At 33.4% G+C, this 144,179-nt stretch overlaps 5 protein-coding genes, 2 long non-coding RNA genes and 1 pseudogene across 13 annotated transcripts; 3 read left to right on the top strand and 5 right to left on the bottom strand.

Annotated features, from left to right (window-relative positions):
* Positions 1-25,312: 25,312 nt before the first annotated feature.
* LOC149986698 (TMV resistance protein N-like) lies at positions 25,313-27,643 on the bottom strand (annotated as a pseudogene).
* Positions 27,644-28,359: 716 nt separating this feature from the next.
* Positions 28,360-33,797, bottom strand: LOC112274014 (uncharacterized). Its single transcript, XR_002967276.3, has 2 exons — positions 29,970-33,797; positions 28,360-29,643 (listed from the first exon to the last, which is right to left on the bottom strand). It is a non-coding gene; the product is annotated as an uncharacterized LOC112274014 (long non-coding RNA).
* A 44,256-nt stretch (positions 33,798-78,053) lies between these two features.
* LOC112274540 (S-adenosylmethionine carrier 1, chloroplastic/mitochondrial) lies at positions 78,054-81,635 on the top strand. Its single transcript, XM_024504186.3, has 8 exons — positions 78,054-78,790; positions 78,926-79,044; positions 79,285-79,409; positions 79,630-79,729; positions 79,891-79,968; positions 80,232-80,315; positions 80,504-80,589; positions 80,823-81,635. Exons 1-8 carry the CDS (start codon positions 78,604-78,606, stop codon positions 80,992-80,994), a joined length of 951 nt encoding a protein of 316 aa, XP_024359954.1. The 5' UTR covers positions 78,054-78,603; the 3' UTR covers positions 80,995-81,635.
* Positions 81,636-86,736: 5,101 nt separating this feature from the next.
* On the top strand, positions 86,737-88,566 carry LOC112273894 (uncharacterized). Of its 2 annotated transcripts, none has more exons than XM_024502923.2 (3): positions 86,737-86,915; positions 87,291-87,508; positions 87,631-88,566. In XM_024502923.2, the coding sequence occupies exons 2-3, from the start codon at positions 87,305-87,307 to the stop codon at positions 88,372-88,374; spliced, it is 948 nt and encodes a 315-aa protein (XP_024358691.1). In that variant the 5' UTR covers positions 86,737-86,915; positions 87,291-87,304; the 3' UTR covers positions 88,375-88,566. The 2 variants fall into 2 exon arrangements, with proteins under 2 accessions (XP_024358691.1, XP_024358690.1); XM_024502922.3 differs by lacking the exon at positions 86,737-86,915 and adding an exon at positions 86,981-87,146.
* Positions 88,567-95,474: 6,908 nt separating this feature from the next.
* On the bottom strand, positions 95,475-101,871 carry LOC112274301 (uncharacterized). Of its 5 annotated transcripts, none has more exons than XM_090245609.1 (13): positions 101,519-101,871; positions 99,778-100,230; positions 99,542-99,593; positions 99,237-99,294; positions 98,946-98,997; positions 98,551-98,696; positions 98,187-98,336; positions 97,932-98,043; positions 97,526-97,605; positions 97,152-97,282; positions 96,739-96,830; positions 96,395-96,468; positions 95,475-96,169 (listed from the first exon to the last, which is right to left on the bottom strand). In XM_090245609.1, the coding sequence occupies exons 4-13, from the start codon at positions 99,252-99,254 to the stop codon at positions 95,726-95,728; spliced, it is 1,299 nt and encodes a 432-aa protein (XP_090101735.1). In that variant the 5' UTR covers positions 99,255-99,294; positions 99,542-99,593; positions 99,778-100,230; positions 101,519-101,871; the 3' UTR covers positions 95,475-95,725. The 5 variants fall into 5 exon arrangements, with proteins under 5 accessions (XP_090101735.1, XP_024359429.1, XP_090101734.1 ...); XM_024503661.3 differs by having other exon boundaries at positions 99,575-99,593; XM_090245608.1 differs by having other exon boundaries at positions 99,575-99,593; positions 99,778-100,189; positions 101,519-101,798.
* Positions 101,872-106,191: 4,320 nt separating this feature from the next.
* Positions 106,192-109,897, bottom strand: LOC112274593 (acetolactate synthase small subunit 1, chloroplastic). The gene is given in 11 exon segments (XM_090245966.1): positions 106,192-106,597; positions 106,737-106,802; positions 106,921-107,073; positions 107,328-107,477; positions 107,749-107,853; positions 108,363-108,473; positions 108,672-108,719; positions 108,721-108,741; positions 109,032-109,222; positions 109,392-109,501; positions 109,884-109,897. Coding segments are annotated over 11 exon segments (1,065 nt in total). The 3' UTR covers positions 106,192-106,501.
* A 5,387-nt stretch (positions 109,898-115,284) lies between these two features.
* Positions 115,285-120,048, top strand: LOC112274025 (uncharacterized). 2 transcript variants are annotated; one of them, XM_024503158.3, is made up of 16 exons: positions 115,285-115,432; positions 115,670-115,813; positions 116,024-116,347; positions 116,512-116,682; positions 116,822-116,962; positions 117,067-117,266; positions 117,407-117,486; positions 117,617-117,830; positions 117,956-118,014; positions 118,157-118,306; positions 118,440-118,493; positions 118,625-118,715; positions 118,890-118,970; positions 119,137-119,217; positions 119,329-119,407; positions 119,544-120,048. In XM_024503158.3, the coding sequence occupies exons 2-16, from the start codon at positions 115,678-115,680 to the stop codon at positions 119,726-119,728; spliced, it is 2,046 nt and encodes a 681-aa protein (XP_024358926.1). In that variant the 5' UTR covers positions 115,285-115,432; positions 115,670-115,677; the 3' UTR covers positions 119,729-120,048. The 2 variants fall into 2 exon arrangements, with proteins under 2 accessions (XP_024358926.1, XP_024358925.1); XM_024503157.3 differs by lacking the exon at positions 115,285-115,432 and having other exon boundaries at positions 115,450-115,813.
* Positions 120,049-120,241: 193 nt separating this feature from the next.
* On the bottom strand, positions 120,242-122,129 carry LOC141044701 (uncharacterized). Its single transcript, XR_012216363.2, has 2 exons — positions 121,114-122,129; positions 120,242-120,952 (listed from the first exon to the last, which is right to left on the bottom strand). It is a non-coding gene; the product is annotated as an uncharacterized LOC141044701 (long non-coding RNA).
* Between the last annotated feature and the right edge of the window lie 22,050 nt (positions 122,130-144,179).

Below are 144,179 nucleotides of genomic sequence, written 5' to 3'. Positions count from 1 at the left end.
AGAGTTGAAATAGGAGATTCAAAAATTACATAAGAGATTGAAAGAGAATTAGAAGTGTGCATTTGGGTGAAAATATTAGTTACTTTAGAAAGAGACTAAGACAAAAGAAAAAAGAAGTAAAGACGAGTCTATGGCCTTATCAGACTAAAATAAGCTTAGCTAAAGAATGAAAAGAAATAAAAATTAAAAAACAAAGAAAAGAAGAACCACAGGCCAATATCTACCATAACCTAAGAGGGTCTAAAATTATTAAAGTAGCAAGGAAAATAGAATCTTTAGGAAGAAGAAGACCACAACAACCTATATTTGAATTACATAAGAGAACCAAATTAAGCAAAAGAGAAGAAGAAAGATCTAACTAACTTTCTTGCTTATAGAGTATTAGTAAGGCTAAAGAGATATCAAAGATGATGCTTGAACTAAAAAAGTGAGTCTAAAGACTTTGCATGAAATTTCATGGCCTAAGAATCGAAAATTAAGAGTACTAAGAATTTGGAGGACTTTAAGTCCAATAAAGAGTTTGATCCAAAGTACATTGCTTTGTTTAGAGTAATGGCATACTACTATAATATTAATAAGACCAATATGAAGGACTTCTTGGATTTAAATTAAGATCAAGTGAGGGCATTAGTGGAGATGATGTACGTGAAGAATAGATTTAGCTATGCCGGTGTCGTGTGGCGTGATTTTCAATCTGGGAATACACCGGGTATCTAGCTGTAGAGAGTTTAGGTTTCTTTTTTATATAATGCCTTAGCTCCCAAAAAAAAACTCCTTGCTTTGTATAAAAATTCAAAATATCTTAAAATTCTTCAAAATATATTTCTTCCCGCCAAGGACCTTTTTACATCAGACTTTGAAAATTCATAAAAGCTAATCCAACCGTTCACTTTGTTTCAAATTTCTACATAAGCTAGATGCTATACTTAACTTTTACCACAAAAAAATTGCACCGTACATCTATCACCGATCGTTCGGCATCTAAGAAACCCTAGCAGGTGCACAAAACCCTAACTTACAAGCACCCGAAAACTATTTTCCTTATATCTCTTAAACCCAAGCTTCAAATCACACAAAACTTGTATAGAAAGCTTTATAACAAGATTACACTCAATCTTGAAAATTTTTGAGCTAAAACCTCATCAAATTGTTTAAGATATAGCTCAAATCACAAGCACAAGTAATTCGGGCTACTTACTACCCTTAGATATCAAGCGCTGACTTCAACTGCCAATATCTCCTTCATAAAAGCTTGGAATTCGATAAACAGTATGCACAAACTGTAGCCGAAAAAGTATTCTCTTCAAATCCGGTCGCCGATCCTCGTTTGCCGTCCGTACGCGTGCGGTATGCTCAAAAGAGTGACAGTACGTCGAAAACTTACACCTTAACTTTGAGCGCCTATAACTTCTTCATATAAACCCCAAATGACACAAATTTTGCACCAAAACCATATCCAAAAACCTAAACCTTCTGACCCTAGCCTCAAAAACTCGAATGACCTCGAGAAACTAACCCTAATCCCTAATATGGCCTCGGGCAGCCTCCTCAAAGCCCATTGGTCATGATTTTTGACCAATAGGAATGGAGATTTTTATTTTTCATCTCCATTCATCTATATTGGTGCCCTAATTCCTCCCTTTGCTACCAAAATCCTTCTTCAATCCTTTTTCTTATAAGATTTACATAATGGATGCTCTAAACACCAAATAAAAGAACCAAAATAGTTTTTTAAATGTCACCAATGTCTAACAAAGGTGACTCTAAATATTTAGAAGTTACTATCAACCAAAACCAATCTTAAAAGCCACTATCAAAAAGAAATTAAAGTTATACAAATTCTATAGTAATCTTTTTAAACAACCTCTTCTAAAAGTAATAATCAAATTATATCCTACAACCAACTAAAATCTACTAACATGGCTTTCACCATGTTATTTAATAAATTATATATTAAATACATATTTACATTATTTTCATATAGTAGCCGAACCACAACATGACACCGGTAAGGAGCTATTAGAAAATATATATGAAGCAAAGAGATAGAGCAATTAAAATTAAGCTTCACCTTTATTATTCAGTCTCATGATAATATTTATTTGGATGGACACTAAAAATATGAAGATGATTGAAGGAGCAAAGTTGATTGATGCCCTTCTTAAAGATTGACTCTTAAATGAAGAAGTAATAAGATTGACAACAATGAAAAAAACTTTAGATGTGACATGAGTGAAGAAAAGAAGATACTTACTTCCAATTGTAGCTAGTGGTGAGGGATTTATGATGGAGTTCCAAGACCAATTAACTATAGAAAGACTAATCATTACAAAAAACTAAGAGCTGTAGTCTTCTTTCTAAATTAAACTATTTGAATGCATATTAATTCATTTGGCAATGTTATCAAGCTTGAACATTCATTTATATCCAAGGTAGTCAAAGATGTGAGGTTGCCCAATTCATTTAGGAATTGAATTATAATCGGATACTCTAAAGTCTAAATCTTACGAAATTCTTAAGAATAAAGATCTCGACACAATGTAAGACCAAGCATACCAAAATAGAATTGAAAGTAACTTAACAAAATAGAACATATAAGACAAGATTGAGTAAAAGAAAATAGAATCAAATAGAATCAAACAAATTCAAATAGAACAGAATAAGAAAATCAAACTTTACTAAGAAAAAGAGTCTAAAGCTATATTAGGCCAAATACCCAAAATGGCCTCAATTAGTTCTATTTATACTTTGTTCAACTATCCTAGAACTTTTTAGAATGTCTCTAATGATAGGCCCTACCAAAAAAACCACATTTCTAGAAAATTCTAGAAGTAGGTCCTATCATGATAATCATCCTAAGCCTTTCACAAGGTTCCATGGTAGATCACGGATGAACCCCCATTCTAACCTAAATTCTAAAAACTTTCCAAAAATGACTTCAAGTATATATATCTATGTACAATTAATACAATATCCTATCCATGGCCTATTATAGCTAATCTCCTTCTAATAATATGAAACATCCTCGTTTCGCTCTTCATGATATTTCTAAATAGATTCTTGATAATAAACAAGATTCTGTGCAAGTTCTCACATTACATTGTAGATAGAATAACCTTTCTAAAGAACTTTGTATTGAAGTTACGAACGTCTATTGCCATGGCAAAGGTAGCAATGCTCCAAAATATTGTCCACTTCATACTACTGTTGGTCATCAATCACAATTGGTGGTGGCGATGGTGGTTGGTATTGATCCAGAAAGTGTCTTGGTTCAATGTGAAACTCTTTGAGCTGCAAAATATGAAAGACTCCATAAATCTAAATAAGTGGCAGAAGCTTAAGGCGATATGCAATATCAAAAATTACTGCAAAAATATGGAAAGGTACAAGCCATAGAGGTGCTAGCTTATAAACTTGGGTTGATGTGGCAAGTCAAAGATTGGCATTAGAGAATAATACTTGGTCACCTTTCTTGAAAGTCTTGTATTATTGGTAGTTATCCACATATTATTTCTATTAATTCTATATAATAGAGAAATGATATTGTATATTCTAGAAGGCTCTTGTAAGTCAATTTATAAACTCCTCTATTATTGGATTGTTGGTATTGATGAAAAATGGAGAGTTGCTGGTGTAATCGGATAGTGATTGGTTTTAAAGAAGAATGGTGAATGACCATGTGAGTGTAAAATTCACTCTTCAACTCAAATTATAAGATGGCCTTAATTAAGAGTTGCTTGTAATTAGTGGTATGAAGTAGAAGTAACAAGAATAAAAATATAAGAAGCACAATACAAAAACAAGTGAAACAAGTGCAATCAAGCAATTATATACTATAAAATTAGTCATAATTTGTTCACTAAGTTTTTATCCAATAAAAAATAAAAATAAAAAGTAAAAAATATATTTTTAGAATTTTTTTTTTTTTTTTATCTTTCCAATGATATAAGAAATATATAAATCCAAGTTACTATGAGTAAATTATGAAGGTTTAAAAATAACAAGTAAATAAATAAGAAGTTAAGTAAATAATTTTTACTTCAAGAATAACTTGCTTAAGAGATCAAGACTTTGAGACTCACTAAGGCACACAAGTAGAGTATATGGATGTCTAAAAGAGGCTATGAGGCCTTAATCTTATCTTTCTAAGTACCTTCAAGGTGCTATAACCCATATGGAACTTGTGCACCTCCTTTCTTACAAGGACTATATTAGCTCTTAGTCATCTTATTTTCTACTAGTAAAACCAATATTTTTGCATTTTTGACTTCTTCATGGTGTTCAAAAATACCCAATTAGTCTATAAACCTTACGTGACCTTCAAATCTTGCTCCATTTCTTCATATGGCTGTCAAGGACAAGAACTCGATGAAAGCTAAAGAGTAAGTGAGACTTTTCTCAAAAAGAAATAGGACAAAATAGAAATATGTATATTAAGAAAGAAACTGGAATGGCTATTGCCAAAATACAAGAAAACTAGAGATCCTTGAAACTAGACTAGAAGCAAGAAAGGAGTTGACAAGAGTGAAGAGGGCTTCACTCTTGCCTCTATATATACTATCTAACTAGAAGCCACGTGGCGATGTTCTATAAGACCTCCAATATATGTTGACTTTCTAGGCCACATGCCTTTGCTTGCAAGGCAAGTTTTCTATGGATGGACCACGTAGTTAGCTTGTTCTTTAAGCTTCCAACATGTGTGGCACATGGCTAACTTGTTGACCAAGTTTTTAACCTAAAAGTCAACTATAGACTCCTATAAAGTCAAAGCAACGTCTATGAAGCTTCTAAGAAGCTTCTCTAGAAGATATTACACAATTAACCTACTTTTATCTACTTTTACATACTTTTATCTATTCATATAGGTAATTATATGTATGTCCGTGACATTACCCCCCCTTCTAGGGACGAGTTCCACGAGGAGCGGTGATTATATATTGAGAAAATCTAATATGCGGCGAATTATATTTGCTACATACTCTGATCTTTGTTCTCTTCGAAGATAGTTGATGGGTCCTCTTAGCCATCGATAGTGTCCCATTCCAGGGCGAGAAGACCACCCTGTTATTTGATCACTGTTGAGGCCTTCATAAGTTCCTTCAAATAATACATTTGAAACACCATCAGGAGTCGTTCCTATCTCCAATAATATCACCAAACATCGAGAATCTCTTCCAAGGTCGTGATACCAAATGCGTTGTATCTCACCATCTATTCGAGGAAGAACATGTCGTTCTTGAGGGTCTTCATCTCGGTTGCGTCGTCTTGAAGGTTGTGACAATCGCAATATCTCATCCGGTAAGTCAACAAACGAAGGTTCTTGAGTTGAATCCACTGGTTGTTGGCTCTCCATCTAATTAGCGTCACAAAATGCAAAGAAGTTACAAACAAGGATAGGAAATTGAATGTTATCTTGCCTCAATCTTGTCTCTTTTATAAGAGAGGTTTTCATCTTGGTTTGATGGATGTCGTTGATGAAAAACTTTGACTTTAGCTGATGCATTTGCTAGATTCCTGGATGGCTCCCATGTGCGCTCACTAATATCATATCCGCACCAATGAACAAGATATTCCAGCTTATTTCGGCACCGCCTTGAGTCTAATATCTCTTCCACCTCAAATTCTTCATTACTATCTACTTCTATAGGAGGCGGTGGCATTTGTCTTCTTCCTTGTATATCCACTGTCTTATATGGTTCAAGAAGAGACACGTGGAATACTGGATGGATCTTCATTGACTCCGGTAGATGTAACCGATATGCAACTGGGTTGATCTGTTCAGAAACAGAAAAGGGGCCAAGCCTACGATAGTCCAATTTGTCACAAGGTCGAGTGGTCTTGATATTGCGACGAAGTAGCCATACCTTATCACCCACGTTGAGTTGTGGTTGCTCTTTACGATATACATCTGCATTTATCTTTTGTCGTTCTTGAGCTTTCTTCAACTGCGCCTTCATTATTGCATGTAACTCTGACAACCGATTTGCCATATCTTCTGCTGCAGGATTATCAACTTTTGAAAAATCAAAAGTATCAAGTCGTGGATGATAGCCATAATTGGCAAAGAAAGGTGTTTGTTGCGTGGAAGAATGTACCGTATTATTATAAGCAAACTCTGCCAATGGCAGAAGGTTTGTCCAATCATCTTGTTGGTAGTTGATGGTACACCTTAAATACTGTTCCAAGACTTGGTTTACGCGCTCTGTTTGTCCATCAGTTTGAGGATGGAAAGCTGAAGATAGCTTTATGTCCACTTTTAAAATCTTGAAAAGAGTCCTCCAGAATCTCGACACAAATTGAGTTCCCCTATCCGATATGATATCTTTAGGTAATCCATGATAGCGATAGATATTATCAATGAAAAGCTTAGCTGTTTCTTCACCTATGATAGATTTTGTACATGGCATAAAATGTGCCATCTTGGTGAAACGATCTACTATCACAAATATAGAATCATAAGATCTTGAGTTTGGAAGATCTGTGATGAAATCCATAGAAACAGAAGACCATGGTTGTTCTGGTATAGGTAATGGCTGAAGAAGTCCGTAAGGTCGATGTCGAGGAATTTTTGATCTTGAACAAATATCACATGATTGTACAAAGTCTTTGACTGACTTCCACATTTGTGGCCACCAAAAATCTCTTGATATGAGTTCCAGAGTCTTATTATATCCAAAGTGCCCTGCTGCTGGAAAGTCATGACGTGCTTGAAGAACACGCAAACGTGCTTTTCCTTCTGGAACATATAGGCGTCCTTCAAAATATAATAGATTATTCTTGAACTCGAACTTAGAAGAATCATGAGACTTGGAAGAATTATTCTCGTTATCATGAACAAGAGGGTCTGAGGACATACTGGACTGGATTTGCTTGAGAAAAGTTGAATCAACAGTCAATGTTGATTTCACTGCTCGGAGATAAAATTGCTCCGGTTTCAAGAGGACCGTTCTTTGTTGCTCAAAAGCTACATCTCCTTCTTTTGGTGCAAAATAAGAACGTCTAGACAGGGCATCGGACAAACCTTGTTGTTTTCCTGGCCGATAAGTGATAATGAAGTCGAATCTTGACAAAGACATACTCCAACGAGCTTGACGACGATTCAACACGCGTGCTGACATGAAATACTCGAGGTTCTTGTGATCTGTATACACAGTGACTGGACTAGAAGCACCTTCTAGATAATGACGCCATTCTTGAAAGGAATCCACGATTGCAAGAAGTTCTTTATCGTGGATCTCATAATTGATCTCGGCTGCTGAGAATTTTCTTGAATGAAAAGCTATCGGATGAAGTTTGTCATCTGTTCCCATTTGTGATAAAACTGCACCCAAGGCAAAATCCGATGCGTCTGTTTCCATAAAAAATACCTTGGAAAAGTCAACACGATATAAGACTGGTGCAGAGACAAACGATGTCTTCAAGGCTTCAAATGCTGCTTCCGCTTCTTGATTCCATTGGAATTTATCTTTACTAGTCAAGCGTGTAAGTGGAGCTGCAACTCGTGAGAAGTCTTTGATGAAGATCTGATAGTAATTGGCAAATCCCAAGAAACATTGGACATCTCTTACAGTCTTTGGAATCTTCCAATCTATGATTGTTTGGACTTTCTTAGAATCCATCATAAGACCATCATTTGAAATGATGTATCCTAAAAAGTCAACTTGAGTAGTGTGAAATACACACTTTTCCATCTTGGCGTACAATCCTGCATCTCTGAGTTTTTGTAATACTTGACGAACATGTATTTCATGTTCTTCAACATTCTTAGAATAAATCAGGATATCGTCTAGGTAGCAGATGACAAAATTGTCTAAGAATTCACGAAATACATCATTCATGAGATGTTGAAAAGCAGCTGGTGCATTCGTGAGTCCAAAAGGCATGACATTATATTCAAAATGCCCGTACCTGGTTCGAAACGCAGTCTTCCATTCATCTCCTTCTTTGATCCGTACTAGATTATATGCTCCTCTTAGATCTATTTTTGTATAGATCTTAGCTTGATTTAACTGGTCAAGGAGTCCTGATATCAAAGGTAATGGATACATGTTCTTGATTGTGATCTTGTTGAGTCCTCGATAGTCAACACACATTCGTAAAGATCCATCTTTTTTCTTTACGAATAAAATTGGAGCTCCTGCTGGAGATTTTGAATGGCGTATGAAATTCTTCGCTAAATTCTCGTCAATATATGTCTTGAGTTCAGCCAACTCATCTTGCGATAAACTGTAAATTGGTCCAAATGGTGGCAGAGTTCCTTCCTTGAGATCGATTGAACAATCGTATGGGCGATGCTCAGGAAGAATATCTGCATTCTTTTTCTCAAAAACGTCTTGATAATCCTGATATTGACTTGGAATGCCACTTGAAGTCTTTACGCTTTCAGAAATAGGTGCAGCATAAATAGCAAAAGTTGATCCTTCTTTTGTTGCGTGTATAAATGCTTTTGCACCTATAAGTGCGAGTTTTACTATACTAGACTCATGGTTTTTTACTTGATTAATAGAACTGTTACTAATGCTCTGAGGAAAATCAAGTTTACGAGAAATCCAATCTATTCGAGGATTATACTTTTCTAACCATGATAAGCCTAAAATTACTGGATTAGAGGGAGATCTAATTATATTAAAAATTACGCAACTACTATGACCATTTATTACTACATCTACAGGAAGTGTTTCGTGAGTTACATCTCCAGAAGACAACGGACGACCATCTATGACTTCTACGTGTACATGTTTAGTTTTTTGTATTAATGATATTCTATGACATCTAGCAAATTCTTCATCTAAAAAACAAGATGAGGCTCCTGAATCTACCAAGGCAGAGGCTTTGTAATTATTAGGTCCTAAACGCACATCTATTATAAAACAAAGAGATGGTTCTGAGGAGAGGATAGGACCTTCATTAGAAGTTGTACAAGATTCCAGCCGCACGGTCCCTATTGTAGCTGGACGTACTCGTTTTCCGACATACTATCTTCTTTGACAGCCGTACTCCTCATTTTGTAGTTACGTCACTTCTTTGGACAATGTTGAGCAGTGTGCTTAGGTTCTCCACAATATAAGCACAATCCTTCTTATCGACGACGAGACTTTTCTTGCTCAGTAAGAGGTTTGAAACGTACCGCATCAATTTGCATATCCTCTACTTCTGAAGGTATGTGTTGAGGAGACGTCGGTGTTGCCATTAAATTGTAGTAACGTTGAGGCCCACTTGTGCGACTCTCGGATCGAAATTCAAAAAGTCGATTGTCGCACTTCACAGCAAAGTCAATTGCTTGACTCAATGTTTGAGGATCAGGTAAATTAAGCATCAATTTCTTTACCTCATATTGTAATCCGTAGAGAAATTGACTCACAAGTGCGGCATCATCCCACTTGATATCAGTTGCAAGTTGTCAAAATTGCGAAGCATATAATGTTACTGATCGATTGCCTTGTCGCAAAATACGGATCTTGTTGGTTGCAACACGAATTGCATCATGTTCTCCAAACATGGATCGAAACTCCGCCAAAAAAGCCTCCAAATTATCCAATATTGGATCTCGTCGTTCAAAAAAAGATGAAAACCATGACAATGCTGAACCTGAAAGAAGTGTACTAATGAATCTAACTTGTGACCCTGGAGTTGGATAGCTCTGGGGTTGAAGTTCAATCACTAGTTGGACCTGATTGATGAATCCTCGAAACTTGGATCTGGTACCATCAAACTTCTCGGGCAAGGCAACTCTCGATTCTCTAATACTCGAAGGGTGTTCCATTCTGGGAGAAGGGACATGGTTTGGTGCAGATGTTGAAGCAGCCCCAATCATCTCTATATCTTCACTTCCTACCATTCTTGTTGCTCCTTGTGGTGGTAAATTGAGTTGATGCATCGCAAGCATTAACTCCCTCAATTGTTCTTGCATCTGTGCCATTGCACTCTTCATTTCAACAAGCTCTGCCATAGTAGCACTTAGAAAAGAGAAGATGTCTAACAACGCTCAAAACAAATAGAAGAGAGGAATTGATAACAAAGAAAATACTAAGAACAATATCAGTTTAAAAGAGGGTAATCCGCAACTTCTAATGCGCTTATGTCTTATCAAGAAAAAGGGGTAATCCACTCTTAATCAAGAAAAGACAAAGCTCTGATATTGTAAGTGTACTCTTGTCAATCTATCAAGGACAAGAACTCGATGAAAGCTAAAGAGTAAGTGAGACTTTTCTCAAAAAGAAATAGGACAAAATAGAAATATGTATATTAAGAAAGAAACTGGAATGGCTATTGCCAAAATACAAGAAAACTAGAGACCCTTGAAACTAGACTAGAAGCAAGAAAGGAGTTGACAAGAGTGAAGAGGGCTTCACTCTTGCCTCTATATATACTATCTAACTAGAAGCCACGTGGCGATGTTCTATAAGACCTCCAATATATGTTGACTTTCTAGGCCACATGCCTTTGCTTGCAAGGCAAGTTTTCTATGGATGGACCACGTAGTTAGCTTGTTCTTTAAGCTTCCAACATGTGTGGCACATGGCTAACTTGTTGACCAAGTTTCTAACCTAAAAGTCAACTATAGACTCCTATAAAGTCAAAGCAGCGTCTATGAAGCTTCTAAGAAGCTTCTCTAGAAGATATTACACAATTAACCTACTTTTATCTACTTTTACATACTTTTATCTATTCATATAGGTAATTATATGTATGTCCGTGACAATGGCTCCCAAAGTAATAAAACTCATTTTTACCAAATTCTTAGAAATTGCTCTAAAAATTTCTAAAAATTTCTAAATAAATTCTAAATATATTCTAAAAATTCTTATAATTATTTTATAATATTAATATCAATTTAAGGCTATAATTTCCTATCTTAATGATTTTTTTTAGTAATAAAATAAATTTAAATCCACTATAAATTCTACTTTTTATATAAATAACTAAAAAGACATGAGATTCTTATTTACGCTTCTTCTAGCTACTAACTAACATTTTTAGTTTTTTTTTTTTTTTTTTTTTTTTTTTTTTTTTTAATAAATAATATGTATAGATAGAAGGTTAATATAAATATTAATTTTTATAAATAATCCTTAATATTCAATAATAAATAAAAAAATACTAAATCAATTAAGATAATTACCTCTAAGACTTACTAAGACTCCATTTTTACAACTAACATTCCAATTTTCTATTTTTTTTTAAATATTTCTATACTATTCACCATATATTGTGGTTTTAAGTACTCTAAATATATCTTTTTGTTCTAAAACAACTAATGAGTCAATTTAGTGATTTACAAACTAGTATTTGCTTGAATACTATCATTGTAGGCAAACTCTAAGGGCCTCAAATATTCATCCTAGTCATTATGGTAAACCACCATGAATGCATATAATATATCCTCTAGGATCCAATTTATATGATATGTTTATCTATTTTTTTGAGGATAGAAGGCCATAGATATGACAAGTCGTGTGCCTAGTAGCTTGAACAAGGTTTACTAGAAACTCTCTCTAATGTATGGATTTCGATCTCGAACGATGGCACGAGGTAATTCATGGTGACAAAAGATAGTATTAAAGAAGATTCATGCAAGTATTAAGGCATCAATATTAGAACTCACTACAACCAAGTGAAGTTGCTTCAAGAGCCAATCTATAAAGATAGTAATCATAGTGTGATTCTAAGGTATTTGCAACAAACATATAATAAAATCCATAATCACCTACTCTCAATGTGCGATAGGTAGTAGAATTGGTTGTAATAGCTTAATAGATGTTGTGTTGCGTTGACGGGGTAGAGAGAGTTTGCTTCAAGAAAACGTTGGGCTTCTGGCTATCACTAATTATTCAATCAAGCTTGAAAATAAGGGAAGCCTTAAGTTTATATATAATTTTTTTCTTTTGAGTAATTATACCAAATACACAATCCTCAAGTAATCCACAACTTCCAAAATATGATAAAATCTTCTAAAACCTTGTTTATTCTTATGTGGAGATTTTTCCAAACTTCAACACCTCATATCTCCTAATCCGACCGTCCAAACAAACTCAAATTTTACATGAGGTACTGATGTATTTTTATCAACTTCTACGACAAATTTCAACTGCAAATTCATTGCAGATCTTGAGATATCTTAAAAACCCTAACAGTCGCTTTAAACCCTTGTCTTTATACATCCGCGTGCAATTTTCTTCATATTTCACAAAATATAAGCTCAAATTCCACGAAATTTATATGTATAGCTTTTTAATACAAAATTTTACATTTTCCAAAAGTTTGAGCCCAAAATTCATCCGAATACTTAAGTTATGGCTCCAACCATTACTACAAATAAAACCACTTACTTATTGCCTTTGATTTGGAAGCGCCGCCTTCAATTCCTTACAACTCCTTCATATGAACTCCAAAAGCAATAATTCTTTCATAAAAAATGTAGGCCTTAAAATCGCCGTTCCAATCGCACCTTCCGATCTTCAAAAGCTGCTGTAAAACTCCTCGTACTCTCAAAAGAGTAGCAATATGTCTTTAATAAATACCTTAACTTCAAACGGCTATAACTTTTTCTTTCTAACTCCAAATCCTCTAATTTTTGCACACAAATTGTACTTCAAACTCTAAACTTTACAACCCTAGCTTGTAATCTCCAAATGCCCTCTTTGAAGTCGCCGAAACTCTTCTTAAGGTCGCGGGCAGCCTCTTCAAAGCCCATTGGGCATGGTATTCGACCAATAGGGATGAAGTTCCCCATTCCTTGCCTTCATCCGACCATGCCTTGCTTTCATCCCTTCCAATTAGCCACCTACTAGTTTAGATTTTCATCCTTAGGTTTCCGCCTTCTCCCAAGGCTTCATACTAAACATTTAGGTCATATATATATATATATATATATATATATATATTTTAATGTCAAAATCAAAAGAAGTAAAGAAACAAAGTAAAGTTTCTTATACCAATTCCTTTTAATTTAATCTACTAGCCACTCTAATACATATCTAGATTTATCAACATATAATATATTTTAACTAATTTTTATATACTGTAAGCATTTACAGTACGACAACGTGCTTTGTTATGTTGGTATGATTCACAAGAATGCACAAAAGTTCAAATATATAAATTTTGTTTTTTAAAAAGCATCATCAAGTATATAAATTTTCTTTTTAAAAATAGAACAAGCCATTTTTGAGATGATAATCTTGGTATTGCATATTATCCACCTTCAATTGATCGATAACCATCTTGAAATAAGCATTATAATATGAAGCTTCCTTCCATTCCGCTCCTCTCATTAAGTTTGAAATAATACTACTAATGGTAGCAACTTTTGTCTAGTCAATTGATTTGGGTTTTTATTTGGATCTATGCAATAAGGTGTTTAGTACGATGTGTTGTCATCCTTGCTTGTACTTAAGCTAAATGTTACAGAGCTGCAACTACTCTTTCTAATAATGATGTTATAATTTCATATTTTCTAGATGCAAAGCATGTAGCAGGGGTTGATGGTCAGTTGCAATAATTATTGGCTTCCTCAACAAATAATGTTGCTATACCTTTGTGGTATGTATAATTGCTAGTTGCTCTTGATCATATGTAGAATATTTGTGCTCTACCCTTCTAAGCTTGCACAATTTATATGCTACAAGTTGAAGGCCCCTATCGAAGTCTTGTTGAAGAACCATACTAGTAACAAAGTCAGAAGCATCAATGTTAAGTGTACATAGAAGATCAAAATCATACAATTGCAATATTGGAGCAATAATCAATGTCTCGTTCAACTCCTCAAAGGTCCTTTTTTGTTCTAATTTCTACTCAAATAGGACACCTTTCTCTAATAAACATATTAGTGACGCAATAATATGTACAAATCATCGAACAAAATAGTGATAATATTTAGGAAGGCCTAAGAATGAGAGGGCTTTAGAAGCATCCTCAAAAGTTGACCAATCTTCTATTACTTTCACCTTATCCTACTCCATGTGCATGCCTTCAAAAGATACTACATATTCCAAAAAGATGACCTTCGACTTCCAAAGTTCATGCTCTGATTGCTTATAATAGTAGCGACTGTCATATAGCTGACGTAACATTTCTCATAGATGTTGCTCATGTTTCTTAGAAGTTTTATTATAGACCAAGATATCATCAATAAAGACAATCATATACTTATCCAAAAGAATCTGAAATAATCTGTTTATGTAATCCACAAAAGAGACTAGAGCATTGATGAGGCTAAAAGGTAATATAAGCCATTCAAAAATATCCATAGCGTGTATGAAATGCCATCTTTTTTATATCCTCTTTGGTGATAAGGGTCTACCAATAATCACTCTAAAAGTCTACCAATAATCACTCTAAAGGTCTAATTTACTAAATATGGTTGTACTTCGAAGTTGGTCAAGAAGATCATCCACACATAGAAGTGGATATGTATTCTTGACAATCTGCTTATTGAGGCCCTAATAATCGATGCAAAGTCAAAGTGCACCATCTTTTTTGGGTGCAAAGAATATCAATGCTCTCTATAGCGACGTGCTTTTTCAAATGAAGGTCTTTTCCAAGAATTTGTCTAATGACTTTCATAATTCTTCAAGTTCATTTGGTGCTAGTCAATAAATTGGCCAACTTGCTAGTTTGATTCCAAAGACTAGTTCTTCTCAAGGACAAGAACTCAATGAAAAAATAATTCAGATAAGTGAAGCTTCACTCAAAGAAAGGTAACAAAATATAAATAAACAAGTATGTATATTGAAAGAGAAACTGGAATGGCTATTGCCAAAGGACAAGAAAACTAGAAACCCTTGAAACTAGACTGGAAGCAAGAAAGGAGTTGACAAGACTGAAGAGGGCGTCATTCTTGTCTCTATATATATTATCTAATTAAGGACTATGTGGCGACATTCTATAGGACCTCCAATATATGTTGACTTTGTAGGATACATGCCTTGACTTACAAGGTAAGTTTTTCTACATGTGGGCCACATAGTTAGCTTGATCTTCAAGCTAAGAATATGTGTGGCACATGGCCAACTTGTTGACCACGTTTCTATACCAAAAAGTCAATTAAAGACACCTATGAAGTCAAAGCAGCATCTATGAAGCTTTTAGGAAGCTACCATATTAAATACTATAGAATTAACTTATTTTTACCTACTTTTACTTACTTCCACCTATTTGTATTTGTAATTACTAGCTTACATGAGTATGTCCGTGACATTACCCTCCCTTCTAAGGATGAGTTCTATGAGGAGCGGTCATCATATGTTGAGGAAATCTATGATGCGACGAATTATATTCGCCACATACTCTGATCTTTGTTTTCTTCGAAGATAATTGATAGGGCCTCTCAACCATCGGTAGTGTCCCATACTAGGGCATGAAGACCACCCAATTATTCGATCATTGTTGAGGCCTTCATAACTTCCTTCGAATAGAACATTTGGAACACCATCAGGAGTTGTTCCTACCTCTAGCAAAATCACCAAACATTGGGAGTCCCTTCTCAAATCGTGATACCAAATGCGTTGTATCTTGCCATCTATTTAAGGAAGAACATGTCATTCTTGAAGATCTTCATCTCGATTGCGTCGTCGTGAAGGTTGTGATAATCATAATTTCTCGTCCGGTACGTCAGCAAATGAAGGCTCTTGAGTCGAATCCACTGATTGTTGGTTCTCCATCTCCTGAACGTCACAACTACAAAGAAGCTATGAATGAGGATTGAAAGTAGAATGTTATCTTGCTTAGATATTGTTTCTTTTATAAAGAAGATTTTCATCTTGATTTTGATGGATGTCGTCGATGAAAAGCCTCCACCACCTTTGTTACATTTGCAAGATTCTTTATTGGCTCCCATGTGCGTTCACTAATACCATATTCGCGCGAATGGACAAGATATTCCAATTTATTTTGGCGCTGCCTTGAATCTAAGACTTCTTCTACATCAAACTCTTCATTATTGTCCACTTCTATAGGAGGAGGTAGAACTTGTCATCTTCTTGGTATGTCCACTGTCTTGTATGATTCAAGAAGAGACACGAAGAATACTAGATGGATTTTCATTGACTCCAGTAGATGTAAACGATATGCAATTGGATTGATTTGTGCAGAAATAGAAAATGGTCCTAGCCTTTGATAGTCCAACTTGTCACAAGGATGAGTGGTCTTCATATTGCGACGAAGTAGCCATACCTTATCACCCAAGAGGAATGGTAGTTGTTCCTTTCGATAGACATCCACATTGACCTTTTGTTGTTCTTGAGCCTCTTTTAACTGTGCCTTCATCGTTGCATGTAGTTCTGATAAATAAATTACCAAATCTTTCGTAGCAGGATTATCAACTTTTAAAAAGTCAAAAGTATCAAGTCATGGATGATAACCATAATTAGCAAAGAAAGGTGTTTGTTTTGTAGAAGAATGTGCCGTATTATTGTAAGCAAACTCTGCCAATGGCAAAAGAGTTGTCCAATCATCTTGTTAGTAGTTAATGGTACATTTTAAATATTGCTCCAAAATTTGATTAACACACTCCGTTTGTCCATCAGTTGGAGGATGGAATACCAAAGATAGTTTTATATCCACTTTTAGACTCTTGAAAAGAGTCCGCCAAAATCTTGATACAAATTGAGTTTCCTTATCTGATATAATATCCTTGGATAATCCATGGTAGCGATAGATATTGTCAAGAAAGAGCTTAGCTATTTCTTCACCGGTGATAGATTTTGTACATGGTACAAAATGTTCCATCTTGGTAAAATAATCTACTATCACGAATATAGAATCATAAGAACCTGAGATTGGAAGATCCGTCATGAAGTCCATAGAAACAGAAGACCATGGTTGTTCTGGAATGGGTAATGGCTGAAGAAGTCCGTAAGATCGATGACGAGGAATTTTTGATCTCGAGCAAACATCACAAGATTGTACAAAATCTTTGAGTGCTTTACACATTTGTGGCGACTAAAAATCCTTAGATATTAGTTCCAAAGTTTCATTGTATCCAAAATGTTCTGCTGCTGGGAAGTTGTGACGAGCTTGAAGAATACGTAAACGTGCTTCTCCTTCTGGAATATATAGGTGTCCTTCGAAATAGAGTAGGTTGTTCTTGAATTCAAATTTAGAGGAATCATGAGATTTAGAAGAATTATTCTTGATATTATGAACAAGAGGGTCTGAAGACATACTTAACTGGACTTGCTTAAAAAAAGTTAAATCAACAATCAATGTTGATTTTATTGCTCAAAGACGAAATTGCTTCCGCTTCAAGAAAATCATTCTTTGTTGCTCAAAAACTGGATCTCCTTCTTTTGGTGCAAGATAAGAACGTCTAGACAAGGCATCAGACAAACCTTATTGTTTTTCTCGCCAATAAGTGATGATGAACTCGAATCTTGATAAAGACATGCTCCAACGAGCTTGACAACGATTTAATATGCTTGTTGACATAAAATATTTGAGGTTCTTGTGATCCGTATAGACAGTGACTAGATTGGAAGCACCTTCTAGATAATGATGCCATTCTTGAAAAGAATCCACAATTGCAAGAAGTTCTTTGTCGTGGATCTCATAATTGATTTCTGCTGCTGAGAATTTTTTTGAATGAAAGGCTACTAGATGAAGTTTGTCATTTGTTCCCATTTGTGATAAAACCGCACCCAGAGCAAAGTCTGATGCATCTGTTTCCATAGAGAATGCTTTGGAAAAATCAACACGATACAAGATTGATGCAAAAACAAACGCTGTCTTCAAAGATTCAAAAATAACTTCTACTTCTTGATTCCATTGGAGTTTGTCTTTATAAGTCAAACGTGTAAGTGGAGTTGCAACTCGAGAAAAGTCTTTGATGAAGATGCGATAGTAGTTGGCAAATCCCAAAAAACATTGGACATCTCTTACCGTTTTTGGGATCTTCCAATCTATAATAGTTTTAACTTTCTTAGGATCCATCATAAGTCTATCATTTGAAATGATGTAACATAAGAAATCAACTTGAGTAGTGTGGAATACACACTTTTCTATCTTGGTATAGAGTCCTGTATCTCTTAATTTTTGTAACACATGACGAACATGAAGTTCATATTCTTCTGGATTCTTAGAATAGATTAAGATGTCGCCTAGATAACACACCACAAAATTGTCCAAAAACTCTCGAAAAACATCATTCATTAGATGTTGAAAAGCTGCTAGTGCATTTGTAAGTCCAAAAAGCATGACATTGTATTCAAAATGTCCATATCTAGTTCGTAACGTAGTCTTCTATTCATCTCCTTCTTTGATGCGTACTAGATTGTATGCTCTCCGAAGATCTATTTTTGTATAGATCTTAGCTTGATTTAGCCGATCAAGAAGTCCAGATATTAAAGGTAGTGGATACCAATTCTTGATGATAATCTTGTTGAGTCCTCGATAATCAACACACATCCGCAATGATTATTATTATTTTTTTTTTGACAAATAGAATTGGAGCTCTTGCCGGAGATTTAGAATGGCGTATGAAATTTTTGGCTAAATTTTCTTCAATATACTCCTTGATTTTAGTCAACTCATTTTGTGGTAAACTGTAGATTGGTCCGAATGGCAGTTGTGCTCCTTCTTGAAGGTCAATTGAGCAATCATAGGGATAATGTTTTGAGAGTGTATCCACATTCTTTTTTTCAAATACATCTTGAAATTCTTGATATTGGCTTTGAATGCCACTTGAAGTCTTTTCACCAGTAGAAACAGGTGTGGCATAAATAATATATGGTGATTCTTTCATAGCAGCATGCAAGTAAGCTTTTGTATCTATAAATATGAGTTTAATTGAGCTAGACTTATGACTCTCTACTTGATTAACTACACTGTTAGTTATACTTTTAGAGAAAGTAAGACTTCAAGAAATCTAATCTATTTTAGGATTGTATTTTTCTAACCACGGTAAACCTAAAATGACTAGATTAGAGGGAGATCTAATGATATTAAATACTACGAAGCTATTATGACCATTGATTATTACTTCTATAGGAAGGATTTTGTGAGTAATATCTCCAGAAGACAATGGACGAGCATCTATGACTTCTACATGAACAAGTTTAGTTTTCTTAACTAAAGATATGCTATATCTTTTAGTAAATTCTTCATCTAAAAAACATGTTGAGGCTTCCAAATCTAATAAGGTAGAGACTTTGTAATGTTTAGGTCCTAAAATAATATTTAATGTAAAACAAGGGTAGGGCTATGATGAGAGAATAGGACCTTTACTAGATGTTGTATAAGATTCCAGCTGCACGGTCTCTATTGTAGCTAGACAAACTCGTTTTCCAACATATTGTCTTCTTTCACAGCCATACTCCTCATTTTGTGATTGCATCATTTCTTTGGACAATGTTGAGTAGTGTGCTTTGGTTCTCCATAATATAAACATAATCCTTCTTGACGACAACAAGTCTTTTCTTGCTTAGTAAGAGGTTTGAAATGTACTACATCAATTTGCATATCCTCTACTTTCGAATGTATGTGTTGAAGACATGTTGGTGTTACCATTGAATTATAGTAACGTTGAGGTCCACTTGTACGGTTCTTAGATCGGAATTCAAAAAGGTGATTGTCGTACTTCATAGCAAAGTCAATTGCTTGACTCAATGTTTGAGGATCAGGTAAGTTAAGCATTAATTTTTTTACCTCATATTGTAATCCATAGAAAAATTGGCTAATAAGTATAGCATCATCCTACTTGATATCAGTTGCAAGTTGTCAAAATTGTGAAGCATACAACGTTACTGATCGATTGCCTTGTCGTAAAATACGGATCTCATTGGTTGCAATACGAATTAAACCATGTTCTCCATACATGGATTGAAACTCCGCCAGAAAAGCCTCTAGATTATCCAATATTAAATCTCGTCATTCAAGAAAAGATGAAAACCATGATAGTGCTGAACCTGAAAGAAGCATACCAATGAATCTAACTTGCGATCCTAGAGTTGGATAGCTTTGGGATTGAAGTTCAATCACAAGTTGTACTTGATTGATAAATCCTCGAAACTTGGATCTGGTGCCATCAAACTTCTCGAGTAGGACAATTCTTAGTTCTCTAACATTGGAAGGGCATTCCACTATAGGAGAAAGGACATGGTTTGGTGTAGATATTGAAGCAGCTCCAACCATTTCTATATCTTCACTTCCTGCCAATCTTGTTATTCCTTGTGGTGGTAAATTGAGTTGATGCATCGCAAGCATTAACTCCCTCAATTGCTCTTGCATTTGTGCCATTGCATTCTTCATTTCAATAAGTTTTGCCATGATAATACTTAGAAAAGAGAAGATGTCTAATATCGCTCAAGACAAATAGAAGAGAGGACTTGAGAACAAAGAAAATACTAAAGACAATATCAGTTTACAAGAGGGTAATCTGCAACTTCTAATATGCTAATATCTTATCAAGAAAAAGGGGTAATCCACTCTTAATCAAGATTAGACAAAGTTCTAATATTGTAGGTGTACTCTTATCAATCTGTCAAGGACAAGAACTCGATGAAAAAATAATTCAGACAAGTGAACCTTCACTCAAAGAAAGGTAACAAAATATAAATAAAGAAGTATGTATATTGAAAGAAAAATTGGAATGGCTATTGCCAAAAGACAAGAAAACTAGAGACCCTTGAAACTAGACTAGAAGCAAGAAAAGAGTTGACAAGAGTGAAGAGGGTTTCACTCTTGTCTTTATATATACTATCTAACTAAGGGCTACATGGCGACATTCTATAGGACCTCCAATATGTGTTGACTTTGTAGGACACATGCCTTAACTTACAAGGTAAGTTTTTCTACGTGTGGGCCACATAGTTAGCTTGATCTTCAAGCTAACAACATGTGTGGCACATGGCCAACTTGTTGACCACGTTTCTAATCCAAAATGTCAATTAAAGACACCTATGAAGTCAAAGCAGTATCTATGAAGCTTCTAGGAAGCTTTCATATTAAATATTATAGAATTAACTTATTTTTACATACTTTTATTTACTTCCACCTACTTATATTTATAATTACTAGCTTACATGAGTATGTCCATGACAATTCTATTTGGAAGAAAGCACCTTGATTAAATGGCATATAACTAAGTAAATTGATTGAAAAGACATTCCAATATTCACGTATGAGTTGATCTATCCCTTCTGCTCTTTTAGTTGTTTTTCCCACCATTGAGCCAAGATTCGAAATGACTACATATATTGGTTGCTTATGCCATATTTGTTTCTTCATTAAGGTCACAAAAGCATAATTTTTTTTATGCCAATATTTGTCATTTCTATGGTATCAATGGTCTTTACAAAGCATCAATCTCTATTAGCATTGGTTGTTGTATCACTATATGGACTAGTAGCATAGGACTTTGCGCTATAGGTCCTACTCTATAATTTTTGAAATCTATAGCATCGACCCTCTCTGCAATTCTAACTACTTCTTCAAATATTTGTAGATCCTTTAATTCCATCTCTCATTGGACCATAGGTTTTAACTCTTGTATAAATCGATTCATCACCTTTACCTCTAAAACGTTGTCAATTTGGAGACAGAAGAACTTAAATCGAGAGACATAATTGTGTATTGACTTGAATTTTGTAAGATTAGCTAAGTGATTGCTTCTTAATTTTTCAACATTGATAGGCCAAAATTGATTCTTAAATTGAGTTTCAAATTCCTTTCAATCACTAAGTACACCTTGAGCCCATAGCTTTGAGCTTAATGTTGCCACCAAATGATTGCTACACTTCTTAAATAATTAGAGGTATATATTATCCCTTTGTTGGTATTTGCTCTAGATAATTAGAGGTATTGGTGCATACTAAAGAGCCATTGGCATACATCTTTTTGTCTTAAAGTTTTTTAGTATGTATCAGACTCATTTAATTTTAGCCTAACAATTATCAACTCTTTTGTCTTAAAGGCTTTTATTTGCCCTTGCAAAGTGACTATTTGGCCTAAGAGGTGTTGTATATGAGTCTCTATCTGAGTTGCTTCAACATATCTCTCATGCTACAACTACCTTGTTGAACTTTGCTATTGTAATGTTTTTTTTTTCTTCTAGCTGACTTCTTAAAGTAGCTTGTTGTAGTCCCAAAATAGTATCTAATATGATCCTTATAATTGACTTCTAACTAAATGGTGGCTATTAACATACTACCAAAGAACAGACTAACACTCGCTCTAATATCGATGAAACAAGATCAAATTCTCTAAAGTCTAAATCTTACCAAATCGTTAATAACAAAGATCTTGACTTAATGCAAGACCAAGAAATCAAAACAAAATTGAAAGTTATTAAACAAAATAGTATCTAAAAGATAAGATTGAGTAAAAAAAAAAAAAAAAAAAAAAAAAAAAAAAAAAAAAAAAAAACCAAATAGAACTAAATAATACTAAATAGAATGGAACAAGAAAACCAAAGTTTACTAAAAAAAAGAGTTTGAAGCTATACCTAGCCAAATGCCTAAAATGACCTTAGTTAATGCTATTTATATTTTGTTCAATTATCTTAGAAATTTTTAGAATGTCCTTTATGGTAGGCTTCACCAATATAATTATCTTTCTAAAAGGTTTTAGAAATGGGCTCCACTATGATAACTATTCTAAGTCTTTTCAAAAGGTTCTATAGTGGATACCACATGAATCCACATTCTAATCTAAATTCTAGAAACTTCACAAAAACAACTCTAATTACATATCTCTATATGCAAATAAAACAATATCCTATCCATGCACTATTACAACAATGATATCGGGCTTGAACATTCTCTTATATTTAAGGTAGTCAAAGTTGTGAGGTTGTCCAATTCATTTTGTAATGATGTCAAGCTTGAGCACCTCTTTAACTTGAAGATAGTCAAAGATATGCAGTTGCTCAATTCATTTAGTAATGATGTCAAGCTTGAACATTCACTTATATTTAAAGTTGTCAAATGTGACGTTGCCCAATTCATTTGGCAATGATGTCAAGCTTAAGCACCTTATCATATCTAAAATAGTCAAAAATATGTGATTGCCCAATTTATTTGGCAATGATGTCAAGCTTGAACACCCCCACATATTTAAGGTAGACAAAGATGTGAGTCTGATCAATTTATTTAGCAATAATGTCAAGCTTGAACATACACCTATATCCAAGGTAATCAAAGATGTGGAGTTACCTAATTCATTTGGCAATGATATCAAGCTTGAATATTCTCTTATATCCAAGGTAGTCAAAGATGTGAGGTTGCCTAATTCATTTGGCAATGATATCAAGCTTCAACACTCACTTATATCCAAGATAGTCAAAGATGTGAAGTTGCCCAATTTATTTGGCAATGATGTCAAGCTTGAACACCTCCATATGTGTAAGGAAGTTAAAGATGTGAGGTTGCCCAATTCATTTGGCAATGATATTAAGCTCACACACCTCCACATATTTAACGTGGTCAAAGATGTGAGCTTACCCAATTTATTTGGTAATGATGTCAAGCTTGAACATTCATTTATATTCAAGGTAGTCAAAGATGTGAGATTGCCCAATTCATTTGGCAATAATATCAAGTTGGAACATACACTTATATCCAAGATAGTTAAAGATGTGAGGTTGTCCAATTCATTTGGCAATGATAATAAGCTTGGACAATCATCGATATTCAAGGTAGTCAAAGATTTGAGGTTGCCCAATTTATTTGGTAATAATGTTAAGCTTGAGCTCCTCAATATGTTTAAGGTGGTGAAATATGTGAGATTACCTAATTCGTTTGGCAATGTTGTCAAGTTGTAACAATTTCTTATATTCATGGTTGTCAAAGATGTGAGGTTGCCCAATTCATTTGTCAATGATGTCAAGCTTTTATAATTTTTCACATCAAAGGTAGTCAAAGATGTGAGGTTGCCCAATTCATTTGGCACAAAAGTCAAAGATGTGAGGTTTTTCAATTCATTTGGCAATGATGTTAAGCTTGGTTACTTCATAATATTTAAGGTAGTCAAAGATGTGAGCTTATTCAATTCATTTAGCAATGAGGTCAAACTTGAACATTCACTTATATTCAAGGTAGTCAAAGATGTGAAGTTGCCCAACTCATTTGGTAATGATGTCAAGTTGGACCATACACTTGTATCTAATATAGTTAAAGATGTGAGGTTGCCAAATTCATTTGGCAATGATAATAATCTTAGACAATCATCAATATACAAGGTAATCAAAGATTTGAGATTATGCAATTCATTTGACAAAGATGTCAAGCTTGTATATCTCGACATGTTTAAGGTGGTCAAAGATGTAAGATTGCCTAATTCATTTGGTAACGTTGTCAAGCTATAATAATTTCTTATATTCATGGTTGTCAAAGATGTGAGGTTGCCCAATTCATTTGGCAATGATATCAAGCTTCTACAATTTTTCATATCAAAGGTAGTCAAAGATGTGAGGTTTCCAATTCATTTGGTAATGATATCAAGCTTGAGCATCCTCTTATATTAAGGTTTTCTAAAGCAAAAAGACTTCCTAATGAAGTTGGTAATAATCTTAACCTTCTACAATTTTTTAAATTACTTATCTTCAAAGAAGTCATATATTCCAATTCATTTAGTAGCATGGTTAAGTTTGAGCATCCTGCTAAGTCAAGTTCCAATAATGTAGGAATTCTAAAGTTTAAATTTGGAAATTTTTCTATATAAGAGCAATTTCTCACTTGAAAGATATTTAAACTCTCAAACTTTGTTTAAACATCTTTGTCATGTAGCATTTGCAAAACTTTTTCAATCAATTATTCTTTTAATTTGTAATTCTATGACATGTCCAATAAAAAATATTTTAAAGTAAGAGAATGCTTCACCAATATAAAGAAGTTGCTTAGTATTCTTACCACAATTTTAGGAGCAAAAATACTAACACAATAACTTAAAATTCGAAGTGATGAAAAAGAAGCACTTCTTATTTCATCTATATTATTATTGTTTATATCATTGTAGAATAATCCCTCCAACTACAAATCAACACAATCAAATGCACTATCAGATTATAACTTCTATATTAAAAATATACTTAAAGTACATACAAATCTAATTATATTATAAGATAAGTTTGTTTTAAATTTTAACTTTCTATCTATATAAATTTCAAAAACAAAATAAATTTTATATAATATACGTAACTAAATAAAAAATCCAACCTTCAAATAATACTTCTTTTTTATTATCATTAATTTTCCACATTTCATTTAGTTTATTGTTAAGTAAAATTACCTTGTTTGCAAATCCATGAAATGGATCTACATTTAAGTTCCACATCCTTGTGTATTTATACTCCATCTCATTTTCTATAATATTTCTATCCATGTCTTGTAGTTGATCATGTATTCTTATAATTCCATCTTTGTCTACTTTTACCAATGATTGGTTGATCAATGTATCTAATATAAATTCTACATCTTGTTCAAAGATATTTTTTTGACTATTGGTCCATATTTGCAATGCTCTATCTTTTGACATGCCTTGTGGATACATATCATAACAAAAAAATAACATATGTCTAAAAACATACTCTTCTCTTTAACTTTCAAATTATCAAAGCTCATTCTTAATATCTTCCAAATCTTGTAGTTACTCTTGTTTTCATCTCCATCTAACTCTCTTCCCCTCCTCAACTTTTGTAAAGCTCGCTCCCAACATCTAAACCTCTTATTCTCTCTTAAAAATGCTCCCACAACTTTTAAACTCAATGGTAGGCCATTGCAAGCTCTTACAATTTGTTTGCCTACCTCAATAAGTTCATTGGGTAGATTTTCTTGACCACAAGAATGTGTGATAAACAACTTCATACTTGTTTCATCATCAAGTTCTTCAATATTTATTTTACAAATTTCTTCACCACCATACTTTATTGCTTTTGAATCTCGAGTTGTTGCAATTAATGTACTACCATTACTAGCAAATAGTTCATCCATAGGCACAACAACTTCAATTTGACTTTGATTCTTCACATTATCAAAGACTAAGATGGTTTTGTTCTCCTTCAAGAATGATATCAACTTTTTTTTTAGCTTCTTTTACATCCTTTGGTTTTGATTTGACTTTAAAATTTTCTAAAATATTGCAAGAAGTTGCGTAGCCATCACCACCACTTTCAATGTACTCCACAAAGCACAAGGCATTGTATATGTCTTTTACACTAGTTGGTATAGCCTTTGCTATTGTAGACTTGCCTATTCCACCCATTCCAATAAGATACAATGCCTTCACTTTGTTTGCATAATGTTGTCTTATTTGTAATAAATATTGTGCTCTACCAAACATTTCTTCCTCACATATATCAACCTATAATTGAAAAATCCATCCAAAAATCAACAATGAAATCAAAATGATGCATATACTACATTTCAACCTAGTCTTACTAACTTGAACATATGGTAAAACATGTAAATATTATTATGGCATAAAAGAATATATACAAGTTTCAAATACCATCAATACAATCACTATGATACATAATCTCTGTGGTTTTAGTGCAAGTCTTACCAATGGCAATCTATTATGTATTTGCTAAAATTTTACATTTTGATGACAGTTATTTTTTGTTGCTTCAAACTTCGGAGCATTTTCCAAATCAACTCCAACTAAGTGCTTTTTCTTCAATGATTCCAATCTTTCACAAATATTTGCAAATTTTGACGGATACAAAGGATTCAACCTCCAATATTCTTGAATAATTTTAATCAAATCATTACAATTTGAAGGTAAGTTTGGTCTTTCACCTTTCTCAATTCTTTCTAATATCCCTTTCATTCCATGAACATCATAAAATGGATCTTCTTTTGAAAGAATCTTAGAACATATCATTGCAAATGAATAAACATCAGCTTCAGAATGACACATTTCTATTGATTGAAATTTATTTCTCAATGCCTTTAGAGCCATATATCTAAGACTACCATAGATGTAATTATTCTCTGTGGCTTTTGGATTTCTTCTTACTTCAATCTTAGACATTCCAAAGTCAATCACTTTTACAATAGCATGTCGAACAATCTTGTTCATAATCTTTGACTCCACAATATTAACCAAAATATTCTCAGATTTTAGATCTCGATGTGCAATGTGCATATCATGCAAGTAACACATCTCTTTGGCAATTTGATACATAATGTCAATAAGAAAAATATAAGATACCTCTTTTTCATCTTCCAACATATTGCTCAAATTTTTTTGCATCAACTCCATTCCAATATATAAATACTCTTTTTTATCTTTTGTTACAAAAGACTCAATGCTTCTATTGGCACTACCTTTCATTGCAAAATAATATGTTACTAAGTTGGGATGGCTCAAACTTGCTAGAATGCTGACTTCTTTGATGAACATTTTATCAAATTCAACATTTATTTTTTTAGTTGCACACACAAGTCCCAATCACTTAGATTTATAAACTTCATCACAACTTCCTTCATTTATACATTGTATAATTTCAAAACTCTTCATGTCTAATGATAGTTTCAAATTATCCAATTGTCCACCTTCTATGCAAAGCAAGTCTTCAAATCTTTGTAGTAGATGCTTTGCTAATCCAAAATATTCAAAATCTTTTTTTCTACTTACTTGGATTAACATCTTTTGTAAAAACTCAACATCCTCTTCCACTTTATCATGTGATGAAAAATTAAAAGTGGCAAAAGTATTGCCTTCAACTTGGTTAGAATGATACTTCAAAAGCAAATCACTTGCTATATCACAACAACATTTTAAATCCAGAAGTAGTTCTCTAAAAGTCTCTTTGTTATTCAATTGGAAGATAGCTTCTTCACACCAATTTTCTTTTCTACAATTTTCTATTAGAAAATAAGATTTGTTGATTATGAAAAGTAATTCACTCAATAAAAGTCCAAATTCCAATCCATCATTTGTGCAAGTCATTAGGTGATCGAAAACCTTCGTAACGTGTTCAATTTTCTTGCACAAATTAGCACATTGGTTCTATTCAATAAGTTATTTTTCTTCAATAAAGCCTTAAATGCTCCAACATAGACTTTAGATTCTTCTTAAGTATCTCCACAAATACCTTGCATATTTGATTTTTTTTCATATTGTTCCATTTTGCTTAAAGACCTTGATATGAAAAAACCATAGAAATAGCTCCAAATCATGAATATATATTGCTTCAATGATACCAAAAGATATTCCATAATAGATTAATAAAAATAATTTCCAATTTCACCTTTTCACCACCTATAGAAAATTACACATTAGATTTGTTTAGTATTTCAAAAATATTTTTCAAACACTTTATTTTTTAGATTGTCCCACAAACCATACAATCTTCCATCATTAAGATTGAATCTGTAATTCTAAACCAAAACCAACAATCTCAAATAACCCTAAAACCAACACTTGATTTCTTTACAAATTTAAATAAAACAACTTCGATGTTAAAATTACTCATTTTATATCATAATCCAAAAAAATTAAATGCCCTCTACGGACCATAACAATGTTAAAAGTTTGGAGTTCAATGCTCAAGGGAGTAACGGAACACGGCAGGTCGTCGGATTCGGTAATGACATGCAGCAACAGTTTCGCCCGTGAAGTGAAAGGGACATAAACAACAATCCTCAACAATGCTTAACAGCAGCTCTAGGAGATAGGAGCGGACAGTCAGCAAAGAATCCAACGACGAGTTGTCCTTCAGCCAAAGAGTAAAATAGAAGAACAGCAACCACGTGGGAGAAAATAAAGACCAACGCCGCGAACAATTCTACTCTGTTACCAGTTTGAATTGCCTCGTTCACTGATCCACGGATTATTCCAGCTCACGTGTACTTCCTCGTGCTAAAAATCCGGCACCGCGCACGCGTCGCAGATCGCAACGTCAAGGAAGGCCTTGACGTGGACTTAGAACACAACTCCAGCACAGCCGACGCCGGAAGGGATATCAACGCCGCATTTAATCACTTCACCACACCACTGCGAGCTAGGGAGGACAAAAATAAAAGCTGAAAAGAACAACTTCAACAAGAGGAGGTCAACTGCTACCCTCGTCGATGATGGTAGGAACGAGCGCCTGGAACCGTCCAACCACAATGCGCCAGAGGTTGCGGAGCTCAAAACAACAAGACAAAAAGAAAACTAACCAGAGAGAGGACAACAACTGGATTCTACACAAGGAACATTTTCAAATGCATACTACATTTCAGTTTACGACCTTCCCTTGCGCATCTCCGATGATGAAAAATACATGCAACTCAAGAAGATTTTAACGAGGGTTTAATTTGTTTCCTACAGCGTTGAAATATGTTGAAATATGTGGTCATATAATACATGTAAATGAACACCAGCTCATTCACGATTGATGATAACGTAGATGTGACCCGCGACTAAAGTTGCAGTGGAAGAGCTCCAGGTCAGATCTTCTGTTGACAACATTGAGTCTTCCAAGATATAGAACACACACAGATTGCAACTGTGAGAGAAAAAGCTCAATCCTCAAAACGAACTAAGAATCTAGACGGACAAGTTTGAAGATGTTCTCACCATATTCCAGCTTGAAGAACTCTTCCGTCCTCTAAATCATTCAGATCCTCTCCTATCTCGCAATTCGAATGCACACAAGACAAGCCAGGATACAATTGTAATATGGTATTCAATGCGCCGTTATTTTCTTGCCAATCCTCATCCCTGCAGCCGGAATTTCAAAAATAACAAACAGACAACCAAATACTAAGTACATATCAACGCAGGAATACCATATAGTCCCTAGCAAAAAATTCGAACTTCAGCTAGATTGACATCATATGTTAAAGTATCTACAAAGTGCAATCTTCTTAAAAACCTAAAACCTTTTGATTGTTTACGCGCTTGCATAGGATACAGCAAGCACGAGCTTATGATCAAGCCTATTGTCTGGCTTTCGAGCATCACCTCGGGCACTATATTCGAAACACGGAAAGCCATCGTAACAATCTCGGAACCAAAAAAAAGAGAAATACCACCAGATTACCTACCATCCGCGGCTCCTCGCTCTCACGTTGCATGCATGCAGCACAGCGATGTCACGACATGTATGTTAGCGCAAATTCGAGCTATTGGACGCGAGGAGACAGCACACGGCTGCAACGGTTTCGCAGGGGAGGGCGAAGGGAAGTGAAAGGGGAGGTGGAAGCGAGGATGTGTGGTGTGCTTGAAACCCCAGACGGCACAGATGAAAAAGAGGCGAATGAACAACCTCGTGCAGTTTGCGGTGCCTAGAATCAGTCCTCTGCTACAAGATTTCCCGTAAATTTTGGTATTCCAATGCCTCTGAAAGCACGGCCGCGCACTGTGGAGTTCCATTCATTCTGTTCAATTGTATCATATTCGGTGGATTGATGTATGTTTTGGACAATGGTTGTGAACGGCAACTGTGTCCGTCGACTCTGCTTCATGAGTTGCCATGCAATCCGGTCCTGCAAGCCCATCCGTGTTTTCACGCAATCAGTTCCCCTATCTGGACCCATTCGGTAACTTCTCAAGGAGGTTCCTAATCTAACCTTCAATTGTGTGCTCACATCTCTGCATCTTTTTTTGTGTTTTTTTCATAGCGTTAGCTGCGTTGGTTAGACATTCTAGAATTTGCTTGGTGGCTTTCATGTATTATCTTCAAAGCCTAGATTGCCTTTTTCAATGAAGTTACTGAAACCATGTTTGGTGTTAGGATTTGAGTTTCAGATATATGGATAGTCATGTCTATTTTCCCTGTCATTTGGATTTCAGCCATGGTTTTGATGCTTGTGGTAAAGAACGTTTTTGAGGTTCATGCTCAAGAAAGGGTCTTTGCTTGTCTTGTGTGAAAAGCTGTTGTCAACTGGAATTCAGCTTCAATTTGGACTTTGTTCTTATTTGTTTCTGTTTTTTTCCTGCGAAAGGTGTCCTGTTCTGTCGTTCCGGGTGGTCTATTTCATGGAGCACAATCCTGTGATTACAATTCAATCTAAGTCATTTTGCAGTGGTCAGAAATTGAAGGTCTTTGCAACCAGAAACCACAGGAAAGGGATTGTTGATAATGTGTGCGGCCGTGTTCTAAAACCGTGCCTGGCTTCCTCGTGAACCGTCATGTCCATGTTCGATTTCTTAGGGTTTGCACTTCCAGGAGGCCTCGTCCTCACTGGGATCGCTCCTCCGCAGATCAAGCAAGTTCTTTGAATACGTCGACCCAGTTGAGTCAAAATTTCTGAACTGGCGATGGCAGTCTAGTTTAATTAGGAAAATGAATCTAAGAATTGTTACAAGTAGCGCCATAGCCAGTCTTCCTCTCATGCTCATGCCGACCTCGGTCAAACATGCTCGCGTCCATGCACAGGCTACAATGTGCTAGTATTCTAATCGTTTCAATTGTCTAGAATGACATTGATATTTTTTTCTATTTTACAAGTTTACTAGTTTATGATGGGACTTACAATTTTTTATTATTAGTAGTATGGATGCACCAAAGTCGAATACACACTTGCATGATATATCTATCAGATTCTTGTAAAAGTCGGATCAAAGCACAACCCAAGCATGGATGAGTTTGTTATTGAGGAAGTTTTTTATTTTTTATTGTTACCTAACTTTATAAGGAGATAACAGTGATGACAATAATAAGAATAAGCGTTTTACATTTTGATTTGGTGAAAACTGATCTAAGTTTAAAAATTTGGTGAATAGCATTGATTTAGGAATATTTGCAATGTACTTGGAGGTCTTCTGACAATTTATGCAAAATAAATAAATTTAAGTTTTATTTTATTTTATTTTATTTTAGTATAGAAAACTAATTTAAAATTTTGGAATAAGATGAAATAGTCAAATTTACATCCATATAAGAAGAATTTACATCCTCCCTACTTCAACCATTTCTTTCTAAATCAAAGCCCCATAGAATGTGACTTTGGCTCACATTGCTTGCAAGAAATATCTTCCTTGGCATATCCATGAATGGTAAATCAAATTGTGTAGGTAGCATTACAGAATGCAGATAGATGTTAATTGGTGGAAATTCAGAAAAGTTGGAGTGAGAGGGGAAAAACAACTAACCATTGTTCTATATGTAATAAGATTACTCAAAGCTTAGTTTTTTAACACGTGCAAGGTTAAAAATTGTATCCCTTAATAGCATTGTTTGGCTTCCATGCATGTTCTCCATTGCTTTTCTTGTACAAATTTCTCACCTCTCTATTACAGCTCTAAGTAGCTCTATTACTTTTGCAATTTGAGCTATATTGGCATCTTGTGCACACAAAGCCTTTGTACATTGTGATGCTTCCTTTTTAACAGCATGACAAGCTTCGATGGTAGTCATTTTTGTAGCCCATGGCTCTTGTTGTCAAATCTACTTTATTCACTCTACTACATGCCAAGTAGTGCTTCCCTATACATGCTCCAAAGTACCACTATTTTTAATAGAAGCATCCGTAGAAGTATTCCTATAGATCTTAAAGGATCTCATACGCTTCTTCACGACTTCCTTATTTGATGGATAAATATCACGAACATACACATATAAGCTAGTAATTACTTGTATAAATAGATAAAAGTAAAGTTAATTCTATAATATCTTCTATAAAAGCTTCTTAGAAGCTTCATAGACACTGCTTTGACTTTATAAGTGTCTATAATTGATATTTTGGATTAAAAACGTAGTCAACAAGTTGGCCATGTGCCACACATGTTGTTAGCTTGAAGACCAAGCTAACTATGTGGCCCATAGGTAGAAAAACTTGCCTTGTAAGTTAAGGCATATATTTTACAAAGTCAACACATATTAGAGGTCCTATAGAACATTGCCACGTAGTCCATGGTTAGATAGTATATATAGAGACAAGAGTGAAACCTTCTTCACTCTTGTGAACTCCTTTCTTATTTCTAATCAAGTTTCAAGAGTCTAAAGTTTTCTTGTCTTTTGGCAATAAGCCATTTGAGTTTCTTTTTAATATACCTACTTCTTTATTTCTATTTTGTCATTCTTTCTTTGATACAAATTTCATTGATTATGGATCATTTTTTAGTTTATATCCTTGACAAATTGACAAGAGTATACTTATAATATTAGAGCTTTGTTTTGTCTTGATTAAGAGTGGATTACCCCTTTTTCATGATAAGACATAAACATATTAGAAGTTGCGGATTACCTTCTTTTAAATTGATATTATTTTTAGTATTTTCTTTGTCTTTAGTCCTTTCTCTTATTTGTCTTCAATGGTATAAGATATTTTTTTGAGTGTTATTATGGCAGAGCTTGTTGAAATGAAAAGTGCAATGGCACAAATGTAAGAACAATTGAGAGATTTGATGCTTGCGATGCATCAACTTAGCTTACCACCACAAAAATCAACAAAAATGGCAAGAAGTGAGGATATAGAAATGATTAGAGCTGCTTCAACATCTGCACCAAATCATGTCCTTCCATCCACGGTGGAACATCCTTCAAGTGTTAGAGAACTAAGAGTTGCCTTGCCTAAGAAGTTTGATGGTACAAGATCCAAATTTTGAAGATTTATTAATCAAGTATAATTTGTGATTGAACTTCAACTTCAAAGGTATCCAACTCTAGGATCATAAGTTAGATTCATTAGTACACTTCTTTTAGATTCAGCACTATCGTAATTTTTATCTTTTCTTGAACGATAAGATCCAATATTGAATAATCTAGAGGCATTTTTGAAAAAATTTTGGTAGATGTATGCAAAACATGATGCAACTTGTGTTGCAACCAATAAGATTTGTATTTTACAACAAGACAATCGATCTATAATATCATATGCTTTCCAATTTTGACAACTTGTAATTGATATCAAGTGGGATGATGCTGCATTTATTAACCAATTTTTCTATCGATTACAATATGAAGTAAAAAAATTGATGCTCAACTTACTTGATCCTCAAACATTGAGTCAAACAATTGATTTTTTTGTGAAGTGTGATAATTAACTTTTTGAATTTCAATTTGAGAGTAGCACAATTGGGCCTTAACATTTTTACAATTCAATGGCAATATCAACATCTTGTCAATACATACATTTAAAAGTAGAAGATATGCACATTGATGCGATACATTTTAAACCTCTTATCGAGCAAAAAAAGACTTGTCGCCATTAAGAAGGATTGTGCTTATATTATAGAGAACCTAATACACTGCTCAACATTATCCAAAGAAGCGATAAAACAACAAAATGAGGAGCACAACTATCAAAGAAGACAATGTGTCAGAAAACAAATTTGTCCAGCTACAATAAGGACTATGTGGCTAGATTCTTATACAATTTCTAATGAAGGTCATATCTTCTCTTTATTTCATAATAGATGTATATTTAGGACCTAATAATTATAAGGCCTTTGCGTTAATAGATTTAGAAGCCTCAGCTTGTTTCTTAGATGTAGAATTTGTTAAAAGTCATAAAATATCGTTAACACAAAAATCTAAATTTATTTATGTAGAAGTCATAGATGGTCGTTTGTTATCTTTTAGAGATGTTACTCATAAAACACTTCCTATACATATAGCAATAAATGGTCATAGTAGTTCTGTAATCTTTAGTATAATTATATCTCCCTCTAATCTAGTTATCATGGTTAGAACAATATAATCCTTGCATAGATTGGATTTTTTGTACTCTTAATTTTTCTAAAAGTATAACTAAGAGTAAAAGTAATCCAGTAGAAAGTCATAAGTCCAGCACAATAAAACTTGTATTTATAGGTGCAAGAACTTTCTTCCATGTTGCAAAAGAAGAATCACCTTATGTCATTTCGCCACACCTATTTCTAATGATGCAAAGACTTCAATGGCATTCCAAGCCAATATGAAGAATTTTAAGATGTATTTGAGAAGAAGAATGTGGATATTCTTTTAGAACATTATTCCTATGACTACTCAATTGATCTTCAAGAAGAAACACAACCTCCATTTAGACCAATTTATATTTTATCACAAAATGAATTGGCTGAATTCAAGGAATATATTGAAGAGAATTTGGCTAAGAATTTTATACGCCATTCGAAATTGCCACCACAAGCTCCAATCTTATTTGTGAAGAAAAAAGATGTATCTTTGCAGATGTGTGTTGATTATTGAGGACTCAATAAGATCACCATGAAGAATAGGTACCCTCTATCTTTAATATCCAAACTTCTTGATCAACTCAATCAAGCTAAGATCTACACAAAAATATATCTACAAGGAGCATACAATCTAGTATGTATTAAAGAAAGAGATGAATAAAAGATTACATTTCAAATTAAGTATGGACATTTTGAATACAATGTCATACCTTTTGGACTTACAAATGCACTGCCAATTTTTCAACATCTAATGAATAATGTTTTTTAAGAGTTTTTGGATGATTTTGTTGTTTGATATTTGGACGATATCTTGATCTATTCTAAGAACACAAATGAACATGAACTTCATGTCCATCATGTGTTACAAAAATTAAGAGATGCAAGACTTTATGCTAAGATAGAAAAGTGTATATTCCACATTATTCAAGTCGACTTCTTAGGATATATTATTTCAAATGATAGATTTGTGATGGATTCTAAAAAATTCAAATTATTATGGATTGGAAAATTCCAAAAATAGTAAGAGATGTTCAATGCTTTTTGGGCTTTGCCAACCATTATCAAATCTTCATCAAAGACTTTTCTTGAATTGCAACTCCACTTATATGTTTGACTAGTAAAGATAAACTTGAGTAGAGCAAAGAAACTGAAGCATCTTTTGAAGCTTTGAAGTCAGCCTTCATTTTTGCAACAATCTTATATTGCATCAACTTTTTTAAGGTATTTTTTATGGAAACAAATGCATCTTACTTTGCTTTAAGTGCCATATTATGACAAATGAAAACAAATGATAAACTTCACCATGTAGTTTTTCATTCCAAAACATTTTCAGCTGTCGAGATTAATTATGAAATCCACAACAAAGAGCTTCTTGCAATCATGGATTCATTTTAAGAATGGCATTATTATCTAGAAGATACTTCCAATTTAGTCACTGTGTATACGAACCACAAGAATCTAGAATACTTCATATTAACATGTGTTTTGAATTGTCGCCAAGCCTATTGAAGCATGTTTTTATTAAGATTTGATTTCAAGATCACATATCGATCCGAAAAATAATAAGGTTTGTCAGGCACCTTTTCTAGATGTTTTTATCTTGCATCAAAAGAATGAGATGCATCTTTTGATCAACGAAGAATGATTCTCTTGAAGCCAGAGCATTTTCATCTTTAAGTAATGAAATCAACATTGACTATTGATTCAATCCTTGTGAAATAAATCCAATCAAGTATATCTTCTAATCTTCTTATTCACAATATCAAGAATCCTTCTTCTAAGTTCCAAGATACTTCTAAGTTTGAGTTCAAAATAACCTAATCTTTTTTGAAGGTCGATTATATGTTGCAAAAGGAAAAACATGATTATGTGTTCTTCAAGCACCTATAGCAATTCTAAGATTCTTTTGTAGATTAAAGAGTGGGATTTGATAGGAGATTAGATAAGGTTTCTATAAGCATTGGTTTTGTATGATTTGGATTTGTAATGACTTTATAAGGGCTTTACAAAATCAAGTTTGTTTCAGATAACTTGGATTTTTGTGAAATAAAATAGGGTTGATGTTTTGGGTGATTTTGAGAGTTCTGTAATGGATCTATAGATGAAATTTTGTGGGTAATGGTTATAGTTGTACTTAATATGTATTGTAAATTTTAGCTTGATCTAATAGTTGAATTGAGGATTATTGAGGTTTAAGTAGATTAAGGTCTCAAAAAATAGAAATTTAGGTCCAATGAAGATTTTTAAGATTTCTTGCAATTTATTAGTTGAATTGGAGTGAAATTTTTTGTATAAAGATAGTAGACTTTTTTTATTATGTATATAAGAATTTTGAGATCAATCAAATGATGAAAAGAAGAGATATTGGCTCTAAGAGATTAGTATCAAGGTTAGAGAAGGAGGTCGGCTAATACTTGAACATGTTTTTGAGGTTATCATCTATTTGGTAATTCCGATTTTTATTTTATTTTATTTTATTTATTTTTGATACTTGTTATCAATTTAATTATTAAGGAGTATAAAAATTTTGAGTTAAAATCAATAGTTCATTCATTAATTATTGAGATTCAAAACTATTGTAGGAATTATTTGGAATTGGTTAGGGTTTGGTTTAGGGTTTAAGATTTGGTTAGAATTTGATTAGGGTTAGGATTTGATTAAGATTTAGGATTTGGATTAAGATTTAGTTAAGATTTGGTTTAGGATGTAAGATTTGGTTAGGATTTGATTAGGATTAGAATTTGGTTAAGATTTGATTTAAGATTAGGATTTTTTTTGGAGTTGGTTTAGGGTTTAGGATTTGGTTAGGATTTGATTTAGGATTAGGATTTGGTTAGGAGTTGATTTAGGATTTAGGATTTGATTAGGAATTGATTTAGAATTTAAGATTTGATTAGGATTTGATTTAAGATTAGTGTTTGGTTTAAAGTTGATTTAGGATTTAAAATTTGATTAAGATTTGATTTAGGATTTAAGATTTTGTTAGAATTTGATTAAGATTTGTTTAATATTTATTTAGGATTTAAGATTTAATTAATTTTTGGCCTAAAGTTTAAATAAAGTCCATTAAGATTTTAACTAGGATTAAATTAAGATTGGATTGAGATTAATTTGAGATATATTTGTGATCATTCTAATATTTTTTTAAGATTTCTTATTATTTCTTTGTAATTCCTTTAAGATTTCTTTGAATTTGATCAAAGCTTACTTAGCATTGTTAGTGTTCTATTAGAATTAGGATTTTGTTGTTGCAATTTTCATTTTGCCTTCTACATCCAGGTGCTCGAAGCATTTTTAAGCAAGACTTCAAGTATTATGACATATTTGGTAAATATGACGTGAAACGCTTGAGGTGGAAGATATTTGGTTTTCTTAGATTATTTGAATTATGGAGAAGGAAGGCAAGAGAGTTGAAAGAAGAGCTATAGATGGTGCATCAATTGGAACTGTAGGTGGTGGAATTAATGGAGGACAAGGTATATATTTTGATCCTAACTTTGCAATCATATTTGAAGCTTTTAACTTATTCATGCAATAGCAAGAGGTGAAAGATTGCAATAAAGATATAGCAAAAAAAGCATTACAAGCACTTGTGGATAAGATCAACCAATTTGAAGGAAAAGATATTACAAAATATTTAAGGTATTATATAAAGGAAATAGAATTGAAGCATATTTTAGAAAAAAAGATGATTCAATTATTTGAATTAGCCTCTGTACCAAAGATAAGAAATCAAATAATGTCTCTTACATGACATTTTGGAGGTTCATGGGAGAAATTTTTTCAAGCATTGAAAGATGAATTTTCTTAAAAGATAGTGACAGGGTTACAAAAAAATCTTTTTTTGAATGGATTGAAAGGCCAGAGAAGGGTCTTCTAACAACAAAATTATTAAAAGAGTTTGAAAATCAATATTCTTCTTTATCAAAAAATAAAAGGCAATTGTTGGATCCAAGTAAGGTAGAGTTCTTTCTTAAAGCAACTGATAGAGAGTTGTAAGAGAAGTTGGAAATCTTGCTTGAAGATAAAAAAGAAGATGAAGGATTGATAACAAATTAGAAAGAAGTAGAGGAGGTAGTAGGATTATTGACAAAAAGAGAAAGGAGATAAGATAGGGTGGATATTCAAAGACCATTTCAAACATCTAAGGTAAAAGTATCTACTATCCATTCAACATCTTTGATTCAACTTTCAATGGCTATATCAAAAAAAGAAGAAATGGACATTGATGAAATCATATATGAGATGAAATATTTACAAATAAAATTCACAAAACTTGAAGAGAAAGGTCAATCATCAAGACTATCAACAAAACAAAGATTATGACCAATGAAAGGTGTAGTGCATAGGTGCATGTGGTGTGATAGCATAGATTATTCAAGGAAGGAATGTGAAGATTTTATAGAGGCACTACATAAAAGAGTTTTTATTTTTAAAGATGGTATGATACACTTAAAAGAAAGTAGAAAAAAATTGGAAACAAATTTTGGTAAAGAAGGAATGAAGGTGTTTTTAGAGATACTTTCAAAGTACATATAATCTCAAGCAATAAAGCATCAACATATTGGGTGGGAGCAAATTCTAGTAAATGTTTAACTATAAATTTTGAGTTTTTAAGAGAATCTAATTTTTTGTGGATAAGTGACATGAATTATGATGAAAAGAGTAAATTTACTAGAAATGATTTAAAACGTATTGGTAATAACATTTGACAAATTACTGGGTGGGATGATCTAGTAGATAGATTATTTATACATGCTCATATTGCAAAGAGTCAACATGAAGCGTTAATAGAAGAAAAATAAAAGAGAGATGAAAATAATGAATGGCCTTCAAAAATAACTACAAGGAGAAAAAAAACATGAAAATAAAAGAAACTTATACATGAAGAGATAATAGAGAATATTTCCAGAAAAAAAACAAAAATTGGAAAAAAAAAAAAAAAAAAAAAAAGCAAAGACTCCTACTTATAAATTACAATGAGATATTGAAGCTACTATAGATTTGAAGAGGATATTGAAGGAGTAGATTTTAAGTGGAAAGGTTGAATTCACAATTGGTGAAATTCTAAGAATTAGAAAGTGAGAGTGTAAATTTCACTCCTCTACCCAAATTACAAGATGGCCTCAATTAAAAGTTTTTTGTAATGGGTAGTGTGAAGTGGAAGATGCAATGAAAAAGAAAAAAAAGAAGAAACAACACAAACAAGTGAAAGAAATGTATACAAGCAAATACACACTCCAAAAACCCGGTCACAGTCTGTTCATAGAGTTTTCACCTAGTAAAAAATAAAAAATAAAAATAAAAAGTATATTTTTAGGAATTTAATTTTTTAAGCTTTCCAATGATTTAAAAAACATATAAATCCGAGTTACTATGAGTAAGTTATGAAGGTTTAAAAATAACAAGTAAATAATTAAAAGTTAAGTAAAATGTTTTATTTCAAGGATAACTTGTTTATAGGTCAAGGGTTCGAGCTTCACCAAGGCTCACATATAGTGTATATTGGTTGTCTAAAGAGGCCTTGAGGGCTAATTCTTATCTTCCTACCTATACCCAAAGTGCTACAACCCATATGGGACTTATACACCTTCATTCCTACAAGGACTAGATTAGCTTCTGGTCCTCCTATTTTCTACTAGTAAAATTCATTTTTTTATATTTTTGACTACACCATGGTGTTTAAAAACATCCCATTAGCTTGGAAATTTGATGTGGCCTTCAAATCTTACTTCCTTTCTTCATAATGGCTTTTGAAGTGATAAAACTCATTTTTACCAAGATCTTAAATATTGTTCTAAAAATTCCTAAAAAATTATAAATAAATTCTAAATAAAAATTTAAAAATCCTATAATATTTCTATAATGCTAATATCCATATAAGGCTATATTTTCCTACCTTTTTGATTTTTGATGATAATAAATCTCAATTTAAATCTACTATAAATCCTATTTTTTGTATCAATAACTAAAACGATATGAGGTTCTTTCTCATGCTTCTTCTAACTACTAATATTTATAGTTTTTATAAATAGTACATATAGATAGAAGACAAAAATAAATATTAGTCTTAATAAATAATCCTTAATACTTAACAATGAATAAAAATACTAAATTAACAAAGATAATTATCTTCAAGACTTACTAAGACTCCATCTCCACCACTAACATTCTAATTTTCTATTTTTCAAAGGATTTCTTCACTACTCACTATATATTATCATTTAAAGCATTTTAAATGTATATTTTTATTTTAAAATAATAAGTGAGATAATTTGATGACTTAGACAAGGTGACTATGTGAGATGACTTGTAAAGGAGAAGAATTTAGAATTGACCTTCTAAAATGCTATTGAACATAAAGAAGATTTTTCTATGGAAGTTCTTAACAACTATTCAAGACAAGAATGAGTGACTTATTACTTCTTCTAAAATAGTGTTAATAAAAGAGAGAGAGAAATGATCTTTTTGAGTGTACTTGTTAAGTTTCCTGTAATCTATGTATACTCAAAGCTTTCTATTCTTCTTTTTGACTAATACCATAGGTGAAACTCAACCGTAATTTCCACAGGTTGAATAAATCTCACTTGGAGGAATTTTTTTAATTCTATCTTGACAATTAATTAGAGATTGAGATTCATTCTTCTTTCTTTTTATTTCATAGGAATTGAATTAAGGAGAAGAAGGATTCTATGTTGAGCTACTTTTGGAGGTATGCCCTTAAGATCTTTATAAGACCATGCAAATACATTCCTATACTCTATAATTAATGACTTGTAACTTGTCAAGTCATCCTCTGTCAATTGAATCCCTACTTTGATGAGTTTTGGATTCTCCTTCAAAGATACATCCATTAATTTGTAATCAAGGTTGTGTACATGAGCTTGTTTTGTAGGGCCTTTATACCAATCATTTGGAATTTGTGGATAAATAACAATGTCTTTTCAAGCTGTAAGACCACTAGAAGTTTGTTTAAATTGTAAGGGTGGAGTAAGGTTGCCTTCCTCTATTAACTCATCCAACTCGTGAACTTGAGTGCTATGAAAGTTTAATCCAAAGACATCTTTAAAATTGATGTCATCTACCAAATTTGCTAAATTCACTTTTATTTCATTGTTTTGTCAAGTAAAAAAACTATCTATAAAGTTAATACTTATAACATCATCTCCACTTAAAATAGGATGAATTTTTAACCATTGGATGAATTTTCCATCATCTTCTCAATCGTATAGTCTTGGGCCCATACAACTTAATGGGATAGGTTGGATTATATTAGAATAAGCCAATTCTTTTCTTCCTAATTTGACAAATCTTATTTCTTTTTCTTTTAATTCATTCTAAGCTTGTGGGTTTAGAATCTCATCTTCTAAAAATTGAGATGAAGTTTTTTCCAAAAATAATCCTTGAGATTGAATGAAGATTTTTGTGAGATTTTTTGGCGGACCATAAATAATATGAGGTTTTTTACTACTCCAATCAATCTTGATACTTGCTGCCCTTAACCATGGTCTATCTAGAAGCAATTGATATGAATTTTTGCTAGAATACATGTATATAATATGGAATATGAGGAAATACTCTTCACCCCCTGTCGTCATCTTACAACCACTAATTTGCCTCAAAAGAGTGTCTTGGCTTTGATTAGACATGTTAATCACATATGGAGAGGATCTAGTGATATTAAGTCCTAATTTTTTTATAATTCTTACTCACATAATATTTAATCCACTACTTCTATCCACAATGGTATAAGGTATGATTTTATCTACTATAGACACTTTTAACTCGATTGCTTTTACCTCTCTTTACCACTTGAATCTTTCTAACATGGACTTGAACTTTTTCCTTAGACCTTTGGCGTCTCTTAATAGGTAAGCTTGTTTTAAAGACTTTTCTCATTATTGGAAAAACCTCCAATAATTGAGCAATAGTTATATCAGCATTGATTTTGTTCAAGTCTTCCCATAAATCATAAGACTCCCTTTGATCATTTTTTTTTTTTAAGAAATGAGATACTACCTTCTAATTTAGAAATCCTAGGACCTTCCTATTCTTATATAGAGAAAAATTCTTCTACAAGGATTTTCTTTTCCTATCTTAGTTTTTTGAATGGTGGTGGATTCTAAATTATGGGGCATTTTTCTTGCTTTCCTCATACTATTCATTGCCTCTCTTATAACTTTGTTTAAATCAAAAAAATAAGAAGAGTCTTTTGAATTATTTTTACTATCTATTGAGGTAGGAGGGAGAGGAATGGTATATCTAGACCTTATCATGACTACCAAAGGTGGCATATTAGGAAGTTTTTTATCCTTATAAGGTGTTCCTTCATGAGAGATGTAATGTATATGAGAAAACAACGATTGGTCTCTAAGAGGTTGAGAATCTTGTTCTTTAGTTGATATTTCTAAATACCTTACATCTTGTGGATTTCTTCCCTTGTTTTATTGGACATATTGAGGTTGATCTATATTAAATGAAATAAATCCTCTTTGTATATTTTAACCTGAGAGGAGATATTAGATTTCACGATTATTATTATAATCATAGAACAGGTTAGGAGGTCTTAAAATATTATCTAGATTTGGATTTCTTGCTCCCTTCAATTAATCTTCGGCCTGATGTTGATAATTTCTTTGTAAAAATTTTAAAGGAATCACCTTGTCAAGTTGCCTACACATATTTGTAGGATGGTTTCTCCCATAATTTGCACATACTATCTTATTTTCTATCCAACAATTACCTGATAGATATCTTTTCCCACAAAGGTGGTACACCTCGTATTGTTGTCGCTGCAGGTTTTTAAAGCTATGGTTGAAATTTTTACGAAGTAAGAATTGGAAACTTGAACCTATCATACCTTGGTTTTTATAAGGTGAAGCATACAATTGTGGCCCTCCGTGATTGTATTGGTGATATTGTTAGTTTGAGCAAAATTGACTTGTATGCCTTGATTGGCCACACTGAGTGCATCAAAGTCCTAAGATGTATCTACTGGATTCTATAGGAGGTGGAGATTGGTTTGGATTTTAACTTTTAATTAAAAGAATCATCTATTCTTGCATAACCTTCATTTTTTGGGTAATTTTATTTTAGAATCTCTGTTGGCTCTGAAGAACTTCATTCTTGAAGTCCTCCTTTAATCTATTCCTATCTTCTGGGTATGTCAATTTAGGAAGGTTGGGAGGCAATCTAACCTCTAAAGGTGTTGGATAGTAGTATATAGGTGGAAATTGAGTTCTCTCAGTCCCATATGAATGTCCTTGGGAATTTCTTATATTTTGAGCATGTATTGGAATAAAGTTGGGTATTCTATGATCTTTCTTCTCCCACATTCATTCTTACTATTTATTGATATTTTCAATCACTTGAGCTGAGTTTTTGGCCTCTTTTAAATTATCTGGTCTTTCTTTGAGGATCTTTCAAATTATTCCTTTACTATTAAATCCTTGAATAAAGAAATGGATGAGAGTATCATCCGTCAAAAGAGTTCCTACGAATTTGGTTATTATAAGCTCAAATTATCAAATGTATTTAGTGATTTCTTCTCCTTTTTCTTATCTCAAAGAAGAAAGGGCTGTGAAAGCATTGCTTTGCCTTATTTCTGGCCTAAACTTTTCTAAAAATGCTCTCATAAGCATGTTTCAATTCTTAAAGATTTGAGAGGGATGGTTTCTATACCATTCATAAGCTCTATCCTTTAAGGTACTTGAAAATCACACAAGATAATAACTTTGATTGGTTATTAAACATGTCGTAAGAAGTTCCATGAATCTCTCCAAGTGTGCCAATGGATCATCATCTCTAGTCTCTTTAAATATAAGGAAGTTGTTCGACATAAGAGCTATATGTAATCCCTCTGGAATTACAATGGGCAAACTTCTTGGCTGAACCAAAGAGTTTATATGTATAGAATTTGGAGAGGCTTCTCTTTCGCAATCTATCGAACGAGAACTAGGTCTTGACTCCTTTCCTTCTTGATTTATCCTTAGAAAAAAATTAAAAGATCCGTGATCCAACCTTTCTTCTGCTACCACTTAATTAGGATTTAATTCCAATGGATTGATTACAAATATGTCTTGTGATATTATAGGTAAAACTTGTTTATCCAACCGTTGGACCTCAATTCTTTTAAATTAAGGGGTAGATTTTTTCATAGCCTTCTCTGGATTTTCAATGGGTAGGACTAATTTAGGTTATTTAGATCTAGTGGAATACTACATCTAATATGATTATAGATATAACGTTGTCGTATTACATGCTATCTTGCTTAAAAATGTACCGAGCATCGGACTATGGAAGATAAAATAATGTTTTGTAAGTATCCGGGTAGGCTAGTGGATTTCAACTATCTAAATATAACTATTTCGGATTTCAATGTAAAAGCAAAATTCCACGACAATATGCTTAAAAATATTATTTTTAATAACTTCAAGAAATTATAAGCACAAGTCTTTTGTTATTTTTTAGTTTTATTATTTTATTATTTTATTATTTTATTATTTTATTTTTAACCCTAACTCTAGACAACGAGCTTCAGCAAGCTGTAATTCTCAATATGACCATCCGATGGTTGTAAACTTCTATCACTAGTATCTTTGCAAGCCTTCCAAATGCTCAAGAAGTTTCAATCCAATTTAACTTACAGGTTGCAAGAAAATGCCATTAATCCACACTAGTATATCTTGACCGCCGCCTAGAAGTCCTCGACTTACCATACCAAGTCACCTTATTCTAGTCGATAGATCTCTGGATATTATAAAAACTCTAAACAATCCCAATCTGCTAACTTCTGATACCTCTTTATACTAATGATCAAATATCCTCTATTTGTTCTATCAGATTAACACAACTTTTTGCATGCACTCGGCATACTCAACCTTCTAGACACCTCTAAACTTCAACCTCAGAAGTTTCTCCAATTTCACAAAACAATTAAGAGTATCACGCTTAATTTTATTGCAAAAAAAACCCAAATTACCAATACAAACACTGACTTTCAGCAACGATTGCCAAAGTTCTCCCAAATCCTATGAAATCCAACTCTACGCCTTTTGAAGGAGCTTGAAGCTAGCTCTTTGACTCCAAAATCTAATCTCTGAATGCCCTTTTTTTTTATCCTTCCATCTCTTTTAACTTCGTGTGGTCCTCTTTTCTGCCGCCTTAGACTCCGAATTGGAAAAGTTGACGGTGCCTCCTCGAAATTCTTATTTTTAAGAGGATCTTTCCACGAAAAGGATGTTTCTTTCGAAATGGCATAGAGAATGGAACAGCTTGAAATGGAGCTGAAGCCTCCGTATTCGGGACTTTATTGGGTTGCCCAACCAAATCAGGTCTCATATTGGATAAGAGGCCCATACCAGGACCTAGATTGGATGTCCTCGTAATTGGGTCAAATTAGCCCTTTACAACACACTCATCCAAATATTGAATTGGTTATTTTTTTCTTTTGCTGATTCCTGGTAAAAATGGCTGAGACTCATTCTACCCAATTTACTGGAGAATCTTGAGGACCTTGATTTATCTACTCAATTTTTCTTTGGCTTTGGATCTGATGATCTCGTTTATTGAAATTGGATGGAGTATTATATTACTGATAAGTATGCCTCGTCTACTTACAATTTCTACATAGTGGCACGTAATCATCACTAGCTTTGTGATTGGAACATTCACTAGCATAATGACCAATTTGGTCTACAACAAAAATGATGAAGTGGTCTTCCTGCACCTCCATCATGTATATTAGGTGTCTCTACCAGTATAAACCTACTAGGCTTGTTCCATGTAGGATTAGAAAATGATCCTAGTTGTCCCGTTGGTACGGAGAGTACTTGCTTTGATGACGCCGGTGGGATGACATTAACTGACCCTAAATATTGGCATTAGAATTAGCCACTATTTCTAACATCCAAAATGACTAAATATTAATAATATCTTTTTTATTTATATTTTCACCATATAGTCTTGTTACAATACGACATCTATCCTCTCTGATATTGTGCATCCTTTGATATGCACCAAATAATCCAATTGTTGTTTGATTTATAATACATTCTCCAAGTCTTCGTCCAAATCTAATTCATCATTTTTGCTATCTATGTCAAATTTATCTTCCTATTGAAGAATATCTATATATTTACCAAGGTCTTCTATATTTATTTCCGTGTGTCTTTGTTTAAATATTTTTACTCGCTTCCCTGCAAATGGGTATTTTTAACCTTGTTCTATCTGACTCCCCCAATGAGTAAGTTGCATTATCATAAACAGTTGTTACCACTTACAATCCAAACCATTGTATAGAAAACTTCCTTAAAGAACTATGTTGATTGTCCAAGCTACTATTATAGACCAAAATTCAATTACCTTCTTCAATTGCTTTAGGCCTCAATCGATGCTCCTTATCAAATCGTATCTTCTTTTGTAACCTTACTCTTTTTAACCTTTCTAATGCTATTTACACATCTTCTAATCTTTGCTCTAATTGTTGAATTCTAATAGCTAGGAGTTTTTCTCTTATCAATCCATCTTCCCATAGTAGCACACTCCAAGTAGGTACTTTTTCTTCAATTGGCATAATTGATTTTTGGCCTGTCATAAGCTCAATAGGCATATATCTCGTTACTGAGCTATGAGTTGTTCGATCAGCCCATAATGTAAATGACAAAAGTCGTGGCCATTCTCTAATCTTTCCATTACAAGCTTTAACTAATGCTTTCACAATGGATGGATGACCATATTCACTTTTTACATTTCCTTTAGGATTATAAGCAATAGTCAGTGATAGTTTAATTCTACATCTTTCAAAGAATTCACGAGCTTCTTGTGCATTTAATTCTCCACAATCTGCAGTGATTTTTCCTATACATCCGTAGCGGCAAATAACATCTTCAAGTAAAAATCTACAAATTCCTTCCATAGTTTTTGTTCTCAATGTTCTTCCTTCTACTTGATTTGATAAATCTTCACCAGCTAAGACCAAATATCTCATTTGTCATAACCCAATTGGCATAATAATCAAATCAACAACCCATTTAAAATAAATAGCTAGAGAATATGTAGGATGAAGACCATCTCAATGTCATATATTAGAATATGCTTGATAAATTTCACATGATTCTACAAATAAGAACACATCTCGATACATATTTCTCCACCAATATTGTTCCTTAAGTTTTGCAAAAGTAGCCCAAATTTCTCTATGTCCTGTCTATAAACTATTATAAAATCTTTTTAATAATTTTTGTTTCTCTTCCTTATTGCCTATCACTCTTTGTGGCATTCCAATTCCTTTCTTTGGTCTCTTCCATAAGAATCCTTCTTGAAGCAAAAATCCATATGCTTTTTTTCTTATTTGTTTAAATTTTTCTGTAGACCAATTTTCTTGCTTAGTCAAGGTATTCAAGTAATGACCAATATCCAATAATTCTCCTTCATAATTTTCTTCAAAAAATAGCTTGTCTTCTTTGTTAAGATTTGATATCGAATAGAATTTTGATCCAACATCATCAATGTCTTCAACCATTTCGTCTTCTCTTTCATATCTTGCTCGAGATAGGATGTCTGCTATTAAATTGTCCTTTCCAGCAACATGCTTAAATTCCAAATTTAATGACTTAATATAAGCAATCCATCTTAACATTGTAATATCCAGCGCTGAACAATTAGTAATCATTCTAAGTAATGGCAAGCAATCCATTTCAATTACTACTATTGCACCAATCAAATAATCCCTTTCAGCTTTCATAGCCAAAACAACTTCCCAAAGTTCTCTTTTGATTTGCAAATATGTACGTTCATGAATATTTAAAACTTTAGCTCCAAATCAAACTGCAAATCTATTTCCACTTGAATCATCTTGACACACAGTCCATCCAATAGTAATAGAATTGGTATCCATAGTAAAAATTACTTGTCTATTATAGTCATAATCAATTTTTCTTAAAATTGGAGGTGTCACCAATAACACCTTTAGCTTCTACATTGCTTTAGTATGCTTTCTTTTCCATTTAAATTGATAATCCTTACATAATAATTCATACAATGGATTCACTACATGAGTATAATGAGGAATCCATATATGTTAAAATACACAAGCCCCTAAAAACCTGCGTACTTCTGTTAAAGAGTCACATGAATCTTTCATTCTTCCAATTGCACCAACTTTGCTTGGATCTGATTTTTTTCCATAAAACCCATACAAATGTCCAACAATAAGAACTTCTTACACTCCAAATGTAGATTTTTCTCCTGAAAGTGTAAGATGAACTTCTTCAAGTCGAGTTAAAATCTTTTTACAATCTTGTATATGATTAACAACATATTTGTGATATCCCCTCTCATCTAAAGTTTCATCTTTTTTTCCTTCTTTATATCCTTTGATAGGAACATCATCTAAAAAGAGCATAGTTTTTTCAAGAATGAAGTCTCTTAATACCTTGTTCATCCCATTCATCATATGTGCAACCGAGTTGGTAGCACCTTGAGGGAGAGTACACATTTTAAATAATCCAAGTGGCGTTCTCATTGTTGTTAGATCTCTACTCCCATGTGCAAGTTGAAATTGATCATAACCCGAATATAAATCACCCATTGAATAAATTGCCTTTTTTGCAAATACTTCTGCAAACTCGTCTACTAAAGGTCCTATACTTAGGCACCGTAAACCAATGACTAGAATATGGAGCAAAAGAAGGCTTCAAAACTTTCATTTGCATCTTTTCTTTCAATAATTCTACCAATTTAGGTAAATTTGTCCTCGGCACGGGAATTGGCCTTAAGTTCCAAGCTACATGAGGTACTGTAAAGATAACCATAGGAGAAATAACATTAGAATCTACACATCCTATTTCACGAGACCCAGAGGCAAATGATTTATCCCATTTCGTAAGTATTTTTTTAAAATATTCAATTTTTGTTGGAAATAAGGAACCATCACATCCAATCTTCAATTCTTCAAAAGTCTTCTTTGTAAACTGATATCCAATCTTCTTTGAATCTCTTAAACTCTCTTCTTTTGATGCTTCTTCTATTTGTTCCTTAGAATCTTCTGGTAAAGGTCCGGCAACAAGTTTTACCTTTTTATCTATTGTTTTATATTTTATCTCTACAATAACTTCTGGTGCTTGAAAAGATTCAAGTATAGAATAAACCTCCCTCAAATGAATTTCCACAACCTTATCATTATCCCCTAATCCAATAGATGTAATTAATTCTAAAGAATCCTCTAATCCATTTTCTTCATAAATACCTAAAATCTTCTCATCATCTTATAATGTCCCTAACTCGTGTAATTCCCTTTCAATACTATATAATCTTTTTCTTTCTTTTCTTTTAAAATCATCAACTTTTTTATATATAATATTTCCATTCTCAAAAATTCTAATAAAATTCGCATAAAAGATACTTTCATCTCACGAGAGTACCTCTTCTTTTGTACCTCCATAATCCTACTTTATAGTGGTACTTCCCCAAAATCCTTAAATCCTTCAACAAATCTTGGCAATGGTTTCTCTTTCAATCTATCTCGATTCCATTCATAATTAGGAGGTACTTTTAGAAACTATACAGCTTTCCTTCCATCTTCACTATGTACCCTTGCGTAAGTAGAATCATCGTCTAGTACTTTTATTTCCATCCGTATTGTCGTAATATAAGATTGTCCTAAAATCAATGGATAAGATGTTGTATCTTGCACAAAGAAATATTATTTTGTTATAACATCTCCAATCCAAATTTTGACATTTAGACAAGCTCCATATAATTTACCTTACGTGTTATTAGCTGCTCATATTGTTCATCCATATTCCATATCAATTGGCCATTTCTACTTCTTATAAAGATCCTTAGACATAAGATTTATTTCAAAACCATGGTCAACTAAAGCAACAATTGGTTCTTCTATATCTCTTACTTTCACCAATACTTCAATAGTTGCCCTTGCCCAATGTTCTTGAGTATAATGGCTTGAAGCTTCTATTTCCTTATCACTATAATCTTTGAAATGTACTCATTGATTATATCCATTCTTTTCATTTGTTGATTGTTTATAACCATTATCAACCTCTTCTTCATTTTTATATAATCTTGCATCAATAGCATGACTCATTCCAGCTTCGTCCATTAATTGCCTCTTTCGCTTAATATTGTCAATGATAACATCATGAAATTCCTTTTTTGCAATTTCCAAAGTTTCTTTCAATGTGAATTTCACCTTAACATTTAATATACGTTCTTCTAGCACCCTTTTTAAATTTGTTGCTGCTTCAATATTAGAAAGTAGCTTATAAGCAATTGATTTAGCTTTTTTTTTTGTCTCTTTTGTATTTTCTTTCAATGATGCTGAAGTATCCTTTATAGGCAATTCTTATCAAACTACCTCACGAGCCTTGTTTCCTCGAATCTACCTCTTAGAAGAATTTCCTTCTCTTGTATCATCAAAATTTTTTCATCTCTTTTCTTCCATCAAAGCTTCATGTTGGCTCTTAGCAATATATGCATGAATTGAAAGAGCCTCAATAGGATCTTCCCAACCTATTGCACCTTATATTGTAGCTGCAGTCCTCAATCACGCTTTTCGAGGTATTTTTTCCTTTTGTATTAAAGAAATGGAAGAAGCCCAAAATTCACTAGTTTCTATACTTCTACCAAAGTCATCATCTATTCTTGCACCATAACTTACACTCTCTCATGATGCTACTCCATGTTCTATTAAGTAATCTTCAACTAATGCTCTCATACCTCCTTTGCCAAAATTGATTTGAAAAAGATCTTATGTATCCTTTAATATAATCTTTCCATCTTTCTAGCAAATAACTCCTTGTTGTTTCATATAATTAAATTCATTGCAATCCTTCCTAGTATGTGAAGCGTCTTCACACCAAATACATCTTTGTACATACCCTTATTTTGAAAAATTCTTCAAATTATTTTTAGAAGTATTTTCTTCAAGTCTTGCCAATTTGATTTGAAGATCTCGCATTCCACGTATAATTTCTTCAATTCCCATCTCTCTTTTCTTCGATAAAGATGTTGAAGGTTCATTAGTAGGCATTATTGGTCATATTGTATATACTGGAATTTTAGGTGCTTGTATTGCTTTTGGAATATTACTCCTATCCTTCCTTCTTTCTCTTTTTGCAAGTAAATCTATCGCATTTTCAACATTTTTCCACTTTTTTGTCAATCCTTCATCTTCTTCTTTGTCTTCAAGAAGCAACTCCAATTTTTCTTGTAATTCTCTATCAGCAACTTGAAGAAATAATTCAACCTTGTTCGGCTCTAATGTCAATTTTTTTACATTTGATAATTGAGAATACTGCCTCTCAAATTCCCTTCATAGCTCTGTTGCTTGTAAATTCTTATTAGGCCACTCAATCCATTCTAGAAATAGTTTCTTAGTAAAACGATCAGTGTCCTCCAAGAAATATTCGTCTTTTAATGCATGTAAAAAAATCTCCCATGAATTTCCATAATGCTCCATAATTGAGGTAATATGTTTTTTTATCTCTCGTATTGTGGCTAGTCTAAATAATTCAACCATCTTCTTCTCAAAAACTTGATTTAATTCCATTTCTCGAATATAAATATATCTTAAATACTTTGAAATATCTCTTCCATCAAACTGGTCATTTTTATTGACCATTGCTTTCAAAGCTTTGGTTGCTAAAGCTTCTTTGTAATCATTGCTTTACTGTTGCTGTATAGATAATGATAAGACTTGAAACATACCAACAATGGATGAATCCATGTACATATCCTATCCTTTAGAAGAAATTCCATCAGAAGCTCCACTTGAAGCTCCTCCCAAAGATCCTTCAAAATTTTTATTTTTATTTTTTATAAAATAAAATGAAAATAAACAAAATCCAATACCTTTCACCTCAAGCTTTCACGTCGGATTCACCACTTATGTCGTATTATGTGCTATCTTGCTTAAAAATGCATGAGGCGTCGGGCTATAAAAGATAAAACAATGTTTTGTAAGTATCCAAGTAGGCTAGTGGGTTTCAACCATCTAAATATAACTATTTCGGATTTCAATGTAAAAGCTTAATTCTATGACAAAATACTTAGAAATATTATTTTTAATAACTTCAAGAAATTATAAGTACAATTTTTTTGTTATTTGTTAGTTTTATTATTTTATTTTTTTATTTTTTTATTTTTTATTTTTTATTTTATTTTTTAAAAAAATTTTAATCCTAACCCTAGACAACGAGCTTCGACAAGCTGTAATTCTCAATATGACCATGCGATGGTTATAAACTTCTACCACTAGTATCTTTGCAAGCCTTCCAAATGCTCAAGAAGTTTCAATCCAATTTAACTTCCAGGTTGCAAGAAAACGTCGTTAATCTACACTGATGTATCTTGATTGCTACCCAGAAGTCCTCGACTTACCATGCTAAGTCACCTTATTCCAGTTGGTAGATCTCTAGATATTATAAAAATCCTAAACAATCCCAATCTGCTAACTTTTGATACCTCTTTAGACTAACAATCAAATATCCTCTATCTGTTCTGTCAAATTAACACAACTTTTTGCATGCACTTGGCATACTCAACCTCCTAGACAGCTCTAAACTTCAACCGCAGAAGTTTCTCCAATTTCACAAAATAATTAAGAGTATCAGCCTTAACTTTATTGCAAAAAAAATCCAAATCACCAATACAAACATTGACCTTTAGCAATGATTGTCAAAGTTCTTCCAAACCCTATAAAACCCAATTCTACACTTTTTGAAGGAGCTTGAAGCTAGCTCTTTGATCCCAAATCTTGATTTTTGAATGTCCTTTTTTTTATCCTCCCATCCCTTTTAATTGCGTGTGGTCTCTTTTTCTCCCACCTTGGACTTCGAATTGGAACAGTCGACGACGCCTCTCCAAAATTCATGTTTATAAGAGGATCTTTCCACAAAAAGGATGTTTCTCCCGAAACGGCATAGAGAACGGAATAGCTTGAAATAGAACCAAAGCTTCCATATTCGAGACCTCATTGGGTTGTTCAACCAAGTCAGGTCTCATACTGGATAAGAAGCCCATACGAGGACCTAGATTGGATGTCCCCGTAATTGGGTCAAATTGGCCCTTCACATCAAACTCACCCAAATATTAAATTGGTCCTTTTTTCTTTTACCGACTCCTAATAAAAATGGCTCGGACTCATTCCACCTGATTTATCGCAGAATCTTGAGGACCTTAATTTATCTCTTCAATTTTTCCTTGACTTTGGATCTGCTGATCTCGTTTATTGAAATTGGATGGAGTATTATATTGCTGATAAGTATGCCTCGTCTACTTGTAATTTTTACACACTGGTACGTAATCATCATTGGCTTTGGGATTAGAATATTCACTGATATAATGATAAATTTGATTTGCAACGAAAATGACGAAGTGGTCTTCCTGCACCCCCATCATGCATATTGGGTGTCTCCACTGGTATATACCTACTAGGCTTGTTCCATGTAGAGTTGGAAATGATCCTAGTTGTCCCGTTGGTACGGAGGGTACTTGGTTTGATGATGCCGGTGGGATGACATTAACTGACCCTGAATATTGGCACTTGAATTGGCCACTGTTTCTAACATCCAAGATGATTAAATATTAATAATATCTTTTTCATTTATATTTTTACCATATAGTCGTATTATAATACAACAACGTTCACCTAGACTCATAGTTTAAACATACCTATTTCTACAAAATCTAGTTAAAATATTTTGGCACTTTTACTTACAACCCACTTATAATACCTTCGGACATAGAAGGAAAATAAAACAGAAACAAGTAAAGGAGGAATGCTTCCTTAAGTATCATCCCAAGGAAGACTATTCCTAATTTTAATTATTATATGGAACTAATCTTATATAGTAGTGACTTTAAGCAATCTTAGTTATAAAAAAGAATTCCATACCGGGATAGCAAGGAGCCCAAGCTCTCTTTTTTTCTTGCTTTTTCAAAATAAGATAGTTAAGGAATTACCTACTATAACAGTTAACAATAAAGATTATGTTACAAAAATAATTCTTTGCAAACATTTCACACCACATTGAAGAAAAAATCACCTAGCTGCATCTCTAGCCAACTTGTCACTTGTTAACAAACTTCCAAAATACGTAACTTCTCTCCTAGCCGATCTTGACTAAACGTTCTAAGTAAGGATTTAAGATTTAAGAATGATGGATTAAAGGTTCTATCTACCTTCTCCCATCTATATCTACAAGAGAGATTGGACACTTACCTCTCTTGTGTCTTCTTTCTAGATTCTATCCTCCAACTTCTAACTCTCGCTCTTTGTATTCAAGCAATTTTCTAAAATTTCAAAGAAAGAATAATTGATAAGATTTAAGGACTTACTTGATTGCAAGCTATTAATATTTTTCTCCTTTCTTCTTATGTTCTTTCTCTTCAAGTCATAATCTGTGTTAGCAAAATAAATTTGAAACTAAATAATTATTGTTAAAAATATACTCACCTTAGATTATGATTTGAACTTATTGGTTTTTTCTTCATTTTTTTTTTTTTTTTTTTTTTTTTTTACTTCTTTTAAATTCTTTCTATCTAATCCTTCTATCTATTTCTTCTTCTTGAATCTCTTCTTCTTTTGTTAATGAAGAATTTTTTTGAATTCTTCTTAAGCTCTTTCTATACTATTCTTGTAAATAGAAAGGATATGAGGGGTGGAGGGAGAGTTTAAATCTCTCTACCACTAGAGAAAGGCCCTCCACTAGAAATTTACAAAGATGCAAAGAAATGGTACGAGGAGTGGAGGGAGTGATTAAATCCTCCTACCACTAGAGAAAAGCCCTCAACTAGAAAAATTACAAGGCGAGGGAGTGATGAAACCTTGAAGATGAGTTCTATTCTTGATGCTTTGGAAGTGACAACCAATCCTAAGAAAACCACCACATAATGCTAATACTAACATTTAACAATTCAAATTCTACTTAGAATTAGAAATAATACTATTATAAAGAAATAAATTAATAAATAAATAAAAATATATTAACTTACTTCAATACATAAAATTATCATGTATGTAAAAAAAATAAAAAATTAAAATAAAATAATTAAAAAATTAAAAAATTAAAAATTAAAATTAATAATATTAGTGAATAAAATTAAAAATAAGAATTAATATAAAAATTTAAGTTAAAGTAAAAATTAAAATTAAAATTAAATTAAAAGTAAAAAAATAAAAATAAAAATAAGAGTTAAAAACCAAATAATATTAATTAAAAATTAATGTAAAATTAAAAGTTAAAAGTAAAATTAATATTAATAGATTTTTTTTATTAAAATAATTTATTTATTTTAATGTTATTATTTTACTTTTAATTTTAATTGATTTCAATATTTTTATTTTTAGTTTTATTTATTTTTATTTTTATTTTTATTATTTATTTTTTTTATATTTTCAATTTAAGTTTAATTTTTTTTTTAACGTTTAATATAATTAATTCAAAAATTTTAAAAAACAAAGTTTACAAGTATAACATAAAATCAATAATGTAAATGAGTGAAAAGATAGAAATCACTTACCTCAATTGTATTCTGCTTAAGGCAGCAACCCCTCTCTACTCCAAAAATTGCCACAATTTTAATTTTGATTCAGTAGCACCAAATTTTGCACCACTAAAATTTCAACTCAGAGGTTCTTGTATTCAGAATTTTCCAATATTAAATTTTCACCAGGCACTAAGAAATGCCTTTCTAAACATGATGTACATGAAACTGCCAAAGCAGTGAACCCCTTTCTAGTCTAAAACTCACTATAAATTTGTTTCAATTCCAATTTGAACGTGCAATAGCTTTTTGAAAAGCTAACATCAACATACACAACCTCAAAAAGTTTCACATGTATAAACTCATTGACGAAAATCCGAGAGTAAATCAATAATCAACTCAACAATGAAATTTTTTCTATCTTGTAAAGTAAGAAATATAAATGCTTTGGTTCCACTAATAAGGAAGAGATGTAGAATACTTACCAATGATGAAGAGCTACTTGAATTGCTCACTCAACAAAACCAAGCACAATCAATTACAACAAGCAACTTCACATCCACACACATCTATTAGAAGCACCATCTTCCAACAAACATACCAAAATGTGAGTGTAAATTTCACCCCTCTATCCAAATTACAAGATGGCCTCAATTAAAAGTTTTTTGTAATGGGTAGTGTGAAGTGGAAGATGCAATGAAAAAGAAAAAAAAGAAGAAACAACACAAACAAGTGAAAGAAATGTATACAAGCAAATACACACTCCAAAAACCCGGTCACAGTCTGTTAATAGAGTTTTCACCTAGTAAAAAATAAAAAATAAAAATAAAAAGTATATTTTTAGGAATTTAATTTTTTAAGCTTTCCAATGATTTAAAAAACATATAAATCCGAGTTACTATGAGTAAGTTATGAAGGTTTAAAAATAACAAGTAAATAATTAAAAGTTAAGTAAAATGTTTTATTTCAAGGATAACTTGTTTATAGGTCAAGGGTTCGAGCTTCACCAAGGCTCACATATAGTGTATATTGGTTGTCTAAAGAGGCCTTGAGGGCTAATTCTTATCTTCCTACCTATACCCAAGGTGCTACAACCCATATGGGACTTATACACCTTCATTCCTACAAGGACTAGATTAGCTTCTGGTCCTCCTATTTTCTACTAGTAAAATTCATTTTTTTATATTTTTGACTACACCATGGTGTTTAAAAACATCCCATTAGCTTGGAAATTTGATGTGGCCTTCAAATCTTACTTCCTTTCTTCATAATGGCTTTTGAAGTGATAAAACTCATTTTTACCAAGATCTTAAATATTGCTCTAAAAATTCCTAAAAAATTATAAATAAATTCTAAATAAAAATTTAAAAATCCTATAATATTTCTATAATGCTAATATCCATATAAGGCTATATTTTCCTACCTTTTTGATTTTTGATGATAATAAATCTCAATTTAAATCCACTATAAATCCTATTTTTTGTATCAATAACTAAAATGACATGAGGTTCTTTCTCATGCTTCTTCTAACTACTAATATTTATAGTTTTTATAAATAGTACATATAGATAGAAGACAAAAATAAATATTAGTCTTAATAAATAATCCTTAATACTTAACAATGAATAAAAATACTAAATTAACAAAGATAATTGTCTTCAAGACTTACTAAGACTCCATCTCCACCACTAACATTCTAATTTTCTATTTTTCAAAGGATTTCTTCACTACTCACTATATATTGTGATTTAAAGCATTTTAAATGTATATTTTTATCTTAAAATAATAAGTGAGATAATTTGATGACTCACACAAAGCATGAATTTCATGAAGTTATTATTGATAAATTAAAGAAAAAATGACAATCTGTAGGAGACTCTTTGACATCAAATGCACAAGAAATAAGAGCAATGGAAAGCAATAAAGATGAAGAAGATAGAATACAAAATTTTGGGAATGTCTTGTGAATAATATTTGTATAAAAAAAAGATGTCATTCAAGCTTCTAGTCATTATTCTAGATATCATTGGACAAGGGCTACTACAAAAACTTTGATAAAATTGGAGAATTTAGAAAAACCACTTATAGCATAGATTGATCATGGTTTTGAAATCAATCTAATGTCAAAAGAATTATATAATAAGGAAAAATGGCCTATTGATACTGAGCATGGATGGATGATAAGAGCAACAAATAATTCAAAAGAAGTTTTATAAGGAGCATGTCCAAATAACAAGGTGACGATAGGAGATGTTATTCATGAATAAAATTTCTTTATGTAAGATATATCTATATATCCTATTATATTGGAACAACCATATATTATTGTCACATGAATGGAAATAAAAATAATAGATGGCGGTTCAACCTATAAAAGAATAAGAAGCTAAGATGGAATGAAAGCAGTTCAATTTTTAACTGTTTGTACTAATCATGAGAAAAATCATGATAACTTGAGAGAGAAGCCATTATCAAATGAGAAATTTGAAGACCTTTAGGATTTTTACCGCATACCATTGTAAAGCGTGGTTGCAATGGATTAAAAAAAGAAATGCTTCCGCTTAGTTTAGAAGAAGAAATATTATCTACTAAACTTATTAGGATGACATAAGATTGTATATTGACTTTTAAGACTATTGACAAGATGAAAAAGATGGACAGACCTTATATTAAAATGATTGAATAAAACTTGAAAGAAAATAGAGAGTCGATTGAAAATGAATTTTTTTTAGTAACATATGAAGAAGTAGGTTTTACAAATATTATGAAGAAATTAAATTATATATTAAAATGTAGATTACAAGTAAAAAATAGATTTATTAATGTATGTTCTAAAGAATTTTATGATGAAATTCAAGGATTTATAGAAAATTTAAGTCGCCAAGAGATATGTATTGAAACTAAGTATAAATCAATAGCAAGAAAGGTCAAACCAGTGGCTTTGCTATTGCCATCAAATTATGAAGAAAATATAAGTAGAGCATCTATACAATCAAATTCAAGGGATGTAAGGAAGATAGGACATAAATTTACGGATGTTATATTAGATGGATTAAATATTGGATGTAATAGATTTTTGATAAAATGTGAAGAAAAATATTTTAGGAATATGCTTTCACATCATAGAAAGGCTTTTGTATTTGAAGCACATGAAATAGGGTGTATTGATCCAAATATTTTAGTACCCATGGTTATTTTTACAATTCCTCATGAACCATGGAATTTGCGACCAATTCCAGTACCAAGAATATATTTATCTAAGTTAGTAGATTTACTCAATGAAAAGATTAAAATAGAAATTTTAGAACCATCTATAGTACTTTATTCCAATCGATGGTTTACAATACTGAAGAAAAATAGAACAATGAGATTCATACAAGACAATCAACCCATAAATAAAAAGACTATTAAAAATATGGATTCAAGTCCAATTGTAGATGAATTTACAGAAGCATTTGCTAGAAGAGCTATCTATTCAATGAGTGATCTTTATTTAGATTATGATCAATTTCAATTGACAATACAAATTAGGGATTTGATAATTATGAAGATACCATTAGGATTGGTTAGAATGTGTACATTACGACAAGGGGCTACAAATTCTGTGGGACATATGATGAATGGAATGCATAAGGTGTTAAGAAATTTTATTTCAAGAATAATAATGTCTTTCTTAGATGATGTACTAATTAAGGGATGTGAAGAAGAAAGAAAAGATAAGACTTTGGATTCAAAGAGATGTAAAAAGTTTGTGGTAGATCATATTGAAGATTATGAGAAGATTTTGAAAAGGTTAGAAGAAGTTCATTTAATCTTATTGAGGGCAAAATCAATATTTGGAGTAAAAAAAGTTTTGGTGGTAGGACACATGTGTGGATCATATAGACACAAGCCAAGTATAGAAAAGGTTGATATTATTAAAAAGATGAAAGAATATACAAATACAACGAAAGTGAGAAGATTTTTAGGAGTATGTATTTTCTATCATATATGGATACTTCACTTTTTATATATAGCAAATCTATTATATAAGTTGTTAAGACAGAATCAAAAATTTCAATTGAAAGAAGAACAATAGAAAGCTATGAAAAAATTGAAAGATTTTCTTTCTTTATCTCCAACTTTCAAGAAAGTAAATTATGAAGGTAGAAGGCCAATGGTATTAACACTTGATACAAATTCAATTGAAATAGGTTGAGTAGTCGGACAAGATGATGAATAAGAGAATAGATACATAATAAGGTTTGGAGCAAAGGTATTCAATGCCAAGCAAAGAGCATATGCACAAATCAAAAGAGAATTATGGGATGTAGTAATAGCTATGAAAAATAATAAAGAATACTTGATTGGAGCATTAGTAGTTATAGAAATAGATTTTTTACCTTTATTAGGCATGATTACAAGTTGTTCAAGTCCTGATATTGCTATGTTGACGTGGATAGTATATATCAAATCTATGAATCCAAAATTTAAACATAGAAGAAAATTTAGTTACAGATATATTATCAAAAGTAAGGTATTATGATGAAGAAGAGATAATTGATTTGGAAGATGATGTGGATACAAAATTTTATACAAATGAATTATCAAAGGAAAAAGGCATATGTTTGAATATACTATTAGAAATATTTTAAAGAAATTTATATGAAAATGAATGGAAAGATGTTGGAGAGTATTTGAAGATATTAAAGCAACAAGAAGATTGGACAGATTAAGAATTTAAGAAAACTTGTAAGAAAGCCTATGGATATTTTTTACATGATGGATATTTATGGAAGCATTCAAAAAAGAGAAGAAAAGTACCACAAAGGGTGATATATGGTTTACAAGCTCAACAAAGGATTATTAAAGAATTTCATGAAAGTTTATAGGTAGGGCATCGAGGTATTTGGACAAAATTTACTAAGTTAAGAGAAAAATATTGGTGGAAGGAAATGTACAAAGACATAGCAAATTTTTTAGGATCTTGTGAGACTTACTAAATATATTCAAATATTTGGCATTGAGATGGATTATACCTTATATATCCTTTCGCTTTACATTATAAGTAGGTAGTGGATTTAGTGGCAATGCCTATAGGACTTGAACAAATAAAGTATTTGGTACTTGTACGAGAAGATTTATTAAATATGGTTGAAGGACGAGCATTAAAAATAAAGGATACTAAAGGTGTATGCCAATTTCTATTAAAAGATGTTATTTGTTGCTATGGTTATATTGGAAAAATTATAAAAAATAGAGATCAAGAATTAGACCAAGATGAAGAACATTCTACATCAAGATATTGAAGAATCATTAGTGCATGCCGGAAGATGCATAGATTTAGAGAAGGTGGATGTTATGATGTAACACGACTAATAGGTGAAATAGTGTAGAAATTATTATAATACAAGAGATCTTAGTTCAAAGTATTAGAAAAAATTATCTTAGAAATATAGTTGATAGTCAAAAGGGTAGTAAAATTAAAAAGTACCAATATTACCTTTTATAAAATAGCCTTCTATTTACTTTGTTGGACCATAAATAAAAAAAATAAAATAGATTAAAAAAAAAAAGATATGAACATTTATAAGAAGAAGTTAGGAGGTGATTTTAACAAAAATTTACTCAAAAAGACAAAATTTGATACCCAAGGAGGGCCAGTTATCAACTTGGATCGAAATCAGACCCCAAGGTACAAAACCAAGCACCTATGGCAACTCTAAGGTTCTTTTGTAGATCAAAGAGTGGAATTTGATAGAAGACTAGATAGGATTTCTATAAGCATTGGTTTTGTGTGATTTGGATTTATAATGACTTTATAAGGGCTTTACAAAATCAAGTTTAGTTTAGATGACTTGGATTTTTGTGAAATAAAATAGAGTTGATGTTTTGGATAATTTTGAGAGTTCTGTAATAGATCTATAGATGAAATTTTGTAGATTAATGGTTAAAATTTTGCTTACTATGTATTATGAATTTTAGCTTGATCTAATGGTTGAATTGAAGATTATTGAGGTTTAAGTGGATCAAGGTCTCAAAAAGTAGAATTTTAGGTCTATTGAGGGTTTTTAAGATTTCTTGCAATCTACTAGTTGGATTGGAGAGAAATTTATGTATAAAGATATTAGAATTATTTTACTATGTATATAAGAATTTTGAGATCAATCAAATAATAAAAAAGAGAGATATTGGCTCTAGGAGATTAGTATTAAGATTAGAAAAGGAGGCCAGCCAATACTTGAGCATGCTTTTTAGGTTATCATCTATTTGATAATTCTATTTTTTTTTTTTGTTCTTGTAATTTTTATTAATTTAATTGTTAAGAAGTATGAAAATTTTGAGTTAAAATCAATGGTTTATTTATTAATTATTGAAGTTCAAAACTGTTATAGGAAATATTTGGAATTGGTTAGGATTTGGTTTAGAGTTTAAGATTTAGTTAGAGTTTGGTTTAGGATTTAGGATTTTATTAGGATTTTATTAGGATTAGGATTTGGTTAGGATTTGATTTAGGATTAGGATTTGGTTAGGATTTGATTAGGATTTCATTTAGGATTTAGGATTTGGTTAGGATTTGGTTTAGGATTTAGAATTTGGCTAGGATTTGATTAGAGTTAGGATTTTATTAGAGTTTGATTTAGAATTTAGGATTTAGTTAGGATTTGATTTAGGATTTAGAATTTTATTAGAGTTTGATTTAGGGTTTAGGATTTGATTAGAATTTTATTTAAGATTTAATATTTGATTAAGGTTTGATTTAAGATTAGGATTAGGATTTGATTAAGAGTTGATTTAAGCTTTATGATTTAGTTAGGATTTGATTTAAGATTAAGATTTGATTAGGAATTGATTTAAGATTTATAATTTGATTAGAGATTGATTTAGGATTTAGGGTTTGATTAAGGTTTGATTTAAGATTAGAATTTGATTAAGAGTTGATTTAAGATTTGATTTAGGATTTAGGATTTGGTTAGAATTTGATTAAGGTTTGTTTAAGATTTATTTAGGATTTAATATTTAGTTATTTTTTGGCCTAAAGTTTGAATGAAATCCAATAAGATTTTAACTAGGATTAAATTAAAATTTATTTGAGATATATTTGTAATCATTTTAATATTTTTTTAAGATTTCTTATTATTTCTTTATAATTCCTTTAAGGTTTCTTTGAATTTGATTAAAGCTTGCTTAGCATTATTAGTGTTCTATTAGAGTTAGGATTTTGTTGTTGTAATTTCCATTCTACCTTTCATAGTTAAGTGCTTAGAGTATTTTCAAATAAGATTTCATGTATTATGACAACATCACGACTTTCTAGCAGCAAGGCATTTTGGATACAACAAGACTTTTGAACTTATATCTAGAGATTTCTAGTGGTCATAAATGTAGAAGGATGTGAAAGACTTTGTTCAGTCATGTGACATTTATTCAAGATCAAAAACTTCTCATCTTCAACCTTATGGTATCGTATTGTAACATGAGTATATGGTGAAAGATAATAATATGGATCTTATTATAGAAGAGCCAAGTTAAAAGATAAAGTAAAAAAATATGGATAAAAGATAGAAAGATAATAAAACTTTTAGTAGTAATGCTGCCCTTTTAAAAAAAATAGCTTCTACTTACTTTGTAGGACTAAAAATAAGGCAAAATAAGATAGATTGGAAAAATAAATGATATAGACATCTTTAGAAAGAAGTTAAGAGTAAATTATAATAAAAATTACCTTAAAAAATTAGATATTGATATCCAAGGAGGACCGGTTATCAACCTAGATCAAAATCAAACCTTGAGGCACAAAACTGAGCACCTATGACAACTCGGAGGTTCTTTTGTAGATTGAAGAATGTAATTTGATAGCAAACTAAATATGATTTTTATGACCATTTACTTTAGATGATTTGAATTTCTTATGACTTTGTAAGGGCTTTACAAAGTCAAGTTTGTTTTCAGATGACTTGGATTTTGTGAAATAAAATAGGGTTGATATTTCTAACAATTTCAAGAATTTCGTAGCAAATCTATAGGTGAAATTTTGTGGAACAATGGTCATAGTTGTGCCAAATATGTGTTGTAAATCTTAGCTTGATCTAATAATTGAATTGAAGGTTATTGAAGTTTAAGTAGATCAAGGTCTCTAAAAATAGAATTTTAGGTCTAGTGAGGGTTTTCAAGATTTCTTACAATATACTAATTGGATTGGAGTAAAATTTATATACAAAGATATAAGATTTATTTTTCTATGTATATAAGAATTTTGAAATCAATCAAACGGTGAAAAAGAGAGATATTGGCTCTGGAAGATTAGTATCAAGGTTGGAGAAGGAGGCCAGCCAATATCCAAGCATGTTTTTGAAGCTATCGTCTATTTGATAATTCCAATCCTTTTCAAATTTTTTTGTACTTATTGTCAATTTAATTGTTAAAAAGTATGCAAATTTTGAGTTAAGATCAATGAGTTATTCATTAGTAATTGAGATTTAAATCTATTATAAGAATTATTAGGATTTGATTTAGGATTTAGGATTTGATTTAGTACTTGGTTAGGATTTGATTTATGGTTAGGATTTTATTTGAGTTTTTTTAGGATTTAAGATTTAGTTAGTCTTTAGCCTAAAGTTTGAATGAAGTCCAATAGGATTTCAACTAGAATTAAATTAAGATTGAATTGAGATATATTTGAGATATTTTTGTAATCATTCTAATATTTCTTTAAGATTTCTTATTGTTTCTTTATAATTCCTTTGAGGTTTCTCTGAATATGATTAAAGCTTATTTAGCATTGTTAGTGTTTTATTAGAATTATGATTTTATTATAGCAATTTCTATTCTATCTTCCATAGCCAGGTACCTAGAGTATTCTTAAGCAAGACTTCAAGTATTATGACAATGGACTTCTTCAACCATTATCCATTCCTGAACAACCATGGTCTTCCATTTTTATGGATTTTATCATGGATCTTCCAATCTCAGGTTTTTATGACTCTATATTCGTGATAGTAGATCATTTTATTAAGATGGCATATTTTATATCATGCACAAAATCTATCATAGGTGAAGAAATAACTAAGATCTTTCTTAACAATATCTATCATTGTCATGGATTATCCAAGGATATTATATCAGATAGGAGAACTCAGTTTGTAGCAAGATTTTGGCAGACTCTTTTTAAGATTTTAAAAGTGAATATAAAACTATATTTGGCATTTCATCCTCAAACTAATGAACAAACAAAGCATATTAATTAAGTTTTGGAGTTGTATTTAAGATGTACTATCAACTACCAACAAGATGATTAGACAACTCTTTTGTCATTGACAGAGTTTACTTATAGTAATATGGTACATTCTTCTATAAAATAAAAATCTTTCTTTGCCAATTATGGTTATCATCCATGACTTGATACTTTTGACTTTTCAAAAGCTGATAATCTTGCAGCAAAAGATTTAGCAAATCATTTGTCAAAGCTACATGCAACAATGAAGGCACAACTAAAAGAAGCCCAAGAATAAGAAAAGTTCACTGCAGATGTCTATCAAAAAGAATAACCACCATTCCACATAGGTGATAAATTATGGTTACTTCATTGTAATATTAAGACCACTTGTCCTTGTGATAAATTTGACTATCATAGGCTTGAATCATTTTTTATTTTTACACAAATCAATCCAGTTGTTTATTGTTTATACCTCCCAAAATCAATAAAAATCCATCAAATATTCTACATGTCTCTTTTTCAAACATATAAGAGAATTGATATACTACGAAAAAGACAAGTTCTACCTCCTTTTATAGAAGTAGATAATAATAAAGAATTTGAAATAGAAGAAGTCTTAGATTCAAGGCGACGCCAAAATAAATGAAAATATCTTGTCCATTGGTGGAGATATGATATTAGTGAATGCACATGGGAGCCAATAAAGAAACTTGTAAATGCAATAAAGACGATAGAGGCTTTTCATTGACGACATCCATCAAAATCAAGATGAAAGCCTTTCCTTGAAAAGAAATAAGATCTAGAAAAGATAACATTCTATTTTTGATCTTTATTTGTAGCTTCTTTGTATTTGTAATGCTAAAGAGATGGAGAACTAATAACTAGTGGATTTTACTGAAGAGCCTTCATTTGCTGACTTGCTCAATGAGACGTTGTGATTGTTACAACCTTCAAGACAATGCAATCAAGATGAAGATCCTCAACAATGATATATTTTTTTCTTGAATAGATGGCAAGATACAACGTATTTGGTATCACAAACTTGGAAGAGACTCCTAATGTTTGGTAATTTTATTAGAGGTATGAACAACTCTTGACGATGTTCTAAATATTTTATTTGAAGGAAGTTATGAAGGTGCCAACAATGATCAAATAATAGGTTGGTCTTCCCCCCTTTGTATGGGACACTATTGATAGTTGAGAAGCCCAATCAACTATCTTCGAAGAGAATAAAAATCTGAATATGTAACAAATATAATTCGTTGTATCATGGATTTTCTCAATATATGATGACCGCTCCTCGTAGAACTCGTCTCTAGAAGAGAAGGTAATGTAATAAACATACATATGTAAGTGAATAATTACTTGTATAAGTAGATATCAGTAAAATTAATTTTATAATATCTTCTATAGAAGCTTTTTAAAAGCTTAATAGATGTTGCTTTAACTTTATAGGTATCTATAATTAATTTTTTGGATTAGAAACATAGTCAACAAGTTGGCCATGTATCACACACGTTGTTAACTTGAAGACCAAGCTAACTATTTGGCCTACACATAGAAAAACTTGCCTTGTAAGTCAAGGCATTTATCTTACAAAATCAACACATATTAGAGTTTGATGGCACCAGATCCATGATGCAATGAATTATATTTATAACATGGTCCTATAAAACATCGCCATGTAGTCCCTAGTGTCATAGACATAAGCATGTAAGCCAATAATTATATGTATAAATAGATAGAAGTAAGTAAAAATAAGTAAAAATAAGTAAAAGTAAGTTAATTCTATAATATTTGCTATAGAAGCTTCTTAGAAGCTTTATAGATACTACTTTGACTTTATAGGTATCTTTAATTAATTTTTTGAATTAAAAACGTAGTCAACAAGTTAGCCATGTACCACACATGTTGTTAGCTTGAAGACCAAGTTAAATATGTGGCCCACACATAGAAAAACTTGCCTTGTAAGTCAAGGTACATGTCCTACAAAGTCAATACATATTGAAGGTCTTATAGAACATTGCCACGTAGCCCCTAGTTGGATAGTATGTATAGAGACAAGAGTGAAGCCTTCTTCACTCTTGTCAACTCCTTTCTTGCTTCCAATCTAGTTTCAAGGGTCTCTAGTTTTCTTGACTTTTGGCAATAGCTATTCCAATTTCTTTCTTAATATATATATCAAGTTATTTCTATTTTGTCATCTTTCTTTGAGAGAAGTCTCACTTATTTTTATTTTTTTATTATATTCTTGTCCTTGAAAAATTGAAAAGAATACACTTACAATATCAAAGCTTTGTTTAATCTTAATTAAGAGTAGACTATTTCTTTCTCTTGATAAGACATAAGTATATTAGAAGTTGCGGATTACCCTCTTCAAAATTGATATTGTCTTTAGTATTTTCTTTATTCTCAAGTCCTCTCTTCTATTTGTCTTAAGCGCTATTAGACATCTTCTCTTTTCTAAGTGTTATCATGGCATAACTTGCTGAATTGAAGAGTGCAATGGCACAAATGCAAGAGCAATTGAGGGAGTTAATGCTTGTGATGCATCAACTCAATTTACCACCACAAGGAGCAATAAGATTAATAAGAAGTGAAGATATAGAAATGATTGGAACTGCTTCAATATCTGCACCAAATCATGTCCCTTCTCTTATAATGGAACATCCTTCCAGTGTTAGAGAACCTAGAATTGTCCTACCTGAGAAGTTTGATGGCACCAAATCAAAATTAAGAAGATTTATCAATCAAGTACAACTTGTGATTGAACTTCAACACCAAAGCTATCCAATTCCAAGTTCACAAGTTAGATTCATTAATACGCTTCTTTCAGATTCAACATTATCATGATTTTCATCTTTTCTTAAATGACGAGATTCAATATTGGATAATCTAGAGGCTTTTTTGGCAGAGTTTTGATCTATGTATGGAAAACATGATGCAATTTGTATTACAACCAATAAGATCCATTCTTTACGATAAGATAATTGATTAGTAACATCATATGCTTCACAAATTTGACAACTTATAATTCATATCAAGTGGGATGATGCTGCACTTATTAGCCAATTTTTCTACAGATTACAATATGAGGTAAAAAAATTAATGCTCAACTTACATGATCCTCAAATATTGGGTCAAGCAATTGACTTTGTTGTGAAGAGCGGCAATCATCTTTTTGAATTCCGATTTGAAAACTGTATAAGTGGACCTCAATGTTATTTTAATTCAATGGCAACACCAACATCTCTTCAATACATACATTCGGAAGTAGAGGATATGCAAATTGATGTGATATGCTTCAAACCTCTTCCTGAGCAAGAAAAGACTTATCATCATCAAGAAGGATTGTGCTTATATTATAGAGAACCTAAGCACACTACTCAACATTATCCAAAAAAGTGATACAACCATAAAATGAGGAGTATGGCGATCAAAAAAGATAGCATGTCAAAAAATAAATTTATCCAGCTATAATATGGATCGTGCAGTTATAACCTTGTATAACGCCTAGTGAAGGTCTTATCCTCTCCTCAGAACCCTCTCCACATTTTACAATAAATATTATTGTAGAATCTAGACATCACAAAGCCTCTGCCTTACTAGATTCAAGAGCCTCAGCATGTTTCTTAGATGAAGAATTTGCTAAAACACATAGCATATTTTTAATAAAGAAAACTAAACCTGTTCATGTAGAAATCATAGATGATTATCTATTGTATTCAAGAGATGTTATTCATAAAACCCTTCCTATAGAAATAGCAACTAATGGTCATAATAGCTTTGTAATATTTAATATCATTAGATCTCCTTCTAATCCAATCATTTTAGATTTATCATGGTTAGAAAAATATAATCCTAAAATAGATTGGACTTCTCGTAGTCTTAACTTTTTTGAAAGTATAACTAAAAGCGTAGTTAATCAAGTAGAAAGTCATAAGTCTAGTATAATTAAACCTATATTTGTAAGTGTAAGAGCTTTCTTGCATACTACAAAAGAAAGATTACCTTGTGTCATTTATGCCACACTTGTTTCTACTGGTGGAGAGACTTCAAGTGGCATTCCAAGCCAATATCAAGATTTTTAAGATGTATTTGAGAAGAAGAATGTGGATACTCTTTTGGAACATCGTTCCTATCATTGTTCAATTGACCTTCAAAAAAGAGCACAATCGTCATTTGGACCAATCTAAAATTTATCTCAAAATGAGTTGGCTAAATTTAAAAAGTATATTGAAGAGAATTTGGCCAAGAACTTCATACGCCATTCCAAATCTCCAACAAGAGCTCCAATTCAATTTGTAAAGAAGAAAGATGGATCATTGTGGATGTGTGTCGATTATCGAGGACTCAACAAAATCACTATTAAAAATAAGTATCTGCTACCTTTGATATCTAGACTCCTTGATCAATTGAATCAAGCTAAGATCTATACAAAAATAGATCTACGAAGAGCATACAATCTAGTATGCATCAAAGAAGGAGATGAATAAAAGACTATGTTTTGAACAAGGTATGGACATTTCGAATACAACGTCATGTCTTTTGGACTTACAAATACATCAGCAGCATTTCAACATCTAATGAATGATATCTTTCTAGAGTTTTTAGATGATTTTGTTGTCTGTTATCTAGACAACATCTTAATCTATTCTAAGAACATAGAAGAACATGAACTTCATCTTCGTCATGTATTACAAAAACTAAGAGATGCGGGACTCTATGCCAGTATAAAAAAGTGTGTATTTTACACTACTCAAGTTGACTTCTTATAATACATCATTTCAAATGATGGACTTATGATGGATCCTAAGAAAGTTCAAATTATTATAGATTAGAAGATCCCAAAAACGGTAAGAGATGTCCAATACTTTCTGGGATTTGCCAACTACTATCAGATCTTCATCAAAGACTTCTTTCAAGTTGTAACTCAACTTACATGTTTGACTTATAAAGACAAACTTCAATGGAATCAAGAAGCAGAAGTAGCATTTGAAGCTTTGAAGACAGACTTTGTTTCTGCACCAATCTTGTATCGTATCGATTTTTCTAAGCCATTTTTTATGAAAATAGACGCATCAAACTTTGCTAAATGAGAACAGATGATAAACTTCATCTAGTAGCTTTTCATTCGAAAAACATTTTAACAACTGAGATCAACTACAAGATCAATGACAAAGAATTTCTTGCTATTCTGGATTCATTTTAAGAATGGCGCCATTATTTAGAAGGTACTTCTAGCCTAGTCACAGTATATACGGATCACAAGAACCTTGAATATTTTATATCAGCACGTGTTTTGAATCATCGCCAAGCTCGTTAGAGTATGTCTTTGTTAAGATTTGAATTCAAGATCACTTATTGACTAAGAAAACAACAAGGTTTGTCAAATGTACTCTCTAGACAAACTTACCTTGCACCAAAGGAAGGAGATGTTGCTTTCAATCAACAATGGACAATTCTCTTGAAGTGAGAGCATCTTTATCTTCAAGCAATGAAATCAACACTAACAATTGATTCAACTTTTATTAAGCAAGTTCAGTTAAGTATGTCTTCTGATCTTCTTATTCGTGATATTAAGGAAAATCCTTCAAAGTCTCATGATACTTCTAATTTTGAATTCAAGAAGAATCTACTATATTTTGAGGGACGCCTATATGTTCCAGAAGGTGAAGCTTGATTACGTGTTCTTCAAGCTCGTCATGACTTTTCAATAGTAGGACATTTTGGGTACAATAAAACTTTGAAACTAATATCTAGAGACTTTTGGTGGCCCCAAATGTGGAAAGCAGTCAAAGTTTTTGTATAATCTTGTGATATTTGCTCGAGATCAAAAACTCCTCATCATCGACCTTACGGACTTCTTCAACCATTACCCATTCCAGAACAACCATGGTCTTTTGTTTCTATGGATTTCATCATGGATCTTCCAATCTCAGGTTCTTATGACTCTATATTTATGATAGTAAATCATTTTATCAAGATGGCACATTTTGTACCATGTATAAAATCTATTACATGTGAAGAAATAGCTAAGCTCTTTCTTGACAATATCTATCGCTATCATAGATTATCCAAGGATATTATATCAAATAGGAGAATTCAATTTGCATCAAGATTTTGGCAAATTCTTTTCAAGATTTTGAAAATAAATATAAAACTATCTGCAGTATTCCATCCTCAAACTGATGGACAAATGGAGCATGTTAATCAACTTTTGGAGCAGTATTTAAGATGTATCATTAACTTCCAATAAGATGATTGGATAACTCTTTTGCCATTGGTAGAGTTTGCTTATAATAACACAATACATTCTTCTACAAAACAAACACCTTTCTTTGTTAATTATGGTTATCATCTACGACTTGATACTTTTGACTTTTTAAAAGTTGATAATCCTACTGTGAAAGATTTGGCAATTCATTTGTCAAAGCTACATGCAACGATGAAGGCGCAGTTAAAAAAAGCTCAAGAACAACAAAAGGTCAATGCAAATGTCTATCGAAAGGAATAACCACCATTCCACATGGGTGATAAGATATGGTTACTTTGTCGTAGTATCAAGACTATTCATCCTTGTGACAATAATATTCTATATGTCTCTTCTTGAACCATACAAGATAGCGGACATATCAAGAAGAAGACAAGCTCTACCTCCTCCTATAGAAGTGGGCAATAATGAAGAGTTTGAAGTGGAAGAAGTCTCAGATTCAAGGCGGCACCAAAAGTAAATTGGAATATCTTGTCCATTGGGGCGGATATGATATTAGTGAACGCACATGGAAGCCAATAAAGAATCTTGCAAATGCAACAAAGGCAGTAGAGGCTTTTTATCGATGACATCTATCAAAATCAAGATGAAAACCTTCTTTAAAAAAAAAATAAGATATAAGCAAGATAACATTCTACTTTCAATCTTTATTTGTAGTTTCTTTGTAGTTGTGACCCTCAAGAGATGGAGAACCAACAACCAAAAAATTTGACTCAAGAGCCTTCATTTGCTGACCTGTCGAACAAGACATTACGATTGTCACAACCTTCAAGAGGATGCAATCGAGATGAAGATCTTCAAGAATGACATATTCTTCTTCGAATAGATGGCGAGATATAATGTGTTTGGTATCACAACCTTAGAAGGGACTCTCGATGTTTGGTGATTTTACTAGAAGAAAGAACAACTCCTAACTATGTTCCAAATATTTTATTTGAAGGAAGTTATAAAGGCCTCAACAACGATCAAATAACTAGGTGGTCTTCTCGCCCTGATATAGGACACTACCGATGGTTGAGAAGCCCTATCAATCATCTTCGAAGAGAACAAAGATCAAAGTATGTGGCATATATAATTCGTTGCATCATAGATTTTCTCAACATATGATGACTGCTCCTTGTAGAACTCGTCCCTAGAAGGGAGGGTAATGTCACAGACATATGCATATAAGCCAGTAATTACATGTATAAATAGGTAGAAGTAAGTAAAAATAGGTAAAAGTAAGTTAATTCTATAATATTTGCTATGAAAGCTTCCTAGAAGCTTCATAGACACTGCTTTGACTTTATAGGTGTCTTTAATTGACTTTTTGGATTAAAAACATGGTCAACAAGTTGGCCATGTTCCACACATGTTATTAGCTTGAAGACCAAGCTACCTATGAGGCCCACACGTAAAAAAACTTGCCTTGTAAGTCAAGGCATATATTTTATAAAGTCAATACATATTAGAGGTCCTATAGAATATTACCACATACTCCTTAATTAGATAATATATATAGAGACAAGAGTGAAGCCTTCTTCACTCTTGTCAATTTCTTTCTTGCTTCCAATCTAGTTTCGAGGGTCTCTAGTTTTCTTGGCTTTTGGCAATAGCCAGTCCAATTTCTTTCTTAATATACATATTAAATTATTTCTATTTTATCACCTTTGTTTGAAAGAAGTCTCACTTATTTATTTATTTTTATTATATTCTTGTCCTTGATACCTAATTATATAGTATATATAGAGACAAGAGTGAAGCCTTCTTCAGTCTTGTCAATTCCTTTCTTGCTTCTAGTCTAGTTTCAAGAGTCTAAAGTTTTCTTGTCTTTTGGCAATAAGCCATTCCAATTTCTTTTTAATGTATGTACTTCCTTATTTTTATTTTGTCATTTTTTCTTTGATCCAAATTTCATTGGTTATGCATTCTCTTTTAGTTCATGTCCTTGATAATAAATGTTCATAGCTAAAAAATCACTTTGAATATTTGATAAAATTAGGGTTTTCTACAATACAGAAAAAAACCTATTTTATCAACAAGTCCTTTGCTTCAGTCCTATTTAAATTATACAATATCCTATAATCTCTTTATTAATGGAAGAATTATTTGAATGGTTTAAAAATTGATATATCTAAAGGCTACAAGCAATGAGAGGTGTCCAATAGAAAATTGTTAGAGACCGTATATAAGACAAGGATTCAAGACCAAAAAATGGAGTGAGCTTGACATTAGAACAATAACTAGATACAAAGCAAGAAGGTCTTGATTAGACCACAAAAAGTGAATTATCAAGACTGAGGATCTCCTCAGCCTCGACTCCTATATATACTAGTTCCTAGAAAGCTTCTTGAAAAGTTTCTATAAGGCTTGGAAACAAAGCAAGCCTAAGATCCTTCTTCAGCAACTTTTCAAATCATCTAAAGCCTCCCAGAACCTTCGAAGATTTCTTATGAACTTCTAGAACTTTCTTAGAATCTATTAAAATCTTTTAGAATATTTTTAGAATCTATCAAAACCTTTTGAAACCTTCTAAGATCTACAAAAACCTTCTTGGAACCTTCTACAACCTCTTAGAACCTTCTTGAACTTTCTTTATTTGTATGTCCATGACACAAACTTACAACATTTAAGCCAATATTGCAAGAAAACCTACAAAGTTGGAGTGCAACATGGCTATTGTATCCATCGAGTACCAATAAGTGGTGTTCTTTAATAGAAATATCATCTTCTCTACAGATTCATCCTACAAAATGAATAATCCATGCTAAAAATAAATTTGAAGTCATCCAAGCTTGAGTTGGATAAATATTATTGCATCAGATTTGCACCTTTCAATATAATTTATTCAAAATTGATTTTCTTGGAAAATGCAAAAAGAAGATATGGTCTTATCAAAGGTATTCAACATAGTAAGATATGACAACCACTTCTATTGGTTGGATACCATAGACTACATGTGACACACTAGATTTTGCAATGACCATTCTACTACCATTCTTTCTTAAATATTCTATCCCTTGTATACAATGTGAATAAATTCTAAATGAATAAAAATGAATTTGAAAAAAAATCAAACAAAACCAAACTTGAGCAAAACAAAATAAAACAAATTGAATTAAAATATAACTTAAAATTAAATAAAAAAACTTAAAAATAAAAAAAATTAAAACTTGAAATTAAAAAAACTAATAATAATACTTAATAAAAAAATAATAAATAATAAAACTTCAAAGAATAGGAAAACAAATTGAGAGGTGGTAAATTACATGCTTGTACATCTGTTTTATTGCAATTTTAAATACAATAAGACAGATAGTAGTACAAGTTGTACAATGTCTTGAAGTTGTCATATAATATTGCTACATTTTTTTCATAAAGAACATGAGTTCTAGTAGATTTGAAGATATTAGATGTATGTAAAGTAAGCTCTAAATAGCAAATACAAAACCATTGCACCTATTGACTACGCATAATTCCATCATGGAATGGGATTGTTCAATCTTTACTAATTTCATAAACTTTAAATTTTAGAGCAAAATGTGAGAGGCTACATCTTGAATCACACATCTTTATGAAGTAGTCTACTAGTTGTGTTTCTTCTCCCATTGTAAATACACTCTGTGTGCTCTTACCTTGTCTTCTTATATATTTGTAGGACCAATCATGTGAATTAGACTACGAGGTATTATTCTTCTCTTATGGCTTTGATGGACATTTTATTGTCAATGCCATTGAGAGCACATTTAAGGTCTTCATTAATCTAATTACTAATCTTCTAAGTCCTTCTTCTACTAGCTTTAGATAGTTATCTCTCTTTGTTTATTCCAAAATATCCTTGTGCCATCTTAGCCTAGTCAAATTATAAAAAAAGAAGGTATTTTTTAACAGTATGAAAACTTGAAGAAACAAGTGGTTGATAACTAAAAGAGGAGAGGTTGCAAAAAGCATGTACTCCCCTTCTATGACTAGTCATGGAATCTTTAAAGTTGTCACTTCACTTCTTATTGACCTTAGGATTTGTTGTCTTGAAGCATGCACATATAGCTAAGAAGAAGACACCAATGCTAGAGTATAATCCACATTATTAAACATTCCCCTTCTAGCATGTTGTAGCCAATTGATACCAAGCACCCTCTCAAATTTTTGTAGTCCACTTAAACATGCATTTAGTGTTGACTATCATTGGAATTGTTTCTAGTTAATTTATTATGAGAATTATAGTACCTTTCTTCCTCACTAGATTTAGTATCGAAAAATTCTTCGTACCTAGCCAAATCCATAACACATTCCATATTAAAACCTACACACTTTCTACCATTTTCATTAAACAATGTTATTCATGGAGTACATTTTGAAAAAGGTGATTGGTATTAATTGCTTCAAAACAATATCTTAGATATTTAGATCCTATGCATTGGAGTATCTAAAATTTTCTTATATTTTGTTTTTAAATATCAATACTAATAGATCATGTTATATCCTTTGAACACAAATATGAAGAATAAATATAATGTTTAGATTTTATGATCTAAGAGTAAAATAATTTGCACAGAAGAGTGTTGCAAATCCGCCTCCAACCTTGGATCATGTGCAAGTTTATATGTATGTAAGTTTTATATTCTACTATGTTTAAACCTATAGTAAGCCTACAAATTTTTTTATAAAGAAGTATGTACTTTAATATATATGTATAATTTTTGTATCTTTAACATAGTAAATAATAAAAATTACAAATTATAAATTGAATAGAAATAATTTAATATTAAAAGAGGCTTTTTTATTTTAAAAAATAATAAAATTGATGTCTTTGGTTTGTCTTTTCACTAGAGAAACCAACACATTGTGTAGCAAAGTCAATACTTTCCAAGGCTTGCGATGTTAAAATTCTCATTTCTTTAAAAAAATCTCAGAACATGCCTGGCATTATTTAATTCGCACAACCAAAGTATCAGCACTTGGTCCAAACTCTGGATCATCAGAGGATGATGAAACTAAAAAAAATAAAAACATTCATAGGATCACAGCTTCAACGAGCTCATATTTTTGTTCATCTTCTCAAAGGATATGATTATATAGTTCATAAATATTATTTTGATTTGTTTTATTTTCTTATCATCTTCCCTAGTTTGGTTTATGTTTGTGGTAGAAAAACTCACAATCAAGGGGAAGATTCCTGATTCACTGCAATAGAGGAACACGTCTTTACACAACCATGTCGAAGCAGAAGACAACGAAAGCAACAACTGACGTGTGTTTAGAGTACGCAGTGCACACAGAGCGGCTAAAGGATTTCTGTAGCACTTAAAATAAAAAACTGATAACAATGACATATCAAAGAATAAAATAATTAAATGATAAATAAAAATATATTAATTAGTTAATTAATAAAATAATAATTAAATTGGTTAATTATAAAAAACAGATTTCTTCAACACAACTTTCATTGTAAAATTTCTACGATTTCCTCCATATTCTAATATCTACAATTAAAATTTAAGAGACTCCAGCAACACAAAATAGCAGCAATTCAAAATTTGAGTTTTGAAAACTACACCCCTTCCAAAGTTAGATGATCCAAACTGCCCACTAAGTGGACTACTTGTTACTTGAATTGTTTCTAGAAATTTGTTACCTCAAATGCAAATCTTTTAATTTATGAAATTTTTATTTTAATAAAAAATCATATATATATATATATATAGTTTTTATAGTTAGATAACAATCAATAATTTCAAAATCATACTTATTTTATATGCAACAAATTTGATATCTTTAATGTTTTTATTAAAACACTCTACATTTAAATTATCTTACAATGATATTCTAACTGCACAAAGTCATATGCATTTTGGTAAGTACATAACTCTATACAATTCATCTTTTATTATTTATACTAAAATAAAAATTATTTCAAATATATCTATTTTGTAAAGAAGAATAATTGCAATCAAAGTCAAACAATTCCATAAATCATCATTTTTGTATTTTTGGTTGTTTTTAAACTTCCACAAGATGAATAAGGATGCATTTTAGAAATGTTTGAGGAGTAACACAAGAATTTAAAATACAACTTGGAAGGAGCTAGTTGGTACAGAATTTGCATAACAATAAATTGAAAGTATAAGTTGGAATCATTAGATTAAATTATCTTCTTTTTTTTCTTTTTTTTCCTTTATTCTACAATAATGTGCCATAAATGATTTATTTTTATTTTTATTTTTTATAACCCAATGCAAACAATCATACATCATTTCACAGTTCACGGGGGAATTCTCCCCACAACAGAAATTCTTCTTACAAAGTGATTTGTGCTAATTATTTACAACACAATACACCCATCTTTCCAAGTAACCATGGATATCTACATTTATTTTTTAAAAATTTGTTAATACGTTACCTCACCTCATCAACACTAGATTTTCAATACTTTAAATATTCAAATTACCTAAGGCACATCTTAAACTCCAGTGGTAGTAGCTGAACACATCAATTTAAAAACAGAACACAAAAAAGCAAAACGCAAAAAACAAAAATGTCTTCCCATGCAAGTCATGTGACTCGCTTTCTCATTAAACATCAGTTTTATACAGAAAAAGAGGCACATTTAATGTACTTGTTATCCTGTGATACCTTCGGAGCTGTCACAGCACAGTGGTGAGCTCCAGATTTCACAGCACAGTGGTGAGCTCCAGATTCCACAGCACAGTGGTGAGCTCCAGATTCCACAGCACCAGTCACGTTGCTATGAAGCCTCAGCGAATCACATTCAACGCGGGCTTACATGGCTATAGAACATGTGCCAAGATGGCGCTCTTACGCTAGTGAATGGTCAAAACGCGACAGAGTCGCACTAGTTCGATGCTTAGCATTCCACAAATAGTGCTGAACCTTCCCTCATACGATAAATGAGCTGACCCAAGAGTCGTTTGCCGCCAAAGAATCCCGGAAAACACAGTTTGCGTGAGTGAATTAGTGGCTGTTGTGAAATCCAGCAACAATTGCTCACTGCACTTAAGCGACACGACTGGTTGCGTTTTGGAGCTCAATCCCTGCAGTGGCAGTAGAGTGCAACGGGCTTGTCTAAACAGCCACAAGTGCTGCAATGGCGAACCGTAATGTGACGAAATGGAGCCCTCGGGTGGCGCAAAACGCAGGCGCTGGAGCCATGGCAGGTGGGGTCGTGAGCCTTTGCTTGCATCCTGTTGATACTTTGAAGACGCTCGTGCAAGCGCGAGCTGGTGGCAACCGCAAACTCCTTCCCATTATGTCCGCTGTTATCTCTGAAAGAGGTAAACCTTTTATAGTCCATGCCTGTACGCTTATCCAGTGTCGTCAACTTCACAGTAATTAAGTTTCTAGGATTTTTTACGTAGATCCTTCTCCTCTCCTTGGATCTTGCTCGAGTGAGGACGTCTTATTTGCAGGTTTGGGAGGTTTGTACCGAGGTCTTGGAAGCAATTTGATTGCGTCGGCTCCAATCTCAGCTATCTACACGCTCACTTATGAAACCGTCAAAGCTGGTCTCCTCCGCCACATTCCAGAGGTACGGCTTCACGGACGTTGGAATATGTGAAGTGTGTTCTGAAGCTTCCGTTGGAATATGTGAAGTGTGTTCTGAAGCTTCCGTTGGAATATGTGAAGTGTGTTCTGAAGCTTCCGATCTCGCAATGTGGTGTCATGGTTGTCCGGGGTGAGGTGTGTTAAGATTTTGATGGGATTTTTCTTGGTAAGGAGGGGACGCCGTTGATGGTTATGAACCTTCATGTCAATTGAATGCAAACAGGATATGTCCGCACTGGCGCATTGCGTTGCTGGGGGATGTGCAAGTGTGGCCACCTCCTTCGTGTACACACCGAGTGACTTTGTGAAACAGCGGATGCAAGTGCACGGGTTGTATACAAATAGCTGGTACGGTTCAATATCCGGATGTTTCAAATTTGAAAGAAATCGGGGCGATGGGCTTGGTCTCGTCGTTTACTAGCACGTAGTTTACACGAAGCGTGGTGCAGATTTTCTGCCACGTGAGGATTGCCCTCAAGCTTTTTCCAGCATCCCTCGGTCCGCATTTTGCCTGCAGTGTGACGAATCCGACTTACTGGTGTTGAGCAGTTGTTGTGGAATAACTCAGGCAAGCGCTCACTTCGATAGTGCAACAGGGAGGGTTGCCGACGCTGTACAAGGGTTGGGGAGCAGTGCTTTGTCGCAATGTACCGCAATCTGTGGTCAAGGTATGCAACTATCTCCTTGTCGAATGCAATGTTGGTTGCTTTTTTGTTGTTGAATCTAGGGGTTGCCCCTGGTGGTTTTCTTTGCATGGTAGTCGCGACTTTGGATTGGTAGTGTGTGGAGGTTCTGAAGTGTGATGGCGTGTGGTGTGGTGATCGCACAGTTCTACACATATGAGGGGCTGAAGCGCTGGATTCAACGAGACCAGCCTCGTGACACCCCTTTGAGCACACCACAAGCGGTAGGTTGCGTCGGGTGTTGATTTCGTTGTATAGTAGCTGACTTGATGGTGAATTACACGACATTGTTACTTTGTCACCTCTGGGCTGATTAGGCATAGTATGGAGTCTTGGTGGAGTGCCGGCAGGCGTGGAATGATCATGAGGCGTTTGTAGATTGGAATGAGAGAAAGAGCACGAACTGTAACTGGGTTTGTGGATGTGTAATAAAGGGCATGATGTGAGGACGTGTCTGTCTTGTTCTGATCCGCTGATTTTTGTGCAGCTGGTTGTCGGCGGTGCTGCTGGGTCGACTGCTGCTTTATTCAGTACTCCTTTCGATGTTGTCAAGACTCGGCTGCAAACGCAGGTTTTGAGCTGGTTCTGGAGTGACTAGTACTGCCCGCATTGCTTGTTTTGGAATTCGTGAGTGTTCCATGGAAGGGGATTCTGTGAGCATTTGTTCTTTGTCGAGCACATGGTAGCGTGGGTGCTGAAGCTTCAGGATGTGACGAATAGGATATGATCGACTTGACTTATCTGGTGTTGGGTGGACAGATCCCTGGGACAGCTCAGCAATACACTGGGGTTATTCACGCTTTCCAGAGCATTGTCACTACAGAGGGTGTAGCTGGATTGTACCGGTGAGTTGCATGCGATTTTGTTGCAACTCTAGGTTTTTTAGATACGAGATGGACTGAAATGGGTGCGGCCTTTATTTTTGGCGTCGACCATTCGTATGTTTTGGTTGTACATGATTGCTATGTTTCAGGAATAGGTATATTAGTCTCAGCAGTGCGCTCTGGCCATAAACTGAGGGGGGCATTGAAGTGGAAAGTGTCCTCCTTGATTTACTTAAGATTTTGCACACTTGCAGGGGACTAGTACCGCGGATATTGATATACATCACCCAGGGGGCACTTTTTTTCGCTTCATATGAGTTTATCAAGCGCGTCCTAGCAGTGAAAGTTCCGGGGCTTCCAGTGAAGACACCTCGGATGGAAGAGTACAAACGGCAGGTGGTACCCATTCCAACGAAGTGCAGGTGAAACGGAGCATACATCGTACATGCAGTAATTAATGATGTTATTATTATGCAAAGCAAGGCATGTCGAAGAGAAGCACAAGAGTTTGAGAGTGCTGGAGACAAGGAGGTTGGCAGATGAAGAGGTACCTCTGCATGAGAGTGGTATTTATTGAGTCCATGCGTCCAGAGGCAGGATTTGTGGAGGACCTTGACAGAACAAAGACAATTGCAAATGGGTCCGATCAGACTCCCTTCTAGCTAACCACATTGCAACTGCGAGTACCATTGTGACTTTCTATTGATGTGTAAAGGGAAATATCTCACACAGGATTATGAATGGATACCAGGCGGACCATGCTTTTTTGACAACGAGACTGAGGGTTTTGCTTTGAAGATAGGTGGGATGGTATGTTGGAATGTAGGTACTTAGTTAGTATGAGAAGGTAGTGTATTCTAATTAGCTTGGGTGCAATTCATTACAGATTTATTCATTAAGTATAGAACATTTTCTTTAATACTTGATAGAAGTTGACTACTTCACAGTGAGGTGGATAAAATAGGCACACCTATTTAACAAATGAAAGTAAAGGTACTTCACAGTGAGATGGATAAAATAGGCACACCTATTTAACAAATGAAAGTAAAGGTATTCATTTATGCTTATATGATCTATTAATAGACTTCTTCTGATCCATTTTCTTAATTATTTTTTTCTTAATGTGCTACATTGATGTTGATTTGTTGCTGTCTCTTATTTATCTTAAGAGCATGTGTGTGTATATGCATGTATATATATATATATGTATATATATATATTGGGAATGTATATTCTTTTAATAATTTTATTGTAATTGACTCCAAAAAATCTTGATAAGATTTTTCTGATATTTTGTGCAAATCTCATAATATTAAGTATACTGAAAATATGAATTGATAAAATTATAACATACTCTTGGAGATTCTAACTAGCAAACAATTGATGCAATATTTTCTGTTTTTAAAACAGATTTTACATATTTCTTTTTTAAAAATTAAAAAAATAAAATTCTAATATTGTACATTTTTTTGTATAAAACATGTTATTGCATACTTTACATTCAACATTGCATCTATTCCAAAACTTTATTATAACTCAAGTCTTGACTTTTAATTTTAATTATATTTATCTAAATTCAAATTACAATTTAGTGAAAAATCCAATTACAAACTCTGCTTACATCCTTCCTAGAATACAACAACAACAACCAACTTTGTTGAAACTATCAATACAAGCAAATATACAATAACATCCACAATGACAAATTAATTAGTAGTTAAAACTTTAGATAGTTTCTCCATTTGTGGAGATGAATGCACAAGAAGGACAAAAAGAAGAAATAGATGCAAGTTTGGCATGAGAAAGTACCAATTGTTTTGCAACTTTTGCATTTAACACACAAAAGTGTGTTGGAGCAATCTAAGGCAATGTGATCAACTTTGCCTTAGATAAATAAGAGAAAATTTTGGCAATCTAATGGCAATTTGTTTTACAAATTAGCTTTGTTTCCTCATCACCAAGACTTGGCTTTGACCTTGCTTTTGTAGTGTTAATTCTTTTGTTGATTCTCATGTAAAGACGTTTTTCTTTAATAACAACAGACTTGTAAATCCGCAGCAGAGACTACCAAAAAGTAAAATAAGAGCAGACTGATTTTGCTTAGTCGTATTGTAAGTTCCACAACTACAATTGCAAGACTACCAATTGAGTGGATTGTTAAAGGGAATCGGTTTGTTGGTGGATGAAAGATTGATAGCATTTGCATAATTTGTAGAATAAGTGCTGTTGAAATTTGAATTAGGCAACTAAGTGCTGACAACAATCTACTCCTTGGCCTAATCTTTATACTTTTATATAAAATCCAGTGACTTCTCTCAATGAAGTGTATTAATAAAAATCAATTGCCACTCATTTTTTTGGACTTAGGTAACTCAAATACTGTATACAATCCACGTATTATATTGGATATATTGCTCAACCATAGTCACTTCTTTCCTTTTTCAAAGCTTCTCATTGAAAAACTTTTATTATTGAAGAGTTTAATTGGATTGAAATTGAGTTTTTGGTGCTAGATGTTCTTTAAAATCAGAGCTCTTATCTTCAATGTGGCAATAGCCCATTCAACCTTATCTTCAATAATCTTGTGTTCTAATTCATAATTTCTATGTTGTTGCTAAGTTGCTCAATATTCTTTTTTTTGGCATGTTTGGCAATAGAATCGTTATAGTTGATAGATTTCTTTTGAAAGCCAAGTTGAAAGATTCAAGTTTGAAGTTTGCTGAGATTGGTCTTCAAGTTCGAGTTGTTCTTTGAGTTCATAAAGAATAGTAAAACAACTAAATTGTGCATTCTGTTGTAGCAAAGATGTAAGTAAAGGTTCAATATTTCTTTTTGTTTTGGTTAGATTTTAATCTTGAATAAATTAAATACAATCTTAAGAAACATGTTTTATTTTATAAAAATACATAATTGCAACATTAACAATAACTATTCTTACTAGCAATACAAAAGTTACAAAATATAAAACTTACAAGAAGGTAAGTAAAAATGACTTATCTTCTAAAAAATTTTAATAAAAAGATTATAAATTTAAAAATAGATAAATAATTATATAAAAAAATTTAAAAAATGAAAAATAAAATAAAAAAATTCTTTAACTAGTCCATATTAAAAATTACTTCAACTAATTTACTTGATTTACATATAAAAGACATTATAGGAGCTATTAAAAATTCTATTAACATGTATAAGTTGATAGAATAGAATTATATAATGACTAATTAAGAGTTTTAAAAAATTTAATTAATAGATTTTTTCATCTTTTTCAAAATACTAAAACATAACATAAATAAAATTTTCATTTTCTTTGTAAAAAAATATTTATATATAAAAAATATTAAATAGTAATAGTGATTTTTATTTACATCAAAAATACATGCATCTCTTACTTCAAACTCTTCTTTTTAGTGTGTATATGTGTGTATATATAGGGTATTGCTATTGCCACCACAAATTCCATCGATGGTTGGAATTTACATCAAAAATACAAATAAATATACATATATATATATATATATATAGTAGAATGTATTTACAAAATGCAGGAGATTAAGCTTGAGGGGACATGTGGTGCTGTTTTGTGCAAAACTGATAAGACAGAGTATTGCTGTGGTGATTCAGGTCTGCACTAGATTGATTCCTTGTTATTGCCCATTGTGGGCATCGAAACTGGCTGTCCCTCTTTGTCTGTCTTTCTGTCTATCATGCGGCTTATTGTTGCACTTACTGAAAGTTATAGAACTAGGGCGCTCACTTCATTCGGAGTACAAATGCATGTTCCTGCCCACACCGAAGTGCATAGGAAGTCTGTCCACCAAGTCGGTAGTAACCATCCTAGAAATCTAAGACCCTGACTTGATTTATGCAAACTTCAGAGGACACTAAAGCGGTCACACTACCGAGCTTTCATCTCATGCACGAGATCGATAACCTGAACCTCTGAATTGGAAACTGTGCTAGAGAATGTGCCAGTGATTTCTTCGATCTATGTAACGAAGGTGCAATACTCTGTGTGATTTATTACGGATGCGATCCGTGTTATGACCTGCTCATGCACGAACAAGTTGAGATGTCACACACTTCGAAGTGAGGACAGTGTGTTGTGTGAACTAGCATTGGAGGTGACTCTTTGGTTTGGAGGTGACCACACGAGTGAGCCAGCAGGGAATGCCCAAGAGCTGTTTGAGAGGACCGTAGAACCTGTGCTGGAAGACAAGATTGACGATGCTTCAAATCCACGAGAGCTTTAAAAATTGACTGACGACCTGAGCTCGTTTGCGATCCCCAGACGTGAGAATTCGGGGCTATGAACACACTGTCTGAGGCACGCATTGTTGAAGGCGCGTGAGGTTTCCTGAAGCAAACCTTGGCATTTTTTTATTGCTCGTGCTGCAGTTCAGGATCAGTACCCCGCTGCAGAATCTTATCGACAACTACCCGCATCCGCCATGCAAAATGACATTCATTTGGTTTTTCGATTTCATTTTCTGGACAAGAGTTTCGCTAAGCGCATCACTCTCACTCGTGGGATAACAAATCTCGTCGTCTTGCAGTTATTATAGCTCCAACATCTTCGCAAACCGTGACGATTAGGGTCAACGAAGTTCACTTGTTTGTATGGAATAACCTATTTCAGAACATGTCGGTGGATACCATGTAGGTGAACCCCAACACTTGTACAATAAACTGGACATCAATACTCGCTTAATACTTCGTAAGATGGACTCCACGAAGCCAATTGTGGGGGTCCAGAGACTTGACTCCGCTCGTGTCTGCTGTGGCATACCTCCCCCCCTCTAGTTCAGTTCGCATGATCCCGTTCCTTAAATGAGTTTCGGACGAAATAAAAGTGAGTCGTGATGGGTTAAAAAGAGATCTGTTGGATTTTCGACACATTATCTAACGAAGTTATTAGTGGACATGAAACACGGGTTCTTATCGAGAGTGCGGAGTGAGACCTATGTCCGGGATTCGTTTTTTAATGCCATCTTTGCAACAGACTTATCTGAGGGACGCAGAAGAGGCGTTGGGAAGAAGCTATCCATCAGTCCGAGGACCGAAACCCCGCTATGCTGTATGTTTACCTGCAATTTTAGAGTTGCCAACTCCAGTGATATTTTGAACCTGAAGCGATATGGTGACAACTCTTTGTTGAGCAAACCATCAAATGTTTCTCAGGTGCGTAGACTAACAGCACGGTAACTTTCCTGCAGGTATTCTGTAGAACAAACATAACATATATGAATCCTATCTGGTCTACCGTACCAACTGATTCTGTGGTCTGCAGGGTGACCTTTCCAGAAACTGCACCAAATTGAAATGGTAGCCTTACAGTGCACGATGCAGAGATGGGCGCAAAGGATGGCATCGGCATAAGGACATACTGAGGATAAGCCTTTAGACTACAACAAGCCCATGCTCTGCCAGATAGTCTTTTTTCAATTATTCCTCTGGCTGATTTCCTCCTCCTGAGGCTTTGAAAATTTGAAAATAATGGCGTGCAATCTCCTGGGAACTATCTTGTGATGCACTTGCTCTAATACCTTAGACCCCTACGGCAGTCTTTTCTCTTTGAATTTTACCTGTGATTTAATGGTGACGTGTAAGACATTGTCAAGTGCAGCCCCTTTGTTGGAGTTCAGTATTAAATGGTGTTTGCCGTAGTCTGTCCAGCTGGTCATTCAGCTGTAAGAGGCGGGAAGCATGTGGAGTTTGCAGGACTATATTTCCTTGTTTACTATTGGTCTCACGTGAGTGTATATGATTATGCTGTGCACCACGTAGAGTACCGAAGACTTCGACACTTGCCATTTGGGTTATTCCTTTTGTGCAAAACAGAAAAGAAAGAAAAGGAAAAAAAAGGAAAAAGAGGTATTCATTCAGTGTCTTCAGGGTTAATAACCTGCTTTCAGGACAAGTATCAGATGATATAGTGAATAACCCCATCAAAACCCCACCCAGATACTACTAATTACTTGGGGAAAATGTACAGAGCAGTGACAGAGCATGGCGCTTGGTAACCTCGAATGTCGTGGTTTCTCATTAGTGCGCCATCTAGTACACATGTGTGAGAGCAATGGCATGATCTGCTTGTTCAGGTGTCACCAGATTTTGCAGTCAGATCGGTGAACTCACCTACTTACGCAATTTTTCTACACCCTTCGGCACATACTCAGCTCGAAATACTGCGATAACTTGAAGACAATTATACATCCTTGGACGGCAAGTCAGTTCGCCAGCGAGCTGACATGACAAAATACTTATCCGCCGTTACCCTGCTTCATGAAGCTGTCAACTGTTGACTGTGAGAGTCGATCAACACTTTCACTCGATCGCCTCATGCTGCGGTGAGTCGTCACCGTCCTGAGAGTACTTTTAGAAGGCTACATTTAGAGCCTTCAGCGTCTGGTCTCGACAACCAACGATCACCAGTCTGGGTCATCGTTGTCTTGTTGAGTAGCTCTTTCTGCTGTAGTCGTGATCATCGAGGTGTTCATTGCGGAAAAGGAACAGTACAAGCTTCTGTAGAGCTTGTAGGCTTTGGTCTGTGTGGATGGTTCGTCGTGCTTTGTGTGCAGGTATGGTGACTGAGAATGCACTGCAATGATAAGTGACTTATGTTTCGAAGTTTATTCTTATCCTCACTGTATCACAAGTTCGCATGGCTTGTTCTGGTCCTTGTTGGTTCCAACTGACAGTATGTAGCGTCTTTCACATCCCAGGGCTTCTAAAGAATATGGCGATGGAAATGCGAGCCCAAGGAACCCGAGGTGGTTCCGTCTGGGCGCTGGCCTGTGTCTTGATGGCTTCACTCGCACACTCGGCAATGGCCCAGTGCAGCCCTGCTGAGAGTGATGCATTGCTCAAATTCAAGTCCTTTTTTTCTGACCCTCGAAACGATTTCGCGTCATGGACTGGTGGTAATTGCTGCAGCTGGAAGGTAAGTACTTCAATATTCCCCTTCGGAGAGGCTCACTTGCCTGGGGTTCAGGGTTTTCGTTGTCTCCCTCGCTCTCCGTCTATGATATTGTTACCAACTGACTCCGTTCCATGTCATTACAGGGGGTTCAGTGTAGCGGGTCAGGAGTTACCGGCATTAACTTGGACTTCGGCGCACCCAGCCGCGGGGGCCCTGGAGCGCCGAGCCTCCTCATCTGGAGTGACCCGGAGGCAAGCTTCAAGGCAGGAGAAGCTCTGTCCCATTTGTATCAGCTCCAGGTCCTGCACACCAACTGGATCATATGGAACGCGCCTCTTCCTGTCAGGAAATTCGCCAACCTCCCTCTGCGCGAGATTGTGGTCCGCAACGGATTCCTAGGTAACGCGAACGCCGCCGGAGGTGCTCTGGGCAACGACATCGGCCTGTTCGCCAACTCTCTGGAAGTCCTCATCCTCCAGAACACCAAATATAACATCGGTCTACCTTCGGATCTCTGCAAGCTCAAAAAGCTACGCGTCCTGGAGGTTTCGGAGAGCCACCTGCCCAACGTGGGGCCGGCGTGTCTGGGGTCAGCGCTCAACAACACGCTACAGGAGGTGCGAGTCCACTCCAACTACAAGATTACTACGGGCCTGCCCGTGTGGCCCACCCTGTTGCCCTACCTCAAGGTGCTGGACTTCTCCAACAACGCCCACTCTGGCAACATCCCCGTGCAGTATGGGAAGCTCGCTAACGTGGAGCTTCACTTGGGTGGCAATCACCTCACAGGAAAGCTTCCTTCGGGATTGAGTGCCTTGCCGGAGTCTGCATTCCGCCCCGGCAACGAGAAACTCTGCGGTGCGCCGCTCTCGACATGCCCCGCCTGATTAGATCAGAGCAACTAGACCAGATCATCACCAGCTGACCCCGCTAGATGGACTCTCGCATTCATCGCTGTTACTATACGTTTGGGTTTGAGGATCTGGCATGTTTTGTTTTGCACCCAGCTCTAGCTTTGTAAAGGAATTTTTATGATGAAATGGACACTGGGCTCATATCATGAAAGTATCTTCACGATGCACCTGCTTCGTCTCGTTCCTGTCCCACCATTGTTTTTCGAAGGTCAAACACCTAGCTCGCCTGCTCACCTTTGCGGCGTTCAGGTCTGCTGTGACAATGCCTGCAACTGTGCCGCAGATGATGATCTGACACATGAGCTCTCTCACATTGCAACTGAAACTTGTAAAACGTTTTTATAAATTGTTTTTCATGAATGTGGAATATGTTGAGCTGCTTGAAAGTGGGTTGCATTTGATGTATTGTCAGCGTGTAAGTGCAGCGCATCACCATTTTGTGTAACACAGGTGTTTTCTTATCAGATGTTACTGAGTATTCTCTTCTCAGCTAATATTCAAGCTCATGAACATAGTATGTTTGTGTCAAACTTAAAAATATGGTTGTATAATATCGGTCATTTTCAGCCCGGATCCTGAATTTATTATGCAGTATGGAAGAGAGGAACGCATCTCGATGTCTACCAAACCGCGCCGCAAGTGATGTCCAGGGTTTTAGGGTGTGGCTGATGGCAATGGTTGCGTTTAACTGGTATTGTACTAATATATTCACTGCAATATAAATTCATTGTGATTGTTTTATTTTTTGAACTTGGATTTAGCAAAACAGATTTTTCTGTTTGGAGGTTTGTGTAATCAACAATATTTCTAGTGCTGAATGTGTGTGGCTTGGACTATGTACACATTCTTCCGGTTGTGTCTTCAGATATTAATTTGACAGAATTTTCAATGATCTGTGATTATAAGCACACATTGTAGAGGCGTTTTGGTTTTACCGAAAAGACGGAAGGCTCATTTGCGCATCTTTGTTTTGGGTAATCCTGTATGCACTTCTGTGTACAGGACGGGTATTCAAAATGTTGAATTAGCATTTCTTAATTGAACTGACAAAGGTTTGGTGTATGCTTAGATGGAATACTTAACGACTCATATAATAACTGTGTTATATGAGTACAAAACCACCTTCACATCGATTTAGTCAATAAAGTGTTCAGCTAGCTGAAAGTATTCATGACATTTCAATATCAAGCAAAAACCCAGGTAAACAATACATCTATCTAAAATTTGGATTTGATGAAATATTGATTTTTTTTTTAATATGTTATTACCATATAGAAGCATGTCTAGTATGTGTATGTCTATGAGGTGCTAATTTACACAGAAAAGCTATTTAGGATTAGCAAATAGTTGAACTCAATTAATCACTTAAATTTCTAGTAATCACCTTTGAAGGCTTTTTAGACAAATATCTAAAAATATTCTTATAAGTGGCAATCAACACTGGTTAGGATTTGAAGGAATGACAAGAAAACTCCAATCTACTAGTACCAAGATTTTTTATCACCCTTAATTTTTAAAAAGATAAAAAAAAAAATAGAAGCAAAAAAATAATAATAAAAGAAGAAAAAGAAAAGAAAAGAAAAGAGTCATGTTAATTATATTAAATTACTAATTATATGCAAATTTGGTTTAGAAACATCACACCAAATTAAATATGCTTTTATTATAATAATCAATTAAAATGCAAAAATACAAATATAAAGCCATAGATTTTTTTGGCAAAAGAACAAAACTTCTAATAAGATACAAACAACAATAGAATCATAATAGATCAAGATATTTTTTGTCAAGAATAAAGTAAATGTTAAGAAAAGTAAACAACTTAAATCAAGAGAAAGAAACAAATCAAGTTCCAAATTGGTGAATTAAAATGAAATTGATGGCAATCTATCTATCATCTATCAATCTATCAAAAATTAAATTAATGGCAATCTATCTATCAATTCACTATGAAAGAAGTTAAAAATTTTGAAAACAAGATTTTTTTTTATTTATTTATTTATTTTTATCATTTCCAAGGTAACATCTTACAAGAGATAATTAGATTATAGCTCTTTGAAAAGAGAGATTATTATCTTTGTGTAAATTACAAGATAATTAAAAAAAATATGTATATATATATATATATATATATATAGATATACTTATTCTTTTCTTGTTGAGATGCATCATTAAAATTAATTGCATAAGAAAATTTATTATTATGTCATTTATATTTGAAATTTAAATTGATTTTTTTTTACAGTACACTCATTGATTAGGACTTGAAATATATAGAAGTGTATCAAATATCATTTAAAATAAATTATAAAAATAAAAGTTTTATCTTTAGAAAATTGACTTTAAAAATAAGTGTATTGGTTGAGTTTTTAAGAAATTGAGAAAATTGATGTTGAATTAAATTTAGAAAATTAGGCACTTTGAATAACCTCAAAAGATAACAAGTTATGTTTTATAATTTTAAAAAATAAGCAAAATACTCTCTTTGTATGTTCTTATATCTTTGTTTATTTACCCCCCCCTTCTACTTCTCTCAATTTATTTCTCATCTATCTTATTTGGTTTTACTACTTGGTTAGAAATTGAGAATACAAATTACAATGTAGAGCACAGAAGTGATAGAGAAGAATAGAACAACCAAAATTAATGATACTAGTAGATGTTCTTCAAGATGGTAGATAGATTGCCATCAATTTAATTTTCTTATCTAGTTAAGAAGTTCTCACATCAATTAAAAATGGCAATAAATTTTAGAATCAACTTTTATATATCATAGTAATTAACATACATCTATAAAAAAGATGTTTAAGTTTTAAACTACTTTTTAAAAAAATATTAAAATAACTATACTATTAATTTATGTATATAAAATATATATTTATATACAAACTATAATAATATTAATTTTTTATTTAAAAATATGATTTTTGAAAACAAAAAACTCAACCAATACACCTATTTTTTTACAAATTGCACATTATCAATAAAAACTTGTAAACTTGTTGAATTTTTAAAATAAAACCTACATAATATAAAAAATTAAGTTTTTCTTGTGAAAGAAAGAAGAAAAATAAATAAATAAATAAATAAATCATGAAAAGATGAACGAACAAAAGGTGAACCAAAATCTCATATTTATGTCATGAACTAGAGAATCAACCAACATGTATAAAAGATTTCTCCAAAAGAAAAAAACATCTAAAGCAACACAAACTATCTCCATATTCGAAACAAAAACGACACAAGGTAGTGGTAGTGTAGAAATGGGCAAACAAGGCAATGGTAGCGAAAGGTGTGTTTTGGTCTCGCAGAGAGCAGGTCAGGTTGTGTTTAGCCAGAACCTCTTTCAAGTCTTGTTTTCCAATCTTCACACCCAAGCAATGCATGCATGGTGATGACCAGTGCCTGGCAGTGCCTTCCTCCTCTCGAATTCTGTGTCGACGGTGATGTTAATTCCTGTCTCTCTCTCTCTTTGAATAAATAGTCTTCTCTGCTCATATGTAAATCGTCTCACCCACATCGGCACCGTAGCCCACTTTCAGCACTATGTAGTCGTGATTGAGGATAGACAGCAGCGGTTCCGCATGCCCACTAGTGGTGAAGTTAGATGTATGCACTGTTTCGGTCCTGTGTAGTTTGTGGGATCTGTCTATAATTGATATTGCTGATTGCCAAAGAGAATCAGTTACATTAAATGACAGTTGACAGCTCGATCTGGCACAGAGTTGCTGTGCTTCAACCTCTCTCTGCATACTCTTGCCTCCTTATTTGTTCGCACTGCCCCTTGCTTACCGCAAATCTACTTTGTCTTGTTCTATCAGTCGGTAGCAACTGAGAACATGGACTGCGTCGCAGGGCACACAAGTCACTGAGATGAACAGAACGTAGAACCTGATTATCAGTAATGGGTATTTCTAAAAATGGTGGGCTGATTGCAAAGCTCCTCAGATTTGTCTGTCTTCAATGTGTCCGCTGATCAGTTCTCTGGAACTATCGCTGTTTAATTATTCTACAACTAGTGGAAACATCAACCCATACTACTTCTAAACTCTTTAAAATCAGATTTCAACTCAACACACAATGTACAAAGATATAATAAGTCTAGGAATGAAGTATTTTACATTAGATTGTCAATTTAATAACTGTTTTGTTCTATTCATGACAAAACAAGGATTACTTGATGTATTTGACTTTTACTAACTTTAAATTAAAATGTGTTGGAAATATAGATCTTTACTTTGCAGTCAAGTACTTTATCTTTTGAAACTCTTTATAAGAAATTCTCATCAAAAACTGTTAATTTGATCTCCTTGCATCAACTTTCTTAACTAAATTGTGTTGCTTCTATAACTACTACCTTCTCATATTTTCTCCTCTCTATTTCTTCTATTCATTTTTAATTTTTTATTAATTTTCTAAAAAAAGTATAATATTTTAAGACTTTTGTTCTAAAACCTATCCAATTATCAATACCTTATCCCATTGGATATCAACTTCAATACAATTATTTTAGTCAATTTAACTAGCTACATTAATCTGATTTGATTAGATCAATTTAACTTGTTAAGTTAATTCAATCAAAGTGAATAATTTGAATAGAGATAGAGATTATGTATCTCTATAAGAATCTTATATTCTTTTTTTAGATTAAATTTATCTAAAAAGTAATCTTCATCTAATATTTAATCTTTGGAATAATATTTCAATCCAATTATAAGTCTAAATAAGATTATATATATATATATATATGGCTTAAGGCCTTGCTATTTTATTATCCTATAATGCAATGAAACAATAGTCTTTATTTAAGTTTGATCCAAATTTCTCCTAAAGACATAAAAGATCTACAACATCAATATATTTTTTAACATAAATTGACTTTGCATGTTATATATACTTCATAGTATGTCATGTTTAAATAAAAAACATCTCCATCTATACATTCATTTTTGTCTAATAAAATTTAAAACATATAAATAGTTTTATTTAGATTATTATATAAATAAAATCCAGCCAGATATTTTATTTGTAATTTTTGAGGGCAGTATCACAGAGTCAAAGTCTACTGTGGAGGAATTTGTATTATAATAAACTTCTATATGTGTCTTTCAAAGACATGCATATCTAAAGTTGTTATTAAATTGAGAAGGTTAAATCTTTTACTTTGTATGCATTAGTTAGAAGTTTTCCAAGGTAACTTAATTTTAGAATTTGATTATTTTTTTATCTATAAAAAAATAAATAGGTATTAAATCAATTAATTAAATAAGAATATTAAATTTTAAGCTATAATTAAATTGTTTATTGTTAAAAACACAATTTTAGATGGACATATTTGAAAAGTAATATTTTTAGAGAAATACTAAATTAATCTGCATAAATCTTAAAGTGACCCACTATGTGACTTTACAGTTTAAAATTGCCCCAAGACCCTTTTTAGGCAGCCTCTCTCCTTTTGCAATAGAGGATTTTCTAGCCTAAGTGATATTTTGGATTGTTAATTCAAGCAAAAAAACTCTAAACAACTTCATGCTATTGGAGCGCCAATACTCAAATACATGAAATTGAAACCTCATTAAAATAGCACAATTTTGCGGCAGCCAAAATAGCCTTCGGGTATTTAAGCATCCAAGTGTTCATAGTGCCTTGACGGTGGGTCAATTTTATATTCGCTTTTTATTTTAATGTATAATTGAAAAAATACTAAGAAGACCACAAAAAATATATATTTAAAAGATAAAAAATAATCTAATATTTATTTTTAGTATTTAAAATTAGAGGATATTAAACCAATATTAGAATACAAAAAGAATTATAATAAAGATTAAAGATAACCTCAATCTTATTTTAATATTTATTAGCTAATAAAAAGGTTATGAAAAAAACTTTCTAATCACCATAAGACTTCTGAGATAAGTTTTCTAATGGTAAAATATTTTTATGATATCATTTCAAAAGTTAAAACTTCTTAAAGTTTCTATAATGACGTGGGACATCTAAGAATACTTACAGATGCAATCCACAATTAGGTATTGTGATTGATGTTTTTTGACAAAGACATTTAGATTACAAAATCTCCATTATATATATATATATATATATATGTCATCTTTTGGAAGAAAAAAAATGGATGAATAGGAAAATGTCTACATTCATAATATGTCCATGCTCAAAGAAATATTTCAAAAAATATTAAAAATAAAAAAATATAGTTTTCAATTTGCAACTGAGTAGTTTATTTGTATTCATGAGATTGAAAAGTACAATATAAAAAAATACATTAATTCTATTTATCTTAAAAATTCTAACTTCGATTTTATTTTTCTTTTTTGTTCAAAATAATCACATAATAGAGTCTGGCTTTGTATTCTTAATCATAATATCATTTTCAAAACGTATTTTGGATTGATTTGCAAAGACATAATTGAACGCTGTAATGAAACACACAATTGGATAATTTTCCAGTTGAGAGACTATTTAATTCTCAACTTGAGAGTTATTTAGCAACTTAGAGTGGCAAGTTTTTGAAAAGAATTCATGAAATCGTAGTGATCATATTTCGATTCAAAGCCTTGGTTCACCGCGACAAATTGAATATGTCAGGTGTAGAAATAATGATTTATTCTCATACACGATGCTCATCACACCCTTTTGTTGTTTACAGAAGTCGAAGTGGTGACAAAGAATCTTTAATTACATTGTTAGAACTAAAACTATCATGGGGATTGAACTTCATTGAAAATGACCCACTTGACGATTGAACCAGTGGAATCTGATAAGAATGAATGTTGATGCACATCTTTGAGTCATTTCGTTTCTATCTTAGTTGCTCAGTGAGAACGAAAGAATTGCAATGATATTGTGTCAGATATCTTGTTTTAGAAATAGAAAAAAACACAAAGGCAATATGATTTGCCTGTTAATGATGTAGCATTAGTTCATTTAGTGTTTTCATTTCTACTTCACGAAGGTATTCCAACTCATGTCAAAGCCTCCACCGTTCTCTGTTCTACAGCATTTTCGTTGTTGGAATTCTCATATAAGAAAACATGAATTGGAGACCCCCCAGCTGGTGACCAAGAATTGGCAATTACTCTGAATGAGTTCATCAATCGTTTAGCTAATCAGCCTTTCATCACGTAAAAGGTCTTAAATACTTCCAAAAAATCCCTTCCTAGGGATTTGATGAGTGAATGAGCAGCCCCTTCTCACGCAGTGTGGTGTTCCACCTTCACCGGGACGGGACCTAGTTCAGAGTCTAGATCTACTCTAAAAGGGACAAGAGGACGGCCAGTAAAGCTCGCCAATCTATAAATCTGGAGGATTAAGCTATGGCACCTACAACGAGAGCAACGCAAATGATGGGCAGTAATCTTCTCCATTCGATATGATGCTTCTCTGCAGTCTGATTTGAAATGTTTTGGGACATATCCATAGAGGTGGTCACTGAAGCAAACGTTACCTTAGCTATCTGCTTAGAGCTTCGAGTCCCAATTGGCTCAGAGAGTTGAAGCGGAAGTTGCACATCCTGCACTGAAGATAGCGTCGAATGTTCCAGTGGAGCCCAATGCAGCAAGTCATCATCAGTGGACAGAAAGCTAGATTGTGCTTGACTGAGGGCCAGAAACTTCCTTTCTTCAGAAATAATAGTACTTCCGAGATGCCATGTTAATGACTCTCGAGGTATAGCTTGTTCACCCATTGCATGAACGGCTGCATCGGCTATCATTGGCCGAACTTCCCGTACTTTGTAGCCAAAACCGCCTACCTGCATCCATAAGACCTGACAATTTAGACAGAAAACATTGCGATTTGTTCTAGCGATGTGTATATCCCACCAATCATATTGTCAATGGCCTATTCCCCCTTCCTAATGTGTGGGATGAAATTCCATTAAAGAGTGGCAGAATCCACTAATCGGTTTAAATAGACTCATCATTCCATTATAATCAGATGGATAGGCACAGCAAATCATGGGAAATGAAAGCTATACCGCAGTTGGATGAACAGCATTTGTCAATAGAGCTACAAAAAGATTCCGATCAGGATCTATCCATAATGATGTGCCTACACGAAACATAGAGTAAAATTTCCCAAGTCAGAAAGTGAAGTCGCAATGGATTTTAACATTGTTGAAACTATAGTCCTAGAAATAAGTTCTATAGGAAAGGTTACCGACCTGCAACCCTGCTCTTTCAATATTCGCACACTGTATCCCTTATCTCAATCAGAAAAAATAAATAAACAAACAAACAAACAAACAAAACGAAAAAACAAGAAAGAAAAGAAAAAGGGGAAGGTTATTCGATGCAACAACTAGAAAGAAAGTGTACCAACCTGTAAAACCTGTATGCCCAAACGTGCGAGAACCTAAATATTTTCCAGCAGATGTATAACCATCCATGAATCGCCGCACAGCTACATCCCACCTGATACAAAAACATTGATTACACCCAGAGGAACATTGTAAATAGACCGCATGAAGTCAAGTTGCTTAAGAAGCCATGGACACCATCGGACCACTACTCACGGGTGTCTAAATAATGCCAATCGGACTACTAAAGTTTGGTGCACTTTACTAAGAATACTTTTAGTAGCATTCTCTATTACGTGCACAAACAAGTGGCAAGGCGAAATATATTAACTCTGGTGTTTGCCTATACACCGTAGGCTCAACCAAGTCAGACAGAAGACTTCTAGATTCATCAAGAGTTGGTGTTTAGGATCAAGAGATGAATCGGATGGCTTACCCGAGAGCAAAAGGGCGAGGATTATTCGGAGTCTTTAACCCAGGTGTTGTGAATAGGCGCACAGTACTTTCTCTAAAGAGACGTCGACTAGTGGTCTGATCCATTCCTCCAGCTAACATTGTCTGTGCGAACTGAACCCCAGGTTTAAACACATGAGTGGGATTTCCTACAACATTGCTTAGCTACTGAGTACAGACCGCTTAAAGTTTCAAATAAAGCCTACAAGATCTGCAAATAATTCCTTTCATCAAAATATTGTATAACATTTGATGAGAAAACGAAGACCAACAATAAAATGTCTTAAAGTGCAATGGCATCAGAAAGTACAATAAAATAGAAAATAGGCTGGTGAAGAAGTAGCGTGATCGAAGTACCCGACAGACATCAATGATAGTAGAGAAAAGACCCGCGTGTCCCGCTACTCCACCAAGCACAAAAGCGCTTGGGTCATGGACTGCAAAGTTATTTATCATCGCAGTTTCAGCAATAAATGTGATGTAGACGTTTAAAAGACCATACTAATTGTATCAATAGCTTCATTAATATGTTTTCTGAATCTTGTATAAGAAAAGTGAAACCTATGTATAGATATAGCCCCATATTGACTTCAAATATGCATGCCTTTTACAATTAATGAACACCACCTCATAATATCCTGCAACAGTCTCATGACATTCTTTACGTCAACAGAAGCTAGGAGGGAGCAGATTTATACACCCTTTGATAGCTTTTACAAAATATTCGTTCAAGCATATCAGAAAGAACCCAGAGGACAACTACCTTCACCCCAAAGCAGGCGATTGCGGTGCATCCGATCGACTTCAGTAGGAACCACCAACGGATTAAAGTCCGTCCTGTTGATCGGCCGAAAACATGTACTGCGCATACCCAACTATCCAACCACAAACAAAACTACATGAGGCACATGATCGAATTCCATCACCTTTCGAAGAAACTTCGTCCACGTCATATTTCTTCAATAACATAAAAAGTAATTAAATTATAAAAACAAGTGCAAAGAAATATCTGTCTTACTGGTTCAAAAATTTCCTTCGCAGTAAAGACCTCCAGGGGCATGCGGGCAATGCGCTCCACAATCAAACCAAGGACAATCATGGACAGATCACTATACCGCGTCATGCCTTTCGTATACCATATCTTATCTTCCATAATATATTCCAAAACCTGTGCCATGATCAACGAGCATGTGCCTCTTAGCCAGCTTATTCATACCTTGCAACATTATTAAAGCCCGCGTCTGTTCTCAACACACAACGCTCCCGTTTAAAGCTCAGCTACAAATCATGTAAAACACCAAGTGGGAACATACGTATTAAATTAACCAAGCGAAACAAGAATATAAAGATCATAAGGAAGTAGGGAACATAGAAATTATTACATGGTCTTTCTGTCTCAACCCCATGTCGAAAAAAGGGTAGAACTCGCGCAGCCCAGCAGTGTGAGTCAACAATTGCCGTATGGTAATAAACTCTTTCCCGTTGTTTCCAAACTCTGGTAGATACTTACATGCAACCTCCTCCAATGCTGTACCACCAGATAATCAATGCTAATTACTATCATGAGCAAACAAAGATATCTTTAGATAGAAAAAGGCCAAGATACTAATCAAAAATTGCACTTTCGAGACTTCAACAAAACATGCCGAGCTAGTGCTCTCTCATACGTCAACCAATACGGTATAAAACGCGAAGTGTTACAATAAATCCAGACAACCATCAAGAAGTAAGACGAGAAGGCAATCCACCTACAAGGAAGGATAAAAAACTGACATACCAATTTGTCCTCGATCATATAAGATCATGATGGATGGTACGGTAGCCATGATCTGCAGAAATCGCGACTTTCAGCTTAAGTAACGAAAAGAATTTACACATGTGGATTATATATATGAACCATGAATAAATATTGTTACCAAACAGTCTTAATAATCACGTCATTACGAAGATCAGAGGTCAACCAGGCGACAACTTAAAAAGCGATCGAAATAGGCACATTCATTATCTTGTTATAACCCTAAGCACGTAGAGCAAGTGAGACACAGCGGATGTGAACAGGCAATCTCACCTTTGTCAAGGAGGACATATCCCATTGTGATTCAGGAGTAACTGCGCTGCTGGACTCACTACATAAAAAGAAAGTGTAAGGACCATCTGTGGTCAACAACTCATCATTGTACGTTTGGAGTTCTAGCGTAAATTTATTTGAGTAGAAGATAATGGATCAGTTGGTGGCGTTAAGATGTCTCAGAATATCGGTTATAAGTTTACAAACGTAATATCAAACGCGCAAGAAACCTGAAACTTTCCCAAGGCGACAGTCAGATAGATACAAGTTTTCAGAGCAGAAAAACTAAACATAATCCAACCTACCTTAATTCTTGGTGTAGAGGTATGAATACTTACAAGGTGTACGTTCCATAGGCTGACCACCAACAGCCAGTCATCCAAAATGCATCCATGTAAGAACAATATCAGTAGATTATCACTCACATCGAGGTGGTGTACGTATATCACATCCATAACAACATTTTACGAGATTTTCTAATCTAAATCTCAAGAGATTTAATTAGAAACAATAATCTGAGGGAATATTAAGCAGGATCAACCTTGATAGTAGCATGGAACAGTACAAGAACCAAACGCCACAGCACCACCTGGAAACGTGCGCTCAGCAATTGCCTTGTGCATTATATCGCTAATAGTGAGCTGTTCATCCATAGATGATGACGCTAACCCACTGCAGATTGGCTCCGTCTCCAGAGCCATGTTCTCCTCCAAAACAGATCATTCAATTTTGAAACCAATGAAGGACCTAGGTTCTTGAATATTCGAAGTAATTTACATTAAACTATTACATAATGCGCCTATCCAGGACATGAACGCGGTGAAAACGTCTTCAAGAAATAAAAAATACTTAGCTACTCCTGTACCACTTCCACATCAAAGCCCAGTGAGGAAATTTTCTCAACCGAACGCAACCGATCCAGCCGGCTCGTACACGGTATCCCGTGCGCTCGCCTGAGAATCACATCCAGTACTGTGAGTACCCAGGAGCATCACTACATCAACCAAGGAAATTGAAATCTGTCAGCTCCGAGTGTCAGGCCAAGTATCGCATTTTATACACGCTCTAACTCCAGGCTTAGAGGAATTAAACAATACTACCGCGACAACCACGAACTGCAGTCCATTCTAGACCTAATCAGAGTGTCGATACACCAAATTTCCTTTCCGTATAGGTTGTCCTTTTACGACTGGGAAGAAGATCAGGTAAGCAATCCTGCATCTTCCCAGGGCTAAACCCCATTGCAGAATTAACGGGCATTAATGAACTTCAGCTTGTTCCTTAAACCCACAAAGTATCCTCTGTACGCGATCAAAATAGAGGCAGCACAAGAAGCAGATGATGACAGAAAATGCGGTACGCCTCGGAATTTCAGATTCTCTAAGAAAGGGAACAGAGCAAGCTTTCAAACTACCCTCACCAATTTGCAAGAAATAAGGAAACAACTGGATATTCTTCCAAACACTACCGATGTCGTTTATGGGGTGTTGGCACCACACTGATATATCAGATGTAATGAGTACTATGAGAAGGCAATACAGGGTGCGAAGACACTTAGATGGAGTGCGATAATGAGGGAAATAGAGTGGAGCTATTTAATGCGATGAACAGGAAGGAACTGGAGTAGCATCAGAACTGCAGAACACTCGTTTCCACGTCAATCAATTGAACGACACGAGACAAGACAGACGCATTTTAAATCCAAAGTAGTAAAGAAAGCATATTAAACTCGTGACTGAGCGAAAAATCCCAAATCTACACGACTGGTTCCCGATTCAGACGAGGAGAGAAGGAAAAGCGTCGTAATCAAGACAAAAAAAATGTCCGGCCGGCCTGATCAGACACAGGCACGATAATCAAGGCAATGTCGCATTCGTTACGAAACGACTGCAGCCACTAATGTTCTCAATAACAAGAACCAGAATAGCCCAATGCGTTAACAACGAAGTGATCACAACTCCGTCTCTTCAAGCAATCAAGGACGTTGGGCTTCAAATACATCACTATCGGGGGGGGGGGGGGGGATACAAAAACAAAAACGAAATCATCCTCAAACTCGCCACAAAACCTCAAAACGACAACTACCAGCACCGCGATGCGCCATCACAGAAATCGTCGCCTCAGTGAACAATCCACGAAAACGCGGCACAGATGTCACCACACGGGAATATAATAAAATGAAATCATCCCCTGTCCTGCAACAGAACTCGTCCCCATCTCTCTTTCTCTCCAATTAAGAAAATCACACACAGGTGCAACGAAAGCCGCCGATCTCCACATACCGCAAACTCCACAACCATGCGCATTGTCCCCAACCCCCGTCGCCTAGCCACGCCGCACGCGATCACACAATATCACCAATACAAACTCCCCTCCCCTCCCCTCACCCTCCGATTACAACAAAGAGCGCAAGGCAACCATAAGAAGCGCTACAGAATTCAAAGGAATCCTTGTCCGGAGCTCTCCACGAGCAAAGAAGACGCTTGTCAGAGGCAGCAAGGAGTGAGACAGTGGCAGTGCAGCAGTTGGGAGCTGCGTGCACGCCATGGCCATCGCCATAGCCGGCGGGGCAAGCAACAACAACGAGGCACCGGGGGCTTTACAACTTCTCCGAGCAGGCACAAAGCATAAACAAATAAAATTATATTAAACTCCCCTTCACTTCCCGTTCAATGTAACCCTCTCCCCCCGTGGATGGATGGATGGATGGACGGACGGACGGATGCCTCTTCTTCTCCTGTACTTCATTCATCGACATCATATTGCTCCCGCTTGCAAAACCTACAGGAAATTCTATCCAACTCCAGATGTTGTCGAAACCGAATCCATGCCCCAGGAATGCGTGCCTATGACCGCTGGATGGATGTCGAATCCTTTAAACGGATGAACGAGGAAAGAAGCAGTTGCACCAGATGAATGTATGGTTTCCATCCATCTTTATTTAGTTTCAAGAACATGAGAGAATGCGTCAAAATTTTAGTCTATCCTATTTTCCATGATAATGTATGTCCATCTTAAAAAATTTGGCTTGAAACTAAAGAAATGATCACAAGAAAATAATAAATATATATGGTTTAATTCAACCTAATAAATATCTAGTTAATATTAAATATCTAGTTATTGATCATTAAAATAATATTTAAAAAGTGTATAGTTTTTAGCTCAAAACAATAGAATCTATTTGGTTTTGAGCAAATTAATAATATTTAATAAATAATATATTAAATTATAGTAATAATATGTATATATATATGTATATAAGTATATATCTTCTTGATATGTATCTATATAAATATACACACATATATAAATACAAAAAATGAAAATAAATCAACCTAAATCATATCATTTATGTTTAGAACTGCACTACATAACTTTGCATACTTACACACTTAATAACCATGTCATGTTATTTGAATATTGATATACTTGAAAAAAAAAAATATATATATATATATATATATATATGCTTATTTTGGAATCTACAAAATTATCAATAATGCCATGTGTATATATATATGCACTCATTTCATTTTATTAGAATTGAAAACAAAATTTTAATTAAATAAATGCTGCTTTAAAATGTACATATGTTAAATTACCTAGAGTAATGAAAAAATTAAACATGAATGCATATTAATTAATTCAAAAAATCTTTGATGCATCAATGAGAAAAATATCTTAGTTTTCTTAATATCAAAAATTTAATATTATGTCTTGAAAAATAAAAAGCCGGCTTTCAAATGTATCCGTCTTCTTTGTTTGTTTCATTCGACATACTCTATAGTTGATTATTCTACCACCGAAATAATTGCTAGTGCATTAATACGTACTATTGTTTTAAAACAAATTTTGTAAATCTGACAATAAAAAAATTTAAAAACAAGCGATTGACTAGGTATCCATGGGCAACGTAAATTAGGGTTTCGTAGTATTAGACTGAGGAATGATGGGATGGGGTCAGATCGAGGGGGAGATTTCTAGCATGTATTGCCGTGAATTCACAGACAGCAGTGATCTTGAGTTCGGCGAAGTTGAAAATCAACATGTTCGCAAAGCAATGCTTGATCGGATCGACGAGGTGGAAGCCACTTGACCTGAAAGCTGATCCTCCAGAACCTGAAGTCTAGCTCAACCGGGAACGGATCAAACACTGCAATCGCAATCGGGATGACTGGCGATCGCAAATGTCGTGGCGGCCAGGTTAGTCGATCCGATTAGAGCTGCAACGAGGCCGTTGCGACAGACCCCGCGCTGCAAAGAGCTGAGAAGTTGCAGTTTTCTCGAGCGTGATCGTTGAGTTTCACGATTGTTGCCGCGGTGGTTGCGGATGCGGCAGAAAGGCCAGTTCGTCGCGTAGTTAGCAAGGTACAGGTCTAATTATCTGCAACTGTGGCATGGGCCCGTTGACGGGTTCTAGGCGCACTGTTCGGGGCTTTGATACATGGAGCTGCGACTTTTAACCGCGTCCTGTTCATCGAGTTCGGCGTGTTTATGATAGCTCTGATCGTGACTGCGAATGACGGTCGTGGTGCGGAATCTCCTCAGTGTCGTGACGGATTTGAACTCACGGGCGGTGGGACGAGGCAGGAAGAAGACAGTGGCTGGCGAGCGTCGAAAAAGCGGATAACCTAGCAGCCCATCTCAGAAGCTGCGACAGCAACCACGAGGAGCCGGGTGAGACTCATTCTTCGCAGTCGTCGAAGTGTCGCCGATGGTGCTCCAGATCGATCGTGGTCCGAGCGGCTTCTTTCCAGATTCGTCGGCGCCGGGATTTTGCCGCAGCGTGCATCGGGATCTGGATATACACACACTTACGTTCATACATTAACTAATTCATCCATCAAGCGTATTCGTTCATCTACACGTTTCGTACATCCATTGCCTAGACCAGTATAATCATTTCTGAGCTTCATATCTAAGCTTATTTCTAAATTTTTTATAGCTTAAATCTTCATGAAATTATCTATTTTATATATTTTATAATAAATATTGAAAATTTTTTCTATTGATATTTTAAAATGAAATCTATAGTACTAATAATAAAACACCAAAAAATTATTAAAATACAAATCCATAGAAGACATTATACAAATTGAATTTTAAAAAGATTCTTACTATGGATAATAATTCCTTTTAAAAAAATCCTCATTATTTGTATACTATAAGAATTTATTTACTTTGAAGTACTTATTATTGATATAATCTAACCACTAGTAATTGTAATAAAGATAAGCTCTAATTACCAAATCAATTAATTTCTTGTGATGTTTGCTTTTATTTTTATTATTATTATTTTCTTGGATTTTATTTTTTTAAAAATTAACTTTTTAATAACATGTTACTATATAATATCCTTTAAGTATGAACTTTAATACAATCATCAACATTTTATAAGAAAAAATCCTAATATATCTTCATTTATTACAAAACCATTGTTAACAATTATGTATTTTTTAAATATGTTTTTCTTGTTGATAGAAAAAAATATGTTATCTTCTTCTATTTTATATGCTAGAAACTTGTGTTATACAAAGACATAGTTTGTTAAATTTATATTTGTTGAATATCATATTATTTTATATTATTTTATTTAATATAACCAATAATGCGGCATTTGTTGTTTTTGTTGTTTTAAAATCATTATCAATCATGTCAAATGTTTTCTCTACTTCTCCAAATCACTTATATTGTGACTAATTTGCTTAAATAATCTTGTAAAGTTTTTAATATCTTTCAAAATTCTAAATAAATAATAAAAAATTCAATCTAAAACTTCTTTATATGGTAATTTTTTAGTTTATTTTTTAAATAACATTAAACTATTGCCAAAATCTAAGCTTGATTTTTTCGTTACTATTTATATTTATTCAACTTAAGACACTTATATTCTACTTACAACATCAATCATTTTGGCACTTAAATAAAATTCTAAATCTTATATATCTTAGAATACATATACTTTTAAAGTTTCATAAATTATTTAAGATAGTTTTAATATTTATTTTAATCCTAGGTGTATTGTAGTCTAAATTGCAATTGTAGTCTAAATGTATACTTTTAAATATAATATAAGTTATTAAAATATTATTAAATATATGCTAATTTTAGTATTATATCTGGTATTTGGATAGCTTTTCTTTCATATTATTGCTTGAATAAGTTATAAGCTTATATAAATATAGGATTAATATTGCAATTTAGACTAATACTGCATTTAGACTACAATTGTAATATTTATTTTAATCCTAGGCATATCAAGTCCTAATTTATATTCTAATAATTATTTTATATGATCTTTACTAAAAATAATTGTGGAATTCTTTTTCCATTTTGATGTCTAAAACCTTTACTAATAAAAATTTAATTTAATATCAATTGGCATTTACCAACTTAATCTTTTTCAAATCCATTATCACTTTTGTTGCTTCTAAAATAATATAAAAATAAGCTTTTTATCATGAAAGAAAAAAAGATATTGATTTATTATTACTTGCAACATAACTATATAAAACACTACATATAAAACCAACTATCCTAAAATTACATATTTGATTGATTAAAACTAAAATTATAAAAAACTGGAATGTGGCTTGATTTTTTAGAATAGAAAATACTATTTAAAACATCTCAATTCCTCAAAAGAATCAAAAGCCAAGAAGAGTATTTAAAAGAGAATTTAAAAAAAAAAACACATTATTGATTTAACCAAATATTTTATTGTTTTATTTCCATATATATATATATATATATATATATTTCTTGTTGAATTGCCTTTTCACTTATTCCAATCGTGTCTAGCAACCATAAATAGCCATTAACCTTGTGCTAAGAAAATCAAAACAAATAAACAAATTATCATCCAGATTGTAACCAACCTTATAATCCAACAATTCAATGCAAATTCAAGTATTAGCACCAACCCATTAATGAAACCACCACAGATCATCTGTAGCCATGCGAGTACAATCTTCATAGATGAGAGCACTTGGGTACTTCTGCTTCTGTCTCATAAAAATGGAGCTCCTCATTAGTAATTTCCATTGAAATAAAAACTTAAGATTCGACAATGGAATCAGCAATGGTAACCCCAAGGAAAATGTTCCGAGCACTAGAAGTGCCCAGGACTTCCAAAGGTGGTGACAAAATACATGAGAGATAAATAAGGGTGTCATGTCCAGTGTGTGAAATGAAGCTAAGTTGATCATGAATACAATCGATTCCTTGCTGCAAAACTGAGAAAATGCTGTGGGGCTGATTAGTTGTTAGGAAAAAGTGGAGGTTACAGGGTGAAATTGTCTCAAGTACTTAGTGTCCACGCCATCTTCACGTAAAAGTGCTACTCGTCCTGTTCTAGCCACCTGTAGCATCAAATTCAAAAAAGTTCATTGACGAAGGGAAGCAACCATAACATTTAATTGAGGTAATCCAGCCATGGAGGGGGAAAGAATGCTAAGTATGAGAGACGTGTTCTGCAGGTGGGTAGTTTGTCATTCTTACCTCGAGGATGCCAAAAGGTTCTAGCAAACGCTGCAATGCCGCCATTTTCTCAAGGTCACCTGTCAGATTAGACACACAACAGCACAAGCACATCATGCGTAATTAGATCAAGTAGAGGAGAATCTATCCAGTTTAGGAAAACTGGACTACCAGTGCTTCAAGTCAACATTGTCGAGGGGAATACCTCGAGAGTTATGGTGCGGTTGGAGAGATTGACAGGCTTGGCACGGAAAATAGCGGCCACGTCCAGGACCTCACGGCGGACGGCAGATGTGGTAGCAACCCTGATAAGCATCAGCTCCCTTTCTGAAAAGGACTGATGTGTAATATCTTGTACCTGTTTACACATTGATAAATCAATCATAATTTCAAAATAAAGTGTCCACATTTATATAGTGCATTTCTGTAACAAGCAGGTAAAAATAGTACAAAAGACCATAAAATCTGTATCATCAAACACATCTAAATGCTAAATTTTAAGGAATGCTGAGCATCCAAACTAAGATAAATGATGAAGAAGGCATCATAATCACATTTCTGCGGTACTAAGGAGTTTGAGAAGATGGGTGATAAACTTCAGCATTGACTAACCGCAAGAACATCAATGAGTTTCGAAAGTTGACTCAGTAGTTTCTTTATAGATTCATCGGTAGCCGGGATTACTGTCAAAATTCGTGAGGTTCCTGGAGTCTCAGCTGGACCAACTTCTAAACTCTGTATAGATGAGTGAAAACAATCAATAACCAGTCATCCTACCGAAAATTATGAGAGTACTTCCAATCACATATATATGTAACTGGAGCGAGTTTTGACAGTTGCAAGAATATCTTATATTAGTTAGCAGATTTGTTGCGTTTAGTCTTGGGTTTGAAAGCGGGTTGAAAACAGATCAATGTAACGGGCAAGCCGATAAACAAAGACAAAGTAAACAATACAGCTTGATTGACATCCAAGTGTTCAAACTATAATTTACTCTCGCCATGGAAGCACAAGCAGCACTCACAACACCTACCTGAATGTTGTATCCTCGCCCTGCAAAAATTCCTGTTACTCTGTTAAGCACCCCGGGTGCATCATTTACCAAAATTGCGAGCGTGTGGGAGATAAAGCCGCTAGGCTGACAGTATACCAAAACAGAAACCTTCCAACTCAGTATATGTCATTGAGAAACATAGTTTCAAGTATAAAATGGAAACATGAACATTCATTCAAATAAGTAGAGTTTATCATCAGGTAATTAATGTTGAGATTGAATGACTGCATAGCATATATCCGTCATCGGGAACATAGATTTATCATGAAGGAATTTCTCAAGAACATCATATCATATTGAATTCCTTATCGCAATATAAGAATGAATTGACTTGTTACATGAGATTTTAAGACCACTCATCGAGTTAGCTGAATACGAAATGTAGAATTCGTCCCACAAAAGCTCACTGTTCTTATTATTCGACAGAGAAGTATTTAAGGATGGAGTGTTGTCTACCCTGGGATTTGTGTCTCCGCTGTATGAAGAATATAGGGTGAGGCGTTTCATCTACCTGATGACAGATTGGTGTTCTACATTTTCCTTAGATAAGTGGCTTGTGGGTGTGATCAGTCAAGGAAGATATAGGTACTCTAGAAAGTTCCTGGTAGTGCAAAAATCACCTTGCCTGTACGGGCTATCTCCTGGATTCCAAACTTGCTCATTGTGGCTTGAATAGCAGTAATCTTACCTGGGTCACCTATCACCTGCAATCCATCACGAGAGTAAATGATAATGATTGATGTGTAAATGACGTTGATTGGTTGGGTACTAGCTACAGTGAGAGTTATAAAAATATACAACCACCTGGTACATGGTTCAAAATGATCGCTGAGTCGTTCTGCAAGGCTTTGAAGTGGTAAATAAATTTCATGAGAAGGAAAGGATGATAGGAGAACAGCTACCTCGATGGTGAGCGAATGCTCCGCCACATCCACAATTCGAGCTCGGAAAAATTTCAACCGATCCAAGAACCTGAGACCCAATACACTATGTCAAATAACTGTCAAAGGAGAAGAATCATTTTAAAATGTAACCAAATACACCGAAACTGGTCAAAATGTCTACTAAGAAGTTGCTATGCTCACTGTATAAGGCATTGACTATAAGGGTATCTTACCAGCACGTTGGTTAATGATATCTATATACACCAAAAATGCTCTACAATCACTATCCGATTCACTGACAAAATCCAAAGTCAAGAATAATTAATAGTATTTTTTTCACAAAAAACATGCTGTTCCATAGGAAAAGAATATGCGTACCTCAGCTCGCTGTTCAGGACTAACATTCACCTTCAATAACATGAGCTCTCGCTGCACACGTGCCTCCTTCGATAAGTCGCCCACCTGCAAACGTACAATCCATAAATCAATAAAGGACGATCGTAAAGAGAATAATAAAGATAAATGCACGAATGGATGACAGAAAAACTTATAGTTGGAAACAAATAACCCTAGAGAATGTTGATTGATGCGAATCGCTTATACCCATGTGAACAACTGAGGAAGAGTTTTACACCTGGTTGACGTTGACAAGCTTTTAGAGCTGTTTCATGACTTGTTGCGGGACACGATTAGTTCCAAAGACAACAATCGTAAAAAGAGCCTTGTCTTTATTCAGACCTACGTCCAGAGATTCAATGTTGTATCCACACCGAGCAATAACTCCAGTAATTCTGTTGATCATTCTGCTCGCATCACCAACGAACACTGAGATAGTGTATCTGCGTATCCTGTTGGAAGATACAATCCTTCAGTGCAGCAAAAACTATGTGCATCCTGGACAATAACTGGACTTGAAGGGGTGCATCCTATTATGTATCTGCACAGAAAATTCTACCTGACATTCTATTCAGTGTTTTTCTTGTTTCTTCTAGCCTGCTTTTTGTGTTTCTAAAATGTTCAAATTCTGTGTTGCGGCCTGGTTTAGGGTTAGCATTCTTGGGCTTAGATTATGGATGACAGAACCTTCTCATAGTGTGTCAATTGATTTTTAATATGCTTTTACAGTACTCGTTTCATATCGAAATCAAATGATTTGTTTCTCTTAATTGACAACTCTAAACGCCCTGGTGAGATTCGTATGGTCAAGTAGCCAATCGCTTATCAACAAACAGAATACGCTCCATTCCTCAAATCATAGCTTGGAAGTCATATTTTTCGGCATGTCCAATCTCTGCAGGAGTAAATGCCATATCTAGGGGACTTCAGATTGAATTTGAAACTTGCGATTCTTCTTTGATGTTCCTCAACTAAGAAGCTTTGCAGATCATTTGCTACCTTTATAAGCTCTCAGAATGGAACGGTAGGTTGACAACCGACGTAAGGTTCAATATCGGTGAAAGGCATCATTGCATATGACTTGTAAGGTGTGGTCATCGGTACAATGCATATACGATGTTTAAATATGATTGCCATGAGACATGCAACTACTGAGGGTTGATCAGAAAGGGATCGACATCTTCTTCCCGAGGAGGTTTTGTGCCAAAAGAATTGTCCGGTTAGACAAAGCCGGCCAAGGACTTAGGAGAGATTCAGAGAGCGGAAAATCTTTTGCGTTCTGGTATGTTGCCTCTATTTATCATCCTTAAAATTTCACTTAATTCGACATCCTTTTAGATATCTCGGATATGCTACATAATGTGCCATTCAATCGATTTTGATAGCAGTTTAGGGTACTACTATATGGTCTTGGTGACCTCGTCCAGTTTTTATGACTGTCTCAATGTTTTTACTCCAACTTTTACATCTTATTCAAATTTGGTTAGTAGTAGCAATCTTTATATGATCAACTTGATTCAATATTAGGAACGAATTGTGTACTTTCTTCATTGGCTTGGATACAGTACTCTTTGAAGATGCATAACATTCTTCTTCTATGGGAGTCACAAAACTAGTCTGTTATGGTATTGTAAAACAAATTCTTCAAAATCAAGTGCAGCGGTTTCTGTTTTTGCTAGATAGTGTCAGGTCTCTCCCCTGATATCGCTTCTGTAGCTGAACTTTGTGATGAATGGATGGCTGCCATTGATGCCCTTTGTGAGATATTGATTTTAGGATTAGAATGCACGGGATCATCCTAAGGTAGTATGTTACTTCTGCTAGGACACAGAGCAAGCTCTATGGATGCAGAAGTGCTTGCCTGTATTCTGTTGATTTAAACTTGATTTCAATGAAATAGACGGTTGGTGTTCAAGGTTTAGTTGAATTCACAATTGATTGCCTCGTTTTCCTACTCATCCGTCGTAACAATTTATCTTACTCAATGAACAAGTTTTCATTTAGCAATTGTCTAATTACTATGGTTTGCAGATTTCGTTACTCTCGTGGCCTATGATGATATACTTCCCAGATCCTAGGCAGTGGTTTGGATGGCTATTACATTAGGTATGAGAGAGCTGTTGTTATAATTTTCAGCTGCTTATTTCCCGAGGAATTGGAAGATAATGACCGTGCAAGTCTGGAATGAATTTATCTTTCTGGCATCTAAATTCTAGCATAGACATTTCTGTGCTGATACATATTAGGATGCACCCTATTGCCTACTTTACTTCTCTTTCTGCTATGATCTTTTGAGATGTTGTTTATTAATGCATTCACTAATGGATTAAGAAAGCCTTCAAAACTGTGTTTTACAGGAGAGTCTCCTCAGGTCTATTTTCAATCTTGCAGTTTCGATCTACTATAGTGGGGGATTGTTTCCTAGAGAAAAGTACAGTGATTGGTTTATAAATGTTTTTAGTTAGCGTGGACAAAAGAATTTCTTCCTGCTTGTTGTATTATTTAGAAAAGTAAATCGAAGGCTTCCACGTGTGTCGTGCATCTAGGTTATTTGCTGACGAAGGTTGCTTTCGTTCCATTTTTAGGCTTTAGCTTGCATCATTAGTTTATCAGCCATTATACTGGCTGGTAGATTGATTGTTGCGTCGAGGTGGGAATTTCGAACACGAATCCACCCGCAAGTCTGGGAATGAAGTAGCAGCTGCCTGGGATGGGCTCTGGTCTAAGGACAGAGAGCGAGTCCTTGTCTTTAGTGCTATAAATCGGCCATTTGACTTGGATGATGCTGTGACACGCAGATTACCAACGAGGTAAAAGCTCCCTTCTATCATCAGAATATCAATTAAAAGTCATAGACGAAATGCAGGAAATATGAATGTGTTTCTCTGACACAAGCATCTATCCTGTGCACGGGTGTAATTCGACAGAAGCAATAGATTCTAATCAACTATGAAGCAGGAAACTTGTATAGTTGCCAAGAATAAAAAACAGGGAAGATCTCAATTGTTACATTGACTGAAGGACACCTTGTAGAAGGGTTTGATTTTGTTCCGCATTACTAATAGTTATGCTGGAAGTGATCTCAACGTACTTCAAAGCTTTTACCCTTTATGTACATTAATGTCATCTATAATATTTTGTTGTACTCATGTGACTTGTCCAAGTCCGTTTCTTCATTTCCCCTTGTTCGAGTCGATTACGTGTCCACTTCTTTTTGTTGATACTTGTGTGGTTTGATTGCCACCACTTGAATGGTTTTCAACTATATCCTTCATTAATATTTGGTTTTTGGCAATTTCTCTGGCGTTTCAAAATCTTTCCATAGCTGCAGCGTATCGTCCTGTGAGAAAGCGCTTACACCATGAACACGAGGTATCAACTGTCTCTGTAATCACATTTTCTCTTTGCCTTTGGCAAGCTTGGGAAATGGTTTTGGTTGGCATGGCCAGACCAGATGTGATTTGTTGTGGATGCATTGCACATGTGAAGATGGTTTTTATTGCAGCAAGTCATGGGGACAGTAGTACTGCTGTCTGCAGTTGCAACTGCATTGGTCCACCTGTAAAGATTTTATCTCATATCCCTTGATAAATTGTTATGTATATCCATGCTTTGAAATTGCAGTCTTTTGTGTGGGGATTTAACCCAGTGCAGCCCAATTGAATTCTATCTCTACTGCATATTTTTGGGGAAATCTTTCTCTTAGTGTCAAACTTGTGAACCAGCAAGCTAGCATTTTGAAGAGGAGAGTATGCAGGGATTCATTCAATCTAGAAGTGGTCTAAATTCTAAATGTGAAGTAGCTTGTACATGAAACCCATACATGAAACCCATACATGAAATACCTTCTGTTCTAGTGTACAAGCAAGTACTTAGATAGTGGTACAGAAACAAGCTCTAGGCTCAAGCACTTGGCATATCAGCCAGGTTGATTGTTGAGCAGTTGGTGTGGTACTCATCTTTTGAGGTCTCACTATCACACTGTGCCTCCATGTGTTAAACTTAACCAGGGACTACTTAGTGCTATGTAGTCATGAAAAGTAAGGTTTTAGTTGTGGTGACTTGCAATCTAGATATTTGACAGCAGAAAAAGTTAGCATGTCAATTGATGTTGCAAGTGTCTTGTTGTCATCTTTTATTCTTCTACTTTTTTTTTTGTTTGACAGTAGATACATTGTAAACCTTATTGGTTCTCCATATGCTCAGAGAAAAAACTTCTGAATTGACATGAAATGTCCAGAAACTGTCATGCAAGGGATGCCTAGAAATTGGTGTCAGGAGAGGTTTTGAGTTAACTCCTGAACCAGGACAAAAGAGCGCTACAGTTCATGTGATACTGTCTGGTAGAAGTTGCCAGGGATGGCCTCTGAACTAGGATGTGTATTGTGACAGACTTTCATTCAACAGAAAGGAAAAAACAAAAAGCAAATGTACATAAGGAAATATGGTTAAACAACATATGCTTGAAAATGGTACGTGCACTTTCCAACATCATCCACAGATGCCACAGTCAAAAAATTAAGGAAAATTCAACATTATGGTACTGGGACCAGGAGTTTATCACAATTTTAATGAACAGAAATAGAAGTCTATTTGGGTAAAGCAGTCCCTCAGTGACATTATTTTGGCATGTTAGGAATAGATCATGAGCCCTTCATTGCAGTAAGCCATGTTCAGATAGGCATGAAAACAAGGAACCGAGATGAGGTTAATAGCTAACAACACTCATATAGCATGGAAAATCAAGAAATTTTTGGGTTAGTAGCAAAAGTGGATTATTCTTCAGCTGGAGAAAACCCTAAACAGTCCCACGGGTGTGGAGTTTGTAATTGTGGTGAGCTCACAACAATACAAATCGCGGTGAATGGTGAAGAGGTTTGTGTGGCTGATAGGACTCAGGTTGCAGAGAGCTTAACTGGTGGGGAAGGGAGGGTGGCAGAGCTCTGGGAATGTCCCAGAGTATAAACTTGCAGGAGTATATGCTTCAAGGTATAGTTCTCGGCTGCTTTTTGGAGGCTACAAAGCAGTCTACTGTAGTCTATTCGTCTCGTTACTGGCCCACTAAACAATCCCAGTGTGCGGAGAACTCTGAGACTGATGATCCTGATACTCCCCCAACTGCCCTCCCCCAAAAATATCACTCTGTTCCGTGCTTTTTTGCCTCATCTCACTCAAGAACCGAATTCTTGCTCTGTCAACTGGAATAATTAGTAAGGAAGCTCACTATTCGCAAGCTTTCAAGGTAAGTTACTTGCACATCACCTAAGTGAATCTGCAGTACAGTAATGCTGGTCCACCCATTCATTTTACATATATATCTATCCAAAGAAAGAGTAAAAACATCAGTGCTACCGTGCGTTTGACACGAAAACAATAACATATAGACCTGCTCTGATAGGATCTCTATAGTTTGTAGGGCACTAGATATCACAGTAAGAATACACAAGTGAATTCAGAACTGGGTTATCCTGGTGTTACACGAAAACGTTGGAGAGTGGGTACAAGGGTAAATTGACAAACTATGTTGTTACTCTGTGCATGTTAAACAAGAAGAGTCACAAAAAGATGGTTTGGTTCTTGGAAAGCTTTGACGGTGAGAAGATGTGGGTCCAGGTTACGAATACTATCCAGAGGGTATGACTGAACTGAAGTTGCAGGATGCACAGAGAGGGGAGTTTGGGGAAAAAGGTGCTGTGCCTCAAAAGAGGAAGCAGAAAGGAGGAGGCGAATCAAAAGGAGCTACGTGAAGATGCTGAAGCATGATGCTGTGGCATGATGCCATTTGGCTCACTGCCGAAGTGCCGTCGCGAATATGCCACTCCTTCATGCTTCTACCACTGCTTCTAATTCTCACGAACGAAATCATCGCTTCCGAGCTTCCCACCGAGCAAACCACAGTCTCCTGCTGGCGTTCTCATCGCAAAAACCATACTCCGGAAATATCCTTCTTCTTCTTCATACAGAAAAATTAAAATTAAAACACAATTCACCATATCTTGCAACAACAGAATTCATCTACATGGTATTCATGCCTGTGGAGTACCGCTGCGCCAAAGGCTGTGTCTCCTCTCGATCCGCCATGGTGGTTCCAACCAGAGATCAATCATCATGCACAGGAAGCACTCACAGGGTAAAAGAATCTGAAGAGTTTATTAAAATTGGCAGCACCGCTAGTCAGATGACGTGAATGACTCCCAGGTACAAACGAGAAAAAAAACCCGATCTCAGAGGCGGAGTAAGAGTGAGATCATCGACGTGGGGTGCGGGGAAAGAGATCAACCTCAGTGAAGAATGATGCTTTTTGGAGATACTTCAAACTATGATTTGCATTGCTCAGTTGTACCGCCCTGAGCACACCGCTACTTAAGCATAACGACCACCGGGTACCCATTCACTCAGTCTGCCTGCATGTCTGTTGTACAGTTTCAAGCCTACCACAGGATACTGAGATGAGAGAAGTGAGGGACCTGTTGCAATAGATTCCAGTATATTGCCCAGAAATTCGAGTGAGGTCTTGTATAGAGCTGATTGTATTTGAGTTTGGTCGAGATCGACGAGTAATTCTTTTCTCTTCTTTCTTTTTTTTGACGGTGAAATCCGCTGTGAGTTGCGGTATTTAGGAGCAGCGATGGTTTGGCCAGTGGATGTAGTTCAGGGGATCAGCCAGGACGTGCATTGCCTGGCATCTATTCTGCTCCGAGGCAATGGGGGGAAATCTCATAAAGAACGATTGGATTTCTTCTATGCCCCTCAAGCTCACGCCTGTGAGTATCAGACCCGCATTCTCACTTCATTCCAGTTGGCTTACATGAATTTCATAGCAAAAGTTTGTCTCGATCCTTCGATTGCTGGAAGAAGAATTGAATGCTATGGCGAGAAGGTCTTTTGTAGAGTTTTCCATGTGGAGGGTTGAAGTAGCGGTGTTTGAGGATTGATGGTTTGCTTTATCGACTATCCCGTTGGATTGCTCACAGATGACAGGTTTCGAGCCAACTTCTTGCACGGGCGCCAGCCAATGCTGGCGGCCTGCGCAGCGCGTCTGCGGGGTTCCCAGGGCTTGGTGTGGGTGGACATGGGAGGAGGCACGGCCGAGAACGTGGATATGATGTCGCATACCCTTGATCTCTCTGTTTTCCAAAAAATTTACGTCGTGGATATCTGCTCGGCCTTGTGCGAGGTCGCACGCCAGAAAGTGAAAAACAGAGGGTGGAAAAATGTGGAAATCGTCGAGGCTGACGCGTGCACCTTCACGCCGGAGGACCCTGCCACGCTCATCACTTTTTCATACTCTCTTACAAGTAAGCCAATTGGTTTACTTGACAATTATTAGCTCGGACGAGCCAATCGATATGTTCACTTAAACCCACAGAGGTTGTCTCTGTTCGAAATGTGAGTAATGGCTGTCCTGAAAAAGCGTTTGCCGAGTGAGTTCCAGCTCTCATTGGTTTGCTTTTGCTGGCAGTGATTCCCGATTTCATGGCCGCGATAGACAATGCAGTCCAACATCTGGCAGAGGATGGCATTGTAGGCGTGTCAGATTTCTTCACCTCTGCCAAGTACGACCTCCCAAATCGACAGCACTCTTACATTCAGCGCTGGTTCTGGCGTGGTCTGTTCGATGTCGACGGCATTGGTGAGTTTGTTAATTTCCGCCTTGGACTCACAGTTCTGAAGTTTGATGATCTCAATTTTGGAGAAATCCCAGCAAAAAAAAGGGATTTGGTGAGCAAAATTTGAAAGAATGATTGAAATCGGCTTGTGATCGGTTGCAGACTTGGGTCCTGAGCGGCGTCTCTACTTAGAGCACCAACTTGAGCCAGTTTACGAATACAACGCGCTTGGGAAGATTCCCTACTTGCCATTCGTGCAAGCTCCATACTACCAGTGGATCGGGAGACGACGAGGTCATACAAGTAGGGGTTCAACCTTCCCTGACGTGCTGTGAATTGATCAACTCAGCTTTTCAACCTACGCTGTCCCAATTCACTGCTGATATGAATTTTCTTGTGGGTTGCAGAGAAAAACTTAGCTCGATTTCCTGCGCGAGCTTCGGACGAGTTCGAAGCGAAAAGGCCACCGGCTTTTCCACCAACCTTCCTGTACTCTCTGTCATGGGAAGACCCTCGTGAGGACGACAAGGTTCTGAACATCAACAAGGACGATACAGTCTTGACGCTCACCTCCGGCGGTTGCAACGCCTTGGACCTCGTTTACCAGGTAAATTTGGACTTCCTGAATGCCAACTTGAGCTATATTTGCTCAATTTCCTGAGGATGCAAGAAGTAAACGGAAACTCCTGGTTCTCATGCCTTAGTTGTGTTCTAATTTCTTCTTTTTTTCCTTTTCTGCGTCACCAGGGCGCACGTCAAGTCGTGGCCGTGGATATTAATCCAGCCCAGAGCTACTTGTTGGAGCTCAAGAGGATCGCCGTTATCAGGTACCGCATACAATCTCCACACACCGCTGATGTTTCTGAAGTTTGAAGTAGCGTATCTTTTCAATCAGAATGCAGCAATTATGGGATAACTGCTACTCTGTAATGATGTTTTTTGGGGTTGATGCCGTAGATTGCCGTTCGAAGATGTATGGTCAATGTTCGGAGATGGAGTGCACCCCAAATTCGAGAAGCTTTTTAAGGAGGAATTGACCCCCTTCTTGAGTCAAGGAGCTGTGAACTTCTGGACTAGAAAGAGCCATTACTTCAGAAACGGCTTGTACTATCACGGTGGAATGGGAAGGCTCATCCGTGCTGTTCGGGCGCTTGCAAGAATCACTCGTCAAGTAAATGTGTTGATAAGAGCTTCCAATGTCAATCACGATATCTATCACTTAATGCTGCGTGACTTATACATTGCCTCATGAAATTTTGTGCCCTTACCAAGATTATTTGCGACTTTGATGTGCAGCAACACTGGATTGATAACCTTGTGAACGCACCCACTCTAGAAATGCAGAAAGAGCTCTGGTAAATTCAGTTCTACCAATACATCTTGAATGAAAAATGTCTGTGAGGTGCTCGATTCTCAGTACTTGGTTTAGACCCACCCGCTTGTAATGCCAACTGAGTGCAATGGAACTTAGATACGGCTGACAATTGTGTGTTCCAGGTTCGCCACCGTGGGAAAATGGCTATTGCGCGCCAACATCGTGACACGCATTTCAGCCTTCTTTGTAACCAACCCAATCGTGCTCTGGTTCTGTGCTGGTGTTTGCAAGGGTCAGCTGAACCTCATTCGCAAGGAGGATAGTATATACAAGTGAGTTTCCATTAAGCTGTCGCAATGTGGGATCATATCTTTTGACTTCGCTTGAATTTTAGTAGCTCACTATCTGACCGCAATGAAACCTGTAATCCAATATTGAGAGCCATTTTTATTCTTGTCTGTGCAGTTACGTTGTGCGATGCTTGAACTCCACGGCTGAATGCTCGCATCTACGTGACAGGTAATTTAAACTTGAGGAAATGGACCCATTTGGATTCATATTCTTTTAGAGCGTGGATTACCAAAGTTTCACATTATGATGTCAGCATTGTACAAATCTTCGCAAGCCTCTAACTGAGTCCTCTTTTGCAGCAATTATTTCTACCGATGCTGTTTAACGGGGAAGTTTTCAAGAAACTGCTGTCCCCGCTTTCTTGAAGAAGAAGTATTTAAGACGCTGAAGGTACTAATCTCTAGCATCCCCTGCTCAGATTCCCTCTGCAATCAAATTTGATTGCCAGTGTGTATGTTGTGGATTAAGACACGTCCTTTTGGTGTGTTGATGATCTGGGCTGTGTTTTTTTTGAGGATGCTGAGAGGCATATGGACGCTTTCAACTCACTGATGATTTCCTCAGGTTGATCTGGCATCTGATGAACGTCTACTGATTCGCACAACTGCTTTCGTTGAGGAATTGAGAAAGCGCATGTACACGAAGGTAAAATAAAAGATAAAGAATGCTGTTATTACTCTAAATCCCACAATCCATAACTGACTAATCAGCTCCGTAACAATAGTTAATACCACCTAATTTGCACCTGAGGTTGGTTGTATTTTCTTGCAATTACAACTCTTGTGAGCTCATTTAAATTCTTTTCGTCCAGGTCATATTGATGGACCACGTAGATTGGCTGGAACAAGGCGATATTGACATATTGTGCGCTGCATTGAAGGATCAAGTGAAGGTAATTAACGATTCTCATCTCATCTCAGTCTAGGTCAAGGTGTATTGATTAATTTATACGGCCGAGCCTTCAACTTGCTAATCGCATATTTTTCAATTCATCTTTCTGCAGCCTGGAGGTCGGGTGATTTGGCGCAGTGCATCACGTAGTCCGAAGTACGCGAAATGTATCGAGAAGGCTGGATTTGATGGTGAGGTTCCTCAACCAGAAGTTTATTGGATGTTTTAATATTTTAAGGTATGTTCAGTTGATTATTCTGCTGATCTGTCCCATGAGTTTTCTGAATCAGCGACTGACTAGATTTCGTGAAACATGAACTTGGGCAGTTATTCGCATCACTACCAGCGACCAGTACATGGATCGCGTTAACATGTACGCCAGCTTCTACGTGGGCATTCGTAAAGGTGGACCCAAGATTGAAGAATCAGAGGATATGACGGAGAAGGTTACTCCAGGGTCTCCCAACTGTGTACTCAATGCTTCCAATGCTCTAGAACGGTCGCATCAATAGTTATATTGGATGCTTTCTGGACGGTCATGAAACTATCGTGAAATCGTGTCGGTTTCAGAATTTAGCAATTAACTTCAGCGAACATTTATGTTCTTGAAGAAACGGAACTCTGATTTTGATTTCCTTTGGAGTGAATTTTTTTCGGACCTAGAGTAGTGGTAACGCTGGCTGCCTGACCTGTGGTACCACGGAATGTGTCTACGATTCCAGTTTTTCGATTCTGTTGACTGTTCGATTCAAATGTGGTAAAGAACACACCACTTGTATTTGTATACTCTCATGAAATATACAGAGGTTTTATCTTTGTGCACATAAGTAAATGCTGACTTAGCTTTACAAACTTCAGTCAAATGTCCACGTTGGGATGTTTTGTTCCTACTCCATAACTTCCAATTTGTCAGTGCCCTAACTTGTGCTCATTGGTCCCCCAGCTTCCCATTAAGATTAGAGAAATACGAGCATGATGAAATAGCGAGACGAGTGTTTAGAATCTTCAAACCTCTCAAGTGTGCCTGGTGTGTAAATCTGATACATTTTCCCGAAGCCGTGAAACAGACAATGCGAGGATGATTGGGGCTTTATATGAGGCTACAGAATTGTTTGAGGGCTTCCTGTTCATGCAGATATAGTATGGAGTTTTTTATGTAGCCATGGGCACGATGTTTAGACATCTGTCCTGCTACCTCCTCCAGAAGTTTTAGGTTGAGGTTGCTGGTTGAGAGTTGCTGTAATCTTGGTAGAAAGCCATTCCATGCGTAGTTGTTTTTGGAATCTGAGACAGCAGGAGGGACATTTATCTTGTGATGTATCCTAAGAAATTTCGGTTTGTTTTTGCGGTTGCTCTAAGCATCAAGTTTGAATACTTGACTTGTTTAGGTATTTTCTTTCATGAGAGGCTTGTGAGTTGCTTTCAATGGCAAGAAACACAGCCCTAGAAGCCTGAGAACATTGCTGAGGTTGTGCATTCGGTGGAGGGGATCCCGTCGCGGGTAGCGAGAATGAGAAGTTGCGGTTGAATTGTTCTTGTTGCAGACATTTGCAGCGACATGTACAAAAAACGAGTGTGAAAAATTGGCGCATGCCGACACGGGAGAGAGCTGTGGACGGGCTTCAATTCCATATGGGCCGGCAGACCTCCACAGGACAGTTGAATCAGCGAGAAACAACCCACAATTTCGGGGAAGTCTAACTGCATTAGAGATCTTCACCACGACTGCACGACACCTACAAGGCGAAAATCTTCACAACTGGTTAGTGAATGGAAGACAACTCTTTAACCTCGGTAACCGACATCCTCAAGAAGATCAACATAAACAAGGTAAGTTAGTTTTCTGATTGCAACAAACAAGTAACGACAACAAAAACAGGAAGTTACAAAACCCTACCTCTAGCAATAGATGTTTCCTGTTTAACCCAGCACGGCCATGGGCCATAGTTTCTAAGCTAGAGGTCCAGACACCAGCAATGAAATGGTGCCAGAATCGAAACGGTGAGAATCCACATACATCCGGCCAGTAGCCTAGTAACACGTGTCAGACACAAATTGTAAAGCACAATTGTGCTTTCAGTTTTAACCCCGGTGGGGATTTTAAGATATCATAGTACCCTCCCATCGTAATGACCGGGCTTCGATTCCCCGGCTGCGCACGGTGTTGGGTTTTTGCCGCGGCAGTGAGCTGTGGACGGGCTTCAATTTTTCATTTTGGTTGCAGAAGACGCTGCACTCCCTCAAGTTCTGTGTGAGGTAGCAAAATGGCAACAAAGAAGGCTCAAGCAGCACTGCTTCTTCCATCGTGTCAGAAGACAAGGATACAGGTCGTGCCCCCGCGTTGTGCCCAATGATATCACGGCCCACACCAATATGGAGGCCCCCAGCGGCCCTATACTCCAGTTTTGAGCACTCCCCGCAAATGCTATGGCTCATCTGCTCAGCGTCCATCCTCACCTCCCCGGCTTCGATCCTGCTGTCTACAGGAAAAAGCAAAGATCAACCAGGAAAAGTTTGAATTTACTTACCCTAAACTCAGGCCAACCAAATGAAACGCCCAAGGCGTCGAAGTGTGTTCCGAATGCCTTGGCCTTGTCAACATCGTTCTTAAGAAAATAAGCTAATTACGTTGACAGAATCATCACACGACTGTACAAACTGTAATTCAGTCAGGTGACCTGCCACATATCAAACTTTGGTGTTCAGACTCTGCACATGATGAGGAACAAATTAACCCCAGAAAGCTACCACTTCGCCACTTCTCTCTTCAGTCTATTGTAACTACAACTAAGAATCCGATTATGTGTTTTTTTCGTATCTGTCGAGTCTTCAGCATATTCCTACTCAAATATTTGAGCTTTCCTTCTTTTTTGTGATCACTAACAGTTTGAAAAACTGTGAATGAATTCAATGATGGGCCATACCTTCGGCGTTCACCGAAAAAATAATTTGCTATCTCCGAGTCAGAATCCTGAAAGTTCCTATTTATGTCATCAATAATAATTTATATTATATCTATTGATTACATAAATAGAGATAATTCAGGCTTAACAATTTTATCAAAAACTCTTACGTGAGCCAGAAACAATTAAAACAAATCAACAACAGGAAGAAATTATCATTGAACACAGCAAAGATATCTACAAGATATGACAAAAATCATCTAAAAATAACAGTCGGGTATACAGGAAAATTTGATGCAGAGTAGTGATATTCACCAATTCAAACAACTCCACTTCCTTGTCTATTGGCCAATTATTTCAAATAAAACCTAATAATTTATTCAGGATTTATGGACAATTAGAAACTGGTGAAAAGAAAAGTATATGACATGCTCTAGTTCAAAAGACGTTATTGAATTAAATATTTTTACGTTGTAATTCTAGCTTTAAATATTCTAAAAACTATAAATAAATAAATAAATAAATAGAGTTTATAGATTTTTTCATTTAAATAGAGCTTAAAAATAATGGCTAATATTTTAAAATTAAAGTCTCTATTTATGTAATTAATAGTAATTTATAATGTATATATTTTTTCTATAAAATCAAGAATTAATCTTTACCTACAAAAATATTATACATTAAGAAATTAAAAAAATCTTGTTTTTTTAAAACTATATTAAAAAATAAATATTATTTTTAATTATAATTTTAGTAAAGAACATTGTGGTTTAACTTGGCTATTTGTGTGTGAAGTAGTTTTCAAAAGAAATAAAAGTAGTCAAAGTCTTAAGAAAAATATTTACTTTTCAAATAGAACTTGTAGTAATAAATTATTTTTAAAAGTCATCTTAAATATTAAAAAAATCTTGTCTAAATCACATTGAAAAATCCATTCTTACTTAATTAATTTTTTAAAATTTAAAATTAAATATAAAAGAATAATGGCATGACAAAAGATTTTTTCATGTAGTTGCAAAAAGATTATAAATACCCTTTAAAGTTTTTTTAAAAAAATAGAAAAAATAATTAAATTCAAATATATATATATATATATATATATATATTTTTTTTGATTAAATAAGCCTATTAAAAATGAGAATTTATAATTTGCATCTTTCTTTATATTAGATAAGAAACAAAATCATCTAATAATATTTTTATTTAGTTTTATAAATATTTTATATTTTATTATAATTTGGTAATAATTTCTATTATATATTTAGGTATGAAATTTAGATATTTTAATTTTGATGATAATTAAAAGGACTATATTACCTATATTAACTAATTAATAAATTCTTAAAACATATTTTATATTTTATCATGTAATCAAACTCTAAATTTAATATGTTTCAAAAGTTATATAAAATCATAGAAATTTTCTTGTATTAAATTTTATAGTTATAAGTTTAATTCTATATCTTTATATATTACTAGATATTTTATTTTTAGCCAAAAAATAACCAAATAAAATATATTTCTAAAATTGAACATACAAGTAATAATATCTATACATTATATTAATTCTTTTCTAGATCTATTTGTAGTTTTTAAATAATTTAAATATAATTATATTTTTTTAAGTATTATATAAGTACTAAATTTATATTGCATCTTATAATGTCTTATGTATATAAAATTAATAATCTTAGAATATTAATAGAATAAAAAGAAAAAAATAAAAATATATAAATAAAAAGGTATTAGATAAAAGAAGGAATAAAAGAATTAATCATTGTAGAAATAAAGTTTTAATAAAAATAATTTAAAATAATTATATATTTTTAAAATTTAAAATTTAAAATTTATTTTTAATTTGATTTTATTAATATAATATTAAAAATAAAAACATATTATTGATATAATAATTTGAAGAGGAATTTTTTATATTTTAAAGATCAAGCAATATCAACTTTTAAATACCATTATAATAGATTGAAAAAAGATATTCAAGCTTTGTGAGATGTCTAGACTTAAAATATGTCTTTATATACAACATTGAAGTTAGTTTTGTTAAATAGATCTTTGTAGTAGATAAATTGAATAAGACCAAAATTTAGATAAATCAAGTACATTTTTTGTGAAAGACATAAATTACAATATAATCTTAAAGTGATAATATACTTTAATGTCACTGAATGAAAAAATTTGATAAATAAGAAAATGATATAAAACAAAAAAAATTATAATAACTATTGTCAATTACAAAGAATTTAGAAAATCTTTAATCAAGACTAGATTACAAAAGAAGGTTTTAACAATACCAAAGATAGCCTTCATCTTGTTCAAATGTATTAGCTATCAAGAAAGTCTTATAGAAGCTTTTTAAAAACTGCAAAGCTTTTGGTCCAAATATCATATTATAGGTTGTTTTCAGTAAGACTTTCTAAAAGTAAAAAACTCATAATTTATTTTTAATAGCTATGTGGCATATCTATAAAAGCTTAAATATCTAATTTTTATTTAGAAAATATCTTTGAAGTTTTTTAATAAAAATATTATCCTTTTACTATATTTCTACTTATTTCTAATTATTTATATTTACTTGAATAATATAGAGATTCATTACATTATTCCTTCTTTTAGATGATAAGTTCTATGAAGAGAGGTCTAATTGTTTCATAAGTTGATGAAGTCCAAAATCAATTGAATAGTATTAGGAATAAAGTTTGATCTATCTTTGATAGGTCCTTTTAATCATTGATAATGTTCTATATTAGAACAAAAATACTATTATGTTATTCAATAATTATTAAATTTATAAGTATCTTTAAATTATAAAATTTTCATATCAATAACTATAGTGTCAACTTTTAATATTAGTATTGAGTCTTAAGAGTTTCTTTCAAGATTATTATATCAAATATATTATATCTTTTCATTTATTTAAGAAAAGAAAAGTTTCTTTTAAAAATCTTTACTACAATTTTAATATTATCTAGGTTAAAACAATCTAGGTGCTTCATTTGATAATTTTGCAGATAAAAAATGTCCTAAGTGTTAATTCTTTATGTTACAAAAATATTTATGAGTTGATCTTTGAATATGTTTTTATTTGATTTATATCATCTTGATGTCAATAATTGGTCCTTATTTTTAATAAATACTATTAATAAAAAATAGTCATAAATTTTTTATCTATTAACAAGATTCTTGAATGGATTATATATATTTTTATTATTATTGTATTTCAATGTGGCTTTAAATTTAAGACTTCTACTTCAAACTCTTAATTGTCATTTATTTCAAAAATTAGTAATGATAAGTACTTTCTACTTAGCATGTTGATTATAGTATAAGGCTCAACAAGGAACATATAGAATATATGATGATCTTCACTACTTTTAGTAGTCATAGTTAGTATTTAAGTAAATCAATAAATAAGCCAAGCCTTCAATTATTCAATTATATAAATTCAAAGTGAATTTTTTTGAACATTATAAAAAATAACCATCTCTTATCACTAACTTTAAATAAAATTTTAATAAAGATTGTTCTTTTTTAAGAAGAGATATTTTAATTTTTTGTCATTTTTGAGTTATTTTTTATTTATGTCTATGTTATTGTAAGAAGTATTGTTATTCTTTGTACTGATAGAGTTTTAATTTTTAAAAAATTAAAAAAAATCATATATGATAATTATAATTTATAAAAAATATTTTTTTAAAATAAAAAATATATTATATTATTAAATAAATATTTTATTAATAACAAGAAGGCATTCTAATTTTATTAGTAGTAATTTATGGTAAATTGAAAATATTATTTTAATACTTAATTTGCATGTTTTATTTGTCTATAAATTTAGAAATAAAAAACTAAAGATAATTTAATATCTACCTTTAGTAGATTAAAGATTGTCTTTCAAAACCTTGATATAAATTTAGATTTCTAATCAATTATAATATTACTTTTAATCCTATAAGATTAATAAATTTTATTAATGAAAAATTCAATTGATTTTTTTTTATTCATAATAGTTTTGTATAAGATATAAAATGTGCCATTTTAATTTAAAAAAAAAATACTCCATTACAAAAAAAAAAAATTATATAAATTTGAGATTAAATTATTTGTAATAAAGTCCATGAAATGACATGATCAATGTTGCTATAAGATATACAAGTGTTGAAGAAGTATATAAAAATAATAATATAGATTCTTTATTAATAAAAAATATTATAAGATTAATCATGTATTTTAATTCTATTTTATATTTGAGGCTACAAAAAATCTTTTGAATTAAGTTCAAAGGTGTATCATATTAAAAATATCATATTACAAAGAAGTCAAATTATGCTTGACATTTCGGAATATATTAACGTCTTTTATAAATTTTAAAAAAGAAAAATTTTAAAATAAAACTTTTTAGATCATTAAAAAAATTATTTTTAATATTAAAAATAAGAAGATTTATTAACATACTTGAACAAATTTATCATAAAAATATATTCAATTAATTTTTTTTGATTTAATTGCTAAAAGACGCACTTACTTTAGCTTTGAAAGAATGATCTATTTTGAATCAAATAATTTAAAATACGTGTTGATAATAGGATATTTAAGATTCTTATAATTAATATAAAATAATTTTAAATTTAATGAGCCTTCTAAATAGTGATGCAACTTTTGAAATAAATCTATAATATCAATATGTTTTTTTTTGAGTATTTCATAATTAATCTCACTAAATAGTAATTTTTTCAAATTAAAAGGTGTCAAGGACATGAATTACAAAAAAAAAAGTTCAATATTCTTTGATATTACTTTAAAAGAAGAGATATTTATTTAAATATAATATAATATTGAAATTGGAATGCCTATTGCCAAAGACAAGAAAAATTGAGACTTTTAAAACATGAAATAACTAAAAAAGCATTGATAAGAGTAAAAAAGACTTTATTCTTGTTTCTTTATATACTATCTAAGTAGGAGCCATGTTAAAACATTCTAAAGGACCTCCAATATATATCCAATTTGCTATCAAGGACATAAATTAAAAAAAGATGTATAAACCTTGGAAATTTGTGACAAAAGAAAGGTGAAAAAATAAAAATAAAGTAGTATGTATATTAAAAAAAAATTGGAATGGCTATTAACAAAAGATAAGAAAACTAGAGACTCTTGAATCTAAACTAGAAGTAAGAAAAGAATTAACAAGAGTAAAGAATGCTTCACTCTTACATCTATATATACTATCTACCTATGATCTATGTGGTGACATTCTATAAAATTTCTAAAAACATGTTGACTTTGTATGACACGTATCTTGATTTACAAGGCAAGGTTTGTATATGGCTACCACATAATAAACTTATTTTGCAAGCTACTAAGACATGTGGCAAATGAGTAGCTTGTTGACCAAGTTTCTAACCTACTAATCAACTATAAACATATGCAATATCAAAATAGCATGTAAAAAGCTTCTAAGAAGTTTTTCTAGAAGGTATTATAAAATTAATCGACTTTTATTTAATTCTACTTACTTAGATAACGATTACACTAGATATATATCCATGATATTATCCCTTCTTCTAAAAACGAATTCCATAAGGAGTGGTGATCATATGTTGAAGAAGTCTAAGATATGAAAAATTATATTTGCTATGTATTTTGATCTTTGTTTCCATGTCATGATACCAAATAAGTTGTATCTTGCCATCTATTCAAGGAAGAAGATATCAATCTTGAAGGTCTTCATCCCTAGCACGTTGTTTTGAAGGCTATGATAATCACAATGTCTCATCTAGTAAGTCAACAAATAATGGCTCTTGAGTTAAGTTCGTCGATTGTTGATCTTTCATTTTTTTGATGCCATAATTATATAAAAATTAAAAATAAAGATAAAAGATAGAATGTAATCTTTTTTGAATTGTGTTTCATTTATAATAAAGATTCCCTATTCTTCATCTTGATTTTAATACATGTCATTGATAAAAAGCCTCTATTGTCTTTGATGTATTTTTAAGATTCTTTATTGGCTCCTATGTGCATTCACTAATATCATATTTACGCTAATAGACAAGATATTTCAATGTATTTTGGTGCTGCCTTGAATTGAGAACTTCTTCTACTTCAAATTCTTTATTATTGTCTACTTCTATAGAATGGGGTGGGACTTGTCTTCTTCCTGGTATATTCATAGTCTTGTATGGTTCAAAAAGAGACACGTCAAAGACATGATGGATCTTCATTAACTTTGGTAGATATAATCGATAAGCAATTAGATTGATTTTTTCACAAATAGTAAAAGGTCCAAGCTTGCGGTAGTCCAAATTATCACAAAAACAACTAATCTTGATATTACAATGAAGTAACCATACCTTGTCACTTACATTGAATTGTGGTTTTTCTTTTTAATAGGCATCCACATTGATCTTTTGTCGTTCTTGAGCTTCCTTTAATTGCACCTTCATTGTTGCATGTAGCTTAGATAAACGATTTGTTAAATCTTTTGTCACATGATTATCAATTTTTGAAAATTCAAAAGTATGAAGTTATGTTTAATTTGTCTAACAAGTATTGAAAAGTCAAAAGTATCAAGAAAAGTTATAAAAATGGAGTCTTATTAAGTCTCGGAGGTAATTATCTTAGTTAGTTTAGTATTTTCATTCATTATTGAGTATTAATGATTAGTAATTGAGACCAATTTCTATGTTAGCCTCATATCTATATGTATTACTTAAAAAAATTCCTATCAATAATTAGTTAATAGTTAAAAGAAGGATGAAAAAGAACTTCATGTCTTATAAATTATGTATGTAAAAAGTAAGATTTTTAGTCGATTTAAATTTATTTTATTACTATAAAAAATCACAAAAATAGAAAAAAAAACTTTATATGGATGTTAGTATTATAAAAATATTATAAGATTTTTTAGAATTTATTTAGAATTTATTTAGGATTTTTTATGAATTTTTAGAGAAAATTTTAAGACCTTGGTAAAATTGAGTTTTATCACTTTAAGAGCCACTATGAAGAAATGAAGCAAGATTTGAAGTCTATATAAGGTTTCTAAAGTAATTGGGTATTTTTAAAGACCATAGGAAAGTCAAAAATTTAAAATAAGTAGTTTTACTAGTAGAAAATAGGAGGACCAGTAGCTGTCACGGCCATAATCATGTAAGCTAATAATTACATATAGAAATAGCTAGAAGTAAGTAAAAGTAGGTAAAAGTAAGTTAATTCTATAATATTTAATATGGAAGCTTCCTAAAAACTTCCTAGATACTGCTTTGACTTCATAAGTATCTTTAATTGACTTTTTGGATTAAAAACGTGGTCAACAAGTTGGCCATGTGCCACACATGTTGTTAGCTTGAAGATCAAGCTAACTATGTGGCCCACACGTAGAAAAACTTGCCTTGTAAGTCAAGGCATGTGCCCTACAAAGTCAACACATATTGGAGGTCCTATAGAATGTCGCCACGTAGCCCCTAGTTAGATAGTATATATAGAGACAAGAGTGAAGGCTTCTTCACTCTTGTCAACTCCTTTCTTGCTTCCAGTCTAGTTTCAAGGGTCTCTAGTTTTCTTGTTTTTTGGCAATAGCCATTCCAGTTTCTCTTTCAATATACGTACTTGTTTATTTATATTTTGTTACCTTTCTTTGAGTGAAGGCTCACTTGTCTGAATTATTTTTTCATCGAGTTCTTGTCCTTGACAACAGCTAGTGTAGTCCTTGTAGGAAGAGAGATGCATATTTTCCATGTGGGTTGTAGCACCTTAGATATAGGTAGGAAGATAAGTGTAAGGCCTCAAGGCCTCCTTGGACAACCAATATATACTACTTGTGAGCCTTAGTGAGGCTCGAACTCCTAATTTCTTAAGCAAATTATCCTTGAGGTAAATATTATTCACTGAATTTTTCTATTATTTATATTATCTTTAATCTATCATAAATTACTCATATTAACTTGAAATTTTATGATTTTTATGTCATTGGAAAGATAAAAAATTTTCTATTTCAAAATATAATTTTTATTTATTTATTTATTTTTTACTAAGTAAAAATCTAGTGAACAGACTGTGACTTAGTTTTGGATGTTGTAATTACTTGATTTCATTTCTTTCTCTTATATTGTAGTTGTTCTTCTTTGATTTTTTTCCAATTGCTTATTTCACTTCACACCACCAATTATAAGTAACTTTTAATTGAAGCCATCTTGTAATTGGAGTTGAGGAGTGAAATTTACACTCACATTACTCTTAAAAAGTCAATTGGGAGGTGAGAAGGCATTACCACAATAGAAACTAGTAGTGTGATGATAATATTCACCCTTTAATCCAAATTATAAGATAGCCAGAATTAAGAATTGCTTGTAATTAGTGGTCTGAAGTAGAAGTAGTAAGAACAAAGAACAAAAGGAGAACAACAAAAAATAAGTGAAACAAATGTAATCAAGCAATTATACACTATAAACTAGTCATAATTTGTTTATTAGATTTTTATCTAATAAAATATAAAATTAAAAATTAAAAAATATATTTTTAAATAGATAACTTTTTTATCTTCTCAATGACATAAAAAACATATAAATTCAAGTAACTATGAATAAGTTATAATATATTAAAGATAGAATGTAAATAATAGTCAAGTTAAGTCATCAATTTTTACCTCAGCGATAACTTGCTTAAGAGATCAAGAGTTCGAGCCTCATCAAGGCTCCTAAGTAATATATATGGAGTGTCTAAAGAGGCCTTAGTCTTATCTTCCTATCTATATTCAAGGTGCTATAACCCATATGGAAATTGTACACCTCCCTTCTTATAAGGGCTAGATTAGTTGCTGGTCCTCCTATTTTCTACTATTAAAACTACTTTTTTTATATTTTCGACTTCACCATGGTATTTAAAAATACCTTATTAGCCTAAGAATCATATATGGCTTTTGAATCTTGCTTTATTTCTTCATAATAGCTCCCAAGGTGGTAAAATTCAATTTTACCAAGGTCGTGAAATCTTCTATAAAAATTCCTAAAAAATTCTAAATAAATTCTAAATCAATTCTAAAAAATCATATAATATTTTATAATGATAATATCTATTTAAAACTATATTTTTCTATGATAATTATTTTTTATAGTAATAAAATCAATTTATATCCACTAAAAATCCTATTTTCTAAAGAATTACTAAAAAGACATGAAATTCTCTTTATGCTTCTTTTAACTACTAACTAATCATTGATAGGATTTTTATAAGTAAAAAATATATTTAAGAGGCCAATAAAGACATTGGTCTCAATAACTAATCCTTAATACTTAACAACAAGTAAAAATACTAAATTAATAAAAATAATTGATTCTAAGACTTATTAAGACTCTATTTTTATAATTTTTCTTTTAATAAGACTTTTATAACTTTTAAATACTTTTAAATTCTAATAAATAATTAAATAATCAAATAGACTCTTTAATCTTAATATTTATATAATTAAATAATTTAAAACTATATTTTTAACTAATCTAGCAATTAGGGTGCATTGATCGGACTCACATAGAGAAATTACAACAAGAGAGATATGGCATAGCAATTCCAGATAGAGGCTCAAATACAATACCTCTTAGGCAAGATAGCTACTTTGCAAGGGCGAATAGAAGCCTCGAGGACAAAGAAGTCGACATCTACTAGGCTGAAATTGCATAAGCCTAGTACATACTTTGAAATTTTAAGACAAGAAGATATATATCAATGGCTCTTCAACATGAAACAATACATCTAATTATCTGGGGCAAATATCACTGAAGGATATATATATACATCTAACTATTTGAGAGATGTTACAGCCATTTGGTGGCAACATTGAATTTAAAGCTATAAAGCTTATGGTAGATTTTGTGATTGGAAAGTTTTTGAGACCAAATTTAGGAATTAATTTCGGTTGATAAATGGAGAAGATAGGATGTGATCAGTTGGCAAATCTTATACAATCTAGATTAGTATAAGATTATGTCTCTTGATTCAAGTCCTTATATCTCCAAATTGATAATATTTCAAAGGTGGAGATAATAGATCAATTCCTATGAGGTTTGAAACTTGGGGTTCAACAAGAGGTGTAGCTAAAGGATCTATAAACATTTGAAGAGGCAATTTGGATTGCAGGGACGGTCGATGCTACAGATTTTAGAAATTGTGGAGCATGACCTATAGCATAAAGTCTTATGCTGCTATCTAATACTATAACACAACAACCAACTTCAATCGAGATTGATGTCCTACAAGGATCATTGATACCTCAATGATAACAAATATTGGTGCGAAAGGGATTGTATTTCTATTGTTAAGAGCCAAGCCATCAGATTGGAGGTTGTTCAAAATGCCAAAAATCAAATACCAATAAGATAAGGCAAGTTGACAGTCTCAAATTTGACGAAGTTGATAATAAGACAAAGCAAGAAAACAAGGCTTTCTAGTAAAGGCGTCAAGGGCCAGTACTAGGGATAGCTATTGTCTCTCAGAGACAAATGGCATGGCCTTAGACAATTATAAAAAGAGTCAAATGACGCATCTAACTAGACTACTAAGAAGATAATTATGTCAAGTGCTTGTAGATTATGACTCTGCAAAAAATTACATCTCAATTGAAATTATTGATCAGCTTGGAATTAAAACTAAGGCAATCAAAAGAAGAAGTATATACCTTATAGATGACTGAGAAAACATATTGAGTGAGACATGTGAAGAAGAAACCTTGAATGCAATTACTTTGCATGTGATCAAGAATAATTAGCAATAATATATACTACAAAAGTGTGGCAATACTATCTATTGAAGAAGCTAGTAGTTGTTTGGATTGACTATCAATCCTTACTACACGATTTGAATCTTAAAAATATGAAATCACAGCATCATTGTTGAGAAGAAGAATTGCAACTTTTTGATATCCAACTTGAATAGAAGTAAGGGCGACAACATACTGTACCAAACAACTTATTGTAGAGATCAAACTTAAAAGATGAATTGAAATATAAAGCAAAAGTCACTACTTTTACTAATGTCAATTCAAATCTAATCAAAGAAGTAGAATTGAAGGAAACTACACATTAAGATGCTTATTTTAAGATAGTTAGCAATCGACTGAAGGAGTGCAATATACAATATCAAGATTATATTCTTAGTGATAGCTTACTCTATTTCAAGAAGTAAATTTGTATACCTGACAATGCTATACTTTAGATGCATATACTTTAAGAAGAATATGACATTCCAATATCTCGACATCAGAAACAAGAAAAGACTCTAGAATGGATCTCAAGGACATGCTTTTAGGCAGGTTTGGATTCTGATGTTCAAGCCTTTGTATGCTCTTATAAGTCATGTCAACATAATAAAATATAAAATGTAGTATCTCTTGAATTATTATAGATAATTTTGCTACCTACGGCACATTGACAACAAGTAACTATGGATTGCATTACGTTGTCATAACATATGTAGTCTTGCTTGAGAATGCTCTGGATACTTGGTTGTAGAAGGTAGAATGGAAATTACAACAACAAAATCCTAACTCTAATAGAATACTAATTAAATTCTAATTAGACCATAATAATGCTAAGGGAGCTTTAATCAAATTCAAAGAAACCTCAAAAGAATTACAAAGAAATAATAAAAAATCTTAAAAAAATATTTGAATGATTACAAATATATCTCAAATATATCTTAATTCAATCTTAATTTAATCCTAGTTAAAATCCTATTAGACTTCATTCAAAATTTAGGTCAAAAACTAACTAAATATTAATCCCTTAACAAATCCTAATCAAATCCTAAATTCTAAATCAAATCCTAATCAAATCCTAATCCTAAATCAAATCTTAATCAAATCTTAAATCCTAAATCAAATCCTAACCAAATCGTAATCCTAAATCAAATCCTAACCAAATCCTAAATTCTAAACCAAATCCTAACCAAATCCTAAATCATAAATCAAACCCTAATCAAATCCTAAATCCTAAATCAAATCCTAATTTGAGTATAATTAAAAGCTCCAATGATTAGTTATAATTTTTTTTGTAATTTTTAACATATTTTTACTAATTTTAATGATAATATAATTAATTAATAGATTAAAATTATTTTTTTAATTAATTATGATTTTTATCATATCTTTAGGTTGTTAATTAGATGGATACTTCTAATTAGTTGATTGATTGACTATTTTAAAATTCAAAAGAAAAAAAAGTAAATTTAAAAGGCATGTGATTTTTATTTGAATTCCTTTAAATCTTTTTTTAGTGATAAAACTATAATTTTAGTAGAATTTCTCTTCTAATTCTTAAGAATTATATTTTAAATTAATCCATAATCTTAATTTTTAACCCAAAAGCTAATTTCTAATTTGACTATGATTAAAAAGTCCCTTAAATCTAATTGCTCTATCTTCTTAATTAATTTTGAGATTTTTAAGCTTAAATTTTATTTTATAATTTAGTTGGATTAAAAATATAAAGTATAATTTTAAAATTAATGATGATCTTAAAATGATGGAGACAAGCTAAATTTTTGGTGGAGTTTCCTCTCATAGTGATTATAATCACTACTTGAAGTTGAAATAAGAAAAAATTGGAAAAAATCACAAGCATATTAATTCAAGGCCAATTTGCAATTAGATTTTGGATTTTCCAAGAGTTTATGCTTAAAGAAGTTTAAATTGAAGAATGGTGATTATGAAGGCTTTGATGACAAGAACTCTTGCTGATTTCCAAGTAGGCTAATTAGAATTAGAATTGTAGTTGACATTTATAACTAAATTAACAAATTAATTGATTCTTATGATTAAGAACTCAGATTTGGGGTTGTGAATAGTTGATCTTAGAGTAAAAATACGTTTTAGAGACATTGATGGTATTAGTTTTACCAAAAAGATGTTGATTTTGAGTTCTAGGCATTTCTAGCCTTGAAATCGGGATTGGGCTGAGAGTTATTGAGGACCCTTGATCTTAGTTAGGGATTTTCTGATTTTGATGGTGGAGATGTGCCCGCCACTTTTGGACCTCCTTCCACCTTGTTAAGAGGGCTTAGGTGACCAAGCTTCTTCTCTCTCTCCATCTTCTTGTGGCAAAGCTATGGCAAAATGTTCCCCCATCTTGTGAATGCAAATCTTCTTCTTTAAACTTATATGGCCTCGGTTTTAACTTGTTCAGTCTATCTCTTTTTAATTTATTTTTATGAAAATTTGTAAGCAGATTTTACTCACCCTTAGCTTTGTAACGGCATAACACATGCATGATTTGAAGTTGTGACGAATTTTTGGCAAGTTTTTAAGATGGCAAGGGTCTACTGCCTTGGTAGTATAGGAGCGTCGGCTTAAAAAATCTATAAATCGGTGACCTCTGATTCAACTTTTATGTGAATTATTGAAATGAATGCACTCTAAAGCTTAGTTTACTTTGAAATTTAAATCTCTAATTTTTGATCTATATCAAATTTTAAATGAATTTTTAAATGCAAAGGGATCTACTGCCTTGGCAGTGTTGAACAACTAGATATGAAAAATTTTATCTTAGTAATTACTTACATTTTTTTGCTAAGATTTGTTGGAAAAGGAACTTTACTAAGTGAAGTTTTAGGAAAAATTATACTTGTGAATTTTAAACTATTAACTGATTTTTAGTAAATTTTTAAGTAGAAGGGGATCTGCTACCTTGGCAGCTCAAGTCGCCTTGCTTTGAAAACACACATCTCAAAGGTCAAACCTCGGATCACCATGAAATTTGGTAGATAGGAGCAACTCTAAGTCAACCTCAACCACAAAAAAATTTCAAGTGAATAGGAGCTATGTAGAAATGTTAGCAAATTTTTGAACGACAAGGGATCTGCTGCCCTCAACTTGACATACTCTAAGTAAGTTTTCCTTCCCTAATCACCCTCTAATCACATCCTTTAGCACCTAAATTTCTATATTATCACTCATTCATCTTATCATAATTAATTAATGTTATTTATTAATTTCAAAGAACTTTTACCTCACTTTGAAAATTAATCTTAAATTCTTATCTTTCCATCCATTTTTATCCTTTAATGATAAAAAAAAATCTAATCTTTTAATTTTTTCTTGACTTTCTTTAGTTGTTAAGCATGTACTTATGGGACGTGATGATCACCATTAGGCAAAGTTGAAAGTAACAAGTTGCTCGTTACGTTGTCTTTTTCCCCATCCATCATGATTTTTTTGGTCCAGCCCAATGTTATAACATTAATAGGGAATTAAAAGAATTGTGCTCTCTAGTTGGAAAATTGCTAATAGAAGTGTGGAAGTTGAAGGGTGACTCCACTTACCTATAGCTTGTACAAGGCTTAGGTAGGCATTCATCTTCTACCATGTGCACTACATTCAAGTAAAGGCAATATTCTTTTTGTAAACACATAGATTACATAACTATTAAATTAAGTAGTAAAAAAAAAAAAAAAAAAAAAAAAAAAAAAAAACTTGGCTTTCAGTTAGGATAGCAATTGGATTATTTAATCAAGAGTAATCCTTCAATGTGCCACATTGTGGGGGGACAACAGTAAAGTGAGGTTCTACCTACACTAAGGAAGCTAGCTCTAAGCTCTTTGGTGATCAACCTCCGTTCTTGGGTATTAATTCATTTAGTAAGCTAAGGGGTGAAAAGCTAGGTTGAAGCCGATGCTGTCCCATGTTATAAAGCAGTGAGCCCATTAGGTAAAGTGGAATGAATAAGTAATCATATATGGGACAAGGTCGATTATTTTTTCTCTTCTAAAGTGAATTACCACTCAGGTAAGGGTAAATTGAATATAATAAAACAACCATGTGGAGCATCTTGAAGCCTTTAGGATGCTAGATGCACCAATCGACTAGATCCCATCCAAACTTAGTCTTACAAATAGAAGACTCAAAGAAACCACTAAGAAATTTTAGAATTGCTTACCACATATTTGATTATAAACTTTAGATACTACTTGGTGTGATTTTCTAATATATTAAAAGATGCAGCCTATGAATGGTATAGGAATAATCCTTTTAATACCTTTGTGAACTGAGACATGCTTATGAGAGCATTTTTGGAACAATTTAGATCAGAGGTAGGACAAAATAATGCCCTTACAGCCTTATTTACATTGAAGTAAGGAAATATTGAAGAAATCATTGATTACATTAGAAAATTCGAGTTAGTGGTCACTAGGTTTGTTGGAACACTTTTCACTAATAATTCATTAATTTATTTTTTTATTCAAGGATTTAACAATGAAGATACTATTAGAGAAATCCTAAAAGGCCGCCCTATAACTCTAACAGATGCAAAAAATATAGCTAGAGTAATAGAACAAATTGATAAGAATCAAGAAAGGATGTGGAAGAAGGAAGATCCAAGAATCCCTAGCTTTATACAAGTCCATGCTCAAAACATGCGAACCATTCAAAAACCACTATATGGTTCTACCAGCACCCATTTCCATCTAGGAGGGTATTTCTCACCACCTTTAGACATTAGAGAGCCACCTATCTTTCCAAAGATAACGTATCTTGAAGAAAAGACAAAATGGAAGGAAGAAATTAAGAATGAAATTCATCAAGTTCAATAAAGATTCTAAGATCAAATTTTTCAATAAATTAAAATGATGATAGAACAGATCATCTTATTGATAAAAAACTAGAACCTCAATCAAGCACCACCACCTATAGAGTCTGGTAGATATGCTTCAGGTTTTTGGTGTACTAATTATAATCAACTAGATCACATTTAACAATTTTGCACAATGATTCTCATACAATAATAATAACTTGGAAGACAACAATCTATTGTTTCTCTATATGATAACCAAATCAATGTTGGATCTACCTTCCAACAACAATATTATAATTCACTCAATCAAGGTCTTAGGGGTCAATGAAGGCAAAGGTATGAGATTCATAATCTTTGCGGTAATAGACACGCACCTAATAAGTGCTGGATAGAAAACTGAGTAGTTTGTAGTAATTGTGGGAAGAACCACCCCACTGAAGTATGTAGACAATCGGATTGAATTATACCTCTAAATCTTCTACCAAGTAACTATCTTAAACATGCTTAAGATAATTTGAGGGGAGCAAGAAAACCTCACTATGACAATAACCTAAGGCCCTCAAATTTGTTCTATGATTATAAAAAAAATCAACAAATTCAACACCCTCTTTCTAGCCTATAAAAAACTAGTAGTATAATTCCATTAAATGAACTTCATGGTCAATTTCAAGACAATCCTCAATACAATGGTCAAGCTAGCCAAGATATTAGACTTCTAAAAATTATAGTTGAATCTATAACTACCCAATTTCAAATTCAAAGTGATCAAGGCCAACCTTCCTCTTCATATTCTAACTTTATTTCATATGAGTCACGAGTCAAAAGAAAAGATTTAGCAAGAAAAATTCGTACCTTGGTAGTTATGACAAGATCAAAGGTTGCTAACTAAAACCCGATAGCCATAGGGGATACTTCATCGAAAGATTTTCCACATCTATCTAAGTTGGATAGGGTGATTAAAACCACAATAAAAGATACTATAGAAGTTGAGGTTCTCCTATAAAAATTAGAACATGAGACAAGAGAATTATAATTTCAAACTGAAGATGGGACTAGACCACGGAAGGAGTCAATTGAAAGAAATTGGGAGGAATCTAAAATTCCTAATGTGGTAGAAAGTCCATTAAGTAGGCGAACTAGAGAATTGGAAGATAAACCTTATGATTTGTGGACTGATTTGAAAAAAATCAAAGCAGACATCACTATAGCTCAATTATTAGAAGTCTCTTCAATATTGAGAAAGATACTTAAGCAAGTTATCCCGATTAGGAGGCACAAGAGGTCCAAGGTTAAGATTGCTGCTAATATTCAGGCATCCAAAAACCTATATGATATAAAAGTAGTAGAAATAGAAGTCTCATTGATAGAAAAGATTCTACCTAAGATCTTGATGGATGGAGGTAATAGTTTAAATATCATGCCATTACAAACCATGGAAAAGTTAGGCTTAAATATCACTAGGCCATCTCCATTTGTCATCAGCATGGCAAATAAAAGTCGAGAAGAACTAGTGGACTTAATTCAAGACTGCAAAGTAGTTACAAGGGACAAAGAATATTCACTTATCTTCTACATGATTCAAATGTATTCAAATAAGAATGTATTTCCTCTTCTTTTAGGTTGTCCATGGTTGAAGGCTGCTAATACAACTATAGAATAGGGGGGGGGGGTGCTAAACCTCAAATTATATATGAATCTTTTGACAATCGTACTAAGGTTTTTATTCAATCTAATGGAATACACCATAAGATAGAGTATAGTGATTCCTCAAAAGAAGATGTGGATGAACCATCGATGATGGAAGGATTGAAGAAACAAGTTAGATTTATTCTTCTAGAATCTAATTCAAAAATTCAAACAACTAATCTAAACTTGACTATTATAGATTGTTTAGGCCTAGGATTGTATGATTGGGAGGATAATAGAGAATCTATCCAATGATTAATAAACGAGCTTGATTCTATTAGAGAGTATTTGATAAACTTTTTAGAAGGAATTGCAACCTATCAAGAAAAAGAAGGGGACTTAGATTTAGCTTCATTATTAGATGACATCCAATATGAAGATGTTTTTCAATTAAGCATAGATGGTACTTAAGTCAATGACCTAAAAATATTAGTGGACAAAGAAAAATTGAATCCACCTCTTCACTTTAAAAATACCTCAATTAGAATAATTTTTGGCAGTGAAAGAACAGTCTATCTACCAATTCTAAAAGATTGGTATAGAGGATCCGTTGAACAATCGCATATTTGAGAGATAGATTGAAAAACTTTGGATGTCTCTTATGATAATGAAGAACCAAGATTTATCAAGATTGGTTCTTAATTAACGGATGAAGAATTAAGCCATTATAAGTCTCTGATTATGCAATATCAAGATATTTTTGCTTGGTCTTATAAGGATCTCAAAAGAATTCTTCCAAAAGTAGTCTTATACAAAATTCTTCTATTACCTAATTTCATTCTAGTGATGCAAAAGGAACGTCAAATGAATCCTATTTTACAACTAATAGTCAAGGCCGAATTAAAAAAGTTATTGCAAGCTGATTTCATCAAATCTATAGAAATAACTGATTGGATTTCTCCTATGGTGTTAGTAAAGAAAAAAAATGGTAAGCTTCGAGGTTGCATAGACTATAAAAAATTAAACCAATGCACCCAAAAATATCACTTTCCTTTATCCTTTATAAAACCATTTTAGAAGATGTAGCTGGCAATGAACTTTATATATTTATGGATGGATACTTAGAATACAATCAAATCTCTATTGTTCTAAAAGACCACCATAAAATAGCCTTCACAACTCTTTGAAGAACCTTTATAAATGTAATTATGCCATTTGGACTTTGTAATACTTTTTTTGTATTTTAACGAGCAATGACCTATGCCTTTTTTGATTCGCTACATAAATCAATGACCATTTTTATTGATGACTTTAGCACACAATCTTTTATAGTAGATCACCTTGATTGTCTTCGAGAGAGCTTTGATCATTGTCGATATATTGAGATAGCTCTCAATCCAAATAAGATCTTTATTGTTGTGCAATGTAGAGTTTTACTAGATTATGTGGTTTGCAAGAATGGAAGAGAGCCCAATCTGGAGAAAGTAGAAATAATTATGAATCTTCAACCTTCCTCAACTATAAAAGAAGTACAAAGGACCTTTGGTCATGTACATTGGTACCGTGAGGTTATTCATGATTATGCTACTTAAGCCCTTCCCATAAGTAAACTTCAACAAAAAGCAGTCAAGTTTGAGTGGATCCAAGAATGCCAACAAGCGTTTGATCAACTGAAAAAAAATCTAAGTTTTTACTTGGTATTGAAACCACCAAATTAGGGTGAAAAATTCTATGTTTATTGTGATGCTTCATATGTTATGGTAGGTAGTACTATATGTCAGTTATCAAAGGGGAAAAAGAAAGACTATCCTATTGCTTACACAAGCAAGTAATTAAATACAGCTTAAAGAAATTATAGTACAACTGAAAGGGAGTATTTGACCATGGTTTCTTTGATAAAGAAGTTTTGTCATTACCTCTTGTTGAATCCAATAGTCTTCTATATAGACTACATAGCCCTTAAATACTTAATGAATAAAGCGGATTTGAATAGGAGGATAGTTCAATGAATTTTGCTGTTAGAAGAATTTGACTTTATTATAGAATACAAGCCCAGTAGAATGCATAACCATGGAGACCATTTGTCACGATGTCGTATTGTGGTTCGGCTATTATATGAAAATAATGTAATTATGTACTTAATATCTAATTTATTAAGTAACATGGTGAGAGCCATGTTAGTAGATTTTAGTTGGTTGCAGAATATAATTTGATTATTACTTTGAAAAGAGGTTGTTTAAAAAGATTACTATAGAATTTTTATAACTTTAATTTCCTTTTCATAGTGGCTTTTAAGATTGGTTTTGATTGATAGTAACTTCTAAATATTTAGAGTCACTTTTGTTAGACATTGGTGACCTTTGGAAACTTATTTTGATTCTTTTATTTGATGTTTAGAGTATAAACTATATAAATATTATAAGAAAAAAGATTGAAGAAGGATTTTGGTAGCAAAAGGAGTAATTAGGTCATCAATTTAGATAAATGGAGATGGATGATGAAAATATCCATTCCTATTGGTCAAAAATCATGACCAATGGGCTTTGAGGACGCTGCCTGAGGCCATAATAGGGATTAGGATTAGTTTTTCGGAGCCATTCAAGCTTTGAAGGCTAGGATCAGAAAGTTTAGATTTTTGGCTATGATTTTGGTACAAATTTTGTATGGTTTGAAGTTTATATGAAGAAGATACAAGTGCTCAAAGTTAAGGTGTTGATTTGGGAGCTACTGTCACTCTTTCTAGCGTAACACATGCGTACACACAGTAATTGAGGATCGGCGACCGTGACTGGAGAGAACACTTTTGCGGCTACACTTTTCATATACTACTTACTGGATTCTAAGTTGAAAGTTATTAGATTTTGAAGTTAGCGCATGCAATCTAAGGGTAGTAAGTGACCCGATTTACTAGTGGTTGTGTCTTAAGCTATATTTGAGCAATTTGACAAGGTTTTGGCTCAAAATTTTAGGCAATGTATAATTTCATATTAGTAAACTTTATACATAAGTTTTATAATATTTAAGTATTGGATTCTTGAGATATTAAGAAAAAAGTACATGGATGCTTATAAATTAGGGTTTAGAGCGTCTGCTGGGATTTTTTAGATGCCAAAAGTTTGACAGTGAATTTGTGGTTGGTTTTTTTTTTTTTTTTTTTTTTTTTTTTTTTTTTTTCTTTTTTTTGTAATAAAAGTTAAGAGTGAATTCTACCTATCTTATAAATTTGAGACAAACTGAATGGTTAGATCAAGAGATATGAATTTCTAAAGTTTGAGAAAAAAATATCCTTTGCGGAAAAAATATGTTTTGAGGGGATTTTGTTATATTTTGAGTTTTATGCAAAATAAAGGAGTTTTGGAAGCTAAGATAAGATTAATATAAAGGTTTAAGCTACACTCTCTATAGTTAGATACCTAATGTATTCCCAAATAACAAATCATGCCATACAACAACGATTGTCTAAGAATCTTAATTCTACACCCTTGGATGATAGCTTTATAGATGAACACCTCTTTACTATCTCATCTATCCAAGTTTGGTATTCTTATATCTTTCAATTCCTGACAACCTAAAAATTATCAGAAAACTTATTCAAAAAATGAACGACAAAAGATTAGAGTGAATAGTAGATACTTTGCAGTGATAGGAAATAAGTTGTACCAAAGAGGAATAGATGGAATTCTTCAATATTGTATAACAATTGAAGAAATACCAACTATTCTAAGTGAATGCCATGATAGTGCATGCAGAGATCACTTTTCAGGCACATTAACAGTCCAAAAGGTACTTCGGGCTGATTATTATTAGCCTTGTATGTTTAGAGATATCCATGACTATGTAAAATAATGTAATGCATGTCAATGATATGCCAGAGATGACCTTCATATGAATTTACTTCTTAAAGTGTCATTGCCATTAGTCCCTTTTGAAAAATGGAGAATTGATTATATTAGAGAAATTTATCTCAGTTCTTCTAGTGGTAAAAAATACATCATTATGGCTACCAAATATCTAACCAAATGGGTTGAAGCCAAGGCAGTAACAACAAACAAGACTAAGACTGCAGCTAACTTTTTTTTTGAATAGATTATCACCCGATTTGGTTGTCCTAAGTTATTGATTAGTGCTAGAGGTCGACACTTTTTGAACAAAGTAATGGAAGGAATTACAAAGCAGTGTCGTATTACGTGTTTTTTTACTTAAGAATGTACCGAGTACTTAGCTGTAGAAGGTGAGATTATGTTTCATAAGTTGTCAAGAAAACCTAGTAGGTTTCATCCATGCAAGAAGAATATAATCTAAATTTCAATTCAAAAATGCTTAAAACACTCTTTTTAATAGTCTTCACCATATATAAATTCCAATTACCTTGTTAATTTCATATTTAAGCAATTTAGATTTTTCTTGTAAACGCCAATCCTAATCAGTGAGCTTTAACAAGCTATAACATCCAATCCGACCATCCACTTGATGTAAAATTTTGCATGAAATTTTCAATGCAAGTCTTCTAAATGCTCAAGAATTTTTAGCCCAATCCAACTCTCAAATTGTGAGAAAACCTCCAAAAATTGCACCAATATCACTCGACAGCCAACTTGAAAAGTAAAGCAGAAATCCTAGCAATGATTTCTCTCTTTCTAATCATTAACTTTGTCTCAAAATTGGTGTGTAGCTTGATCTTTAAGTTCTTCAAGACCCTGCCAATTTTCACTTTAATCCAACTAATAGATCTTTAGATATCATAGAAATCCTATCTAACCTCAAATTGCCACCTTCTAAAACCCTCTTGTGCTAAAAATTAGATATCTCTAAACCACGCCATTAGATGATTACAAAATTTTGTACACACTTGGCACATCTAA

Source organism: Physcomitrium patens, chromosome 21 (genome assembly GCF_059467195.1).
Source record: "Physcomitrium patens ecotype Gransden chromosome 21, ASM5946719v1, whole genome shotgun sequence".
Classification (NCBI taxonomy): Eukaryota; Viridiplantae; Streptophyta; class Bryopsida; order Funariales; family Funariaceae; genus Physcomitrium; species Physcomitrium patens.
The sequence above is the reverse complement of the archived record's forward strand: the minus strand, read 5'-3'. Positions and strand labels throughout refer to the sequence as shown.

Excerpts from the sequence above, each read along its gene's own strand:
- LOC112274540 (XM_024504186.3), top strand. The coding sequence starts at position 78,604 with ATGGCGAACCGTAATGTGACGAAATGGAGCCCTCGGGTGGCGCAAAAC. Across the intron at positions 79,045-79,284 it reads TCCTCCGCCACATTCCAGAG|GATATGTCCGCACTGGCGCA; the intron begins GTACGGCTTCAC and ends GAATGCAAACAG. Across the intron at positions 80,590-80,822 it reads GGTGTAGCTGGATTGTACCG|GGGACTAGTACCGCGGATAT; the intron begins GTGAGTTGCATG and ends GCACACTTGCAG.
- LOC112273894 (XM_024502922.3), top strand. The coding sequence starts at position 87,122 with ATGGTTCGTCGTGCTTTGTGTGCAG. Across the intron at positions 87,147-87,290 it reads TCGTCGTGCTTTGTGTGCAG|GGCTTCTAAAGAATATGGCG; the intron begins GTATGGTGACTG and ends TTCACATCCCAG. Across the intron at positions 87,509-87,630 it reads GTAATTGCTGCAGCTGGAAG|GGGGTTCAGTGTAGCGGGTC; the intron begins GTAAGTACTTCA and ends ATGTCATTACAG.
- LOC112274301 (XM_024503661.3), bottom strand. The coding sequence starts at position 99,937 with ATGGCTCTGGAGACGGAGCCAATCTGCAGTGGGTTAGCGTCATCATCT. Across the intron at positions 98,697-98,945 it reads ATATGATCGAGGACAAATTG|CATTGGAGGAGGTTGCATGT; the intron begins GTATGTCAGTTT and ends CTGGTGGTACAG. Across the intron at positions 97,606-97,931 it reads TCGCCTGCTTTGGGGTGAAG|TCCATGACCCAAGCGCTTTT; the intron begins GTAGTTGTCCTC and ends ATAACTTTGCAG.
- LOC112274025 (XM_024503158.3), top strand. The coding sequence starts at position 115,678 with ATGGTTTGGCCAGTGGATGTAGTTCAGGGGATCAGCCAGGACGTGCAT. Across the intron at positions 115,814-116,023 it reads TGCCCCTCAAGCTCACGCCT|ATGACAGGTTTCGAGCCAAC; the intron begins GTGAGTATCAGA and ends GATTGCTCACAG. Across the intron at positions 118,494-118,624 it reads TGCTCGCATCTACGTGACAG|CAATTATTTCTACCGATGCT; the intron begins GTAATTTAAACT and ends CCTCTTTTGCAG.